Below are 117,690 nucleotides of genomic sequence, written 5' to 3'. Positions count from 1 at the left end.
CAGCAGCCTGTGCAAAGAGCTGGCACAGCTCAAGCGTGGTGTCTCTGGAGATTACTCAGAGAAAAAGCAGCATACCTGGCTGAGCCCCTGCCTGAGCAAGAAAGTGCCTATATGTGCACAGGTCACTTTTCCTCCGTCCCCCAAAATCAAGGGGGATTTATGGTTGGGTTTTTTGCTTTTCTTGTTGTTTAAAGGTTGGAGGGTTGCAAAAACCAGTGTCAGCTAGTGGCTCAATGCTGCCAGCAGCCTGCACACCAGCACATGGCCTTTGTGCCCATGGAAATCAGTGCAGGGATGTCCGGTAAAGGTTTGCCTCCTACATTAACTCCATCCTGTGCCAATTGATCTGTTTTGGCTAGATAGGACCATGAAAGCATGTGACTGACCAACGCCTGCATGCCCTGTATACAGGGCTTTGTGTCACGGGCCCTGGACCTCAGTCACCTGAGGCTTTTTCCAGGACAGACATTGCAAGTACTTGGTCAGGGTCTAAAATTGAGCAAGGAGATCTCTAGGAAGGTGCAGACACAGAACAAATGGACCCACACAAACCCAGAAGAGTCAGGACAAGAGAAGGGCAAGAGAACTTGGATGTGATTTCTCACCCAGGTGTGTGCCCTGGTGTTGCCCATGGTGTGGTGCCCCAACAGAGGTGTGCTCAGGGAGGAGCGATGCTCCCAGGCGTGGGTGCTATGCTGGCAGCCTGCACTGCACCACCCTCAGCCCCAGCCTAGGGGAGCTCCATGCCTGTTTGTTGGCTAGTTTACCCCCTTAATCTATATGTTTTAATCCAATAAACCAGTGCATGCAGGAGCCAAGTACAGCACAGGAATAGAACAAAAGCTGTTTTTTCTACCCAAAACAGTCACACCAAGCAGTTAAAAGCTGACAGCACAACAATAAACAACCACTTTCTTTGGCTCTGAGAGTTTGCCCTAAGCTGAACAGAGTTAACAGATGTCTTCCAAGACTGGATTTGCTTACTGCTTTGGTCATCACCTGTTCACAGGATAGAGAGAAAAAATTTGCAGTTCTTCCTGCTAACCTCTCTCCCCTGATGTGAGAGGATACCAGCCCTTGCTACCCTCAGACTGAGTTGAAAAATAAAGAAATGACTGAAGAAATGAGAATGTGACTGAGTATGGCTTGTCTTGATCTAATTCAAATCTCCTGAGTTTGTACATAAATAATATTGAGGTATACACCAGACTCAGTAAATAGCTCAAGCCTTAGGTCTAAATAGAAAAGCAATCCCTTTTCTCTCTCCTAGGACTCATTGCATCATCAGTCAAACTGCTCTTGTCAAGAGTTTCTGAGGTTCTCACAAACTGGGGATCTTTGTGACAAACAGCATCTTTGTGCCTGGGGTTGGGGCAGCAGAAGATGTTGGGGGAGGCTGAAACACCAGCTGTATGATGCTCTAAAAGTGTCATTTTCTCTGAGCCCGAGCAAAGCAGCCAGGGCTGCACTTGCAACAGAAGCAACAGGTTTTCAAGAGCCATCTCAAATTTATCCCTTAGGATAAGCTGTGTCTGAGTTGCCCAGAGACCTATGGGTGGTGGTCAGTAGTTCATGCTGAGAGGAGGAATGTCTTGGATCTGTCTTTACTGTAAATTCTCCTGATTAATTTCTACCTGTTATTCTCTGTGTTTGGAATCCTCCTTGATGCCTTCAGTAAACTTCAGTTAAGTGACAGACCCTGAAATAACCATTTTTTTCCTGCCAAGTGACATAACTTAATGAACTGCAGTGGTGCTTACAGGTCAAGTTTTGCTGGAAATGCAACAAATTAAAGGCAAAATGGTGCTAAGTTGTGTGGCCTTGTGTTTCTAGGAAGGCTGTGCAATGCTGAGCTACCTCACCCCATGTGCTCTCTGGTGGCTCAGGTCCTGCCTGAATGTCTGGCAGTTTTAGTTTCTACAGCTCTTGCAGGCAAAACCTTCAACCAGCAGTGTTGGAGCAGGCAAGAGTGAGAGTCCCAGCGGAGCACTTCCCGGCATGGGAAAAACGCGCCAAAGAGAAAGTTCTTATTGGAGTGCTTCCCTCCTATTAGGTTTTCAAATAACAGATGTTTCCCTCTGACATTTCACAAAAATTTTGCTGTGAGGTTTTCATTGCTTTACAGACACTTTCCAGTTAAAAGAAACTTATAAAATTGCCTACTGTTTAACACCTGTTTAATATCAAGGCAAGTGGCAACTCACAGCGCCTGTGCTAGCACTAAAGGACTGCTCTCTAAACGCGTCACTTCCAGTTTCATCTCCTGCTGCACTGTGAACCAGGACATGGTGGTATCTTTGATCTCAGAGGACTGTGGGGAGCACAGGGATGTGTGCAACTATGGAGACTTGCAGGAGCACGAGTTTGCTGTAGTGAGTATTCTGGCTGTGCCTGTATGCACCTGTAGCAACAGTCAGACAGAAGCTTAGGAGAAATTTCAAAGCAGGAAACTATGGAATAACTCTACTAGGCCTTGTCACTCAGAACATGTTTAGGTCTTGAATATATCGGCTTAAATACCACAAATGAAGTGGCCTCTTATTTCTTTAATGATATAAATATACAGCATGTTGACTTGAAGGGTTTTGGCACAGCAATCCTGCAAATCTGTGGGTTATGCTGCAGGGAACAGAAAAGCACCATGTTTTCAACAAGCACAGTACTGGCATAAGAGCAGAATGATGCTGTAATTGCTGTAGTCTGCTTTGCGCTCCGCTTATGCTTATTGACCTTTCCCAGCTCCCTTTGGCTTCTATCTTCTTCCTTCTTTGTAACCAGCTCTTGCCCATCGTGATCTCCTTCTATTGCTGCATCATGAGTACTAATTTCTAAGGCAAAACCTCTCAAAGCCTTTCTTTAAAAACCTGTGCCTGAAGAGAATTATTTTGCACCAAGATAGTTTCAAAAAGCATCAAAATGTAGGAGAAGACTAAATTGTTCTTTAAACACACCTTTTCTTTGGACATGTTAATTTTTGAAGTCATTTGAAGTCGTTGAATCCACAACCCTATTACACACATTCGTGCTCTTGCCCAGTGAAATATTCGTTCCCAAGTCTGGGTTTTGTGTATCTGTACTAGGCAATTTGTGGTGTCAAATCATAGTCAGTGCAAATTTTCATGGTTTTTGTATTGCCCTCAAGCTGACATTTAACTGTCTTTCTTTTGTAAATCAGCTAACAAGTGGTGGGGGTCTCTTTAGTGAGGCATTCTTCAGACTCTTCCAAAACACCTGGCAGGAACAGCAAGAGAGTAACAAAAATCCCATGGCTCTCTATATAAAACTTGTGGTGCTGGGGTTTTTGCAAATCCACCCCATGCCTAAATATGTCAGGAGACTGATAAACACAGGCTTAAAATCCAACCGGACTTTGCTGGGTTGCCCGTGAGCTCCAGTCTGCAAGCACCAGTGACTTCTTGCCCAGCTGAGAGCTGAAAAACTTGATCTGCTGCATACCTGCTTCCAAAGCTCTTGGAGAGTTCTCTGACAACCTGCCACATCTAAACATAGTAAGGCGAGCTAAGGATGGCTTAGGGTAAACTTCATTTTTCTCTTCCCTTATTTGGACTTACAGCACATTCTTAACTTTTTTAATGGCTTTCTTTGTCTTGGCAGATTGCTGTGAACTGCACCATGCCGGGATGACATCTTAATATTAATCTCAGTGAAAGACCAGTTTAGGGCTTCATGTGTTTTCTGAGATGTTCCCAACATCTGTTAACAATTTGGCCATGAATGTTCATTTTTGCTTTGTCAATGAGTACAGGCAGTAGTCAATAAAATTGTGATAGGAAGGGAGGAGGCTGGAGACTCATTGCCTGCCAGCTGCCAAAGAAGCAGTGGCAGACTGGGTCTGCTCCTGCTTCTTCACAAGAACCTAAAGCCTAAGTGCTCAAAACATTTTAGGTAGTGCAAGGCTTCCTCTGAAAGTGAGGAAACACTTTTTCACTGTGAAGGTGACCGAACACTGGCACAGGGTGCCCAGGGGTGTGGTGGAGTCTCCATCATTGGAGATATTTAAAAGCCATCTGGGCATGGTCCTAGGCAGCCTCCTCTAGGCGTCCCTGGCTGAGCTCCAGAAGTCCCCTCCAACCTTATCTCTGCAGTGATGCTGTGGTTCTGACTCCCAACAGGGCAAAGTTCCAGAGAGCCTATAGCAGCCACAGATGACAGGAGTGGTGGCACCGACTGCCCATTTGTACCACAAATGTAGTTCTGTAGTTTTTGTAGCTTTTCTGTGGCTCTTCAGCAACCTGCTGCTGGAGTTACAGCCCTGGCAGGAAAACTCAGCATGGCCACTGACATGGCTGGCATTTCCAGAGCAGCTCGAGTTACATGTGCCAGACCAGGGTCAGACACAGGGCGGACGCTCAGGAATGTCCCTCTGGGTCTGTGTGTTTTGGTGCAGCCTGTAATTTTTTGTTCCTTTCTAATTTTTGTAACATGAAGAAGCAAACATGGAAAATCTTGTTTCAAAGCCCAGTTTGTTGTAAAAGATCAGGAATGTCAAGGCTGTGTAGCTGTAGTTGTTTGGAGAGCTGTTAACAGCCTGAAGGAATCTATGCAGGGTTAGAGGTTTGCTTGTCTCCTTTTTAAAGCTTTTTCTTCTGCTCGCAGCTGGAATTAAATAAAGAAAAATAGGAAAGGAGCTTTATTAACAAGAAGCACCAACAAGAAGCACCAGGGTATTTTTTCCTTTGTAGACTTTCTATAAGCAACTTTTTGTCAATTGAATGATATTTCTTCCTGTGGCTCACGGGCATTCCTTCACCTGGCCTGGATGGCTCCCTCTGGCCACCTTGACCTGGGGACTGTGGCTCCACCATCCGCCTTCCACTGGCCCCACTCAATGTGCATGTGCCTGACAGTTCAGGTAGTGGCTTTGGTAGAGTTTTGGACCTTCTGACCCCTTATTTCATGCTAGTTTCTGCAGCAGCCATGGACTCAGTGAGCTCTAAGAGCAACACAGTGTCCTCCCCCACATGGGTGAGCTGTGGCTGCACTCACAGTCCATGCAATCCTCCATCCTCCCATCACCAGTGCATGAGTTGCAGGGTGAAGAGTCTGGGGATTTTTTTTACCAAGTTCTCTTATCTGCAGAAAATTTCCCTGAGTTGCTCTCTCATCCTGCCTTGGAGATGCATTTGTTTTTTGGTGTGGATAGTTTTGTCTTGTTTTCATTTTTTTTTATTGCCTTGTTATTTTTACTACTTGCTTCACTTTTACAAAGGCTTTTGCTGAGCCTGGTTTCCAGGTGGCTCAAGGGGAGAAACTCCTGCTGATGCTGTCTCTCACCCTTCTCAGCATTCCCCATGCTGAGCTTTAGCCTGATGGATTTTTCTCCTTTCTACCCTGTGTCTTGGCAATGTAATATTATAGACAATCCACGACAGAGCCCAGACAAGATGAGCTTATGCCAATTGCACAAGCTTTGTCTGTAAAGACATCATCTTGCTCTTTTAAGCAATTCTGTTATTTGAATTAGTGTGTAAATCTTGGCAATGCAGTGCAGAGTAATAAATAATTAAACAATTACTTTGACAAAAAATAAAGACATACCTTTGACATTTTTGGTTATATGAACATGTTTCTTGTAAAAGCTTTGTTTTACATACTTTAAATACAGCAAATGTTAATTTCTCCAATGGCTCTGTTGCAGTGGGAATCTTCATCTTGTTTATCTGCACAGCTTCGAGTAGGGTCATTGAGCCAAGAAATTAATTAAAGGGACCTCTAAAATGAAGGTTTATGAAATAACTTAATTTGGTCCTTTGCCCTCCAGTGTTTGTGTCCCACAAGGGGAGGTGTGGAAATCTCATCTGGCATCTCATGGGCCCTCAGTGGGCACATGTTCAGTGCAAAGATATTTTAGCTGGCAAACTCCAGCTGGAAGTTATTGCCCATGTGCAGTCTGAAAGTTTTCACAGACTCAAAAATTGGCCAAATTTGGTCAAGCTGCATGGAAATGACAAAAATCCCATCACTAACATGAGACCTCTCAGCAAGTTTATGAATTTCTGCCTAGAACAATAGACGTGCTAATGCTCCCCAGTGAAGGTCTGTCACCTCAGGGTCAGCACTAGTGGAGCCAGTGCTTGTCCCTGTCCCACACAGAAAACTCCTCTGCTAGGTTCTGTGCAGGGTCTGGGTGTCACCAGAGACCTCTGTTAGGGATTAAGAAGAGATCCAAGTGCTCATGGCAGCTGCAGGGAGAGGCAGCGTGAGCCTCAAGGGATTCTTTGGGATGTGATGCAGCATCTAACTTGAGATGCTTCCCTGTGTGAACCACTTCACAGTGCTGATCTGTGCTGACTCACAGAGCTGAGGCTGTGCCTTATTTCAAGCTGCTCCGCACTCTTAGGCTGCCTTTCAAATATCTTTCCTGCAAAGATGAAAGATGCTAAGTAGGTCCTAAAGCTGCCTCTCAGACTCTACTCTCTCATATATGAATCCAATAAGATGTAAAATGATAGACAGCAGCTCTCAGGAAATGTCATACAAAGTGTTCATTTTTAAAGAAGCAAAAATCAATCCAGTTTTCAAATTAAAACTAGTAGAATTCACAGCACTTCTGTCCCCAGTACCAGAAGGCCTAACTGGGGAAGATTTAGGACCAAACAGTGATTAAAAACACAGAGTTTAGAGGTGCAAAATGTAGGTCCAGACTGCATGGCCAACCGGACCGGGGGTCCAGGCTTGGGAGGGATGGAAATCTCAGAAATGGGCAGCTGCACACACTTCATGAGCATGAAGATGCTTTTCTTACTTTCACCCTTTTGGGGCCTATAAGGTTTACAAGAATTTTTAAATAGTGCTTTGGAGTCAACACACCATTTTATTAGTTAACCAGTTGGGATGAGTGGCGGTTGTTTACGACCTTAATGAATCTGTACCTCAAGACAGGAGGATTGCATATGAAGTTTAATTAAGATTTGCAGAGGACTTTCTGCTCTCACCCACCCCCCAGCTGCTGCTACAACATTGGAGGGAGGTTGAGGCTCACTGCTGAGCACAGATGGTGGAGATGCAGAGAGTAGTACCCATCTGGGAGCAGCATCAGCAGCAACAACACACTCAAAATCATCCCTGTGGGGCTGTAGATGCATTAACATCAGCACCAAGGCTGTGAACAAGGTAGCCAGTCCAACGCAAACCTTTTGGCACCAGCCAAGGGCAACTTCTAAAAAATAAGGTATTGTCTGCACACTGCTTTTATGCACTTACACATCATCATGTGCCAAAAGGAGAAAGGGAAGAATTTTTAAAACATTTTCTACTTTCTGTGTTTGCTCTGGGAATAGATAAATATTTCACATTAACTATGTTCCTCTGCCAATTTTTGTCGTGAGAGCACTATCTCTGAATTGTAGAGCCTGTGAATTATAGTGGTAAACGCTGTATTGCTTTGACCTTTTGAAATGTCTCCAGCATGACTGGCTGCCTGTCCTCTCCTTCCCCCAGAGGTCAGGCAGGTTGTAAATATAGGCGAAATGGAATAGCCAGATAATCAAATTGAACCCATTTCACTGCAGTGCGGTGCAATCACAGCACAGCGAAATTCCATCAGCGTCGGAGGCTGCATTTCGAGTGCCACGGAAATCGCTTTGTAACTGTCCACACAACCCGAGGAGCAGGGCTTGTCATCTGCCACAGTATGGGCTCTGCATTTTTAAGCTTCCTTTAGCAAAGAAAAAAAGAAATCCCAAAGCCACATAAAAAAGGGTAAGGAATAGGCTGACATTTAAAAAAACATATCATCTGAAAAAAATTACCTTGACATATAGGATGATTGATAAGTTGTATTTGCCTTGTTGGTTAGTTGCTTTTTTTTCCTTTTATTTTAAAGACTCTAAAATGCTTCCTCTGCTCCAGAGCAGATAACAGAATTGCTTGCTGCATCACCTGAGTATGCCTTCTTCAAAGAATAAGTACTTTAGTTATTATATTAGCAACAGCATTGAAGTACAGTGCATAAGTAGTGATACAAAGAGCACCATAACTCTTATTATTCATGAGGATGGAATTTAGGAGCGATGTCCCTTGACCAAGCAAGACAAAAACCTGGAAGCTGAAATCCATATAGGTGTTTTTTTGGTAGTAGGAGCCAAGCATAGCATTGGGCTTCTGTTTCTTGCAAGCCCAGAGATGTTAGCAGTGGGGTAGCAGGGCATAATTGATGTTTACTTACAATCAGCATCTTTCTGTGCCAGCAATCATGGCAGACTGAAACTAAGCAGGGGAACCAGAAACCCTGCTGCTTTCAGCTGTCTGGAACAATAATTACACAGTGCCACGGCACCTCTGGGAGTCTGGCACCATTTATCCTCCCGATTCTCAGCGTTGGTTACCTGCCACAGAGCAATCCCCAAAGCAACCTATTCTCAACATCATTTTCATACAAAAGGTGGAGAGAATGATAATGGCTCTGCTATTGCTCTGCCTTCAGAAACCCGGGCTGATGGCTTAATTGAGGTTAAAATAAGCTCCAATCAGAGAGGTAAAAACTTAACAGGGCTACTTAATCTTATATAAATACAAGAGAGATACAAGTGCATGAGGAGAGAATAATAACTGACTCTGGTGAGGTTTCTATGGAGAATAATCATTAGCCAAGCAGTGAACAGATTGGACTGGGAACAGGCTATTTAGCATTCATGCCCTGGTGGCAAAGGCTTTGAGCTGGAGCCTAATTTGAATTTTAGGGTTGGGTTTAAAAAGAATAGAAAAGAAAAGAAAAAACCCACCCTGTCTGGAGCAAACAGCATCAACCTAATTTTTGCCCTAGACTGTGCCAAAGAAGTTCGACTGACTTTTACTCTGTCACCTAAGTGCAGATTGTCTAATACAAGAGATAAGTAATTGCAGGGCACGAAGGCTTTCAGTTGTCTTGGGAGCAGGGATTTGCCCTGCCCAGGGCAGTGTCCTCAGCCCTGTTTGTACCTCCTCCCTCTCCCCACACTCTTTGTAAGGCTGAGCAGGCAGCCCAGCCTGCTGCCCTTCAGCAGCAGCACAGGGAATGCTACCAGAAAAATAAATGAAAAGAGAGTTTGATTTTTGCTTTCCATTTTCAAAAATAATTTCCATTTTAGAGCTTAAAATTAAAATACTTACTCTTTTGCAAATCACTTGGAAGGTTTGGCAAAACTCAGATGTTTTTATGTTTCAGGCTTGCAGATTGTTGGCTATCTGTTTTGTTAAGTTAAATTATATGTTAGATTTCAGAAGTATTTGAAAACACTTCTTTCATGCAATGTCCCTTCAAATAGGAGCTATAATTTCCATCCTTTTCTGCTCTGTTTTTGTTTTTGTTGTTTTTTGTTGTTGTTGTTGTTGTTGTTGTTGTTGTTGTTGTTGTTGTTTTACCAGCTGCTTGCAAGAGTGGTTTCTGTTACAGTTACTTTCTTTTAAACAGACTAGGTAAAAAAATGCAGTAACTATCTGGAGATGTGCAGATCCTGCCCAAGTACAGTTTCTGGGCTCTTTTTTCCTTAGTATGCATCCCAGAGATGAAGTGATGTCTTTCCCAACCAGCAGCTCAGCTGACACCGTCCCATACCAGCTGCAGCTGGATCTGGCCTCTGGATCTGCAGCTGGGGACAGATGAAATTAGAAGCACGTATGATACTGCTGATTGTATTTCAGAGTTTATTTATTTTAATGTAACTCAAGATCCAATTGCTCCTGTTACTTTTTACTTAGTATTTAGTAAAGCATATCTCGTTATCATACAATTTCAAAAACATGTTGCATGCACAGTGATAGAAGCTGTGGTTTGCTAGGGGCTTCTTCTGGGTACTTACTAGCTTTGCTTATACCTCCCCATTTTCCTGATCCTAGCTGGAAGTCCTTCAGCTTATGCCCATCAAGAGATAAAAATAAACTGTAGGCTGCAGCTCAATGTAGCTGGATGCTCCATTACTGTTGCAAAGTACAAGAGTCCTCAGGAAAGCAATGAAAAATTACCCCTCTCCAGGCAGTGAAAAATGTCAGGAGCCTCATGGTCTCTGAGGCCTTAGCAGAGAATAATTATGCTGTGAACAGATTGCTCCGTGCCAGAGACCTCGCAGCACTCTTAAAGGGAAGATTATGAGACCCCTTTGAAAGGGAGATCAGATCCCTCACATGGCACTTTTTGGGAGAAAGCAGGTGACCATGAAACACCATATTCCCAGACTGGCTGCCTTCATTGAGGCGAGTGGTCCTGTGCCTTCCAGGGCTACTTACAACCAGGAAAATAAAGGATAAATATGACCCAAGAGATAATTGGGTAGGTATTTTTAACAAACTGAGCTGTGACCTTCATTCTACTGGTAGCCAACCACTGGACAGTAAAACAAACAGGAGAGGAATGTGAGGTCTCAGGCAAGGAGAGAACTTGGCCTGGAAATTTTCCTTGAATAAACACTTGCCCCTTGTAAGCATTGCCTGTCCTCTCCAGGGCACTCTTCAGTCAGAGGATCCAGCCCACCCTGGCCCAGGCTGTGCCTCCTGCTCGTGCCCGTCGTGGTAAGGGCCAACCCAGAACTTTGCCCTGGTTGTTGTGCCTGGACCTGGGGCCCTCCTGCCCACGGGGAGCTGCATCCAGTGTCTGACTCCAGAAGAAGATGAGAAGAGGGAATTTTTTGCAGCCTGGTAGCATTCATAAGTGTGATCTGCAGAGGAGACGTAATGAGGATGATGACCAGGACCAAGGATGACCAATGTGATCAGGTCAAGGCAATTCTGAAATAATTTGTGCTTGATGGGTAACAGGGGCCAGAATTTGTTAGATATTTCACCTCCCTAGGAAAGAGTCTGACAGAGTCAAGTTCATTATCCTGGGGAAAAGTGACAGTGCTGTTCTGCCAGATTGAACAGGAGCAGGGTTAAGGTTGCAAAAAGAGGACCAGAGTCCTCCTAATTGTGTCTTCCCTCTCTTTTCGGTGCTTTAATTATAAAATGTGTTTGTGCAAGACTGTGAGATGCTGGGCAGCTTGGTGGGGAGCAGAGCTTTGGGGGCGGGCAACAACTTTGCCCAGGGTTTGTTTGTAGGGCAAGTGGGAGGGGGCCCAGATGGTGGGATCAAAGGAGCAGTAACTCACTCACTTTGACTGCACCATCTGCTCTGCCCTGGCTTATAATTTCCAGCTCTTTCAACTTCACCCAGGATTTGGTGACTTGTTTGGGGACCACTTTGTGTGAATAAAAAGGGAAATGGAGGCTCTGCTTTGCAGACCTTGAATTTCTGTTAGGAAGGGAATTGGTCATATCTTCTACACAGCAATGCACTGTGAGGAAATCATTACTAGACCCCAAACTACCACTGAACAGCTTTACAGGGTTTGAATTAAAGGCTTTTCATGGGTTCCAGTAAATGACAGGAAGTTCAGCTTTGTCATGCTCTTCCTGGTGTTGCAGGTGTAGTGTTGATCACCAGCTCACACAAAATAGTAATAAATAGCACCTCTGTTTGTTCTTTTAATTTGTCAGCCAAATCTGCTAGACTAAGCCAAATGTGCTAGTACCTTTTTTTTTTTTTTTTAATCTTGGTTCTGAATTTTCAGAGCCTTAATTTTTTGTACATAATTACAAGATGCTGAGACCTCTTACAAAGTTAAATAGCTCATTGTCACAACGAGCTTTGTCTTCAAAATAATAATCAAGCTAGATGTGTTTGGTGTTTCTGTGTCCAAAACCTCTTCTAGCTGCCACAAGGTAGCTAACAGCATAGTCCTTCAATGTTGACCTTCATGCCATGAGCAGAAAGGTAATTCCAACTTTTCCTTGTCTGTCCAGGGCACAGCTGGTGGGGCAGCTCTTGCCCAGATGACCTGACTCATGGACGCTGCAGAGCAGAGCAGGACAGCAGAGAGCTGTCATGGTTACCACTGTGGGAGACACAGAGGGAAGGGTACTGACAAGAGGAGGGAAGGGAAACCCCAGGGTCTTCCTCCTTTTGTGGCCCTGGCCCCGAGGCTTGCGAGGCTTTGCCAGGCATTCTAGGGAGACAACAACAGGGTGTGCCAGGGCTGCTGCTTTGGTGACAGCTCCTGAAAGCCGTTCTTCTTCTTCCCTGTCCAAAGTCTGGTTTTGGGAGTCAGTGTAGTCCCTTTGCAGTGCCCTGGTGTCAGCCAGGGAGGCAGTTTGCCAATGCTGCTTCAGGCTCCCTCACCCTTGCCCATGGCCCAGCCCATGGAGCAGCACTTTCTGCCAGTGTTCTGGTCCCTGGCACTTCAGAAAAGCTTTTTTTCACAAGGATAAAAAGAGTTGCAGTTATCTACCTGAGTGTTGACATCACCTAAACTTGTTGTTCTGGAAAGGAGTCAGAGTAAACAGCTCCTCTGCCCAGACCCAGTGCAGCTGCCCATGATGGTTTTCACTTTCCTCCCTGATAATCAATGCCAGTTCTCCTTGCCAACACTTCTGAGTAGATTTGTAAATTTTGGAGCGCTTTGATATATCAGCTGTTAATGTGAGCTCTTGCTCCTCCCAAGGATATGTCCCTACAGATATCAAACAAAGTGATTTGCACACCAGCAGGGATGTGAGTGCTGCCATGGGTGATGAGACAGGTTTGCTCAACCTGTGTTCGTTTCTGAAAAAAATGGGAAGGAAGCCTTTGGCCAGAAGAAGTGCTTTCACTTGCTAGAGACCATGAATGGCCAAGTAGGAACAAGGAAGCCCATGGGTAAATGGGCTAAATCCATTCATAAAATGGGTAAATCCATTCATAGATTCTCCAAAACCCAAGAGGACAGCTACAATGATGATGTCTGGCCTGCAACATGCCATGAGCCCTAGATCACAACCTAGCAAATGAGAAAGGCAGCGGGAAGGAAGGAAAGGCTCTAGTCCCCAGCCTCTCCCTTGCACAACATGGGCAGCACTTCTGCCATCTGGGACTGATGCTGGCAGAGTGGAATTTGCTGTGCCACCAACATTTCATTGTGCTGCATCTCGCCCTCACGTGCTCAGGCTTTCTTTTAATCTCAGGGATGCAAAGAAAGCCCAGAACACATTAAGACAACCACCTGGGGGGTTAGTTATGATTTTTAAAAGCTAATGATGCCGCCCACTGTTCAATGTTTATAATAAACTGTCTTCTCCCCCTCTTAACCAAATTGTGTATATACAGGGTAAGAAGCTGTACCCGAGGGCCCTGAGCACTTGACTTGCTGCACAGAGCTGCTGTACTCCATAAATAGGAAAGGTGGACAGAAAGTTATTAATTTTCATGCAATTGAATGGAACAGGCTGGGAAGCTCAGGCAAAAGAATGTAACAAGCATGATCCTGGCCTACAGCTGCAGTGTTTTAATGCAAACCTGAAGACTGTGCTGTCCTCTTGGCAGCTGGCTCACAGCTCAGCCTGCACAAGCGATGCAGACAGGGATTCAAAGGCTGCATGGAAACACATTGCTTTCCCTCAGTCCTGTGCCAAATGTAATAGCTGATTGCTCAGCTTATGTACATTTCTGCAGTACAGAGGAGAAGAGGCACTCTGTGACACGGAGCAGCACACAGCCTGCTGTAACTATTACCTGGAAAGGAACATTTTTCTAATTCTCTAGTCCATGGTTTTACACTGATGTCTGCTTTGTGATGAAGTGTCTATGGCTGAGTGGCCCGTGCCTCAGCCTGCGCCAGGGAAGCAGCGCTCTGGGCAGGGCACAGCACATTCCAGGGCTCCAGACTGTTGTACAAATAAGGAAGCAAAAGGTCCGAGCTGGATCAGAGCAGGACTAGTGTATGAGTGAGAACAGCATTTCAGCTCTGAAACAGCTTTGTCATAGTGGGAAATACAGTGGCATCCTTCAACCTGCCAGAGGAGAGGCATTACCTTTTGCACAATCATGTCTCAGTTTTTCCTCACAGAAGAAAGCTGTGAAGTTGAGCAGCTCACATGTGTGTGTTGGCAGAGGCTTTGGCAAGACCAACACCCACAGAAGATGCACTCAGTCACTCAGTGCTGGGAGAGAGCATCCCTGCAGCAGGCAGGTGAGCTTGGGCACAGCACTGTGCTGGTCAAGCCCCTGCAGCCCAAGCACCGCCCAGCCCAGGCTGATATGAGAGGTTTTCTTGTAAAGAGGTGATTTTTCAGCTCTGCTTTTAGGTTAGTCACCTCTTTTACTGGAACAACTAACTAGCTGGACACTTGTATGCAGGAAGCCACCAAGCCACCATCAGCTCAGCATCACCCTCTTTGTAAAAGCAGAGAGCTCTGGAACATCAGTGGCCAGGAAACACTGCCAGTGGTTTGATTCCAGTAATTTGGCTGCAGCACTTGATGAACTAGACAGGCTGACCAATGTTTAACATGTATTTTCCAACTCCTGATATAAGAAATGACAGCTTTTAATTACACTACTTAATGTTTTAGAGGACAGCTGCTTCTCTCACACTATGAATTAACTAAGCTATTCTGAGCAGATTTGTACTGTGCATACAGATCTAAACTAGTTGTGAAGATAGTTTACTTGGAGCTTTATTTCTTTGGCATACTCTCACTTCTGAGCTTCATGTATTTATTTCTTCTGGCATGCTGAGGTTGTAACAGACAGGACCACCTGCATTTCTCAGGATCTGGTGAAACAAGGGTTGGATCTTGGATGGGGCCCTCGTGTCACCAGAACAACACTGCCAAACTGAGAACAAGTTTATTTTTTTATTGCACAGATGCTGGTTGAAGGGACATAGCTCTCGACCCCCATTAGCACTCAGGTGCTTGTGTCCAGGGAAGTTAGACACAAGTGCATCCCTGAGGAGCTGACACATAGAAGCCACTCCAGAAAAGATGGAGAAAGGCAGATACTGGTGCTTTGCAATGTTACTTAACTCCACCTGTTTGCAGAGCAAATTACCCTTAAAAAACATAACTGGGCCTTCATCTGTATTGTAAGACATGCAAAGGAAGAAAACAGAAAATAAAAAGCAACTCCAGCCCACACTCTTGGCAGCCTGGCTCTCTCCCAGGTCTCTGGCCTGGATTCCTGCAGTTCTGAGTGAATGTTTCTTTGCTATCTTGCTTGTCCATCACACCTGCTTTGTCTGTTGCCTTCAGTGTTCTGCATTTACTTATTCCCACACTCAGGATCTCTCTCCCCTTCCCCAGCCCACTATATTTTAGTGTAATAAGCTGTAAGATGAGATTCCATGAGAAATAAAACTGACACTGTACTGGCCTGTTCCACTTTGCCTTCTGAGTTTGCCGAACACAACAGAGATTTCTTTTATTTTTTTAAAGTAGCAGCTGACTACCTTAAGAATCTAGATTCTGTTTGGGGAAGTTGTAGGAAACTAATATTAGAGCTGCCATTTAATTCTCAAGGCAATAAAATGGACTGAGAGGCCAAGTCACCTCTGAATGTCTTTCATGTTGGTTTGTTACACAGAGTGAGCTTGTTTTACAAGTGCTCTGTTTACAAGAATGCTGGGGGAGCTGGAGAGGGGGGGAATGTTCATTTAAGCCCCACATTCACATAGGGCTACTTTTGTAAAGGCCTGATCCAGTCCTACCAGCTGCTTGCCCACAAAACTTCACAATTGTGGAGGCTAATTAAGATTCTTCAGAGGAGCTCTCCTCTCCCCAGCGGCTGCAGGCAGCCTCATCAGACATGCTGTCCCTCCCCCTGGGCCCGGCAGAATGCCCTACTGTGCCTGGGTTATGTTATGGCTTATGAATTAACCAATTGATTCTGAAAATATCACTACTCTAGGGCTAAATGAAGCTGTTCCCTTTAGGGGAAAAAAGTCAGGGCCCAGCCTAGGAATAAACTGATACTGTGTTACCAATAAACTCCCTTCTCTCTCATGCTGCAAGGCATTCATTCACTTGCCAGGGTACAGTGAGTTGAGTACAAAGGGAATTTATCATGGATTTCTGTGAAGAGAGGGAGTCTTTCCTGAGCCTGGACAGTAAGCATGATCTATCCACTTGCAAGTAAATAAAGCTTCCTGCATGCAACTCTGACTTTAAAAATTAGTTTACATGAAGTGACTGTGCATATTTGCCTTGTCTTTTTTGTGCCCACTTCTCTCTCCAGCTTCCAAGTGAAGAAACCTGCAACCAGTACAGATCAAGCATGGCTGAAAGTTGCTTGGTACTACTGCTGTGTAGCTGAACACAGCTCTAGTGCTGGAACAAAAATCTCAGCTGGCACCAGTATATAATGTTGGACCTCCAGAATCCTTTGAGTGGTTATGGTCCCAGAAAATTTATATTCATGCTTTAAATTGATTTTAAACCAGAACCAAATCTGATATAGAGTCTGAACTGAGGAATATAAAAAATTATCTATGTTTCATCTGACACATATAGTGTATCAGATGACCCTGGTGTGTTTGTGCAGATCCCTCATTTTGATTATTTAAAAGAAAGCTAGCTGCAGGGACAAGACAAGATCTTTCAAGCAGTGAAGAAACCCAGTGTGGTGACATACACAGTTTCATGCTGGTCACAACAAATGTACCATCAGCTTGGACTTCCTCCTTTTCCTAAATGTCTCAAGTGTTTGCCTACACCTCCTCCAATTAAAAAGAATCCTCTCCCCTCCCCAAACTAAAAATTGGAATATTAAGACAACTTCACTGGACAAAACCATACTAGGTATTGTAATAACAAAATGCTTTATTTTTGGGGAATACAAGGAAAAGTGTGACATCCTCATAATCAAATTGCTTTTAAAAGGCATTCTTCCTTTGAAAAAGGTAACACTCGCAACAAAAGGTGACTGGTGAACAAGCCCTCTCATGTAGCAGCAGGAATTCTTTCTTTACAGCCAAAGGCAGGTTTGAATAATGTACAGCCACAGATTCCAACTCAGTCAATATTTTCTAGTAGGTTAGGGCACAGGCTCAGCACTGCTCGGTGTGACAGCCCAGAGGGAGGCTGACAACACACTTCTGAGACAGGGCTTTCACAGTCCTCACCCAGTCGCTTTGCAACAAACCACAAGACTTCACCATTACCACAAGAAGACACTGAGAAAGCCACAAGGTTACTAATCTTCTTGCTCATCTCCAAAAACTTTTCATGCAAGCCCTATGCTCGTGAAATTCTCGTACCATCAGTCTGGTTACAGCTCAGAGTGTCACCACACATCCCCTCTGCTGCCAGCCAGGGCTGTGTGTGAGAGGGGCACAGCAGATCGAAGGCTACTGATACAATCCCTTCCTCAACATAACTGTTCCCTGTACAGCGGGCTCCAAGCTGGGATGTGTTTTAAAGACTGCAAATTTATACCCATAAATTACTTCTGCCTTCTCTGAACCTTATGTTAGAATTCAAGTTGTTAAAGAAGGGGACTGGGAAGTTTCTAAAATTGTCAGGTTATAAAGTAGGCATTCATATTTCAGTCCAGTGTGACAGCTCTTTGTCACAAGTGGTATCCATCCATGCTAAGGGGTAAGATACATTGATCTTGTTTAAAGGAGGCTCATGTTGTCTGAAGTGGGTATGGTAAACTCTAAAAGAACTACTGGTTTTCTTTATTCAGGTTAGACATAACAAATATGTCAGATACAGCAGTTAGTCTAGAAAAATACATTTAAAAAAATCTTCATCAGACCATGCTCCCTGTAACAAAATCTTTCAAAACCAATTTTACAAATTATTCTACATTAATGTAAAAAGAAAATCTTAAATTTAGCATAGTGGATTCCATCAAACATCTATCTATCAAAACATGACTTTCACTATCTGCAGATGTTAGAATTCATAATACATTTTTCTAATGTATCCTGTACATATTAAATAACCTAAAAGGCTCTTCTTGTAGTGCATTAACAGTTTAGCAAGCACACTCAGTATTTCTCCAGTACCATTTGCATTACAGTTATTTGCCCGCAAATGTAATTAACATCTAAAAGTGCACACAGTTAGATCTCCCTCCCTCCCCATAACCTGTTTCCCTGCTGAAACCCAGACATCCACTGGAAACATTATGCTACTGTAGCTAATCTACCCATGATTAGAAATGTATGACTAAAGTGTTCTTAAACTATACAGGAACTGACTTATATACAAGAATGAAAAGGACAGCCTGTATTTACATCAAGAATGAACTTCCACTACCACAGCATTATACCAAGAACTCAGTACAGTGTTACAGTCGGTATTTACGCAGGACTTTAGCTTTAGATCAGTATAACACAAAACTTAGTTCAGGACATACCCTGAAAAAATGAACATGTTTATTAAATATTACTTCTATTATGCCCCACGACAAATAACCATTGCTGGATATTCTTACAAGTTCAGTGTTTGAAATAGTGTAATAGTGTGCTGCTCTATGAAGCAGCAAAGAACTTCCAGAGAGGCTGCTAGGGGGAAAAAAAAGAAAGAAAGAAGTAAAAGAAAACACCAAAGAACAAACAAAAAAAGAAAAAAAAAAAAAAAAAAAAAGCCCCACCAAAAAAAAAAGACATAACAAAACAAAAAAAACCCAACAACAGAAAAACAGGAGAAAAAGAATGACAGAGGGCAGCGGACATCAAGGGAAGAATTAGATTTGAATAACTAAACCAAACTGTTAGCGCAAGTCTACGACAGTCACAGCATGCAGAAACCCCTTGGAAAAGTGTCATACAGGTCTAAGTAGGTTGTAATTAACAAGCTTAAGATGTAACTTCACTGAATTTTTCCATACTGGGAAAAATGGTAGGACTTTTCCCCATCATATGGAAGAATTTTGAGATTAAATTCCAGATTATCCAGTCTGAGATTATTAATTTTACTCTCCATGAAATCCAGTGTATGAACCTATATTAAATTTTTCCAATGATACTTTAAAAAGGTAAACGATAAACTTTTCAATTCACTTTTTATATTGAACTTTTCAAAGAAATCTGAAGTGTTGTCTTTAATTCGCATTAAAGTGGTCAAACATTTCTCCTGTTTCTCCCCTCCCCAAAAGTGCAAAAAACAAGTTGCTGCTTGGTCCACAAACATAAAACATCATATACAGAAAGAGGTTTTCCTTCTGATGGAGTACTGTTGCCAACCCATCATTTCCAGTTTCTGCTCCAAGAAAAATGTCAGCGTCCAAAGATGGAATTCAATTCCAGTAGAATTAACTCTACAATCTGATTCTGATATACTGTGTGGACTGCTATGTTGCCAGTCTCTTTCTCTGGTTTTAATAAGGTTGGACCAAAAACTATTGCTATACTTTGATAGGTCATTCGGTTCTTTTCTCCATTTTCTACAACTCTGAAAGGGAAAACAATACACAAGAAGAGATTTATCAGTGTTAGGGCAACAAGATGACAGAAAAAGACACATCCCAAAGCAAATGGCTATTCAAAGTATTTATTTAATGAGTAGTCTTGCTATTAGGACATACAGCTGCCATAATTCCCCCCTCTATGAAAAAAGTTTTGTTTTGAAATGTCATTCTTGGTCCTCTCACAGTTCCTCTAAAGGATTTGGCAGCAAACATCACAACTATGCAACATACTGTCTCAAGTCTGGTGCTCTGCAAGCTCATATCCAAACAGTTTATACATGCTTTTATCAAGTCCAATATAAAAAAATGCAGTAAGAACAGTCCCTTGGTACTTTAAACTGGATTCTTTATCTTTAAGGAAAGATCAGCAACAAAAAGCCTCTCCTTCTGTCTGTTACTTACCTTTTCAGGTGTCTAAAGAGTACCTGCATCGTGTCCTGGTTTGGTTTTGGCAACTGTTTGATTAAATCTTTAACAGCAGCGACACGCTGCCTTGGTTCTTGCTCTGTAAAAGGGTGAGGTTGAGAAACAAAAGTTCAGTATTTTTGTTTAAAACTTGAGCATAAAATTTAAGAGGCTGGGAATGAAAGCCACGGTTTGCAGTGCTTATCCGAGATAGGACACTGCCACCTCCCGGCCGGCCCCGGCAGCACGGACAGGCAATTCCTGACAAGTCACCCCGTTCACAAGCAAAACATTCTTCTTATGTCCAAAATCATTCTTAAAATTGTACAGAACTTATCCAAGCACCATATGCAAGTTCTTCAGACTTACTAATTGCATTGACAAAGTCATTGAAGTGGTTGTAAGTGAACAGCGGCTCTGGCAATTCTCTGAAGAACATTTTTAGAGCTCCTGTAATGACATGTATATCTTCCCATTTACTGTCATTCAAGTCCAGCTTCTCATCTGAGAGAGAAAAATAAATAGTTAATTATAATACTTCACCTAAAAAAAGCTCTTTTTTTTTTTTTTTTTAATTAACTCAACTATTCTTCTGTACTTATTGCTTTCAAAGCAGTGAAGATTTGCTCTACTTCAGCACATTCCATATCCCATTCTGGGATACAGAGCTGCAGCAGCAGATGGAGATGGCTAAACTCTGCCTACTGCACTACATACAGTTCCCCTACTCCTAGGGCAATTTCCAGAAGGGAACAGGAGCTGCTGATATAACATAAAATTTACTGTTAGATCCTGTCAATCAGGAAATGAAAGGTCAGATTCTGCATAGGCTACACTAAGATACTGCCAGAAGAAAAGGTTTTATAGACAAGTACAGAGTAGAGGAGCTAAGCCCTCCCCCCACTAAAAGGCAGTAGCTCTCACTAAAAAAAACACATTAACTTACAATTTTAATGCTAGTGAAAGCTTAACATGCTTGCTGTGGTGAGTTATTTTGTTTGAAATAATTCCCCTTCTTCAAATTCTACTACCATCTTTTATTAGAATTCTGTTCTAGAAATGCCTCTGTGGTCCGCATGAGACTAAACCTCCAGAATATCAGGTTTTTCAAGTAATGTATGTTACACAGTCAGTTCTGTAATTCTGAAGTAACTTTACTTCGAGGATGACAGTCATTTCTCTTGATATATACTACAGTTACAGAGAAATCTTTTGCCTTAACTTTCTATGGACTTCAACAATCTGAAAATATACGCCACTGTAATATAACTAGAGGAAGCTTACCATGATTGACTGCAAATCGCAGCTTCTGTATCACTGCAAGATTGCCACTAACTCTGTATAAGCCATCAATATCTAATCCTGAAATAAAGGAATAAATCTATTTTAATAACTTACATATGTATAGGTCTACTCAGCAAAATTAAAAGCAAAGGAAACCCACCTTGTAACACAGAAATAAAAAGTTAAACTAGCTGGTTTTGATGGGCAGGGCATATAAAATAGAGGGGGTTTAATTTGCTGACAGAAGTTTGGCAGCATCGAGCTCAAAGTAATCTCTAAAACTTCCTATTCAAGTAGTAATGAGGCAACAGCTTCAAGTTTCCCAAATGAGATCAGATGTCTTCTTTAAGATGCTCTTGGTGGGTGGGCAGAGAATATATGGGAGTCCAACATGCAATAATCAGGTATTTTGTGGATACAATGTTCAATTTTTAATGTATGGTTAAGAAAAACCCAATCAAATCATGCATAGAGAGCATCTCAAAGTTGTCAAGTGACCAGGTTTACACGGAGAAGGAATGATGCACATGCACACTCAGAGCCACCCAACAGCCTACAGAACTAAAATGGGCAGCCCTTGCCTTACAGGATTGCACACGCAAAAAGAAGAAAACTGTGTCTCTGTGGTTGCTACTGCAGTTACTCAGCAGTGATTAGGAGGTAAAGAATTTATCTGAAAAACCATTTGGATGCAGCAGGTGAGTCAGTGCCACTGAGAGGGTGAGTGTTGCCAGAATACCTGCAAGTCCCTGTAGCTTCTCAAGGAGTTGTCTGATGCAACACAGCACAGTTACCAGCACCATCTGACATATCCCTTTTCCCCACAGTCATTCTTTTACAGAATGGACTGATTTGAAGTGAATTGGTAGAAGGAAGAAGAGTTGGAGAGGTAGGAAGAAAAAGCTGTTCATTTCTGTCAGCTTCCCCTCAGGTATTTAAAAAAGGAAAACTTCACTATTTTCACTGCAGTCCTGCCTTTAAAATAAAAAAAAAAAAAAAAAAAAAAAAAAAAAAAAAAAAAAAAGAAAAAAAGGAACAAAGCAAAATAACCCCTTTCTCACAATCTTCAGATCACAAATGGAATAAAGCCTGCTGCCACAAACAAGGTGGCAGTTTGTCAAACTGGAGTAATGCAATGGAAGCAGTTTTTCTCCCCTCCCAAGCCATAAGATAGAAGCATTGACAAAGAGGACTACAGACTAAATGAATTTCCCATAGAAGATGTCTTAAAATTCACATGTACTCCCCTGTAACACTTACCCTGATACTCAAGGGAATGTTCTCAGATTAACGGACTGGTAAATATCTGAATGATGATTATGGAGATTCCATAATCCCCTCTCAGTCATCTTTTCCAAGAGATAAGGCAAAGACAACAGAAACAGGGAAGAAACCCCGCAGAGACTACAGCCAAGTCAGGAGTCACAACTGACACATTTTCAACAAAAATGTGAAGATGTGCTTTACAGCAGAAAACCCAGAATGTCACATGTAGCATTCAAACAAAGTGTTCTCAGTTATTAGGTAGGAAATACATATTTTCAATCAAAGCAAACAAAAACGGAGTCAATATGTGGACACTGATCATCTCCAGAATTGCATAAAATATAGCAATTCATGTAACTGGCTGAAGGGCATCAAACCAACAGGCTGATCTTCTGGCAGTCAGTGCATACACAGAACAGGAACACAACTTTTTCCTAAAAGTTCATTTCAAGGGAGTTTTAATAGAAGTGATTGTTAGCATGCTTAAACCTTCCAAAAATGAATAGTTGCATTTCAATAGTCTCACTTTTAATCTGAAAAAAAAACAAAACTTGATGAGCTGAGCTCTTCTACTACTTCTTGAAATCCCTCTTCCCTTGGAGCCTTGCTGCCAGGAGGCTGTCCTGCCTTTTCTTCAGTTTGAAATATACTGAAGCAGATCGGTTTCTCAGATATAAGATTTCCTCCCCTCTCCCCACACTGGATCCCACCTAGGTCTTCACTCTTGAAAACCCAATGCTATCTCCAGACACAAGTTTCAGATTATCTTCCCCAAATAAACCAACAGCATTTTAAGATTAAAACATTCAACATTAAGACTGTTGAGCTAGAGAGATTTGTAAACAAAAAATTCAACCATACCATGTTCCTCAACATGCTCAATGCACAGCTTCACGAACTTTGGCACCGTGCTGTTTTCTCTTTGACACAAGCTGGTGAGATTTGAACCAAAAACTTGATCTGGAACCAAGTAAAGAGACTGATTTACAGTGGAACAGGACACAAGTGACAGATCTAGTTCAGGTTGAAACAAACCTCTACAAAGGGCAAAGTCTACTGGATACAATTGTCGCAGCATTGGAGAGGAAATAGGAAAGTTTTGAAAAGAGTTCTCAGCAGCTCCCAGCGAGAAAAAGCTCCCTGTACGAAGAGCGTCAGCCTCCAAGAAAGGAAGTTTTGCTACTGAAATAATTTTAATCCATCAGGTGATACTTTTAAGAGTCATGTCATCAATAATGTTATAAGAAATTTTATGGATACAAATGTGTCCTGTTACACTCCATTCCTGTCCCAAGCTCAACATGCATTTATTGCAATCTTTGTTAAAAATTCAAAGAGATAATGAACTTTAACTGGAGTGAAAGCTTTTGGCATTGCTTGGAAAAAAGTCCTGCAAAATGTCATCTTTGACTGCACCCACTGTTTAACACTGCATTATATATTAATTTACTTTAACATAGAGTCTTCTGACATTTTTAAGTTCTGACACAAATTTGTAAATTATATACTTCTACCTCAGAGCTCTGAACGGATGCAAGTCTGACCATGCATAAGCAACCTGGCTGCAAGGTCAGAATCTAAATACAGATATTTATGGGCAATGGTAAATCTGAATCTTATTTTCAAAACTGCACAATCCAGGGGGAGTATTTTCCATCATAAAGTGGAGCAAAAATGAGAATTAGCTTGGACAGAGAGGAGAATCTTACAATGTCTCAGTGAATTTTAGCAGCATGTTAATTCTTCTTGCTCAGATTCCTACCACCAAAACCTTTGATAGATCCATTTCTATGGCTTTCATCAAAGATGCCCAAATAATAGATGGCCTCTTGTGTTCAGATGCATGAGGGTGACATGGGGTCATGAGACAGAGAAGCAAAGATTCCACTCTTAAAGGGAAGGGTTGTTTGTTGGTTTGTTTACTCTGTTAAATTAGGTACATAAGTGGCCATCTTCCCAGAATCTGGTGTATCTTACTTCAGAGCATCTGCAAAAGAGAGACTGCTCTTGCATTTGCATCATGCACCGCATCTAGCCCATTTTTCATGTTCAATAATTTAAGTAGATTAACAACTCTTGCATCTTGACTAGTGCTTTGGGAAACCCAAACAGCACAGCAAACCAATTTTACAGTATAAAAATGGGCATTTAATGGCATTATTAGCTGGATGTGATAAAGCCAGTGGTCCACACCACCTCAGTGCTGTGGCAGCTACTCACGCAGCGAGCTTTATAAGCAGAATCAGTAGCAAAGGATTGAAAAAGCCCACGCAGCAGAAAGCCAGGCTAGCATGCAGCTGTGGCAGGTAAAGCAATGCAGATTAGGTAGCAGAAGAAAATAGTAGCATGTAACAAAGTAATTTGCTACAATTGCCTTCGACTTTAGTAATTTCAACATATACAGTAGTAGTATTTTTTCTTCACATCTTAAAAGTAATGTCTGTACTTTTGATTTTCCATGTAACAAAACTTTTAACACAGTTCCTTCTCCACTTAGTGCATGCTGTTTCAAGTGGATTTTTTCTTCCAGAACTTTTCACTAGTTTTTCTGCTTATACTGGGTTTGCCAAGCTTTCCATTTACTAAGCTTGTTCTGCAGCAGCCACAAACTTACACTGGGCTTTTAAATGAAGACTTCTGTATTCTTCATTCATACAATAAATGTAAAGCTGTACAGTGCACATCCAACTTTTAAAACTTACACCATGCTTTTAAATAAAAACCAAACTCCTCATTCCTTAATGCCTTTATTAAAAATCCAATCATTAGCACGCACATGTACAAGTTAAACTTGGCTTTGTGTTCACTGTTGCCAATGTCAGAAGTTACGTCACTGAGCCATGACATGAATACTAAGTTGTAAAGCAGAGCAAAACGTCAAAGTCTGGGAATAATGCTCCCTTATTCCAAACAAAGTTTCCATCATTTACAAGTAAATTATATTTGCAGATACACAAATATATCAAATGCCACATGCAACAGAAGCACACCTGTTAAAAGTATGTGGTGAGGCAAATCACAGTAGGATTTGGTCTGGTATTTGCCTACCCATATGCTATTTTGACCCTAGTAGAGCACCACCTACAAGTCCTGCTAAAGCATACAAATAAATAAATAAATTAAGTTTTACAATGAGCACCAAGTCAATAATTTACACAAACACATTAACTTAAACCTGTGCAAATACTGTTCTCTCAAATTTCTACAAGTGCGACAAAAAGAAATCTTTCATAAATTTGATTCAAGAGTATCAGTAACACTCTTCATGAAACAATTAAAACAATGTATACATTCAAAAAAGGTTATGGGAAAAAGATGTTTAAGTTAAGACTCCTGTAACCTCATTCTGGTTTTCCTAAATATTTCATTTCTTATGATATGGCACATGATTGTCTGGTTCCACACGGACTAAAACACCCTTGTGAAATGGGTGAGCACACGCACTCAGCTTTGTACCCAAAGGGCTGTTCTTTCCCCTGTTTGCACAAATGAGGGTCAGATATCTGGATTTCCAGCTCAGAAGGGTGGAATGCAGTGCTTCTTAGCTAGAGAGTCCAAGTCCAAACGGGCTCCTGGGCCCCCAGTTTTCACTGCAGTTTGGCCAGCACTGAGCCAAAGGAGAGGGCATCCTCCGAGCAGTTTAATGGCTAGTAACAGCACTCAGAAGTACAGCAATCACCAGTTCCACTATACATCCAAGACTTTTGTTAAACCAACTATACACATGTATTTTACTCTGAAACTAGACCATTTTAACCCCATTTTACACATGAACTACTAAACCCAGCTTTTCAAATTATGTCCTTTGTTAAAAAGGTTCATTTACCCTTAATGTAGCCTTTTTCACGGACAGCTTGTAATGTAGGGCGCCGTGTAAGAAACTTCTTGAGCTTCGTTTTGGTTTTTTTCTGATCTGTGGAGTCTATATTGCTGGGTGCTTTCACTGCTGAAAAGAGAAACACATTTAGCATTACTACCCACAGAAACAACACTGCATTTATTAGCCAAGGAACCAACATTAAAAGGAAAAAACCATTACGCTCCAAAACACACAAAAAACCTATTCAAATTTGCAACGCAGCCCTAATTTTTTCCTTAACCTTCTGGAACTCTTTGTAAATAGCATCCATTTCTCAAACTACCAAGAGACAACCCTGTCACTAAAAACCTGCAAAACCAACTAAACGATAGCTTATGTATGGAATTGATGTGGAAATTTAAAAATGCAGCTATGTTTCAAAGCCAGTCCTGCCTCTCATTAGGTTAACTATCTTGAAAGAAAGAAAGAAATTTTTTTTTTTTTTTTAATTACATATAAAGCCTGGAAAGAAAGCAGAGAAAACAGTTTGCCTGGTAAGTCAGATACTATTTCTGTGCATTTGACAACACCTTGAAAACAATTTCACCACTGCTTATTTTCCCCTATTTTAAATGTGTCATACAACAGGAGCTAAAGACATTTCACACTTCTTTTCTTCTTCTTCCTCTTTTAAAGTATAATTAATAAAACATTAATAAAAATTTTGGAAGAAAATTTACCAAGTGGCATCAAGATGTATAATGTATATTAAGATTGTTTCCAAACTTCAGTAGTTTCATTTTTAGCTGTCCTTTTGAATTCTTCCCTATTTACACATAACACTGAAGATGCAGAAAATGAAAACTGGCATTACTAGAATAAATTAATGGAAAATTTTCAACTCACAACGAAGTTTCTTAGAGTCTTTATTTTCTTTCTCCTTCTCTTTGTCTTGTTTTTCCACTCCAGGGGAATCTGGTACCTCATCATCTAATGCTTCATCAGACTCTATTACCTGTTGGATTTAAGAAGATATGCAGTGCTCAGTTTGCCAGTCCAGAAAATACAGCATTAACACACACATTTCCTGCAGACAGTTCTACAATACACAATAATGACATTCAGTTTGTTCTTTCCTGAACTCTAGATGTTAAACTTCTTCAGAGACAACACCACTCTCATGTGCAAAATAACTTTGAGAAACACTATTTAATCATAAAACTGGACACTGAACAAAATACAACCAGCCTATCATGGTAACACTTCATTACATCAACCAATAAACAACAGAAATTATTTTTGGTTGGGCTTATTTTCCAAATCCAATAGACAAACATCAGCTATTTAATGGTCTGCCACAGAAATGCCTGACTGATGGAGTAGAAAAAAATTCTAGAGTATTTACCAAATTTATTTTCTCTGTAAGTAAAATTTTCTTAATAGAAAAATAGAACTATCAGTTGGAAAATCTCAGTACTGTCAAAACATACACTGAATACACTCTGAAAAATAAGTGTATCAGTGTCTAAAATTCTTTCCCAGTGTTCCTCCTATCTCAGCATATTCTCATTAAACACTGACAAGTGAAAACATAGATCACGTTGAAGTGTGGAGGCAGATACCAGTCTGCTGATCTTACCTGCAGCCCAGGCTACGGGCATGACTGCAGACATACCAGGAAATGGGGAAACAACCTTCCTCAATTTCAGTACAACATATTCCCTTCCCAAACTGTGTATGTCTTACTTCACTTCAACTGAAGTGAACTGGACTGCTATGCAGTTGCCAAAATCTGACTGCAGAGTGCCTCCTTTTAGAAGGAAAGAAACCCTAAAAATGAGGCAGGGTTGTGCACTCCAGAGCACTGAGCAGCAGCATCACTTCCTGGACTAAGCTGTATTTTAACCTGTGGGGCAGTGTTACCTTTAAACACCTTCATTCCTGTTCCTTTTCAAAAGCTCTGGATAGACTTTTCACACATCACAGATCAATATATTCAACTGCCCAAATAATGTCCCCATTAAGGATCCTCTGCTCCTCTTCAAGAGGCCTCAAAGCTTTTTAGGATTGGCATATTTTAAAACTATTAAATGCTTTGGAAAAAAGTCACTTGGGATCTAGTTTGTACTATGCAACAAGTCTAAAGTAATAACATGGAAATTTGTGTATTTAAAAAAGAGCAGCCACATCCTTTGCAGCTGTTCCATATCCTATCCATAACCATATCCTATCCAGCTGTTTCTCTTGTACAGGATATTGCCACAACAGCAGCCTGAGGGAGCAAAGAGAACAGAATCTGATCTGCCCTTTCTTTTGAGGAAGGTCTTGTCATGCTAGCAATAGTGCCTTGGCCATGGAAAAGAGATCACAGCTACTATTACCATAAACTTTCCAAAATTAAAAGTTTGCTTTAGATCTGATGGATTTTTGTACCCAAAGCTTCAGTGCTTCAAATTATCAGGTAGTCTAATGCATTTTCTTGACTTATGCCTTGTAGTCTTGGGTCTCTTGGCTACCAGCTCCCAGCGGTATACATCACCATTTCCTCCAGAATGCTGATAAACTCTCCTTATTCCACCTTTCCTCAACCTAACAGGTAATACCTCACATCTCAGCATATCTCAGCCTTTCCATCTTCACTCATTTTTAAGCAGGGAAGAAGTGGCCTCAGTTGTGTTACACAGGGCAGACAGGAGAAGGGGTCATTGAGTGACTGAGTGACACTGCCTTGCCTTGGTATTAAGGCCATGACATTTCCATACCAGGAGAGAGCAGATTAGGAACCTAAACTATGAGAGCTTAGAAAGAAACTCAACCATTCATATTAGCCTGCTGTGTTTAGGTGGAAAACACCCATATATGAAAAGCACTAACAGAGCTAAGAGAAATGAAAGCCACTGACTGGCACTGAAAGCAGCAAAACTGAAGCTTATGGACAGCAGCCAAGCCTGGAACTACTAAAAAAAGTAAGAATACATATGAAGTACACTTGTTAGAGAGCAACATTTTCTGCAAGATCTCCTGCAACTTCTGAATTAAAAAACTGTTAATCCTGTTTGGCAATATCAAAAGTAGATGCTTGAGCACTTCTCTGATAATTAAATACTTGGCATTATGCTGTCAGATAAGAAGCAATAATACAGTATTTTGCCAGGACTTTTAATTGGCACTTCAGCGCAGCCATAGTAAGTGAAGAGCAGCATGAAATGCTCATGAATGTATGTCATTAAGTTGTCCCCTGGCCATCCTCCCCCTTTTATTCCCTCTCTATCAGAACCTTTCAGGTCACTGAGACAGCACAAGTATTTGGCCAGAGAAGTAGAAGTAAGTTCATTTCTGAGATGGATGTCAGCCCACACTTCCTGCATCTTAAGCCAATGGACCATATTCTCCCTTTGCCACTATTAATTATATTTCACTCACCACCACCAGGAACTGCCATATCCTAAAACTCCTGCCTGCTCTCAAGAAAATCAGTAAATGAAGATGCACATGAAACTTCAGGAGTTGTTATATCAATTAGTTTACTAAATAGTATTACTGTGATAATAGAACCTTCATGATATAAATACATACCTGATTATTGATGGTGTAGTTAAGAACTTTATACCATTCATTAATAAAGCTGTCATTATCTGATTGAATTAAGAGCTCAGTACCTTGGCGGGTTTTTAGCTTTAAAGAAATAAAAACAGGTATCATCAGAACTGATAAACACACTACAGTTCAAAAGTAAAATCACTTAAATCAAATCAAACTTCTCACTGGCAAAATTGTTAGCTAATACACAGATACTCAAAAACATTTACCAGTGAGAACAGCCATTAACAGTCTACTTAAAATTGCAAAGCATATCCCATGCAGACATATTAAAAATAGACATTTCTTGCAGGTACTAAGATAACAGCTACATTTAAGCAGGTAGAAGTGGATAAAACTCCGTTTTATGAGTTTTTGATTTTAAGCTTAAAGAAAATTTCATACATCAGTAATTGAAGTGCATAAAATTCTGCATTTAAATAAAATAATTTACCTCAATAACATTCTTTTTACTGGATTTGTCCTTTGAGGCCCAGTCAATCAAAGCCCCTTTGAGATCCACTGTAAATTCTGGCTTAGACTGATTAACACCAAACTTCTGGAAAAAATTACGAACAGTGATGAAAAAATTAAACCTACATTCTTTACAGTCTTGCAATCTTTTAAATACAACATGTATTATTTACAGTCCATACAACTTAAGACCAGATACAGTACTTTGCCACCAATCACCAGGAGAACAAAAAACCTTCCACAGAACAACCTTTAAGCACGTCTGTTACAAGCTGCTCAGCTTAAAGCCCTCGAAATTCCACAAATTTAAATGCCAATCAGATTCCAGAAGAGATTCTTTTTCTATCACAAATGGCAGAAGTCCATACAATGTTTGATTGTAGCTTGATTTTAGCCAAGATAGTCCCAAGCTTTAAACAAAGCCAGCTAATAAGTAACTGAACAAAACACCCCCAAACATTCTGCCACTTAATCAGCAGTTGTATATAAAACCAAAAATCTAACTAGAAACAGTAGGTTTGCTGGACAGGAATCACATCCCTCCACACTGAAAGAGCACTCTCAGTTTGTACATTCATCTATTTATAATGGTTTTTTTTTCTAAAAACATTTACCCCCCAACACTTTCATACTTTTCTTTAGTGCTTCTATTGCAATACTGGAGCATGTCCTACCATGTAAACAGAACTCACTGTCTACTGAAGAGCAAATAACCCACAAGCAACCCTTCAAACAATTTGGAGGAAAACCTCAGGGAGCTATTCTTACTTCCTACCTTCACATTTATATTAGGTATCAGATTTTTTTTTTTTTTAAAAGTACTTTTACTATGATTTCAACATACACCACATAGCTTTGAAATGCAATTCCTCAAGGAAACCAGTTCAGTGGCCCTCAGAAACAAAAAGCTCTAATTGCGAGTGACATGAGTAAAATCTGGAACAGGGAAAGCTGGAAGTCACTCAGTTATAGCACAGAAATTTCATGCTGTAGTTCCAGGGAAAGCTTGTAGCATCTGCTCCCCCAGAAAGGTTCTTATTTCTTCACGAAGCCTTTGATGTGCGAATGCTGTTCCTGTGACAGCTCTGGGGGACCGCCTAAGCCCCAGGACAAGCTCCTTGCTGCAAACACAAGTTTCCAGCCTGTACAAGAACAGTCATACCCAAGGGGAGAAAAGATGGTTCAGAAAACAGGACTAATCTACTGCTTCTGATTAAACTCCCAGCATGGATGTTAATTAATGCTAATTGTGTTTCAGGAAGGCTGTTTACCACTGGAAAATCTCCACGTCTAGAGTCCTAAGGGCAATGAAATGTTGAATTCAGCAGCAGCATCTTAACTTCTTTATTTTACCCATGAAATATCAGAACAGGGCTGTACTTCTAATTTACCCAATGCCAATTAGCACTTGGGAAAAAAATCCCCATCACCTTTCACTTTCTAACTTCACTCTCAGATACCTCATCCAAGAACATTTCTTATTAATTATAGTAGAGCTTTTGAGAGAAGCCCAGCTCAGCAGCAGAATCCACAGGAACAATCTCTGGGCCATTTTGGCTCTTGCAGCAGCTGCCCACTCAAGAGAAAGTCACATAACTGCTGCACACACATCCAGAGTGTCCCAGATGCACTTCCTGACAGTCTAGATCAATCTTGCTGTGTGTTGGAAAAAAAATTAAATCAATTTATAGAGTTTGGCACTTAGAGAGAACAGGAAACTAGTGCCTAAGTCCTCTACAGGATTGGGGGCAGGGGCGTGATTAGTTAAAACCATGGCCCACATGATGCTGAGAATCACAGGATGGGACTTGCTACAGATGATACCAGCACATAAAAGAAAAAAATGTTACCTGTCAGTGCTGTTTTGACCAAAAGAAAAGCCCTCCACTACATCAGCTTGCTGAATCCACACCTGACAGATTACAGCACTACCTCCTACAGCTTTACACTGTACCCACCTTTTTGGCCTGACTCCCCTCAGCATTTCAGAGAAGCACAGAAGATAGCAAAAACTAAAGCCAAAAGGGAAAAAAAAAGAAGACTTTTACCACTCCTTCACTCAAATGTTGGCCAAATTGCTGTGTGAAATCCAAGGATGGGGAAACTCAGACAAACAATCCAACTATCCTGCAAAGCTCTTCTTAAACACCAACACATTACATATTTGTCACAACCTTTTTATTCAAGGACATTTTAAGTTCACCATGCAGGCTCTCCTTTGAGCTTTCCTGTCAAGGTTCTTTTCTGCTCCTGGATCTATGAAAATGAGATGCCAGCAGCCATTTCCCTCCTTAAAGCATTCAGGAGCAACCTGCACACAAGGCTGCTGAAGGCAACTGAACCCTCCTGAAGACAGAGGAAAAGAAAGACTTTCCTTTTTCATGTGCTGCCACACAGGTATGAAGTCTGCTTTCTCAAAACAGAGTGCTACCTAGCCAGCACCAGTCAAGAGAAATCCAGCTCTTACTGAGCAGACACCTTGCTCTTACTGGATTTCTCTTTTGAGCTGTCTGAGAGTTTTGGAAAGGGCAGCAGTGTAAGACAGAAAGAGGGAGAGGTCTATATGTGGTGCTGCCAGCTGTCCTAGGTACAAAGCTGTCCTACAGTCACTTCTGACACCTTTTTTTAGACAAAAAAACATAGTCATGGGATGTACTTATGCTGGTCGTATGGGAGAGGTAACTTTTTGGAAAGAACAGGGTGTTTTCTTTGCTGTAGATAGAGTAGATGCTGTGCAGCTTAAGGACAGCCTTGAAGACGTGTACTGACATCAATAAATAGAAGCCTTTTTCAATCTTTTCAGGATTTTCTCCAAGTCCTGGAAGTCTGCACAAGGACAAACCACACAGTCTGTACTGTGACACATTCTAGCATTCTTTGGAAACAGAACTGGAAGTTATTTAAGACTTTGGATGTACAAATGACACCTGACATTCTTGTAATTCTGTTTCTAATTAGAGTTGAGCAGGATGTTTTCATTCCAAGTCCTCCTCATCCATGGATGGACTGTGGAAAGAAAGCTGTGGAGACAGATGCACCTTTTTGGCTGGCAGAGAAGTTTCAAAACTACAGCTTAAGCAAAAAAAAAAAAAATTCTTTACATCACAGCAAAATGATGGATTGTTTTTAAACCAGACTGATAGGACCATTTGTATTCCAAAAAGTTTTCACAAAAGCATCTGAGCTCCTGTGTAATCAGCAGTGCAATACTGATGAACTGCAGCAATGTACACATAACATCCTTGGCTACAATCACAGTTGTGTAACATCAACAAGAGTTTGCTCAGATGAATCTTGAAGAGATCTATTTCCTTGATGTTTGGGAAGTTTACAAGCCTGGTTTGCCACCACTGTACTTGTCACTGAGGACATGTCCCTATTACAGAAAGCTGACAAAGGAATCCTTCTAAGCAGTTACCATTTTCTTTGCTTTATGAAGCCCTGTCACTTTGACAATAATACATCTCATTCACACCAAAAACTGAGTGAAAAATACTTTTAAAAAGCATCAAGATCTCCTTATAATAAGTAGCCTTGTACAAGGCTACCAAACTGTTCACAAGTTATCTGTTCCAGGCTTCCACATACAGAGCAATTAATTTCACAAACAAGAAAAAGACAGTTGCATCATTTTAAACACAAGGTTAATTAATGAATTTTTGATAGGCAGCTCTTCTGTGCTTGGCATTTTCAAAACATAACTACAGATGCTTAAATTACATATAAACATCCTACAAATTTACATCAGCTTTCTGTATGTGGAATATAGCCAGAACATCCTTGTGCTCTTTGCCTTTTACCTCCTCATGCATAACATTTACATTTTTGGGTATTCCAATTACAGCTAGAATTATCAAACAACACATACACCATTGTATCAAAGTTATCATAGGCACCATACAAAGACTCCAAATTAGTTGTGTTAGAATGAATCAGACAAAATATCTGTTAAAAAACTCAGAATATCATGCTGCTTATTAGTTAAGGCACTAGTGGTTCAAATAGTAGGCAAATTTGGGATTATAATTCTAGCACCAATGAACCAAATACACTTTCTACTTTGTTCCAGTGGATTATTGCAATTGGAACTTTGTTCCAATTACACAATTATTGTAATAACCTTGTGTTAATTTGCACCTTGGATGACTTCCAAAAGATACATGAGCTGTTATATGAAGCGTCAAAACTAAATCTTGGAAAAATTCAAGTTTACAAGGATTAGTGGCAAATAGCCTTACAGTGACAAGAGGCATGCAACAGGAACACATACAGTGATAGCTGAAACTTGGGCAGAGTTTACATAGGTGACAGCAGGTCGATGACTGAGAGCATTTTTCCAAGAAGAAAGCAGCGAGAGCAAGAGCTCAGGAATTGAGCCCCCTTGGCAAAATGACTTGATGAGAAAAAGGAAGAAAAGTGATGAAGTCAAAAAACAATGCACAAAAAAAGAAGATATGGTTATATCAATCACTAGGTGAATGCTAAATATTCTCATAAGGTGAAGAAGAAATGTAATTCTTATCACATGTCAAACTGTTAGACTTGACTTCACCTTATTAAAACATGGACACAGAACAAAGTTTGAGAGGTGAGGTGGAATTTTGAACACCTAAAAAAAAAATTGCCTACAGAGACCAAGAAGAGTGTTTGCTGAACACTCAATTACATATCTACAAAGTCAGCTATGATTATGCAGATGTAAAACATTAGGTGCTTGAAAGAGATTTTTGCTTAATATTTCCAGCTTCATTTTATTCTGTTTGTACTGCTGATATTTATTTTGCTGACCCTACTCTAGTGCTTTACAGTACAAACAATTGACAGTGTCGCACAGAAATACTCTGGCCATAGGACTTCTGTTCCACTTAAATTATCAAAAGAATTTATGCATTTTTATTTTTCAATTTATTTGTTAAGAGTTTTTTTTATTTTTAAATTTTTCTATCTGGTATAACATGACTTGCACTAGTGCCCATAAATTATGCAATGATTTATTATCCATTACTTTATGGATAATTTATTTGGGCACACATAATTTTTAACATTATCATATATTCATGAACAGTTTAGCATTGTGTGGTTTAATGATATCAATACACAGTTGAAAAAGACAGTTCTTTTGATTTACAGCCACACCTGAATTAAGAATATTAGTAGCTGTAAATGAGATTTTGGAACTTGACTAGTTACGTAGGCAGAACTTTTACTTTGCAATATGCCTATTAATATCTGTAAAACTAAAACACTTTTTGGATCTTTGGCTGCAAAAGTCAATCACAGAAGCCACCAAAATCCACTTCCTGCCATACAGTGGAATTTACCTTCTTTCATGCCTTTCATCTTTATGGTTTTTCTTTTCTCCCTCTGCTTGATCATCTTGCCCAACTTTACCTTTTTCATTCTCTTCTACTCCAAACTTTATTTATCCATCCTCATCTATTTTTCCAACCACCCCTTCTACAGAAGGAGGGAAAAATATATTTACAGGCCTGAAAAAACCTCAGTACTGTAGAAAGGAATTGTCAATTTCAATTCATTATCCATAATGAAGCACAGCAGGAGAAAGTGAGCCAAGTAGAAAGACCAGTAAAGCACAGTAAGATAGCACAGATCTGTAAGAAGCAATTTTGCTGGAATTCACAAGACAGTACATGGAAATAATGAACACTGGCTCTGGCCTGTCTTCACTTATTAAAGGAGATCCACACAGTTTAATGTCAGATCTCCAAAAGAGGCTATGAAAGCCATAAAGAGCCATTTCTATACCTATTAATGCAGGAATGCAGCTGGATGAATATAGCAAATTTAATGATAGTGCTATTACACTAGAGGTGATTAAAAAATTGAATAATCATCCTCTTCAGTGTGATGTTTCTCTTTTGGTCTTCATCAGACAACAAAATAAGTACAAGTACTCGTCATGCACTATGAAGACCTAGAACAAAATATGGAATCCAGCAAGACAAGACTAAATCATAAGACAACAACACTGCATTGCTCAAATAGGTCAATGCAAGAAGCCATGTGTCAGACTATTTTCTTTATTATATGTATTCAAAAATTACCTGGAATTTACAAAAAAATATCCAAGAATGGTAAAACACACTAACTGTTTAGACAAACACATTAGTAAAGAACACAAAAGTATTTGGCCTGGAGAAATAACTTCAAACCTAAGGAACACCTCAATGTTATCAGTTTTTTTATCAGGCATTTTTTTCTGTGTTAGGTGTATATATATATAGGTATTTAGGCCCTGCAAATAAGAGGGCTTTAGTTTATTGTGCTTTATATGACTAACTCTTCAGTGAGGGTGGGGGTTGTTCCTGGGCTTACCCAGCCAGTTCCACTTCCTTGGGTTTTAGTGAACAGCAGTGATGACCCTTGTAACACTGCCCATGATGACATCCAATTCTTTCTGTAAATAATGGTAAACAAACATAAAATAAATTGACTCTGAAAGTAGATATTTAAACTGTCGATCATTGTTGCTCAGCTGACCTGTATGTTAATATAGTTAAGCACATATATAGTCATTAGTGGCACCAGTAAGTCTTAATTGCTATCATATTTGTAGAAGGAAACATATGTTAACAATCCCACCCTGACCATCAAAGTCTAAATTAAACAGAGCTAATTAGTAGTAGAAGCAGTACACCAAGAGAAACACCATGCAATTATAATTGCAAAGGGGCCAATCTGGAATGCTCAGCTCCCTGTGTACTTAACAGATCATGCCAAACTACTGCATAATTCTGAAATTCATTGATTTGAGATGCAACTGTCCCATGTTTATGTAATAAGTTCATTTATTGGCAAAAAGTATTTCCTACACATCTGAAAAATTAAGAGAAAGAACGAGTTGTTTCAGTTGTCTGACTATTTGATTTTATGCCAACAGGCCCGTCCTCCTGAGGTTATTAAAAAAAAAAAAATCTTGACAAGTCTTTGCCATTGCCCAACATGAATTATTACTTAACAGCTCTCAAAGTGACAGGATGGCCACAATGCATCTTTCTGTTCAGCAGTGCAACAATCCAGATCAATGATTTCAGCAGATGCAACATAAATGATGACAGCACATTGTACCAGCAGCAGCTCACACACTGTGCTGTCTACCCAGCCCCACCAAACTCTTAGAAGCAGCTCTGAGGAACCAAACTGAAGGTCAGATGTGCTGCCCAGCCACACTGGACTAGGTCAGGGTGGGTCTACAATAACAGCTGGGTGTTGGCTATTTAATCCTCAGAGCAAGCATGCTTCGTGTATCACAAGTCTGGGAAACACTGAACTAGAGGTAACACACTATTAGATCTAAAAGATTGTATTAACCAAAAAACAATAAAAAGGGGAAAAAAGACAAGAAGCAAATCTAAATTAACTCTGAGGATGTGCCACACCTCTGCAGTATTTGCCATTGATTCAAAACACCAGAAATGTAGTCAGACAGCATCACCTGATTACACATTATGATTTATAGTGCAAATTGCCGCCTGGGACGCAGAGAAAAGTTAGAAATTAGGTCAATCAGCACCTACAGGAGACTGATGTTGAGCAATACACTGCTCCAAACCCTTCACAAGCACAGTGAAGGAAGAATTAGGGAGCACATGGATGTACACTCCTTGGAAGTTAAAGGACAGCAAGTGAAAGACTGAAAGCTCCTCTTACAGTGATTTTATCCAAGGAACAAGACACACTATAACCTATACAGATTTGTTCTTCAGTAAATCAAGCAATCAATCCCATTTTAAAGAGCTGTCTCTCATCAATACACCTTCAGGAAATTGCTGGCCTGTGTGAAGCCTTGATCCATGAGCCTCTGGCTCTCTGCAGTCCATTAGCTTTAGCTCACTGGGACAAACACATGGGGTAAGGTTAAGCTGTGTCATACAGGAAAACCTCTAAGGCAAATTCAGACAAAAAGTAAGAAGTTGCAAACCCCAGTATGCTGTCATAATAAAAAGACCTTTGATAAACCCTAAGCACATGCACTTTTAAAGTCCAAGACTTACCGAACTTTCTTCCCATTTTCTGTGATTTTTGTCACATTTAATAATCCATACTTTTCTTGACCCTGTAAGATAGAAGTAAGACATAATAAATATAAAAGAAAGTCTGCTTCTATTAACATCACAGAAGTCAATCCACCAAATAATCCATTTCTGGCAGTGAGCCATCTTTGCTCATGTCATAACTTCAAGAAACTGTCTTTAAGCAGATTTAAATATTCAGAGATCAGCAAAATCAAAATTCCTCTGGGAAAATACTTATTACCATTCAGAGGGTAAAAAGCTTTCCTTCAAGACCAAGGTTCTTTGGACAAGTCAAATTAAATAATTTGTGAAAGTAGTGAAAATTATGAATGTAAAATTTATAATGATTTGCATAATAGTAATATAATAATAGCACAGTAGTCCTTTACTAAAAAAGGAGGTGGCTGACAAAAAAAACAGCCTAGATTCCCATCTAAATTCTTCCTATTAATTTTAATATAATTTCTTATTTTAAATAAAACATGGTTGAAGTGCATAAAAAATTAACATATTCATGTTAAAAACAGAAGAGTGAAGCATTTCTTTTATGTCCTCTTTTTTCCTATCTCCATGGAAAATAGCAGAATTTTAAACTACTTAGTTATGTCTTGTTGATGAAAACCATCTATATTAGCATGCCTACAAAAAATTTGAAGACCAGTCAGTAACTGGTGGGAGAAGAACACTGCTGAACAAGAAGGCTGTTTGCAAGTTTCAAATATTTGAAGTGAGTATTTCTAGTCTCTCATAATAAAATGAAGGAATGTTTGAAAAGCATTCTAGGAGAAAAAGATTCACTTAAACCATAACCTTAAGATGAGGTCAGATTGACTTCTGACACCCCAGCCATGTCTGACCAGCCAGTGGTGCTACAAGAACGCTAAATTATTTTGTCATCAATTCCTTTTCAGTAACAGCTTCTAACAGTTCCTAATGTCTATAATAAGCTATTAGTTGAAACAATCAACTAGGGAATGGATCCAAATTAGTTTTAGCATTAAAAAAATGACCTCAATTCTAGATCCAATGAAAACAGAAGATAGATCCTCTTCAGAATTTTCCTCTAAATCTCAAATTTAAATGGACCATAGCTGCACAATTTTAAAGAAATTTTTTTTGCTAGGATACCATGGACAACACTCTTATCAGAGACATAGATCTGTTTTTCATGGACTTTAAAAATTCTTCCTGCATGATTCAAGTCCAGCACATAAAATACAGAAGACACATTATCAAGGTTTTTAGCTGGTGGATCAGATGTTACTTTAGTCCAGTGGTAACTTCTGCTCTTACTCAGTTTAATATCTTTACCGGGCTGAAATGCTTTTCCAAGCCAGTGACATAAGCATTATTTTCCAAAACTGGTATTTTCAACAGAAGAAGTGAGCCCCTCCCCTCATCCACTTTCCAAAAGGCCAAAGAAATGAATTATCCCATTCTTGAGATTACTCTATTTGTGACCCATGTAGACCAGGGACCAGCAGTCCCATATATTGCACCCTTTTAACCAACTTTAACAGGCTTTTAACAAGCAGAATGGCCTGTTACCAACTGTTACAACCTGTGCTCACTTCCCAAAATAAAACATGGTTTTAGTCAATTACTCACGGTGGAACCAGTGGGGATGTTCCAGAGAATTATTCAGAGAAAGTATCATGCTGCCCTACTTAGCAGCAACACTAGGGGGTACTAACGGGAAAATTAATGGAATCAAGAAAAAGAAGAGGAAAGCAGGTTAAGGATCAAAATTCTCAACAATTTATCAGCTTTCTTTGGAATATTTGAATCCCAGGGAACAGCTAAAGAAAATACAGATGCTTTTTCTATTACCTAAATCAGGAGTGAGCTCTTCCACAAAATACAGTTTCAAAAATTCAAGATCTGAGTAATATTTAATGAAATTAGATCACATGCAGCAATAATTGCTTTTGTGTAAGGCTATCAGCTATGCTTTCTTAATAAACAATGTTTATTTTATTGAAAAATTGTTTGAAGTGTTGTGAGAATGGATTATCAGGACTAAGCCAGAGAACTATTCCCCTGCACATAGAGTAAGAAACAGGAGAAGTTGTGCTTTTAATGCCCTGGGCTACCTATCAAGGGGCTGGTAAAACTAAGTTACTTATTTCAATGCTACTGTAGTACAGTTCCAAAATTAAAAAAAAAAAAAAATTAGAAAAATGAAGTTTTTTATTCATTTCCCACTGTTTAAAAAGGAATGATCACATTTAAAAAATAAACTGAAATTTAAAAAGCTATTTAGCAGGCTAAGGTTTTTCTCCCAGAAGTTATTCTACTAAATCAAAGGGATACAGTTTATTTATGCCAGGTCCCTTATGTCTCTTTAAAAAGACTGAAATACAAGCCAAAATTAGATATCAGCTATTACTGACTAACAGTGAGGGATTCTGTGAAGAGGCGGAATTTTCTGGTTTTACCTTTCTAGATGCTCCTTAAGATGCGACTGTTGGAGGAAGCAAACGGACTTCTACATAATTAGGCACAATTTGGCCACAGTGTTTTTTTTTTTTACTTAATCTACTATCATTAAGTTGCATTTAAACCAAGGACATTCACAATTTTTTCCTGAAAGCAGAGCTGGATGTAATGCATTCCTTTTAAAATGCAAAGCCTTCAAATAGTTTTATCCCATTATTTTTCCCAAGAACAAGAAGGCTTGCCCTCAATTCTTGAATCATGAATAGCTCAGTTTCTACAACATCTATTTATTTATTTAAACATTTTGCATACTGACTGTGGCTTGATGCTTTGGTGAAGAAGGAGATGATTCATTTTCTGGAAAACTAGCCTTAGAAGCAGATGATGATTCCTATAAAATTCAAATAGACAATGTCAACAGATAGTATTACTAATATTACTAATATTATTATTGTTCACACAATTATTTTATTTTTTTTAACCTAGAGATGCTTTCTCTCTCTCTTTCTTTTTACACACTCATAGATTAGAAAAGTACTTTCATAATATTCATAATATCCCATAATATTCATAATATTCCCATTCTAAACATTCTAAACTTAAACAGTGTTCTTACAAGGTTTACAGACAACATTCAAACTGGGTTAATTAGTACATAACCATTTGAAAAAAAGATGTTAATACATGCTGCATCAGCTTCAAGCAAAGCTTTCATCCTTATAAAGGGTAGATTTTTTGTATGACATTGCTATCAAATTATTATGTATATTTTAAAAAATGGCTGATTACAACATACCATATACAAATACTACGATTTTAAAGAATACAATATGCTTCTGTGTGGTTATACACAGTAAATACAAGATAAGCATAAAAAAATTATATACGTAGAAAAACACATACCAACTTTATTAATTTTTGTGACTCATGATCATTAATCCCCTTATAATCAAACACTGAAAATCTCCAGAGATTTGGGGTTTTGTTTTGAACTGTTAACTACAGACCAAAATAAAATACTTAATCTCTGAAAACTAGAAAAATTGCCCATCTGGAGCAACAACAGAAAAAAGACATGAGTGTTTTCTCTGAAGTTTTGCCTTGCACAAACACACTGCTTGAAAATCTGGTCAAGAATTTCAAATGGAAGAAAAACATCACTTGTTCTCTGTTACTGTTAGCACATTTCTCCCCCTCTCTCTTTTTAAATCCCTTGATAGCTCTCCTAAACCCAGTTTGTTTTTGCAGCATTACACAGCACTCTGCACACTTGTGCTTTAAAATTCACTTGCATATCTACCTAGAAGTGGCCCACTAGCTCTTTTAGTAGCATAATAATAGAGCACTCCTAAATAGAACAGCCTAAATGTTCCATATTTTCAGATGTCTGCAAAGAAAAAAAAAAAAAAGTTCAAATTAAAGAAAATCAATTGTCCCTCCCAGGAAGGTATTTTTTCCTATGCTTATCAAATTTTTTAGCTGATGGCTATATCCAGATGTGTGCCACAGCTAATAAACAGTTAAGCAGTATGTTTGGTATCATCAAATTCTCATGAGCTCTGGCAACCCATACTTTTAACTCTGACACATTTCAAGCACTCTTTTGCCCTGCTTTCATACAGTTGAGTTCCATTGTTTTTCCAGGAAAAAAAAACAAATAAGGAAAATAAACAGAAAACAGTTTCCCTAGGAAACAGCTAAAAAGAAAGTTTGGGGTTCATGTGCCCATCCAGACAAATACCAGTTGCTTTCCTTTCTATTTCATTTGAATTTGATGTAGCTTTCATACAGCAAAAGTAACTCTGGAACAAGAAATCCAGTATTTGTGGTAATGAAATATTCCCTTTCTACATACTAATTTAAAGCAGAATATATTAACAGTGTGCCTGCTAGTGGTAATAAAACAGCTGCATTAATGAACTAAAAATTATTTGTCTTTCCATACAACATTAGTTTATTGCTCCACTGCATGTTTTAAATTTTCTCAAAGCCTTAATGTTGTGCTTCATATAAACTATTTTCTTCTTACCAATAAAAAACACATGCTGCCTACATGTTTGGAAACTGTTAAAGAAGCTTTAGGCTGCTGACTTAAGACTTCACAAATGCAGCTCAAATAGAGTTTCTTTTGGTTATTACCCATAATGTTTGTGCATTTCCATGTTTGCTTCACTAGGTTTAAGTTATTGATATGTGAACACTGAGCCTTGAAGAAATGTAAACAGCTCCTCTTATTCAATGTTTTACAAAAGCTTCTTCATTCAGTGCAGCACTACATAAATTCTTTCCAAAACATCAGTACATCTTATGCCAAAAAATAAAAAGTTAAGTCTTCTTTAAAAGCGAAGCCAGAACTTCAAACTATCTCCAACAAAATTGTTCATACCTGTGAAGCATAAACTGCACATGAGGCTAGAAGTGTCCACTCAGCATTGATTTATCAGGGCTCCATCTAGGCTGTGTCTCATGGAGTGCCACAACACACTGAGTACAGAAGGATGCATGAGGCAGAGGAAGAGGAGGAGGGAGGGGAAAGGAGCAGCAGCGGGACCTCAGAATCGCTGGAGCTGAATTAATGCCGAGAGGTGCAAAGTCTCCAGCCAAGCACGGTCCACTGCCTCCTCAACACCACACATGATATATCCCAAAGTGACAACTCAAAAGCTCAAGATCAAATCCAATAAATCCTGTTCTGAAGAGTTAAGTCAACTCATGGAAAGCAAGTTCGTTAAAATGGATACAACAGTTCGAGCAAGTAATGTTCTGGGCAGCAGATCCATTGTCATTACAACTACTGTGTTTTGTCCATTCAAGTTTGGCTTTGACATCTGTGATTACACAAGGCCATTCATAGGCATTTCCTTACATTTTCAAATCTGCAGTCATTTAATTTTTTTATCAGAATTTTAGGAAAAGGAAGCTTACAATGCCATTTCTTGGCATTTCATTCTGAGAAGTTTGTGCTAAGATTTCAGCACTACCAAGTTATTTCATTTCCCAGGTATCTTGGGAAGGACTGCAGTGAAGTTACAGAAACCAGCATGTCACCACTGTACAGCACCCATTTCAGTTCCTCCCTGCTCAGCTCACATCAGCTCTCCTGACCCACAGGCAGAATGGCCCAGCACAAGGAGAAGTGGCAAGGAAAAAGGTCAAAGCAGAGGGAGAGCAAGGGAAAGGTCCTTGTCTCCTTGCTGGCCTAAATAGCACCTCTTACTGTACAGCTCAAAAACAATATGCCCTAAGAATGGGCAGAAAGCAGCTTTTGTTGTTATTGACCAACAGCATTTTTCAGACTAAACACCAGCTCAGCTGTGGAGGGGATCAAAGCCAAGTGTTTCAGCACTTTCATTATTGTCCTCTGCCCTTTAATAACAATATTACAACCCTGTTGCAACCATGCACAGCTTTTCCCCTGAACTAACACTAGTTAAAATACTTCAAGGACAATAAAAGAGCTACTATTCACAAAGTAACAGTAGTGAAGTTATTGAACAGTCCTTGTTTTTACTGCATGTTATACACAATGATACAAGAGACCAAAAGAAAAATGAAATTTCAGAAATTCAGGCATAATAACTTCTGGTACATAAAAATATGTCACATATCAGAAACAAGTGACGTTTCAGCATGCTGATAACTTGCTCCTACCTTGTCATTGGTGTCCAGCACAATTGTGCTGTGCCTCCATTTTGTTAAAACTATTGGTTCCTGTAGCCTCCTGTCCAGACTCCTACTCTTTATTATATCTCTCTGCTGCTGTGGTGAAGCATTATACTGAAGAAAAGAGAAATAAAATTGTAAGTAGAATCTAATTCATGCAAAAAAGACCTGGACATACCACTCATATGCTTAAATAGTGCAAACTTTCAGACTCCTGATATCACCACCCAAGGGTATGAAAACAGCCTTGGTTTTATTTTGCATTTAGTCTTCAAGAATTGTCCTTTCTCCTGTAGTCCTCTCTGAAGCAGTAACTAAGACTGGTGTGTTGGGATAATATGCTCAATTGGCAGAGAGATGTTTGATTTCTTTTGCAGCAGATGCTGCTGATTTTGCAACCCACCAGGTACTGAGAACCACTAAGGAATTACAGCCACTCTTCATATTGCATTGACAGTACTACAGCACCTGACCAGCTCTTGTGTAAGAAAAATAAAATCCATTATCCTGCAGTAAGATATTTAGATTGTTATGATTGCCTGGTATGACTCTCTTTGACCCAAAGATTTGGGATGCCTAGGAGAGGAGACGCGAGGGTGAGGACTTGCTTTTTCAGAATAAACAGATCAAATTGCTTATAAAATAATTTGTTGGTGTGGAATGTACTTACCACATACAAATGTACACATTCAATAAGCATGGAAGATAAATATTTAGCAGGAAATAATTTTAAGACCTAGCTGAGCTGTAACAACCAAGGAGAGACCATATTTATCATAATATAGGTTTTCTAGTAACTCAAGAGCATGCAAACTTGCAGAGAAAATGTGAGGGTCATGAGAAGGACACAGCATTTAACTAGATCTCACAATTGCAGCATATTTTTCATTAGTAGTGTTGGCATTTTACATCATAACAATACATTATAAAAATGCTAAAAAATATTGCAGACAAAGTGTTATACTGAAAACGCAAACAAGAAAAGACAACATCAATGTATAGGGGTTTAAAGTGATTTATTAAAATCTCATTCTTTTTAGTGAGTATCAGAAGACTAAAATCCACACATAGAAAGAAACTTAAGCATTTGTGGAGTCACATAAAGCACTAGAATCCACTAAGTAGGAAATAACAAAGAAAAGTGAAGTGTCCCTTTTACCTAAAACAATAATCTCTGCGAAGACACTGAGTTCCACAGTTTTGCTTCTGATTCCTGCTATAAACTCAGAGCCTCAGGTGTTCAAAGACAGAATAACCTATACCTGCACATACCAACAAAGCATGGCAAGATTTAACCTAAACAACATAAACACTAAATCTAACCAAAACTGCATAATACAGTTATATTTACTGCTCAAATAAAGAACCAGCATTACTACTGTTATAGCACTCACAATGCTTGAGTTAGCTTTGTAGTTTACTATGAACAGAGTTAATGCTCCAATAAGCTAACAGACGCTTAAATAAGTTTAGCATTTTGTTTCATTATTTTATATTATTTACATTATTTTATTATTATTCATATTATAAATATTACGTTATTTTATTATATTACAATATGCACAAGACTAGTAAAACACTCCCAAGGGAATGGATGTTGCAGTGCTGAGAATAAAATTTGGTAGTTCATGTACAGACAGAAACATATCAGCTCTCACTGCAGAAAGCCTGAGCCTGCTTTTGTACTGGCTTCAGCACATTTCCCCTCATATGACAACTGCTTCCCCACAGTGGTGAGGTTTAACCAGCTCTCAGTTTGTCTCCTTGTTAAATCAAAAGCTGAGCTGTGATACATGCTGAAAGGACCTTAGTGCTGGCTCGCTTTCTTTTAAGGAAATACCCACTCTGCCAGAGCTCCTGCAACCCAAACCAGAGCAGCACGCTGGGCAATATGCAGCAAAACTGCCTGCCAGCAAAACTAAAATCTAAACAATTTCCAGCAAACTATGTCTAAATCACAAAGGATGCAACAAACAGCATTCCTTGCAGCAGCTCTAACCCATTTAAGTGGGAAATTCCAACACATTTCTTGCTATGAAACAGAACTGTTTATCTCAGAAATAGATTTACACATTACTGACACTGGTATACATTATTTATGGAGATCTTCCATGCACTTTCCATTTGAGTAACTCAAGGAATTGAATAAACAAATATGTATTTTGAAGTAATTTATCTTGAATTTAAGTACATTTTAAAAGTTAGGATATGGGCACAGGTGATCTATATTTAAACAGTTCCTTTGATACTATCACAAGCCACAGGAGTTAACTTCTCTAACAGACAACCCCACCTTGAAGGAAAAAGGAACTGTAACATGAAATTCAAGTTTTACTAAACATATTTAACAAGAAAACAAAGCAACAGTATATGGAGCTCATCAACAAACACTGCTAACAACTCAGGAACACTGAGCTCTATGCATCTTAGCAGATTAAATAATTTGCATTGGTGACACAAACAGTGTTAGTAAACTGACAAGTCTTTAAAGAGATCATTTGACATTTTTGCCCCATTTTCTCACAATAGAAACTTCAAGTAAATCTTTTTTTCTCAGATGTCTATGAGGTTTTTTGTTTGTTTTATTCATTATAAATCGTAAAACACACTAGGAGAAGGGTGATGTGGAAATAAGAAGTTTTGTGTTTCTGGGCTCAAGACAAGCCTCCACTTTTAAAATACATGAATTGGTCTGTGATGCCCAAAGAGAATCAGAAGGACACAGAGGCACCGCTTCCTACTCCACATTGTTCAGCAGAACTCACCATCCTCCAGACCAGGCAGTGTCCACTGGCCAGAGCTGGAAGTCTTGCCTGCTTGGATGACACCACCCTGCTACCCCCTTTGCTCTGCCCCACCCAACCTCAGGTCAAAAAGCCTTGCAGAACAGCTTCAGGTCTGGTTCCCTGACACTCTACAAGACTCCTACCTGCACAGGAGCTGCTCTCTCTCCTCCTGCATTTGCAGTATTTACCATTGTTTATCAGAAACTAGGTTGGGCTTGCCTTCCCTCAAACAAAATCTTGTTTTTACATAACCATAAGCAGGCTTTCTATGCCTAAGACTTTGTGTGATCCTGAAGACAGACATCAGGCAAGGCTGTCCTCTGCAATAAAACTGACCCATTCAAGACTACATATTGCCTGGTGGGACAGCCCCTGCTACACCACGTGCCTTAACAGCATCTTCTTAGGGTGCAGTGTTATTTTCACAGCGTTAAAGCTTTTTAAAACATAGAACAGAACTCCAAATTTGTCCTTGGAAATCCTCCTTTTGGAGGAACTCAAATTTGTCCCATTACACTAACCCCACTGGCACATCACCCCAGCTTGTTCCCCAGTTCATTGGGAACATCTCTCATCACACAGGGGGCACATGAGCAAATCGTTCATTCTCTGACTGCACACACCAAGCAATACAGGGATTTTTTTTTTTTTTTTTGGTAACAGTTCTTCCTGTAGTTCAAGGACACCAGTGGTGTAAATTTAGGTCACAGAGTATTCTTTTCATTGCTGAATTTGTTCGATACCTTCTCCAGCTACTTAAAGGCTTTCTTTGCCTCAATATCTTTGCCTCTATCTTCTCAACTGGCTGAGTGATTTCTATTTAATTTTAAGCTGATACATGGCATGGCTCAAGGCTCTGTCCTAGCCTAATTGTGGCTGAAACAAATGTAACACCTCCAGTTATTTGTAGCAGTTGTCCCCATTCTCACAGAGATGGCACAGATCTGTCAGTTTTAAGAAACAGAAAAAAAGATTCTTCTTGGTTTGTGTCAGCAACATCTTCAGCCAGACAAAGGAACTGAGTGGGCTAATTGAGAAAAGACTGGGAAGCAACCAATACTGAAAGGTGGTAAAGACCTGAAGCATTTTAGAAAACCTTACTGCAATCAAAGATCAAAACAGCAGCATTTAAAAACATTGTGCTATCCTAGTACCCTTTAGCACCTCATATATGTTATTTGCAGTTGTCCCGAAAGACGGTCTGAAATAGAAGAACCTTCCTTAAATTAAAGCTGCCTCAGAACAAAACGACTTTCTAGTGCTCCTACTGTCCTTGGCTTCGAATAAAATTTTTTGTTGTTGTTATAGATGTAACACCTATTGTTACTGATTTAGTTTATAAGAAAAGCAAAAGCTGTAACAATTTTTCTTAAACCCTCATAAATAAATAAATAAGGATTATTTTTGCCCTTTTAAAGGATTGAATTCCCTCCCTTCCTCTAGGGAATAAAGATTTCTCTGCCAGAGAATGTCAGGGTGGCAGCAGTTGGGGGCCTCAGCCACACAGAAGGAACAGAACTCAGGCAGAATGAGCCACTGGGACAAGCAGCTCGAGCTCAAATGTGCCAGTGACTGAAAGACACCTCTGGATAACCTTTGTTCACTTTGCTCTCTTGGACATCCATTGCTTCCCCTTTTAATCCTCGGGGTCACCAAGATGAAGAGGACCTTTGATGAGCAGCCCCAAGTCCTGCCGTGTGCCCAACCAAAGGCTGGGGGAGGTAAGAGCACTAAACCCCAGGATGAATGAGGAAGATCAGACCAGTTTTGTGAGTAGAAATACAAATACTAAAGAGAAAGGATTAAAAAAAAAACTACCTTCTCATACTTAACTCAGGTTTGTTTTTTTAACAACTTGTGCTGGTAAAAACCACCTGGATCCTCACACCAACTGAGGCTGTCTCAACTTTCACCAGCCAATCCCAAATTTAAGCACAAGAATATCACTACTGCTAATGAAACTGCCTAGTGCACTGACTTGCAGTAGACTCAAATGCCAGCACAGAGGGTAAGCCTCAAATCCAGCAGCACAGCTCAGAACAAGACAAATTTACCATAAGACAACCAAGTTTTATTTGCATGTTCTCATATTTATTTTCCTTCAGTATTTGATTGCACAGTATGTTCCTGACATTACCTGCCCCGTGTTTTACTGTAATTTCTTCAGCTATCATGCTCTGACAGTTTTCAGGTCTCCATCAGGAAAACCATTCACCAAGTACCAGAACTGAGGCCCCTGAGCTCACCCCCCAGGCTGGCTGTGCACAGAGTGAATTACCAGACTGCTGGCCCATGAACACTGCCAAAAATGAAACTCCTTCAGCTACTGCTTCCTCTGTGGACACAGCAAGGAGAGCTTATGCTGCAGGAACTTGTGAGAAGAACACAGGCAATTTCAATACCACAGTCTGTAAACATTAACACTAAAAGTGAGTTCATTCCAGAGGCTTATAGTAGACACATTTTCTTCCAAAGGCTACTCTTGATCAATGAGCTTGCTCATAGGAAGGCCAAGCATCATGCTCTTATGTCAGGTGTTGACCTAGGAATGCATTTTAAAAGTCTGAGAGATTTTTAATCTCAACTTTTTATTAGGTTGTCCCCTCTAACTCTCATTTGAGCTATTTATTTCGATATTTATTAGATTTTTCACCCTTTTTTTTTGGTCATTGTGATAGGTTAACTTTTTTTTTAAACTTCAGAAATTAGGGAGTTCTCACTCCTGAGATGAGTTTAATTCCCCTCACCCTTACTAGAGATTTCTCATTTGTTTAAGTCATAAAACTCCTATTAGAAAATTGCATTTCTGGAATAGGGTTATAGCCCTTAAGCTGAATTTAGACAGTATTCTTTCACTAAACAGGAAATAAGCATATTTTATTTTCTAACTTTTAATTGCTTGTTTGTTGGGTTTTTTGGTTGCTTGATTGTTTTGGTTGGTTTTTTTTTGTTTGTTTGGGTTTTTTTTAATAATTGCAAGAACCAACTACTGAATACAGGAGAATGCTGCAGATGAGAAATCTCAGTCTTCTGCAGGATCTAGCAGAAACTATGATTAAAATATTATTATCCATTTTAAAGATTAATTCAGTATGTTCTTCTCTTCCACTGCAGAAAGCTGGGTCACACTCATCATGAGCCTTAATAGACTTTTCAGCAGTTGTCAAAGCTACTGCATCTGAAACATCATTTTTAGCCAGAGGCAGCCAGCTATTCCTAGATGTTATTTAAATCCACATGACTGGAGGGCTTTCTGTGAGACTGTCTAAAGTAATTTGTTTTGTAACCGTCCTCCCTTCCCAACATATACCCTCACAATTTTTAACACACGTACAAGAACAGTGTGTTATTCCCAAGCATGTGCACATTTATAGTTAATTCTATTACTCTGAAGATTTTTAATGTCACAGTATTAGCTCAGCTAGTGTGCTATTTCCAGAAATCTCTGAACCATTCTTAGTCTAATGAAATCCAGATTATTAAGAACCATCTAACAAAAAGATTCTATTCTTTTTCTCATTTATAGCATTACATGACCATGCTATTACATCACTTTATTTCACAAGATTTGGAAGGCAATATTTGTGCTAAACACACTGGGAAGAGAAAAAAAAAAACCAAACAAAAACAAACAAAAAACTGAGCAAGAGTAGGATTTTTCCTAGTAATTTACTTTTCATTTAAGCAAGTGTTACAATGCTGAGATCTTTCTATGGTTTTCTCTCATTACTCAGGAGAACTTTCAACATAGATTATTTTTCTTCAAAGCAGTTTTGTGGTCTGAGTGTTCTTTCAAATTCATTTAAGTACTTTATAACCAGCTTCAGCAAGATCTTTGAGAGACTAATCTTTAATCATGTTTAATTACTCACAAGCATTACATCTTCAAATATATAGTTACATAAACTAGCTAAATCTTTTGTTGAAATATTTAATCTATTCCACAGAATATAAAGTTAAAGCCAAGGATTCTGAATCTAAGAGTCAATTGCTCATTTTCTTCTGTTAACCTTTTATTTGCTACCAGTCAAGATTTACTAGTTTCAAGAAGGAATTTAAAAGTACATTTCATCCAAATGGATCATGAGAAGTAATTTTCAGGGAAAATTTCTAACATCAATGTGTGATCACTTTCAGATCACAAATTACAAACCAAAGGCTACGTTTCATTTTGAAAGTGGCTACTAATAGAACTCAGACTTTGTTTAGAACCACTAGAATAACATGCATTATTAAACAAATACTAGAACCCACTCCCTTATGCCTCCTAATGTACCTCAGGTAATGGTTCTGGATTACCTTTGTGATTTATTCTAATTGGATTAAAGGCAATTTGCTATTTAATTCAAATCCTAATTCAATCTATTTTTGTGAAATACAATTTCTTCCAAGTCAAAACTTTCTGCACAGCAGCTGATACAGAATGAAGTACTCATGACATTATTCCCCAAAATTATTTCAATTATACATATTGAAGTAATAATTACTTCTGGTAAAACCTGGTCTATCAGATTTTAAAACTTCTAATAAATCCAATAACTAACCAAAAACTAAACAGCTTTTAAAACAATGGGTACAGACTATATTGTTACAAAATTTAAGTTCTCTAACACATCAGACTGACATAGGAGAATTCTCAAAGCTAACTCAGCTCTTCAGTGCTTCAGATGCACATTCTTCTACTGACATAACAAAACAGCTTAGCATATAACTTTATTCATAATTTTCATATAAACATTTTCTCACAAGTATTATGAAAGCACTACCTATTAAGGTTGCTCCTTTCTAAGTGGAAGTGACTCGAGACATTGATTTTTGTACAGATAAAACAATAATGGAGAAACGTGCTTTTTGCTGTGCTTTATGCACAGATTTGTGTGAAACATTTTTTTTATGGCCACAGCTTATTATGTAGTATTGAACAAATAGCAGGGAAGATATACATAACAACATCCACATGACAAATGCCCTAGTTTTTTGAATATTAGAATTAAATAGTATTAGATACATCCTCAGACTACCAAGTGTCCCCAGATCTGTCACCTCCCTAAAAATTTCTATTTTCACTATGAAATTAAAAAATACCAGAACACAATTCTGGTGAAACTGTGCCATCCTCAAAGATACAAAACTCTGTTGAAACTTTTGTTTTTCAACACTTATTTGTCTAAACACTTAGGAGGGTTCTAAAAATAGACTACAGTTTCTCAGTGAAGATTTCTCCTTTTTCCTATACAGTTGTTCTTTATCACAGGAAAAGCACAGATACTATATTCTGCAGTCCTGCATAAAACCTTTGGTCTATTCAGCAAAGTCACCAGATTTCCTTTGACATCTGAATAAGCTGCATACATCTATTTTTCATGTCCTTGAGTACATTTTTTTTCCTCTTCATCATCAGAAATTCCACAAAAATGCAATAAATAACAAACAGCAATATCTGAGTCCTCTGGTGGTTAATACCTCACATTAAAGGCCTGATAGAACACATATTCAGGAAGAGGGGAAAGCCCCAAGTTTTTGAAGTTTCTTTTTTAGGTCACTCACCTTAGGTAACTCCCACTCTGATCTGGAACCATCAGCACTGTAGTAGTATGGTCTACCTTGTTCATCTGCATGTTTTATCCACTGCAGAAAGAAATGTGATGATAGGAAAGGTAATCAGAGTGACAGTCACAACAGTAAATCCCTGAGACCTGAGATTTAAAGTTAATTTTTAATTAAGTGCCATCCACTTCAGCTGCGTCTAATGCACCACCTCCATTAACTAACCAAGGTTAGATTGCAGTAAGAGTAACAGTTTTCAGCATCCTGATTTTTTTCTTCTGTAACTCCTCAGAAAAAAGTCCAGCAATATCACACAAGAGATTGTGAAAAATAGATTTTTTTTTTTAAGATGCCATATCTCATTCCTATCAACATTATGTTGTCAGTTTAGGGAGGCACAATTTTTCCATCAGACCCGCATCAGGATCTTAGACACAAAATTACAAAAAAGCAGCTCAACCAACAACTGCTGAAAATATGAGAGATTTATGCACTTGTTGAACAACTTTTTTAAAACATCAATATAAACGTGAGATGTAGTCCCTAGAGAAATCATGGAGACGACAATATAATTTCTGTAACCTCTACAAGCACCTCCCACAATCAAAGAAGTAAACCCATGACAACTGGGACTGTTCATGCAGAAAGAAAAGAATTGTAATGAGCAAAATTCAACAAGATGATTACAGAAAAACACAGAAACACTCACAGCAAGGCTCTTGCTCAAGCAGGTTTCACAAGATTGCCTTTCTATAACTGTTTGTGGTAGGAAAGGCTGGTTTTTATCAATCCCAGTGCAATTAAAAAAGAAAGCTGCATATTTGCTAAAATGTAGGAATGTGCTTTACAGATGTTTGTCAGAAACAGACTAAAGAGGCTAAAATTCTAAAACTGACAAAAAAATCTAACTACTTAGAAAATTCTTGCAAATAAACTTGCCTAATTCAACTCAAGAATGGTGCTATAATATGATAAAGTACTGATTCAATGAATTTTAGAAGTTATAAAAACTCAAAATGCAACTTCAGTGAACAATTAGAAAAATGGACTGCTTTACAAATATAAACAAATACTGTAATTTATCCTAAGTGGGAGAATTTTTTATGGCATGCCCAGAATCCCAGTAAGTTGTCAGTAGTAATTAGATTGTAAGAACAGGGCATAAATCTGCTGATATGGCTGTAGTTTAATTAAGAAGTTTGTCTACATCTGAAATCAGTAGTGAAAAATCTCTAATAAAGGAAATTATGAAAGTGATAAAGCAGCATTACATTCAGTTTAAAACCATCTCAACTAGAAGGTCTATGTAGACAAGAGCAGCTCTTAAAAGACAGTAAAAAAAACTTATTGATATGAAGTTCATTCCTGAAGTATAACCAAGAGGAAGGGGGAGGGCAGGAACTAAAAAAATTATACATCGTATGTTCATTTAATATAATCTAATACGTAACTGGAAATAAAACTTATTCTAAATAACAAAAACATACATAAGAAAAAAGTCTCGCTAAAGCTTCATGCATATTTAAAAAAAAAAACAAAAGGAGCTACTGCTGAGGTACGCTCTTCACTTTTGGAAATGCAGGTTTCATTTCTAGAAGTGAATTAGTGGAAAAGATTTAGAACACATGATGACAAGAAGGAAAAAGTACCTTTTCATTAGTATAGTCATTGGTATATAAGGTTTGACCATGTTCATCCAACTCTTCTGACCAACCCTTTGGAGGAGAACCATACTGACTATCTGACTGGCTGTAACAAGAACTGTGGTCGTTTTCTTCTGATGAAAGATGCTACAAGTAGTCAGAAACATACAAGGCAGTTTTGAGAATGAAAGCGCTTTAAAATCTGAAAGATCAAAGATTATTTGACTAGAAAGAGAATAGTAATGAAAACAGGGAGTTCACATTTTTATACCTTATGAGAGAATGAGATGCATTTTTACAGTGCAGACAATTCAAAGTATTTTCAGAACTAGCTTTTACTGATACATTTTTTTTTTTTATTTCCACTACATCAGATTTCACTACTCAAATTTAAACTCCAGGGGTTTTGTCTATCCAAATTTCATTCCTACAAATTTACATTACTGATGAAGAGCGTTAGCTTTAGTAATCTATATTGCCTTAAAAAAAAACCTGTGAGCCCTGCTACCTCGGTTTTCTACCACCATCCCTAATTTCATACCTAAATCCTTCTCCTTTTCTCAGATACATCTGGAAACACAGGAGTGATTAAGGACAACTTGAAACTCCAGTTTCACCTTCTTAGATGGCAGCATTTTACAGTATTTGTCCACTGCATCTTAAAATATCATAAATTTCCACTCTCCTCCTTCCAACTCTGATGCACATGACAAAGAGCACTGCAAAAGCAAGGCTTTCCACAAGGCACAGCTAGCTGAGGTGAAAAATTGTTTCCTGAAGGCATAAGTCAATTATTATCCTAGGAACAAGTTTGATGTGTAATGCAGAGAAAAGATTTTACACACACATCAAACAATTTCTGTTCCCCCATAAACCTTGTTCATCTCCTTGCTAACACACTGTAGGTCTTATTCTAAGCATCCACTCCATGCATCAAAAAAATTCTCCCTTCTTTCATCTCCCACAACACCTCTATGCTGTGGTCTCCTGAGGAATTCTATGCAGATTTCCTTTTACAGTGTCTTGGATCCTCAGCCAGCAGGAGGCAAAACATTGAAGACACCCTGCTACTCAGAAACTACAGGAATAAAACACTATGGTTCAATAACATTGGCATAAGAGCTTTGAGAAAAACTGTAAGGCAGGAGAGAGACACAATTTCAACTTCAAATAGGAAAAAACCTCTCCCAAAAAAATAAAGTCTTACAAAAAATATTCAATTATCAGAAGCTCCTCGGTTTTTAAAAGTCAGTGGGTTTAAAGACTGTATGTTTAGTGACATATCCAAGTGATTTCTACATAGGTTTTTGGTGTTGCTTTTCTGAGTACCTTACCATTTGTGTGACACACACTCCTTTAACTGACATGACCCAGTTTACCAAGCACAGGAAAACCCACAGGAAATTTTTAGACCATTAATTAAGGAACATGAAAAAATGCAAATGTCCTCTACAGCTTACAAAATGTGAGCATGTAAACTATGGATTAACCAGTGCTACCTCTCTTGCACATGGGGCAATGTGAAATTCTCATGTGCCAATTCCTAACCACTGTGGGGAGGAGAGCAGAGGGAGCAGGGAGCAGTCCCATTTTTACACTTGCAGAATGAAGACTGAAGAGTTGCCAAGGGTGCTATTGACCCCATTTGAACTACTGTTTCATAGGATAACTATATTGTATACACGTACTTATGTTTATATGGTTTTAATAGTTAAATATTAATTGCATTGTCATATGGCAAATCAATGTAGAAGACTTTGGACATTTTTATTATTACTATCTGCAGAGATTATGACCTAATAATATAATACATTGGTATTTGCCTCTTCCAAGCAACTCCTGATACTGAAGAAACACTCTACACAGGTAAAACTAAACAGAGAACCTAAAAATGAAAATTCTCCTAGAAAAACCACTGTTATATAGTAGGATGACTGTTAATGTGACTGTCTGCATGGCATCCATATAATAATAGTTTAGATGCTGCAAAGCTTAACTCATATCCTGTACATTTGCAGACCTAAACTTCAACAAAATTCCTGAGTTATTACAAATTTTACCAAGTCAAGGCATTCCTTGTCCCCTAGCTGTCAGAAACAGCTGCTAAAGCTGCATCAACAAGGTTTAGAGAGCACTGGCTAAACCATGTTCCACAGCTTTCAATTTCACTTTCAACACTTTTTCAGCACTAACTGCCTATAGTTGTTTTTTTTTCATATCGTCCATACATTTATGTCAAGTCTCATCCCCAGGTACACTATCCCACACTTAAATAAAGCCATCTTCAGCAGACAGGTGCCCAACCTTACACCTTATAAGATCTTTGCTGTGACATTAAAGGGAATTACAGAAAAGGTCCCCCACAGCATTGCTTCTATTGTCATTCTTGGCTTTTTTCTATTTACATAGAAAGTTCCTGGGCGCAGAGACCAGTTCATCACCATACATTTACTAGGAACAGCTATCTATGTCCCTTCTATCACTTAACCTTTCCAGCTTTTAAGGTTACTACTACTTGTGAAAGTGAAAATAATCAGGAAGAATACTAATTAAGGAAGCTACCATCCTTTTATTACCATTTGTTTATATTAAAACAAAAAACACAGAATGAAATCACATTCTGGAGACAATTTAAATCTAGTTTTGAAATTCAATTAAAACCCATTGCTTTTCTAGAGCTGTTGGGTAATTTGTGGATGTCTACTTCACATTATGATCTCCTATCCAGGTATTAAGGGTTTGTCCTCTCTGATATTGTGACATCTCATTCCTTTTACAGTTCAACTTCTTAGTAACTGTCTAAGGACTTCACTGCTTTCCCATATCACATCCATGTAACATAGCATCCATTTAACCATAATGACCTACAGCTGTTTTCTTTGTGCCATGTCTGTGACCAGCTACTTTGGCAAATAAGGTACAATTCTGCCCCTTTTTAATTATCTAATAAAATTTGATTTTCTAATCACAAAGTTCAAAGACCAACTATAAACTATGTCATGTTTCACATATTACTCATATATTACAATATCTGATTTCTCAGTTCTCATTTTTACAACGCCTTCCATTTTGCTACCTAATAAAACACAAGCTCCTCTGAGGACGAATCAGTAGAAACTAGCTTTTAATCCTTCTGCATGTACTCTTTTATTATTAAAAGAGCATAACTCAGACTAGCATAAAAGTCAACTTATTATGAGATGTGTTAGCTCTAACCTTTCCTAATCAGACAAAATTTGAGATGCCCTACACTTGCCTGTAGCTTAGGCTTGGGTCTCAATCTTTACTTTATATTGGATTAAACACCCAGAGGTTCCAAAAAGGAACAAAAACAGTGGAGTGTGAAGCATGTTCCCAAATGCAGAACGGAAAAGAAACAAAAGGAAAGAGGGGTGGGGGGAAAGGCAGCTTCAAAATCAAAACATGACTGCTGGTAAGTGGATTGACATGACCATGCAATGTGTATCTCTCCCTAGATCCATATTTTGATTACCCAGTCAAGACACAAGTTACCTAAGGAGCTTATGCTACTCGAAATACAGACTTAGTGTCTAGTTAAAAATCAAAACATGTATCGTCCACTGGTCTCACAAAGACTGAAAACTTGACAGACATAACTGTCTGATGGCCAACTTGTGATACCTGAAGCATCACAAATAAACAGAGGAACTGACATGAAAGAAGTTGTGGGCAATTTTAAAAAAGTAAATAAAAAATCAAGCATTCCAAAGATGCAACCATGTGGTGAAGTGATGCTACAGATGTATGAGTAGGAGTCAGAGGGACTGGTTGCAGATGGAGAGGGAGAAAGAACTCTTGCAATCCTTCCATGAAAAGAAGGAAGAACTACAACAATGAGAAAACCATTACTAGAGATGGAACTACAATGAGGAACCATTACTAGGACAAGGAGAATCACTACTCAAAAAAGCAATCGGCTCACCCAAACTAAAACCAGTCTTACTTATCCAGCAAAAGGACAGTCAGTGATAAATTAAGAGACCATCACCAGAGATACCAAAGGGACAGGCATAAACATTCCATCTGTTTGCCTGTTGCTGCCATTCGCCTGAGGCAAGAAAATTTGGCTATTTAAATGCTTGTGGATGTCACAGTTGCTGTGAAGGCCAGTGCCAAAGGAAATGAAGGGTTTCCATTTCCCTTTCTCTCCTGTTCCTGTTAATAACTTTCCAGAGGTAGACTTCTGTGACAGGCTTCCAGCAATCAAAAAATGTTGAGCAGTCCATAATTCAATTTTAAAACTAAACTCTGGTTTTATAGCTTATATATATATATATATATATATATATATATATATAGGAAATATAGAGACACTATATATAGTTGGCGCAGGAGAAAATCCACCAAAACTATATATATATATATTTGAAAAGGGAATATAGAAGGGAAATATGTAGAAGATTTTTTGATAAATATTTGCTTTCTCTTTCCATCAGGAAACTGGTTAACCTCAGTACTGTTTGGACACAAGAACACTATTTTAAGTGGATCTAAATAGTAATATCCATCTCCCAACTATTCCTTTACTTTATCTGAACCATTGCAGTTCAGATAAACACACTTCACAATCAGATTTTCCTTAGCAACTGGCTGCACAGAATAAATTGGCACCTCAAATATTAGTCCAAATCATCTTTTAACATAACTTCACAGTAAGCTTCAACTATCTCAAGCAACGTCAGCAGCAAAGCTTTACCAAAAGGCTTGGCAAAAGCAGAACTTTTACATAATGCAAAAAATCCATTGATATATCCATGAATGTGTTTATGGCCTGAATGTAACCTAGTCAGAAGTAGCAGAATCTACTATGGGGCTGTTTTTACAGGCATTTTTACAACTCGCTACTCTTCCACACAGATCATGTACACATTCCTGTACACAAAAGCAACTCAAGAGTGAAAGTGCTGAATACTTCATACCAAGACACATAACCAAAAAGACAAGGACACTCCTTGACGCCTTGAAACCAAGAGATACCAAATTCCACAGCAAAAGACCATTCATATGCATTACAATCTCATTGTTTTTGATCTCAGAAGGAACTACCTCATGATCTGCATGGCTCTGGGATTCCCCTTTATTACTGCTTGCATCTCGGGCCCACCGTGGAGGTTTCCAGGTTCGCTCCTGTGATCCTCTGTTGTAGTAATAACATCGTCCTGTCGTATCTTTATGGGTTTCCCATTCCCCATTTATTTGGACTGGAGCACTTGTAGGTAGAGGTGGAAGTGCAGACTGAGATATTTTCAGTTCTTGTAAATTAGCATAAACTGGTGAATCAGGCCTCCCTTGGCTTGGTGGAGTAGTTGGCTATTGAGAGAAGAAATGCACTGTTAACGAGCAAATGGATTTTCGAATGCTCCCTTACAAATCAGAACACAGTAGTAAAACAAACCAACAAACTCCTTCTTTTGTTGTTAAATACAAAAGCACAAAGGACAGCCATAAAATGCTGGGGTGTAAGAACGCCAGATTCTTAATTCTAAGGTAGATATCACAAGCTATATTTATTTAATACTGAACCAATTTTTCAGCATTTCTCCAGATGACAGCTGATAATTATGTCTTACAGTGGATTTGAAATACACTGGAATCGTCATCAAAAAATTATATGCTTGCCATGCCTTGCTGAAAAACTTCAGCTTTACAGTTCAAGTATTGCTCAGAAACTGTAAGTAATGTGATCTTGTTGAAGACAATGCATAGCATTTCTGAGATGTGCCTTGTTAGGCAAAGGTTGTTCCCCAACCTTTCCACCTCACTGTTGATCCAGGGATGGTGAATGTAAAGCAGCACTTTTGCATTCTCAGCAAGGTCTAAACAGGCAGCTCACTCAGAAAGATGAGCACAATGTTGTGACTAAGAAATTCTGAAAAACACCTGGACAGTTCACCTGTATGCCTTTTCAAATATGCTTATTTGAAAATATTTTAGGCAACATCACCAAGTGTTTCAATTACCCCTCTCTTCTTGTAGAAATTAAGTGGATATTCTTATCCACTTCATTTTGTTCAGATACATGCACAAAAGTAGAACAACAAATACCTACAAGAAAACAAAACACTAATGACAATTGCTTATTAGTAAATAGTTTGCTAATGTGACAGACAGCAGAAATTATGGTTATAAGACCAAAGAACTTAATGAAACCACAAGTATTTCCAAATGAGCCCCTACAGTGTTTAGGAGATAAATCTTCAAATGGTCAATTTCTAAGTCTAATACAAACACACCATGCAGACTGTAAGAGCATGTGTTTTCATGAGAACTGTGATTATGAGATTGTGAAAGCAGCTAGTTATTAAACCAAATTAAAGAGTTTCCTGGTTATACACTGCCATTTCTGTATTTTGGGGTACAATATTTAGGTACTCTAAAGGAAAAATGATACAATTTATACCATCCCCTTAGTTTTAATTGAGCAGCTTTGCTGTAGGCAAGTCCTTGTGCCTCCTGTTGCTACTGCATTACATAAAAGACCTTTTATAATGTCCTTTTAAACATTAAAATCATAAGATGCTAATCTAGGCCACATCTAATCATAAATTATCAGGGTTTGCTCAGGCAAGACAGCATATCATACCACACAATCAGATATAAACTGATTGCACCATAGGTAGAACCAAATATGGGCAATATCCACAACCAAAGGGGGAAACAGCTAGAGAGGAACTTAATGCGATTGTAACGGGCATGGACTTGTTTTGCGTGCCTTTAAAAGAGAGAACACAGCTTACCAGATATAGCAAGTACGATACATTTAAGGCAAACCACAACTGCTGAAAAAAAAAAAAAAAAAAAAAAAAAAAAAAAAAAAGCAGCACTGGCAAAACCTGAAAGCCAAAACCAACCAGCATCCTCCTATACCTGATTCAAAGGAAAAATCTATTACAAAACTTGATGAACAGTAAAAGGGTATTTTCTACTATCCAATCACACGTTGACTTTTTTGTTTGTTTGTTTGTTTTATTTGCTTTGGGTTTTTTTGTGAGGAGGGTAGAACAGTTGCCTTTGGTAGAGTTGATCTTGAGAGCCCTAAGAGCATAAACAACACTACTGTGAATGAAGACCACCCTTTGGTGGATGAACCAATTCCCTGGGATGCTGGGGCAGGAGTTTTGATGACTCCTCATTCAAGAGCACCATTTCTGCCTCGATGTCCAAGAGCTTGCAGATCTGCATCTCCCACGTAAACCAGCCAACCATTAAACCACGGGGTTTGTCACTGAAATGACACCACAGAACGCACAAACCTCCAGCTCCTTCCTCTCTTTTAAGGAAGTGGCAAAAGTAGCACCACCAAGCACCCTGGCTGCTGCCACAGGGGGCTGGCGGTTTGCACAACCCTCACCTCCCCCTGAAATTCCTCTTCCACACAAAGCAATAAGGCAGCTTCTCTCTCTGGGCCGTGTGTAACAGCTACTATTTTGTTTTAATTAAGGCAGTTAAGTGCCATCACTAAAAGAACAGTTCTGTGTATTAATAGAAGTGTTTTCCAAATAGCCTGCAACACAGAATGCTTGGTATATTTTTGCATTGGAATATTTTCTTAAGCAACACATAGGAATATGGCTCAGAGGCTTCACACGGAGGTTTTCAGCCATTCCAGCATTATAACCAGCACAACTCCAGATGAAACTGCAGGACATGGATGTGCTTAGCAAATACTCACAGCCAAAGTACTGCCATCTAACTCAGGCAGCATACAAGATAAGTTTAAAACAGTAACATGATATGATAGTGCAGATGAGGGATTTTCTTCTGAATGCTTAGTGCTTCCAAACTCAAGATATCAATTTCTGGTTTTCAAGGAGAAGACAGAACTTCTCTCCTGAGCAACAAACAAGACAACTAGCTGTCCTGCCAAGCCAGCCCTCCAGCTACTTTCATTCCCTGTTGTTTTCTCTTCTGACAGATTTTTCAGGGAGAACTGCAAGATTTTTGAAAGACGTCTGGAAATTACTGCTTTCAGTGAAGCATTAAGAAAATGCAAAGCCACCAATCTGACTATAACACACAGCTTAGTTCATAAGTATGTCCTTGAGGGATATGACTTTGTTATCAGGATCTATTTTTAATAACCTTGTAGCACACAACGAAACTTCCTCATACCCTGAGCCATGCGATGAGGTATGCTGTTTTGTCTAGGATTTTGCTCAGTTCAGCAGCACTCAACCTTACCAAGACTAGTTTTGTCAATATCTTATTTATTGATAAGAAAAACAGCTTTTAGAAAGTTCCAAGTTTCTGGAAGTTAACATTAGTGTGCATTCTATGCCAGTGCTGGCAGGAAGGTCAATCCCCCGTCAGGCTGGGAAGGGGAGTCCCACACAGGCGGGTCACAGAGGATGTCCCTGTAGAGCTCCCAGGCACTGCACCACCTCCCCCTTTCCTTTCAAACAATCATTTTGTGAATTCGCAACTGAATTCTGCAAAAAAGTTGAATAATTTCAAGACAAAAGGCAGATTAATTTAACTTTCATTTATCCAAATCATTACTCGCTGACAATATATTAATGTGAATAGACAACATATTACCTAGACCAAACCAGTTCCTGATCATTTCCATGGGTGTATGCCCAAAACCATACACAGTTAACGGAGATTTAAATATATGCTAACACTAAATAGGACTTCCAGGGAGAACTTCCCTCCCTGAGGCCTTTTCTTTTTTCACTATCAAACTCTGACTGCTCATAAACATGGAATTAAATCTTCCCAAAGAGACTCCTTGTCTTCTCACTATCAGAATTGCAAGAACACGTCCTTCAACATGCCCATGCATGCACACACCAAACGCCTTATACCCCAAACACTTCAACATTCATTTGCTATTTGATATGGATTTCAGACTTTTTCATGTTGCTTTCTCCTACTAAGAACAGTGAAGGACTCTTGCTGGAAAAGTGATGTAGGAAAATTAGAAAGCAGAAATACTCCTATGACACTACAACATGAATGAAAATTGTACAGCCCATTAGGCACTCTGGCAACTTCAAGAACAAAAGGACCTCTCCCAGAGCTCAGTACTACTCTGTATAATACTGTAAAAATCTGCCGCATTTAACCTCAGTCTCTCAAAAGATCCTTGCTAATTGAGCCTCACTAATTGATAAAGAAGAGAGTTTCATGCAAGCAGGACCAAGTTTCCAGGATCAACACACAACATTCTTCAAACAGACACTGCACACACAGCATTTTCAGAGCGTGCTTTTTATACTGGCACAGTAGGAAGAAGATATGGGCCTCTAAAAAAAACAACCTGTTAATCATTCATGAATGAACAGTCAACATTTTTAACAAAGGCTACAGATATGCTATCAGGCCTCTGGAAACCTGAACTCAGTGCAATAGAAAGCAAACGTACACATTTCAGTCATGAAAAGTACCTTGTGAAGTGGCAGAGTACGCCAGCAACAAAAAGCCAGAAAACAAAGTTTGCCTGCAACTGGTAATTACCTTTTTCCTTTTACAGAACTTAAATTCAAGACAAAAACTTGTAAAACATAACAATTGCTTAAAGAATTACTGCAATGCTAGCCTGCAAAACATGACCTACCACACAAATTGCTTTCACTGTGGTGCCTCTGTTTGCAGCTTCTTTTAATGCTATGAACCTGAATGTAAAAGCTTTCATTTCAGTAGCAGCATTCAGATTGCTGTAAGTAGCTGCTAAAAATGAAGGACCTTAAAAAAAACAAAAAGGGAAGGTAAATGTCAATTCTCCTTATGAAGTTACAAACAACAGATTGTCCATATTCATGCAAAAGAGGAACATTATATTGAAGGAAAGCAAGGGAATACAGTCACTGCAGCAGCAAGCTGAAGAAAGGAGAACAGGCAAATCCCACAGCATCCTGAGACCGGGAATGAAGCATCCCAGTTCCCTCAACAACTCAGATTCTTGCCAAGGAATTCCCACTGTCCTTTTAGGAAGGCCTGGGACTTCAATACCAGCTTTATTCAACAGGAATGATACAAAAGAAATCTCAAAAACTACAGTTTCATGTCCATAAAGTGACAGCTTCAACTGCAATAATTAGCTCATCTTTTCCTTCCTCTTTCTGCTTTTGGTTTATCTTTTTACAAACATGTTCTGGACTCTGTTTTCTTTCTAATAGATACAGGCCTATTTACAATTTATATCCAAAAACCCATGGGGGAGATTTCTCAGCGAGTCCTTCTACTACCTCAGAGATGAACAGAGCAAGCTAATTTAACAAGCCAAATTTAAATGGGAACTGAAATAATTTTTACCCTACAACCTTCTCCAACATAGGCTGGATAATTCACACTGTAAGTCTAAGGAACATATAAAACAATGAGAATAAATATTATAAGCCTGTTAACAGCTGATTATAAATTTCAGACAAGCTAGAGCAATGCAAATATTATTTAAGTGCATTGAAGTTCAGTTGATTTCCCATTGTAAATTGGTAAGAAAAAAAATATTACAAACCAATACAGAAATAAAATCATCCCATACAAATCATTCAAATATATCTGCCTAATAAAGGCCATTCAGCAGTTAAAAGTGTCCCATGTAAAAATTAAGCAGTTAGATTCAAAGTAATTTTTAATGGCTAGTCAGTAATTTCCTATTAGACTGGAAACAGTTAAATTAAGCATGATTCACCTTTGCTAATTTTATCTTCCAGGAAATTCTGTATTTTACTTACACTGAACTACAGGCTGAGATATTATGTCTTTCTATAGTTGCATACAATTAATTTTATTATATATACTTCTATTAATATTTTGCTTAATGAAACCAGATTATGAAACAGTCTTAGGACATCCGGGTTGCCTGAATATGCTTGTGTTATTTCAGCCATGTAACTCCCCTTCTGTTTTAGCTCTCTCATAATACCAAAAAAAAAAAAAAAATTGTATAGTTGATGAAAATATAAATCTTTATCTAGTGCTACTGTAATCTACCAATATCTAGGTGCATAGCAAAAAGCCCCTCAAACTAAATACATTTCCTCCCTTTGTAGCCCAAAAGAAGTAACTTAAATTATTTTCATACTAATCAAAATAATGGTTTGTTTAATTGCATTGCAAAATCGTGCAGCACAGAAAGCTAAAGGTGGCTGCTTCTGCCACACTGACAAGCACTCAGGGACAGGAATGGAAACTGGCTGCAGCAGCAGGACACAGCCTGTGACAGGAGGGAGCACTTGGCTGGGTCTTGGAGTACCAGAGACCACTCCCAGATCATCCATCATAAGTGACTGATCAAAGAAAATTGATGGAAAACCATTTTTTTCCCCTGCATGCTCTGCAAACTTCCCATTCACATTCCTGCAATTGCTCACTGCGTGAGCAAACTATTATATATGAACATAGGAAGCTTATAGCAATAAAAGAAAGTATACTGAAAGACAGCAACAGTGATGTCAAATATTTTAAAAAACGGAAATAAGATCTTACAATGGGATCCTTTGTCAAACATGCACAAAGATGACAGTGTTTACCGTACTTGTACTTTGCCACTTGCACAATCTAGCTTCTCCCTTCCATAAAAAAGCTTTTGTCCAAGGATATAGACAAAGCTGCTTTTCCTATAGCAGAAAATTTCAATACCATATGAAACATTTACGTCATACATGCTTACACAGCAAGCTTACCCCAGTTAGTAAAGAGGAGCCAAATTTGACAATGTTCAAAAGTCAGACAGTAAATTTCCTTCATTCCTTTTCACCACATCAAATGCTGATACTTTCAACACACATAATAAAGTTATCTGCAACTTTAATCCGAAATTTAGCCCACATCTTGAACAACCTGGATATGCCAAACAGAAGGAGATTTACACATTTATTTTTCCTACACTTTTGGGGAAGTTAATTTCAAGTTGTTTCTTCATTGTAGCTCAACTGCTGTCAGTTCTTGAGCTCTGTGAAGCCCACAGTACATATCTTAATGCAGATTTGTGAATAATAAAGTTGTTGGGAATCATTTGTGATCTCTCTCAAGGATATATTGTATATAAACTAAAATAGTACACTAAGAAAACACAAGAAAAGCCTAGCTTGCTTTGTCCAGTGGAAAATTATCCTGTAATAGGCCAATAGGTACTGCTTTTCAGATGGCAAGTATCACAAGAGCACAACAAGCAGTTCAATAGCTTTAGAATTGTTACAGCAGAATAATCTCTTGAAGTTTCAGAATAATCTCTTGGAGTTTCAGAAGTAGTGGAGACTCCTCACTTATTAAAGCATTTACTGTATTAACTGGTTTAATGTATAGCTGTACATCTCATTTCCCTCAGAGAGGTGAAAGTATTCTTAAAGGCAGATTATTAAGATCTTCATGGAACATTTCTATATTGTATCCATTACAGAAACACAGCACATCTAAGAAGTTAGCTCCTATGAAATATTATTGTGGGAATAGTGTAGAATAGAATTTGAACTCACAATAGCCTAGAGGTCGTGGAAAAGTTTCCATTACAGTCACTTCAAACTGAATAGCAATTTTTTCTACACTTTACATTTTCAAAAGTACAAATCCCATAGCCTTTAAGTGTACTTTTGAGGGTCCAGTGCTTACACAAAGTTGTGTAAAGCCAGGAACCCATGAAACTGCAGATGGGAAAGTAAACACCACCTCTGATAAAATTCCCAAGTTACTGAAGTTATACTGAGCAAGCTCAAAAACCTAAAAGATAGCTTGAGAACCACTTGAATGAACAGAATGAAGTCTAAATACTACCACACAAGTTACCAAAACCCCATCATTCAGTAGAGCAAAAACTGTAATATTCTCCTATTAGAAAGAGAAGGAAAAACCCAGAACAATTAAGAAATTCTGTATGTGTATTATAATGGTTCACTTTCACAATAGATAGTTGGGGATTCTTTAAAAAAATAGGGAAAATAACAATTTGCAAGCGATAGTTCTAAAACAGAGCAGTCATCAAATAGATGTTCTGTTAGAAAGGGTACTTCATTCCTAACACTTGACAAGAAAATGCAGAACTCCCACTCAGTTTACAGCTGCTGTCCTTTCACTCTGCTGCAAAAGCAGATTTCAATTGTGTGAAACTCTGCTTCACCAAATGTTGCTCGTGGCAGCAAATCCAGCAAGCATTTATTATGGTAGTATTTCTTTGTTAGGTGTTAGAATAATCTTCTTGAGCTTATGAACTGCAATACTTAAAAGTTTTTAATAACACATGCAGCTGCAGAACATCACCAGTATTCAAACATACAAGCAAAGCTGATGTATGAGCACACTTACTGGGATACTGGAAATATCTTATGGGATTAATTAAGGTGGCAAAACCCAGTGAAGAACACAGTTAACTGGCCTAGGAAGCAAAGCATCAAATCAGATACTAGAATGGCATCTGTTGGTTTGCCTTATTAATATATTAACAGTAATACATTCTGTTGTTTAACTGGTAGGCTCTAGTCACTTTTTACCCTGTTATCCTCCACATCTGCCTCTCCAAGCATTCCCTGAGTTTATTACCTGCAATTACCATTCACAAGCAACTACACCTCTCATGTGCCCCAGAACTCCAGAGAGCAATTTCCTTGATTACACTGCCCACTTGGGAATAAATCTCAGAAACAGCTGATGTAGCTGTAGCTATTCACATTGACTTCCATAAACATTGTATTACATTCTTGGAAAACAAGTTTCAAGAGTGCTCAATTTATACACAGGAACACCTGAAAAAGCATGTTCTAGGGATCATGACTGGCTAAACAATTTCAAAATATATTATTTGAAGAACCACATTTTACATACTAACTCTATACCGTTACCAACCAAAACACAAATAATACACCTAAAGTCTAGAGAAATTATGATAAAATCTATTCATCAAGTAATGTATTCATACTCTAATATAAAACAAACTTGGATTAGGGAAATAAGAATCTCAGGATGTTCTTAAATCTGTACACACAAGAGCTATCCTTTCTAACACAACAGAATGTCTACTATTAAAAAAAAAAAAACACCAACTTTTTTCACTTTTTCCTTTTGAAAAAAAATGGTTTGCTAATCTTAGAAGAAAGGGTAGCCAAGAAAAAAGTAACTTGCCAAAGTAACTTTAAATGAGTTAGTTAACCTAACAACACATCACACAAGCAAAGAATTTCCTTCGTGCAGAAAGGCAGAAGCCACGCTGACACTTCTGCTTATACAGAAGTTCAGCAAATGCTTTTGCTAATTTAGTTCAGGTAACCAAATCATAACGCACATAGTTCAACGGACTCAGGCAACAACTCAAAGTTTAGAAAAAAAGAAAGCCACAAATTTATTTGTTTCAGAAAATCAAAGATTAATGATATATTTTTAAGACCTAGCTATGCTGGTCTACTGGCCACTGGCTACCAGAAAAAGCAACCCCACCTCCCTTGCCCTCTGCACCCCTGATGCTGATGTGAGCCTGCAGCAAAGGGATGGAAAAAACCGGAATGGCAATAAATTAATCCCCTTGAGACTTCAAAAACAAAACAAACAAAAGCCCCACAAACAAACAAAAAGCCCTCCCATATTTAGACTCCTTAGGTGTTTGCAGGTCACTGCAAGGTCAGCCAGAGACACCTCTGAAGTGTCTGACTAAGGTGACAGGAGAGCAGGACCTTCTCTTTCAGAAACTCTGTGTTAGTTCTTAAGGAGGTTTAGCTGCCTAATTAAATTCCAAAGGTGGCTGAGAGAAGGAATTATCTTCAAGTATCTAAAACAGAATCAGTTACAGAAACAATAAGTAAAGAACTCTTTCTCCCAGGGACAGGTAAAAAAAAAAATTGCTAGATTGAAGGGGAGGAAAAAGTTACTTACATATGGAGCAAACATGGAACTAAATTTTGCAACAGCCTGATCAGCAAAATAAGGAACTTTCCTTGAAAGCTTAAGTACAGTTTAGTCCACAACCTTCAATAGCACTTTTGGTATTCTTGCTTCTGCCCCTATGCAGTGAGAAAGAACCACAATGGGGTTGTTCTGTTTTTTCCTTACTCCCACAAGGCTTTGTTAACAAGGCTACACCACACATCTCTAACCCTCATCCTGAAAAGCAGCACATTCATATCTGAAGTTTGAAACAAATGAAGAAGCTATTAAAAGTATATAGTAAGAAGCTGATTTATTGTACAAGTATGCACAACTGAAATGCTGGGTTTAAGTCCTTGTTTTTTCTTAAGAAAAAAAATAGCAGCCTGTTAGAAAGAGCAATACAGGACCATGGTGATCAGAGCATTCAAAAGCTGAAGCTGAAGAGACCTCATGCCATCAAAGAAGGAAGTAAGTACCCCAAGTAGCTCAGGCAGAGAATAAATATTTTTAAGCTGACTAATGACAGCTCTTCCTGTCACCTCAGAGTACAGAAAGCAGCAGTAGGATGAAAGCTAAGAGTGAAAAGAGAATGAAAAAACTGAATTCTGAAGAGTATGGTTTTTGTCAGCATTTTGAGAAAAACTGTTTTAACATTAAATCTAACACATTCAATACTTTACATATGAAGTATAAAATAAAGCATTTTCCTCACAGCATCTTGAAAAATTAAAAAATATTACTAATATTAATTTTTAGTAGGAAAACCTGGGTCAGGAATGTTGGGACTATCTTAAATCAATTTAAGCCAGGGAAGATGCTATATTCTCCTCTCTTCTGCAAACCACTAGGGTATCTCAATACTCAAAATAAGTTAAAACCCAGAAGTGTTATAAAATTATACCAGTAAGGAAAGAGGACATTTTCTCTCACCTCCCTCTGCACAACTTCCTAAAAAAGAAAAATTTAAGGACAATTTTCTTCAACCTGTAGCAAAACTAGCAGGGATAAAACAAGAGGCTACCACTGGGTCTAGTCATCCTTCCAATTTCAGACATTCCCACAAATGTGAGGAATGAGTTATGGACAATCAAGCTTTCCATATTTCAGAAAAAAAATAGGGACATACCCCCTTTTTCAGTTCACTGAGGCAGTTAACCACCAAAAATTAGTAAAATGCAAAACAAACCAGACAAGAAAATATACACAGTGCTGTACTTCGTGGAATTAATGAGTATTTTTTTCAGAACAAGCTAGTTCAAGAATGGACAAACCTACTTCCATGTCCAGAGATGGTCAAAAAGGCAGTAAAATCATCTCTACACTAAAAAGCTGTCCAGCACAGAATTTAAGTCACCCAGGGCAATACCCTGAAATGTGCCAACAAGTGGCAATAATTGTGCTTCAACTGTACTTCTCCCCTGACTGTGAATTATCAAATTCACCATCCTCAGAACTGCAGCTGTTAAGTCAATTCCCAGGTACAATTTGCAAAAACAACCCTAAAATGTTATGAGCTGGCAAACCACACATGTTTAATTAAGAGTAGTTTTACTGGACCTGTGGCCATTTCCCCCTGGTTCACTTTCACAGCTGCAGCACTGACAGGAAACTTAAAGTCATTTTTCTTCCCTGAGAAGTTGCAAATACACAAGTGATGAAACATGCTGCATTTTGTAATACAAAATAGAGGTCCTGCAATCGAAATGAACTTTGGGACTTTTGCTTAACTTCTTTATGCTTCTGAGTAAATGCAGTGCAGTCTAAAATCCAGTATTCATCCATTCAGAAGCAGTTAATTATAATTTTCACAGTACAAACAACTTCTACATGGCCATGAGGATAAAAGAAATTCCGTTGATTGTATGCTACAATAACCAAGAAAGAACCACAAAATTGCATCAATGCATAGTGCCTATAGCATGTCTATTCTATCTTACATAAAACTATTGGTGAAGGGACTAAAGCAGTGTGTCTCATGATCTAGAAACTTGTTTTAAAAAAAGGGGGAGAGAGAGTGTATGCCACAATACTCAAAAAATAATAATGAATGGGCACATCAACAATTCCCCCAGAAGCTCAGCACAGCTATCCACCCTCCAAAGCCAAAACTAAATCTGAGTATCTCTCCTCTTCCAACAATAGTCCTTAAACATAACCCAGTTACATGTTTCACACAGAAAATTACTGCATTATGTCCATTGGTATGTGCTGCAAAACAGGTGTCAGAACATGTTCCAATGGTCCCTTATGTTCTACATGGACTGCTGAGCAATTAAAAGGCTTGGTACTATCTGTGCAAGATAAAATGCTGTGCTTGCTGTAGATGCCAACTGTGAACAGGACACACACACCAAAAGTCTTATTCTAGTTTTCTGTGTGGATTTCATTCACTCAGACAAGTATGAACATCTACTGTAATCAAATGTTTAACAGAAATCCCCCTGCTTGTTTGCAGGTCCTTCTCAAACAAAGTTTGAGGTTGAAAGGCCTCCTATGAAGAGCTGAAACAAAGAGGTATGGCCTGCTAGAAAGGAGGAGGAGGTGTGTGTGGGAAGGGGGTCAAGTATTTTGATATTTGAAGTAGACTCCTTCTCCCAAAGCCTGCTGTCACAGTTATACCAATCCACAGAGGGTCTGCTAAAGATGCACTGATCATAAAGACTGCACCTGGTCTTCCCAGAGATGGCACTGCATTCAAAGTAGAGCCATTCTGACCATGAGCAGCACTGCTGGATTAAGACCATAAAAACCTTGTTTGAATTCTGGGCTCCAAGAATGAAATAAGACTCTCAGAAGTAAGAGAAATGAGTGAGAGCAGCCGTAAGTGAACCAGACCCTGCAATAAAAATAGGAAGCAGAGTTCTTTGTACATTCCTGCTCATCATGCAGACACTGGGGGAGTGGGGAAACACAGTGACCCTTCTCACTTTTCCCATGATTGTAAGACAAATTCACAACTTACTAAAAGTAAAATGAACTGACATAATTGAATTCCTTCTGCCATGCAACACCATTTTTCATTGCTGACAATAAAAACTGAAAATCATCCAAGCCCTAGGTATCAGAGATTCATTCCAATTTATCAGTAAAATGAAGGACTTATTAAACTGCCCTATAAAATAACACCTGTCCCTAAACAAAAGACAGGGAGGAAAAAGAAACAGTCAGATTCACATATCTGGCACTAACCCTCTCTGAAACTCACTCCTGATGATCCAAGTGAAAGAGGCCACACTAGCACACTGTGTGCTCCAGATTGCAAAGCATGCTCCAAAATACTGGGGGGGTGAGACATAATCTAAATTAATTTTTAAAACCCCGAATAATTTCTGTGATTTTATTTTTCACTGAAGTAGGATTTACAAAGTCTTCTGACAAGTATAAAACCATGACTAAATTTAGAGAGTACATTTAAATGAACTAAAAACATACAGATGCTTTTGTTGCAAGGAATCTATTTTGTAAAATAACATAATTTTAAATTCTAATGTAAAAGCTTTTATGTAAGAAGAGTTGTGTTGCAAAAGACACAAATAAATTACCAGCACATAGTACACAGGAATGTGTAATGGTACTCTTGTTATACAGTGTGAGGGAGTTCTGAAAACACTGTCAAACTTCATTAAGAGGAATGTTATGCTTATTCAAAATTACTAAAACATTCCAGGCTTTTTTGACTGTCCTATGCAATAAAGCAAACCTATTAGCAGTACATTATAGCTGAGATGGCAAGAATTTGCTAATAGTTTCATGCTGATTAAGCAACAGGCAGTAAGCAGTGCCCTGTGCCCGCCACAGCGAGCACAGCCCTCCCCCGTGCTGCTGAATTACAATTCCGTGCTCAGCATTCAGCGGATCAGCTGGAGCCACCATCCTTTAGAGAAGGTTCTCATTGAAACTGCAAGTATGATAAAGTATGGCAGCACTGTCTGCCAAGCTGTCAGGGGAAAAAAATGCTTTAAAGGACATGTATGTTTGCTTGAGTGTATAGTCATGCCCCTATGAAGTTGTTCTTGCAAGCTGACAGAAAGCTGGTGTTCATCTGCAGAAAACACAGGAGGAATGGAAGTTGAACTTCCTGGGAGTCTCAAGAGAAACATTAATTAATAATTAATGTATTTTGAATTACCGGATACACTAATACTTTGCTGTTTATTTCTGTGTTGTTTTCCAGCAAGATTTCCATTGAGCTCATATAAAAAGGTGAATTATGCAACTGCAGGCATTGTAGGAGCTCTGGATTCCAGGTCCCACGGGGGTCTGTAGAGTAACAGTGCTGAAAGCTGATCAGTCCATTGCCCAGAGAGCCTTCTGCAAACACTGCTGGCAGTGTCAGAGCTTATTCTGCTGGATAACTGGTAAGATTTTGCTGTTCAGCCAGATTTAGTACAACAGCTATATTAAAGATAAAAAGCTTATTGGGAAAATTTAAGTGCCTGAATAGGCTTTAGGCTAACATTGCTCCAAATGCTTTTGTCTTCACAAGAGCAGTAATTGAGTATGGAGGGTGATTAGCTCTATCTCCTAAATAACACTTACTGGAAGTGTTAGCTGTGCATTTCAGATTGCCATTGAATTGGGGATTAGAGGACAGGCAAACTACCTGGCACAGCAACAGAACAGCAATCCTAACAAAACCTCCAGTGAAGCCTCCAGCTTCAAGATGAGCCTTGCAGCCATAAATCCCCTCAGAGGAATGCAGGGAGATGTTAAACTGCTAAGAACACATACTTTCCATTTTAGTATATAGATTCATCTATTTTGAGCAGAAACTGAAGTTTTATGCCCCCTTTTGCCACGGCACTATAGAGCTTTGAGCCATACTAGCTAGCATACCAAAATCCATCTGGTAGCTGCAAGAAGTTAAAAGCATCAATTTTTTTAAAAGTCACTTGTTGTAAATCATGCCTTTATTGATATGCTTAGCATAATGCATTAATATGAGAAGATCCTGCAATGTGAAGAAGATTCAGGCAAAGAAGCTGTTTGATATGGTTTTGATGGCTTTTCATGGGCTTCTTTCTCCACATAAACCTTCCCTCAATACAGACTGAAGCTTGGAGATTACACAAAAGCCATTATCCCCACACTATTCAAATTTTTTAACATATTTAAACAATTTCAGCTAACAAGTAATCTTTTAAATGGTTAAATCAAAATTAAGATATCATGTTCTCACTCATTGTTAAAATAGATAAACTAAAATGTCATTATTTTAAAAATAATTTTTATTTCTTTTAAAAAATAATTTTCACCTAGCAGATTTCAAAGAATGGTCACCATATTAGACTTCCCTGTCTTTAAAACCCACTAGTCCCTGTATTAGATTATCCTTTATTAAATCTGTATTCAGATCCAGTATTCTCTCACATGTTTTCTGTGTAACACTGAATATAATTAGTGGGTTCTATGACAGACAGCAAGACTTTTTTTACTAGGTGCAAGACAAAGTCACTGTATAAGGACTTAGAGAGGAGATTACAATTCCATTTTCAAAGGAGACTTTGGTATTTTAGGACACTGCATTTCTTTGGAATCCTCCCTGTCTCTCAGTATATTGGAATGGGACATTCACTGGCCTGCCTGAAGCCAACAGACCTTAAGGCAAAAAGCAATAGATGGGAAAAATACTTAACATTAAAATAAATATATTTCTGTTTTTTCCAATACTTCACATGTGTTTTGTGACCAATACTTTACATGTATTTTATTTTTCCTCTGACCAGGAAAAATGCCTCTGATTTTGGCACTTACGGAAATAAGGTTCACAGTTCCACTAGAGAAGAATTTTAAAATTAAATTCCCATTATAAGTTGGGCTCTTAACAGGCTCTTTATATATTGTCACCTCCAGTATATGTAAGTACTCAGCTGTTTAGCTTGCATGTTGAGGTTTCTAAATAAACCATAAAATTGCCACATATATTAGCATCTGTCACTTATACTGGAGGGGAGAGAGATAAAAAGAATTAAGACAAAATGTCACAAGGCCTTCTAAATTCCCAAGACACTGCCTCTATTCTCAAGACAATGTATGTGCTACAGCACACAAGCAAAACTCTGAGGTTTTGTTAGGGTTGCTTGAACCCCTCAATCTCATGTATTTTAATGACTTAGGACAAAGAATGCCTCCTATTACATCACGTATAACATTTCTTTCTGGTAATGAAGGATAAAGTAGAAAACCAAGTCTCATGCCAGAGAAGACGTACAGAGAACATTAGGTCAAGACTTAGTTTAAAATTTTGCCTTAAAAGACATAATAGGATGAGCAAAATAAATAGTATCAGTTAACATATTTATATGAGCTGTTTCAAATTTTAAGCAGAGCAGGAATATTTCCCTCAGTAGCTGTTTAAGACCACACAAAAAGAAGACTGTACATAATTATGCCATGGTGCTTTTAAGATATTTTTAATTTTCAAATTTAATTGAGTTAGAACAGGCTATGGTCACTCCAATTTTAACACTGGGATTCTGTTTTGCAAAAGTATACTGAATAGCAGGAGGAACAATTTTAGAAATCTATCCAACCCATGGTGCCTAACTTAAAGAAGTTAGAGATTTTTTAAGATCACTTTTGAAGGCTTTTTAAAATGCTAAAGCCAAGTACACAATTGTACAGACTTTTCTCAAAATCCCAGAAATACTCAGCAATAGATTATATGTACTGCTTATAGCAGAATTAAGCAAAGCAATTAAATTCTCATGGGAATCTCAACCAGGTTGCATCTTTTTTTCTCTCTACAACTACTGAAAATAGAAGTATTTGTTCTTTGATTGTATTTCTTAGTCTGTTTCTCTCTACTTGCAGACAGTTTGTTGGCACCCAGTGTAAGGACAGAAAGCATTAAACTCTCAGCCATGCATTTCTGCAGTTTTTCTTCCCCTTTATTTTCCTTACACTAGCAAGAATGTCTTTCATTTCCAATAACAGCTATTTCTGCAAATCAGTTTCTAGAAAAAGAAGTATACCTTTTTCATTGAATTTTGTTTTTCAACATGAAAATGTTGAAGTAACTCTGCAACTCCCACTTTACTTCAATGAATATTAAACCAGCAATTTTTGTTTCAGATGGCAGTTAAGAAGATATAAAAAGATTCAGCATTTGTGGAATTTTATTTACTTTATAATTCTGAGGCTGCACTCAAGCAGACCCAACCATACCAAGGACAACACAGAAGGCTGGCTCGGGGCTCAGATCACCATTTAACATAACACTTTGAGAAGCAAAGCATCAGTTTATGGATAGACAGTAATGATATGAAAGCAGGACAAGCACACACAATTCATAAGACCACCTATGGGCACTGAATTTAAATACAGCCCTTCAAGCTACTTTCCTCAGAAAATTAATTGCACAGAAAGAATTTGTCAATGTAGTACCATCTCAGCACAATGTTCACTTCAATTGTTTTAATAAGCAGCACACCAAGGACCTGCAACAGCTGGAAAGAGCTGTTTCACAGCCCTCTCAAATGCTGTACAGGGAATCATCACACCTTGGGTTTGGACACAATCTGCTGAGGCTTTATTTACAAAAGAAAAGAAGAAGACTAGTTTAGCGCTAGATTTTTAGCATAACACTCAGGATTTGGATTTTTCTCTTTTTTCCATAAAAGAAAAAAATATGCACAAGCCCAAGTACCTATCCAAGTTTTGCTCAACTGATAGTTACAGTAGCAACTTATGAACTAGCAAAGAGCAAAAATGGACACAATACAGTTTTTACATATATAGTTAACTGAAAAGTAAACAAAATTTAAAAGTAAAATTTACACCTTGCTGGAGCACAACCCACAACCTTGTGAAACACCATGACAGGTCGCCCTTTGAGACTGAAGCATGGAAGAATAAAAAGAAAACCTATCTCTAGTTGAGCATCCCTCACCCTGTGTGTCTCCTCAGGCAGTCACATAAGCACGACCCTTCAGGCTGGCAAAGGCAAGAAGAATGAAAGCAAGGGAAGATGGAGGCTCTAGCTTTTACTGAGGAGGTTGCAGTGGGTGACTGATGAGGAGCTGCCAGGGACACAGGCGAGCAGATGAGCTCAGTGAGCAGATGAGAGTTGGGCAGAGGGACAGAGGGACAGCCATGTGTGTGTGACCACTGGGACCCTAGCAGGGCCACACTGCCTCTTCCCACGCTCCTGCTCCCTGCCTAAGGCAAGGCAGCCACAGAGCCTGGCTGTGAAAGCTTTCCCAGGAGGAAGCATTGCAGTGCCCTGGCACAGCTGGTGGGCACCAGTACCCTGGGGTAACACATACTGCAGCAGGAACAGCACAGAGCCTCAGGGAAGCATGAAAATGCCATTACAAGTTAGAGTGCAGCACCCGGGAGAGATGAACAGAACAAAGTCACAGCCAGGACAAGTGGACTTATCTGGATGACAGAAAAAAGACAGTACTGATGAGTACATCTCATGAAGTTGTTGTGAGAAAGCTTAAAGTTGGTAGTCACACTATATGAGGTGCAAATCAAGATCAAAGTGCTATCAAACAGAACAGCTGCCCCTGTTTGTTTTTTTTTTATATCTCATATATACAGAGAACATAGGTATACAGATATATATACCCACACACATACATAGTCCCCTGTGCCTAAAGCACAATGCAGTTATGCATAACAAACATCTATTCATTTTTCCAGCTGGATGAAGGTACCCAAAAATTGATAGTGCCAAGCATGTTGATAAATCTTCACTGGTGGGGTCTGGGGGGAGGAGGGAAGCACCTGTATACAATTTCAACAGGAAAAACAGTCAAATCAAAGTCACTTAACAACCTCATTTAGTGTTGCAACACTTTAGTGCAGGACAAAACTTCTTCTAAATACTTAAACCCCAATAGTTATGTGCAACACTGCAACATTTCTGTTGTACCATGAATCCTTTCCAAACAATATCCCGGTGATCCTTCAAGCTCTCTAGAAAATAAATGAGCATGCAATATTACTAGACATGTTAAACAACCAGCTGAGAGTCCAGAAAGTTTGCTAACTGTATTTTTGTTTTTATCAGACATAACATTTTATTACAGTAATGCATAAGCACACTTGTTGCCTGAGTCCCATCACACCAGTGACAGTAAAAAGGCAAGTGTGCCCTCGAGTCCTTCAGATCTGCTGACTCTGCACTAGACTGAGACTATCCAGGCTGCCATAAAGGAGTTCCTTACAGGCTACACTCGTCACAACACTGCCCAGGCCAGCACTACCACCTCCCTGCAGCACCGGAAATAAATATTTGTAGAGCCAGGTGGTGACTAGAGCAGCAAAGTGATTCAGCTGAACAATCCACAAAAGCAAAAGACAGCAACTGTGTACACTACACACTAGCAGAAAACAGACAGAACTCTGCTCTTCAGCACTGCATTTAAACAAAATACAGGGAAGTTACTAGATGATCTGAAGATCATCCAGAAGCCTTAGGTAAACTATTTTAAAAGGTAATAATTAAAATTATATTATTTAAATTCAAAATGTAATACGTAATTTCAGATTTAAAATAGGAGTCCAAGTTTCTAATCATGATTTTGATTATAAGCAGAAGGTAAAGCCAGATAATTTAACATCAAAACTCAACAGAAGCAATAACCTAAATTAATTCAGACAGCTCCTCAACTTCTAGCTTTCATTTACAAAACTTATCAGACGGAAAACTAGAATGAATTAAAATACAGACTCCAAACACCTATGCAAGTCTTCACAGCATCACTGTACACAAGCTCCAATCTCTGTAAAAAGAGTTTACGAAGATAGGACAAACTATCAAAAGATGGGGGGAAATATACCACAATTGCCTTTTTCAAGATAAGAGAGGCCAGCAACTGCATGTTATTTAGAACACAGAAACACCATGAAATTTGCATTCTGCATTTTCGTTCTGCGCCATTTCCTACTACTGACGTTCTCTATGCTTGTTTGAATGCCTCTCTGCACTAACCTAGCAGATGCATATCTACCAGAATAGAACTATAATCAACTAGAAATCTACTGTCTTTCCCAAGAACTAGGTCAGAAGTCCTTTTAAGATAGGCTAAATTCAAAATGGATACAAATATTCTAATAGTATGTTGTCCAGTTACTCATAATCATGGAAATCATTTGAAAATCCTCAGTTCTTACTATCCTGAAAGACTGTTTTGTCCAAATGTATTGTCCTTAGCTTTAGAACAAACTCCACATAAAGGCAAAACCCATTTGTCTGTACCGTTTTTAAATCAAACATACCTGGCAAGGCACGTCAGAGACACATCAGCTGTGTGGGTGCTAGATATGCACAGATTCTGCTTTGTGGTTTTTTTTTTTAAGTACAAATGTCTACTATTCCAGAGAGCTGCCTAAAAAAAGGAAAAAAGTGTTTTGCATTTTATTCTACAGAGTCATACGTTCCCTGATGTTTTGTCACGCTGCTGTGAAACAAATGATACTTTCTTTAGGATTCTACAGAATAACAGCACCTTTGTTCTATAGGCAAGCACTGCAATATTAAACGACTGCCTAGATCGTAACCAGGTGAAGACGTAGCAAAAGCCATTGTTTGTACCCAGAGCCAGAGTTATGTGAGAGAACAAGATATGATCAAATATTCTGAAAACAATCTCAAGCAGAGTTTTACCTATTACAGTCCTTTCTGTGTCTGGTGGTTCCCTACTGCAAATGACAGAAGCACTGCCAACAAGAAAAAGCAAGTACCCAGTATCTCCAGCTGCTTTCAACTTAGGCAGCAGTGAGACAAAACACCCATTCCTTTTTCTAGGGCTGCTTTCCTGTTTAAGCATTTACTCCACCATCCCTAAAGACTCTGTCATCACCCTGCTGAGGCTGGCACTTGGCACGAATTCAAAAGAAAAGGCAGGTGGGACAGCATGCACCAGAACTCACACATTGCACACTAGAAATTATACTTTTCTAGATAAAAATAGCAAAATCAATTCCATATTATGACTATTATTCCTTAAGCAGCGCAGCTTGAGCTTCATTTGAGCTAGGAAATAATTCTACCAGGATAAAAGCCACAGGTTTATTCATCTAAATCAGTGCCTTCGAAGCTCCATGTCATCATTTTCTACATGAAATTAGGGTAAATAGGGGTGCAAGAGTCAAAGACTGTGTTGGCACTTGAAGAATTTTGACAGTGCACTAGATGTTTGCTTCAAGTCTGAAAGCCCAACACAAAGCTGCATGTACCAAGTAGATCTGCAGCTTACTTAGCTGAGCATTCCAACACCAGTATTAGAACAAACCAGTCAACTAAAACCAACTTGTCTCACAGGTCATGATTTTCTGACAACTGCCTTACACAGATAACACTGGTGCTTGCTGTTTATTTTTTTAAGGAAGGTCAATCTGATTTGCAGCAGAGATGTGTAGAGGAGCATACGGGATATGGGCTGCAGGCAGTGTTAGTGGCACACAAGGGCTGCTCATTTTAGGGCACCTAAATCCAGATTTACTCACCTGGACCAAGAGGGAGAACTATCAGCAACCTGACTCGCATATTAAAACTACAGAGGCCGAGCTGATCACAAACAGCAGCACTGTAAAGTGAAACTATCCAGACCTGTTGACACTGTGTAGGAAAAAAAAAACACCACATACAAAAAAACAGCCAGGAAAAATATTCCCTAATATTATCTGTCCAGAACCTCTGAGTTATTAATCTAATTTAGCAAATATTTCGAGCTGTTTATAAAGCTCTAGCAGCAGCTACCGAAATCACAGAAAAAAATATATTAAATTAATGTTTTATAAAACTCCTTAAATTATAAAGCTTTTAGTTCCTTGTCATTGAAAGTTATTCTTCACCTCATTATAATGTGCATATTTCAGCATTTAACATCATTAGAATAACAAATGCTGTTTTGCAGAAGGTAAGAGACTAAAGGATGGTACTTAAAACATAATTCAAACTATTACATTATACATATCACCATGAATCTGCAAACATGTTCAGTTTTATTAAGAAAAAAAATCTTGCATGCTTCTTTCATATTGTCAATTACTCATCTCTTGGACAAATGAATGAATTAAAAAAAAACAGGATGACATTTCTTATCATAGAAGCAAACGGATTCTGTGCCCCGCAAAACAGTGATAGCCATTTATTTCAGAGATTTAATGTTTCACCAGCAAGGCAGTCTAACACTAATGATTTGCCACAGTCTTTCAACTAAGTGACAAAGTCAAGAACGCCAAGACCTCCAGAAGATATGCTGTGACACCCACAGAAAGTGTTTTGTTCTCCTGACTAAAAAGTTACTGCAATCCCACAGAAATTGCAGAGGCAAGACAGAAAGAGCTCTTTAAGATCTTTACTACTCAGAATTAATCAAAGCAAAACAGCCATCCTAGTGATAATCCCCTTTAGTGCTTCACAGTTTATGCAATAGTCAATTACTAAAGAGGATGAAAGACAGAACAATCTTTGCAAATAGGTCACTGTCTATATTTATAATGATTAAAACCAACCTGTTGCTAAAAGTAACTTTTAATAAGCATAAAAAGTAACATTTAGACAGTGCCATATATTTACTCTTAAATACATTCTACATCTCCTACCACAAACGAGGAGGTAACATGCATCAGAAACATAGTTATTTCCCATAGGTTATGCATTAGCATTGCCAAAAGCAGATTTTAATTGCTGTCTGTAATTCCAAAGTATCATCCTCAAAGATATCACCTAAACATTCTTGACATGATCTCTGAACTTACCCAGCTCTCTCCCTGTCTGCACACCTTCTCTCTCAAAACTTGACAGGAAAGCAAGCATTGCCCAGGGTGCTTTTTAAAGACTACTTTTAATGTCTTCTTCTTTTGCCTCAGCTTTTCCCGTCAGTTTAGGCATGCCTGAACGTGTAAGTCCTTTTTTTTTTTTTTTTTTTTAAACTTCAGAACAATTACCCAGGTCTCTGCTTCTACTGCATACTGCTCAGACATCCCATCTGCTTCTTTCAAGTACTGTCCATATCTGCTAAAGAATCATTCTTTCGGAACTTTCCTTCTCCCCTACATCCTTGGCCTCCCTGAGAAATATTTTTGCCCTTTCCTTGGGATCAGGACATGACACCTGACACCATTTTCCTAAAATTTTATTGATCTTAATTGATTCTCACAGCTTTGAGTGCCACCATTGTCTCAGTGATTCTTACACCCAGCTGTGCATTCACTCAAACCATTTCATTCAGTTCCAATTCGACCTGCAATTACTGTCAACACCAGAGATTTAAATCTGGTTAAACTGAAGCTTGTTTTCTCTCAAGCCCTACTTCCTCTAATTACCTCCAGCTTCCTACAGTTCAAGTCCACAAACTAACAGAGGGTTCTCACAATGCCTTATCCACCAGAGTGGCAACCAACTGTTGTCATTTCTTTGCATAAAATGTCAAGAATGTTCATTATCCAGTCCTGAGGTTTCTCTCAACCAAACCCCTTGCTACATCTTCATTAGCAAATACTTCTGCTCACACTGCCACCTCTCTGTCCTTTACTTCACATATTTCATCTGCTAAAAAATCCTTCCTTTATGAATTACTTTGGAGGCTCTGGATCTTCCAGTATTTCTGCAGCCATCAAGCCTATGACTTCAAGGCCATACAGCTGCAGAACCTGCACTTCATTACTGGAAAGGAGGAGGAGGATAATCTTCAGGAAATAATGTAACCACTTAGAAAGATCTCACAAGAGAAGCATTCCTCTGTATCTCATATATTTGCACTCAAGGGCAGTGAAAACACACTGAAGGCTAAAGCTGAATGCTATCACCTCAACACCACCAAAAAATTACTTACATGAAGGCATTATTAAGGTAATTCTAGCTTCTAATCTTACAAATTTAAGAGAAAACACCTGTAGCTTAGAGTTTATTATAATGCAGACCGCATAAAACTGAACTTCACAGCAGGCAGGGGAGGGAGAAGCAGTCAGTCTTGTGAAGTGAAATCCTGTTTGTGCGTGAAAGCCAGGAACTTGATGTTCTCACTACAGACTAAGAGCAATAAAAACAGCTTTCTGAGCCATTAATTTCTACACAGCTGATTTCTACTAAACAATGCTCATTATTGAAAGACTTCTAAAATAACTGCCAAGCTGTTCCAGTGAGAAGGCTGGCACTCTGAGCATCTAGACCGAGCTAACGGTGACATCAGTTCTACCACTGCTTTAATCCCCACGGCTACTAAATGTCAAACATTTTCATTGCACTTAAAGAGCTTGCAATTACGCACCAAGAGATTAAGTTACAAAATAAGGCAAACTGCAAGGCATAGCAAGCATCCGCATTCTTGTTGCCCAAGATTCTCCTGATGGCAAGTGAAACTGCCAAGCATTTTCCACAGCCAAAATGTGGCATTTTTAGCATTTGTTATTCTTAAACACTGTGAAAACTCCCCCCTTCAGACCTCCCATAACACAGTGTCTACAATACATGCACTGCTGCCCCGCTCAATTTATAAATCAGTTGTAGCATTGAATAAAGTATAGTGGCAAGAGGGGAGAATGGTGAAAAGATTAAGCGTCACTGCATCAAGAGGCACAAAGTCCAGTGGAAACTGAGCTGCAGGCCATATATTTATTATTGACAAAAGACACCCATGTAATATTAATTCCATCTGCTTTAGAGAAGAAAATGCATCAAATTATAGTCAACACAGAAGAAAGAACTGTCCTACCATGTAATATAAATTTTAATGTGGTAAACTATTTAAATTAGGATATACTTTCTAAACATTACTTGGTATTTTCATAATTTGTTTGACAATTGATTAATATGGCAGTAACATGCCAACACACACTTCTAAAATAAATATCTAGTAATCACTTTATCGTGCCAAGTTCTAAGCGGTTCATATCAACTACTCTGAGCTAGGGCAGTGCTATAAAGAAAGTGTAAGAAAGCTCATAGATTCTCACACTGCATAAGAAACGTATCACTGAAGAAAATAAATTAAATTCAGTAATCCTATTCATTCCATAATATTTGTGGGAGAGGCGATGAATTTAAAATCAACATAAAATATACACATATTAGAGACATGATGCCCCATAACTATAGAAACTCTGAATATCAAGAATGAGGCCAAGAATATAGTAGGATATTGAAAAGCTATAGATTCTGAGTATTTCGATAAATACACATACACACAGTTCAAGACTCTGTAATTCACCTAATCAATCTTGTATCTTTAAGTTTTTCCCATACCGACTCATTCCTAAGCAGCTTTGTCTTCATTGTCTCTTATTACCAAAGTACTGATTCACAGCTCTCCATGGTAAAACTTTTCATATTTAAAGTTAGCATCAAGTTTGATTTGAGATACTCTGGTACTCTGAACACATGCTGCCAAGTGGGATTTACTGTAACAATCAGTTTCTATCCAAGCAAAAACAGTTTCACACTACAGATTATGTTCAAGAGTAGGGAGCTTTGAACAGAATTTAAAATAATTGAACATGTCCCTACAGAAAGACAGGGAAGGTAAGTGTGAGGTGGAGGAATTATCTACACACACACACATATATAAATATGGAACTATGTGTATGCACACATACATCACTGGTTTAAGAGCAAACCTGGATTACAAACTACTAATTAACTTGGTTACCCGTACCAGAAGTGACCTGATTAAGCCAGAGTTCTAATCTTTTGATGGGGGAGGGGGATGCCTGTTAAAAAAAAAAATTGAGACAAACTGCTTTACCAAGGACAAAGGCCATCAATGCTCAGTTTTAGCCTGAAGTAGGAGTACATCATTCCTGAGATTCTTCCATACTAATTAACAAACTCACATGTTTTGAGTTTTAATCCAGAGTAAAGTTGTGAGAAGCAGAATTGGCAGGGTTGATTCATTAAAACAGTTTACAAATAAAATAATCAAGCCAGAAATTCAACTCCATGTAAGTCTTAAATGTAATTAAACCCACTAAGAAATTAATTTACAGTTCTTATGTTATCTATACACACTTAGGGAAAACTGACAGTAACTTGCACTATTACTTCAACAGGCCAAGTCATGAGAAGTTAAAGCAGTAGGCTCCCTTCCTCTCAAAGAAAATATAACCCAAACTCTGTGTCATATTAAAACAATTTTAATATGGAAACACCATTGTTCTTTAACTTTAAATCACAGAATAATGTAAATGGAATCAATTCCTATAGCACAGAAATTCTGCAAGAACTAAACGCAAAAATGTTTCGGTTTTAGTAACAATTTCATGTTAAGAGAAGACATTTTTGTTTGAACAACTGGAAATTTTTGGGAATAAGTCTCAAAACAGTAGCAGACAATTATGGCAATAACAAAAATAAACCAGATGTGGGGGCCATTTTTTAGCTTACCTGCACTTGTTCTGTGGAACTACTACTGAGTTCATCTCCAGACTCCGAATCTTGGTGAATTTTTTCTGAGCCTTCTCCTGCTGAATCACAGGACTGTTCATGCAAAAAGCTGGTCTTCTCTATTTCCAAGAACTCTGGGCATGGGAAATGACCCATGGAAATGGTTCTAAACTGATTGGAAACCTTGGGAGATTGCAACTCATTGTTTAGTTTTCCATTGTTCTGGGTAAGGTCCAGACTCAAACCAAAAGTTTGACAGGGGCTATTGTTCGGTCCCAGATTTTGATTGGCATCTCGAACTAAGCAAGACACTTGAACTGGAGAAGATTTTCCAAAACTAGAAAGCTCTGGTGACTTATTCACATTTTCTGTTGATCTCTGTAATCCATGTGTCAACTTCAAGGTGTTATTTGGCAACATGCTCGCCTGCTTCACAGGTGGCATCAGTGCTTTCCGGGGTATTTCCTTCACATATTGAGCTGGCACATAAAAGGGTTTGGAATTTTCATCTCTTTTGACTTGCCACCAATCATCATTAGTCTTTTTCACTAAGATGTATTTCTCCCCTTGCTTGATCACAATTTTCTTGTCCTTGGCCTCATACTCATAGTCATACTCCACTTGAATGTAAAATTGTCCTGGAAGCATCTTCCCGCCCTTATCAGCCATTTCTATTTGAAAAGATTTCACCTTTTCAGACAAAAGGTAAGCGACATTCTGTTTCAGTGTTATTTTCCTATTAATGTTCAGAGCTGTAAGAAAAAAAAAAAGTATATGTAATCAAGTGGCTGTTAAAGAACACTTTGGATAAAAATATTTTTTTAAAAATCCTGCCTACTTAGACTAATTGATGGGAAAATGCAGTATTTTCAGGTATCTTTCTGAGCGTTGAAATAAAAAAAAAAAATCAGTAGAACAACTTGGATCACTGATTGAATGGTCCTATTCACACAAGCCTCCTGCTATCAAGAGGCTCATTAGCTTCATTAATTATTTAGTTATTATTTCTATTACTGATTAACATTGATCATTGGGGATTTGGTGAGGGGGCTCATCTGAGTCACTCTCTTGCTTACATATAGGCTTAATTTCTTAAATAAACTATTAATACACTAGTTTTAATCAAAATATTTCAAAGAAGACTTATTTACCTCACAGAAAACCTGATCTAACCAAATGTTTAAGGGCTAGATCTTAAAATGCAAACAAAAACCTCCACAGTGACAAAACAGGATTATGAACCAAAATGGGTAATGAAACAATTAATAATACATGAAAATTCTGAAAAGTTCTTTTCAGCATCTCTATAATTCAGACAACTGCCACTGCATCCACACCCATGAACAAATTCTCTCTATTTAATCATGTAGTATCAATGTCCAAATTCATGGGTGCATAAACATTAGTCTTGCCAACTTGCTCTGAAAACAATATAGTAAAGTAATATGAAAGATAGGATTTTTAACTTTGAAAATCAAAGCATGTAAGATCTCCATCATTCCCACAGAAAGTAGGAGAATTCAAGTAAAATGCTGCCATATTTAGTCTTATGAAGATTAACAAACACATCTTTTTATTTTTAAATGCATGTTTCATGAATGAGAAAAGTTATGTAGAAACTTGCAGCTCTGCAAGTTAAGACTTTGCGATGAGATTTGTACCTTCACCCTGCCACAGAGCGGAACTAATGCAATTCCATGCAGGCACACACATGCAGAGGGAACTCAGCTGCTAAACGGGACTAAGAACAGAAACAAAAACAGAAAAGAACTTCTGGGGAGATCTAAAGCAGAAACCACTAAGGATCATTCAATTTTCTTTTGCCATTTCTGTTATCTGATCTGAGCCTTGAAAAAATACATTTGCCTCATAACTCAGAGACAAAGTAGAAGGTAAAAAGCTAAGGTATTACATCAAGACAGAAGTGCCCATCTTTAATCTGTGTCTCTCTCCCACAGACCATCTTCTTTTACTTCCAAGAAGCATTTCCTACAGGTAGCTAGGAAGCCACCATTTTCCAGGTTCCAAACAGAATCACTAAGTCAGATTAACAATTTTATCAAAGACTTAACAGAAGGAATGATGGTACCACATTCAACAAAACTGACAATAGGAACAGTAAAAAGAATGCTAGGATTCTGGTGTTTACTCTCTACCATAAAATGGTACGTTGACATTCAAAGTCTATTTACAGCCTCGGTACAAAGCAACTTGCTTACCTGCTATTCTACATAAATAGGTGTTTTTAAGTGCAGCTCTGCAGTTGTTTAGCAACAACAGCAGAAGGTAAACATGAACAAATTGCAGCCATTCCCACTCTCTTCCTAGTTTTGAAAGCTCTGCCATGCAAATGCTATTTTTTTCTTCTTAGCAAACCTGACTCCTTCCAACACTTCTTCAAAGCTGCTACCAATCCTTTTCATGGCTTCCAGGTCAGACATCAGAAAAATGCAAGTCTTACCAAGCTGCAGTATACCTCAAATCTCTGTTTCCTCAAAAAGCTGAACCATAGGATAAGGATCCATTCAAAATCTCTTTCTCCCACACAGAAACCAAAGAGGACATAAGCCTCTGGTTTCCCACAGGACTAACGAGTGTTTAAAAGCTTGGATTTTTCATTCCTTTTTTGCTGGTTCCATATGACTATTTATTGAGAATGCATGCTTAACATTTTCTCAAGACAGAAAGGTTCAACAGGTTGCATGTTATGTTTTAAAAAAAACAAAATTTTGAATACTACAAGTTAAATAAAACAACTACTACAAAAATAGCTCTACCCACTTTTTAAGTCAGTTTTGCAGCCTAATGCCTTTCCAAAAAATAACAACAAAAAAGAAATAACAAAAATAAGCAGCACAATTTTTGGTCCTTCATCCAAGCTGCAAAATTATCAAGTCAATAGCAAACATTTGGTAATGTTGAACATATGATTAAAGAGAGACAGACTGTGTTCAGCCAGAATACTAAAACAGTTTTACAAACATATCACATCAACAGGATTGAACAAGGCTCTAATTCTCCTCCTCAACCCAAAAAGGCAAGAAATATGTATGGTATAGATGGGAAATTAAGCCTGTAGATCAGCAAACAACTACCATGGCCTTGATTTCACAGATTCAAATGCATTAATTTTTGTTTTGCTTTAATTTTTTTAATGCAGCTCTTGTGTCACAAAAGATAGACTGCCTGTACTCTCCGTGCAGCCCAGGGGACAGCTAATTGTAATGCCCTTTCATGAAGCTGCCTCATAGAACACAGTTTAAAGAGCCACAGGAGCCTTGGTCAAACCTCTGCTGTAAGGGGCTCACAACAACGCAGGTGTGAATGGACAATATTGACACTTGGACTGCTGACTTCACTGTGCTACTAGTCAACAGCTGAAGTGATACCTGGTCAGTTCTTGTAACCTCACAGTATTTTTTATTCCTTACCATTTACCTGTCATGCTCAATGGCATCCACATTGTTAAAGAAGGTTGAATTCCTCTAATTAGAGAATGGTAAGTATGAAAAATCATTTACTTCCACAGAGAACATCTGTAAGCTTTCATACCTTAAATAAGTAACACCTTAAATAAAGTCTCAGTACCTGATTGAGAGATTAGTAACAAATGGCCTCACTAAGAAAACCTATGTTCATGAACACCAAAAAAGACTCAGACCTCGCTTTTCTCCTGGTGAAGAAAACCCCAGTCGCAACTGGCAAATGATCTAAGGTGGGTCACATCCCCACGAGAACGCACAAGCCACCATTTCACGGAGCATTCCCGCTGTCCCACGGGAGCGAGCCTGGCGATGGCAGGCACGGCACCGGGTGCGGCAGCCGGTGCGAGAGAGGCGAGCAGGGCTTTCACTCGACACCGGGGCAGAGAGATCCCTTCGGACTCCGGCTGCCGATGGAACCGTTCCCATCTCTTACTCAGCTAAGGCTGAGTAAGGCTGGCAACCCTGGGTGTTCGCAGAGGTCAGCTCCTCCCTTCCCCCATCCCTCCGCCCGCGGGCGCGCCCCTGCCCGGGCCGGCCCTGCCCCAGCGGCTCCGCTGCTCCCGGCACCGGGCCGGCCCTGCCCGCTCCGCACTCGGGGCTCCGGGGAACTCTCCCCACAAGCGGGTGCACACGCAGCACCAGGGGTTCGGCATGCCAACACTTGCCTCTAGCTACACGTTTATGTGAGTCCCCACAAAACGAGACCGTTTTTATCTAGACCCGATGTGACAGCTCCAATCACCCCCAGACAGGCAGCGTTCGGAGAGCTGTAGGTCTGCTCAGAGCTCAGCCTTTCCTGGAGCAACCTAAACCCTGCAGCTGCACCCTCATCTCCTTAGAGCACCCAGTCTTAACTACAGAATGATGCTCTCTGGGTTGATCCTGAAGTCCATACAAATGCTCGAAAGAAGCACGGTCCTAAGACACAGAATCATAAATATGACCATATATGATACACATATAGTACGCTCATGTATCGTATGAGATATGATCACCCCTACCTTCAGCATTATCCTAGAATTCAAGACTCACCCCCACCCTCTTTTTTGAAATTATCAGGCACAGAGCATTTACTTCTCATCTTCCAGAACCAGGTAACTGAGTCTTGGGAAATAACCTAAAATGCTTTTTGCTATTTCTTTTATTTCCTCTAGGGAAAAAAAAAAAAAAAAGCCCTTACTGGGGACAGGGAATTGTTACTTACTGTCCAATACAAGCAGATGATAAATTGTTAAAAATGCTACTGAGTACCAACAGATCGCCTTAAATTTCTTTGTGTGACCTTGTTCACAGCGTCCTACAAAGCAGGAGCAGTTGACTTGTGTAATCTTTTTCCATTTTCAGCATCAAACTTCACCCACTACTGAAATGAACCCTTCTGCAGTGCTGATACAGAAATAAACTCAATTATGAAGGCTAAATTAAGATAAATTCTTAACAGTTCAGGCCAGATGAGATACCCTGGCTACACCTCAATAGATTCCATGATTCTGCTTCTCCCTGGGCAGTTTTCTTAGGGGTTCAGGCTGTATCTGCATGACCACTGCCTGGGAGACTGGTCCCTTGTCAAACTTCAACCCCATTCATACCTTTCTTCCCAAGGGGGCACCACTGCTTGTCCAGCACACATGACTCCTCAGCCAGTATTTTCCTGCAGACCAGTCCTCACCAACGCCTGCAAGAGCCACCCTCTGCAAAGCATGCACTGAGAGCATGCAGAAGTTGCATACAAATAGAGGCAAATGGAAACGAGAGATACAAACAAAACACACACAACTTACAGGCTGTACGAAAACAAGCTTAGCCCTTCGCTCTTTCTTCAAACAGTTAGAAATGGAGCACTACTTGCAAGTAAACTACCTACCCGGAGCTCACACGTCTTTAAACGCTAGAGGCATAATAAGCAACCATTTAATAACTGCCCGTGACTCAGAGCACTGAATAAGCCATGCATTTTAAACAAGTGTCAGGACAACTTTTCAGCGCCGCTGCAGCCCGCGCCCCCCCTCCCCCCGCTCCCTCCCTGCCAGTCCCGCTCGCTCCCGGTGCGGGCTTTTGTTAAGTTGTTGACTGCGAGGACCGGCTATAAATAGCGCGGCACGGCCGCCCCGACCAGCCCGGCCCAGCCACCCCAAGTTACCGCGCTCAAGTTCACCCAAGGGCGGCAGATCCCCCCGGCCCGGCGGGGGCGCCCGGGAAGGGCGGCGGGGCCGCCGCTGCCTCCCTTTGTCTCCCGCAGGTGAGCGGGCGCCGCTCGCACACGGCAGCGCGGGCGGCCCGGCCCCGCCGACCCGGCAGCGCGGCCCGCGGCAGCGCCCAGGTGCGGAGCTGCCTCCCGGAGCCGCCGACTCGGCGCTCCCGGCGCCGCCCGCGGAACGGAGCCGCCGCCGCCGCCGGGAGCAGCGCGGGGCGGCGCCGCCCGGACCCCCGGCGGGCGCGGGGGGCGCTCCGCGAGGCGCCCCAGGAGAGGGAGGGCGGCAGGGCGGCGCCGGGGGGCTGCGGCCCCGTGCGCCGGCCCGGGCGCGGACGTGCCCCCGCGGGGCCGCCCGGCCCTGCCCGACCGTCCCGGCGGCGGCAGCGCCATGCTCGTCCCGGTCCCCGCCCGCCCCGGCGGGCCGAGGGGAGCGGCGCAGCCACCCACCTGCCGCCCGGGCCCCGCTCCGGCTGCGGCGGCTCCTGCTCCGCTCCCGCCGCGGCCCCGGCGAGTGTCGGCTCCGGGGCACGGCGGCGTCACCGCGGGTCACGTGCCGGGGCGGGCCCGGGCGGGGGTGGGGCGGGGGCGGTGCCCGGGACCGCCCGGCCCCCGGCGAGAAATCGGTGATCGCGGCGGCGGCTCCGTCCGTCCGTCCTGCTGCCCACCTCACCGTGAGCTGCTGGAGTGCTCCGGTGCGGCGGCTGGGGCGATGCCAACAGCTCCCAGCTAACGCGGTGTGTGAAATACCCAGGCCTTTCTGTCCCTGGCGAAACGAACAGAGGGAAAACAAAAACCACACACCTTCCTCGCTGCAAACAGGGGTCGGTCTGACGGTTTAATAGATGATACCTGAAGAAACCACATTTTTTAAACAGTTGCCCAAAAAGAAATAATAAGAAAGAGTCCTTGACTCTGATTTCGAGTTAACTTGCTTGGTATCTTGTACTATATTAAAAAAAGTTTTCAAACATTGTTTGAAAATATTGAGGTGGCCTTCATAGCATTTTCAAATTGTAAGTAATCTTATCTTTCTCTTTGAAAAAGCAGTATCTGGTTCTCTTGGTTGCAAAGATAACCTTGAAAGCATGAACGACTGTAACTGATACAGTGGTATCTGAATGCATCTGCAAACAGCCTGAAACAATGGCGTGGACATGTGTAAACTGTCTGCACTCTATTAATCTAATGAAGGAGAATGCTGGTCTACTTCTTTGACTATTTTAACACACGGAAGGAGGAAGGAGACAGTAAAACCATCAAAAGGTGGAAAGAACAGGTTTGCTGAGGGAAGGACAAGCAATGGGAAAAGACCTGAGAAGTGCCAGTGAGAGAAAAAGACTTTAACTGAGGAAAAGATGAAAACAGCATCAATAGGTTTAATTGAACATGTGGACATATTTTCATATGGAATTGCAATCCATCTTGAACTTTCAGTATTGATAGTTCCTTGAAATCCCATGTGTGTTATGCAAGACAATTAGAAAACACTGCATACACCTTAAAGCTTCTTCTTCTCAAGCCTGAATACTTGTGAGAATGCCCCCTTGACACCAAGGATCATTTGACTTTGGGCTGTCTGTTCACAAAACATAATTATTAAAATTCTGTTGGTGTTGTAAGACTGGTAACACTGTCACACCCATTCGTTCAGCAGTTATTCACAGGGTCTGGAAAAAACAGACTAGACACCAGCATTTCTCTTGTAAGGGAAACAACATCTTGTATATAGATGTCCATTATTTTTCATTAAAAGGCAAAAGAAACATGTAAAAGGACAGTGTTTTTTTATCCATCTTTTGTAAATTACACATACATGAAAAAGATATAGAGTAATTCTTGGATGTTTCTGTCTAGTAGAATTCTATCTGTATGCCCAGTTTTGTGGTAAAAAATAATGTACTTGGGACACTTGGGTACTTCTGAACGAGCTGACTGCATTTTACCTGCTGACATGCCTGAGGTGTACATAAAAGCATCCCAAAAATCAGTCGTAGTAACCACATAGTAATTATCCTTCCTTACTGCCAAGGCTTCACTAGAGTGCTGCAGGATACGGCGTTAGTGATTCAGTCTGAGGCACTCTTCCCTCTGAGTCAGGGTTGAACCAATGGTCCCACATAAGATCAACAGGCATAATAGAGCTGAAGGTGCCAGAAGATATGTAATTTTGAGTCCCTGCCCAAGTGCAGTCATGAAAGATTCCACATTACAAATAAACTGTCCAGCCCAAGTTCCAATTTTAGTAGCTGCCTATGAAGGATTTCTCTGCCAATTAGAAAGAGCTAAAGTTCACCACCTTTACTCACCATGGCTTGTTTTTCCTGGAGATGTAGGAAGGCTGCCATAGTCATACCTCAGATGGGACTGCATGTATATTAGTTGGAAACATCCAGTACATGTACTGACCTCACAAATCCCAGACTGAAAGAACTGCCAACTAAAATTGCTTTATGTAGTACATGCGAGCTATGGTAGAGAGTACAGGACTCAATTCATGTATCTATTGTGTTCTGACTGTTCTGTATCATACCTTGCACACAGCAACATCAATCTCTCTCTTTGTAAACTGATTCCCTATGAAACATCAGTGTTTGAAGTGTCTAGCTGTTCTATTACACCAAGCCTTCAAAACCTTTGTCCAAATTTAACTGTGTTTGCCAAAAGGGAGTTCCCTTAAAGGCCGTTTAAGCTCCCACAAGGTCTGTGGAAGTGGTCAGCCATATAGAGGTGGAGAAGAATCCACATAAGAAAGTGACATTATAAATGCTGCAATTGTGAAGGAAAAGAGGACAGTTACAATCTATGATAAAATACAAATCCATAGAAAACAAGCTTCACAGTTCTGAAAATCCAGTCTTGAAAAAATCCATTTCTGGTGTTTGAATTAGACATAGAAATGTTGCTTTCACTTCTCAGATTCAAAAGCTATCAAGTACTAGTGTTATATGTATAAAAAGCTGAGCCTATTAATTTTGAAGGTGAAATTGCCATCTTTTTCTTTTCTTTTTCTTTTTTTCTTCTGAGTCTATATCAAATCTCTGCAAGTTCAGCTGTCCATTATTTTATGCCTCAGTCACTGTAATTCTAGATGTGTGTCATGTTTTAATTAATTAGAAATGCGTATCTGAGAGTGGTTGCTGCCATCCTGTTACTCATAGTGCCAGAACTGGTGTTAGGTAACCAGCAGAAATGTGCTGCTGAAAACGTGATTGGTATTAAATCTGGGTTGTTTATTCATTGTTTGCCACCCCTCCTTACCAAACATAATCTCATTATGAACTGTGTTGATTCTTTCTTTCGGAAATGACCAAGAAGGCAAATACAAAAAGCTTGGTCACATTTAACAGGCAGATACTGCAAATATCCACCTTGGTCATTTTGCTGTTTCCTCAAGTTTTCACTCCTTTTTAGAGACCTTTTCTCTTTTTGGTCTTACAACCTTAACAGTGATATGCTCTAGAGAAACCATTCTGAATTTAGACAAATGCACTTATTTCAGCAAATATTTTTTATATAAATAGAATATATTTTTATTTTACTTTTAATCCTACTTACAAATGTATTTTATACAATGGCTCAGCTTTCCTGATCTAAAACACATTACCTGAGGCATCTCCTGTGTACTCTGCTCCTACTCTCAGTTTTTTGACAGCTTCCAGCCTCTCACCTCTAATCTAAAAGTACTCTTACCACCTACACATAGACATACAATCAATTCCTTCTTTCTGTTCTTTCTCTGTACTACAAAAGCACTTTTTCACAAAGTGCAGATGCTGTGGGCTTTTTGCATGAACTTGTCAATTTACTCCCCATCTCCTGACTCAACTAATAGATGAGCCACTTTTATTTATATAACTGTGCATTATAAGGAAAATCAATTGACGAGGGAACAACTAAAGTAAAGACTACAGAAAAAGGAACCCAGATTTCTCACGAGTTCAGTAAAGAACTTCTTTCACCATGACACTACAAAGGAATTTTCTGCCTTAAGGAGGAACTTTTATCCACAGTTCAGAGAAGATGATTTCTTGTACTGTGAAAAATCAGCAAGGAATTTGTAAATTTTTTCCATTTTGCCAGAAGATTATTTTTGCAAATTGTATTAGGCAGAGTGGACAGTGGCCAACACATGCTTTTTCACTCTGCTCTGTTTGTTAGCCACATCACTATTGTGATCTTCAATATTCACATCTCTCTCGGAGCATCCAGTGGAAGCTGGAACAAAAATTCAAACATACCTATTGTTTGTATTTGCAGTCTCAGTTTGCAAGTGAAGGACATTTTTTTGCAGCTATCTGATTGTCAGCCTTACTAAAGAACAAAGTGAGATTTGTTTTGGTCGAACTGATCTTTTGTTTCTGCTCTTGCCAAGAGCTGGTTCCCTACTCACCTGTGTAGTTAAACTGTTTATCGCTTTTCTCTTATCAAGCATGGTATTCCAAACTGTGTCACTTCTGTGTGGAGCACTAAAATATACCTCTGAGTCACAGCACAGAATTAAAAGTGGAGAAAAGTAATGAATAATTTTCTGACTGAATAGCTAAAGCCTACAGTAGATGAAGGCGGACACCTCTTTGTGCTACCTTGACCTAAGACCTTTGCCTGAGCTAAATCTTAGTCATCTTTGCACAGCTAGTCTTGTCTTGATCTCACCATGGTTTGAGCTAACAGGCAATTAATCCTTTAAATAGCAATATCTATTTTTATAAGCCTATAATAAAAAGTGCTCATATTCAAAGGCACAATGTAAATGTCCATTTATACTTTGGAGAATTAAGGATAGCCCCACATAAGTGTCTTTAATTTTTACATATTTTGTATATTTTCTAATGAAAAGGAAGGGTTGTTTAGCAACCACTGATAAGCAAAATCTAAATAATACAGAGCTTTGCAAAAATAATTAAATAAACCCTAGTGTGATAAATGTTTTACTCACACTGAAGTTAATTTTATTATACTGCACCAAATTCAGGCTTAGAGAAGATTCACAGGGGAGTTTCTGGTTCCTCAAATCACGGAAGTTCAGAATTTACTTCAGCGCAAGGGTCTGATGTGACTTGGTAAACAACCCAGTCACTGGTGGGTGCTCTGAAACTGGAAGCTCCAACTCATACTCCACATTGCTGGTCCCATGCCACCACAGAGGCTTCTCAAGGTCCAGCAAAGCAAAGCAAAGCAAAGCAAAGTGAAGTTATGTAAGGTTGTCTGGTTAATACTGGGTGTTTTTTTCTGAGGAACAGCAGAAACTGACAACCTGGATAGGTTTCCCCTCAGCTTAACAAACATAGTTAAAAGTCAGAGGAGAAGTTCATCCTGCCCAATTTTTTTTTTTTTTTGGCTATCTATTAGTGTGTATCTACATCAGAGATGGATGACAAAGCTCCCTTCAGACTCAGTGGACTTCTATTTATCACAGTCAAAGGAGTCTAGGGAGTAATTCATCTCATCTTAAGGTAGGCACCCATATGTGATCAGATCAATTGCACTCTAGAGTCTGTTCATGTACTTACTGGAAATCACTGCCACTGGAAACGGTGAATGCCAAAAGTTTTCATGTTCATAAAGAATTAGACAAATTCATGAGAGAAAAATGAGTGACTAAAATTTTAATTTTCAGCTGCCTGAAATCATATGAAAAACAGACACACATATTTTATTTCAGATGTTCTTCAAATTCTTTTGTTATATAAGCATGATTTTTTTTTTTCTTAAAGGTATTGCCTGGTCACCATGGGGTTGTTCTTGAAGAAAACTGAACTAGAGAGCAATCCTGGTGGAAGAGGTTTCATTCTATGCATCCCAGTGAGTCAGAAAAATACTTAATCTGCTAACTGTGATATTCAACTGAGTAAACATTCTTGCAAATCACAGTCTAAAGCTTGCCTGGAAATGGTCCTATTGCAGAACATGTGTGGGAGATGGCAAGCTAGCCTCTCACCAAAGCCATGGGGAGGACTGCTTTCACAATTTCACAGTATGGATGATCAAGTTCCAGCACCTGTGACTGTGTTTAATTGACTAGTACAGATGCCATCTTTTATTCTTCCTTCTCCAGTTCCTCTATTCCATCATAGCCCCTGCACCAACTCTTCTGAATTTTATTCTGCTTCATAAAAGAAAAAAACAATTCTCCTGTGCCAATAGCTACTGCAGAAACAGTCAGGTAGAAGGTCACGACATTTCCATGACAAGTTGTGTTTCTAGCTTTCATTTCTGAGTTTTGCTTCTGAAAAAAAAAATAAATAAAAGTTATTTCAAGTCCCTGAGTGGGCTGGTATGAAGGAAACTATGTACTGGCTCAGAGTTCTTAGTAATTTCAGTATATCATAGCCATTCCCAAGGAGTCACTGGAGTTCAGGGCCCAAACCCTTTCCAATCCATCACTCCTTCAAACAGAGATATCTTAAAGAATCCAAGTCCACATTTTGTCTTGTGTTTGCTTTCTTGAAAGTTTCTCTGCTGGTTTTCCTTCTTCTTTCCACCAAAAAGTGAACAGAAACCCTTATGAAGAATTTCATTGCTCGAAGGCTGGTCTAGGAATAACGCCATAGGTGACACAGTCAATGCTGCTGCTGTCTCACCTGCTTCTAGCCAGAAATGAGTCATTCCAGCTTTTTACTAGAGAGGAAACCGTGGGACATAGTGTTAAAGGGGGATTGGCTGTGTCTTTGTTATTTTCATGTGGTTTTTAAAATAGAGGTTTCATTAGAAAGAATGGAAATTTTTTGTATTTTGGCTCAGCCATCATAGTTTTACATCCCGAGCTGATGCGAAGGATCTCCTGGAATGTTTCATGTACATCATGGTTTGACCATTACAGTTGCTCTCCAATAAAGAAAAGGAAAAATCAGAGTGTGTTGGCTGTGACACTGCACTGCACCTCTTTGCCATAGCTGTGGTCTAATGCCTTTTTCCCCAGCCTCAACCATTCACTGAGCTGGCACTCCCTAAAAGGTTTGTGAAAATGCCTTACCCTTATCAAAGTCATTAAAGCAATCCCCAAACTCTCATAAAAATTGTTGATTCATGTAATCACAGACATCGTTTGAAAAGTCAGGTTTCAATTTAATAAATGCTAAACCTTTTAGAGGCATATATCTCTTTTGAATCCCATGAAATAAAAACATGCACACTACATGGGCATTTTAGCCAGTTCTAATTAGCTCAGTCCCCTAATTGGAAAGTCTAGAGGCCTTGTGCATATCAGGCCATGACTTTACCAGTACATAATATGTTCTCTTCATCCGCTGTTTTACATAACTGAGCTCATGATCTCTTCCTGCAGCATGGGGAGGAATATGGTGAGCACCTGTCTGCGGCAGTGACACAGTGAAGCTGTGTAGGATGCTGGTTTCGGTCAGGATGAAACTATGGAAGGGGCGAGCCCCAGAGCAGTTGCAAACAGCTGAGCCAAGATAAAAGCTGTTAACACCAAGGCAGATTCACCAGGAAGCAGTGGCAGAGCTGTAAGTATCTATTAAAGTACTGATAAAGGAGTCCCTTGAAGGTGCTTCCAATTATGAAATAATAGCTCTACCTTAGGGATGAATAAACTCCAAAGCCAAGTGAGAGGTGTTCACTGGCTCAGAGTTTTGTTAGCATTATGTTTGCAATTAATGAAAAGGGAGGGAGAGTTCTTGGGCTTCCTGCCGAGCAAAAAAAAAGCAAGGAGGGCGGGGGAGGGGAACAAAATTAAAACCAGGTCCTGACCAGGGTCAAAACAAATTTAAATGTTGGAGTTTTTATACCAAAACAATGACTTTGTAGTTTAGTTCAAATGAAGCAGAAATTTGCTCTAAAATAATGCTTATAATCTCTTCCAGATTAGCCTGCTAACCACAAGAGTCACTCTAAATGGGCCACCTTTGGTCCCTCTGACTGCCACAGTTTTGGTGCATGGAAAATATATGAGCAGTCATTTAAACAAAGGGTGTGAATGCTTCTCAGCCTGGAGCACTCCTCGAGGATGGAAGATATCTCAAGCCCAGTCCCTCTGCAGGGAAGATTTAATTATTAATGCTAAGTGGAACAGCAGCAACAGGATTGCAGGCACCCCAGAATACTAAATGGTGTGGTTGGTAGTGATGAAGGACTGAGAAATAGGTGATAGAGGGGGCTTAAATCCCCTCAAGCAGATACTGAACCTGCATTTTTCATGCCAAGCCTGAATGTTCAAAAGAGGCGTCCCCCTCCCCCAGCTCTGTGATAGGAATACAATGACATCGCTTTTCCTTTGCTCTCCCTAGGCAGCATCGTTCAAATGAATTCAGATCAAATCTGAATTTTTTGAATGACTGAAGCCAAATTTCTTGTTAATTTACTATTCACTGGGAAACATATCACCCATTTCCAGTCCTGTTTAATGGAAATTGTTTTGTGCATTAATAACCACAAGTTATCCTCTAAAGAACCACAGTATCGACAGTCATCTCTTGGTCAGAAAATAAAGGTCAGGACAGTTACTTCTGAGCAAGTCTCTCGAAGTACAGTTTTCTATGCCAGTCCATCCGACACTAAATGATCTCTGGCACTCACTGCATCAGCTCCATCTTAACAGAATAGCAACAGAAACGCAGAGCTGGTAGTCTGTGCATGCCACAAATTGAGTGTTTTGTCAGGTGTTTTGTTTTTTAGGACACACCATAATTCAGCAATAAGCATGAGACAGGTTATTGTTGTGGGGGCTGAGAAGCTGCCATGACAGCAGAAGTTAAAACACATCTGCTGATACAGCAATGAGGAAATAACAAACAGTTACTAATTTCTAACAGTTATAAGTCCTCAGATATTGCTCCTGCAATCAGATACCCCCACAAAACAATTACCTTCCTCAGCCCTTTGCATTTGCTTCTCGAAAGAGGACAGGGGAGACATAGAAACCAGAGTGTTGTTTTCTCTTATGTGAGCAGCCCTGTAGTTATCTGCATGTTTTCTGAGTGGGCATTACCCATTCTTCCCACTTTATTGTGTTTTTTGGGGTTTTTCTTGTTTGTTTTTTTTGTTTGTTTGTTTTTGTTGGTTTTTTTTTGTTTGTTTTGTTTTGTTTTGTTTGTTTTGTTTTGTTTTTAAGACGCTGAAAACATTCATCTTTGGAAGAGATCAGTACCAGGAAACTCTGAAATAAAATATATCACCATGGTAAGGACAACTCATATCAAAAGTTTCTAAGTGCATTTATTCATAAAAAGAAGAAGGAAGAGAACATCCAGTGATACTGAAATGCTACAAAGCAGAAACTGAGAAAGGTTTTCACACAAACTAGAACATGGAACTTATTGCCAAAGCCTTTCACCAAGGCCAAGAGTGTAGCAAGATGAGAAAACAAAAGGCACTTCACACAGGTAGCCCTGGAACGGCGGCAGTCACAAATGCTCAGGTTTTACAGCAGAGACCAGCCTTTTATCCCTCCCCCCGGTGATTAGGAAACCAGGGCATGTTGTCTCACTTGCTATTCCTCCAGAAGAGCTTACGTTTTTTGACTTTTAGAGACAGGATACTGGCACAAACAGAACTCTGAGCTGAGACTGTGGGCCTATATTTATGTGACTTTCTGTAATGCAAAAAAGAATTGGTGGTGTTTAATCTTTACAACTGCAGGGTGTTAAGTTATCGCATAGAATCGTCACTTTCAGACACAAACATACTCAATTCCCAAGGAAACATCCTTTACAGACTCCAAGTTAGCCAACCTGTGCTCCCTTGTTCATTCTGCAGGAACACAAGAAAGTTAAACAGGTTTTCATTTGCTGTGACAAAAGTCAACCTCACTACATTTTATGGCTTGCAAAGTGAGCAGGATGATTAACCATGAATCACAAGATAGAAATTCCTTCAGGGTATTTTCAGGAGCTGTGAAATAGCCATTGACAAGATGGTATCGGCATTTCGTCCAGGTCTTTTTAAAGGTGTATCCTCAATGCTCACCACTTTGGGCCTGCAGTATTATAGGCTACAGTAATTTTTAGGTCATGCTCCAGTCACGCCTTGGCATCTCGTGTGTGACCAGCCCCGTCACCTGACAGATGGCAGGATGGTAGCTGGGTCACCTTTGAGCCCTAAGGCCAAGACAGGTGAATAAAAACACATTTACACTGCTGGAAAACTCAAAAGAGAAATAAAGGGAAACAAAACCCAGCTCTCTTCTTTATTTAAACCCCCCCCCCCTCCAAGCAATTACAGATGAATTATGCACTCTATCCCTCTCCTGTGTATGCACTTTCTCGCTGGCTAGATTTTAGTAATCTATTATTCATTGCCTTGCTCTCTCTTCCCTGCTTTTCCCTCTCCCCACACCGCAGGGATGTGCAGGGCTGCTGGGGGGACTCCTGCCCCAGCTGCACAGACCCTGCCACTCAGCCACTATGGGTTATTTATATATCCATCTGCTGGAAAACCAGCGGGCACTGCCAGGGAAACCCATCCCAGCTCCAGGAGTGAGGTCAGGGCCCTGGCTGGGGTGGCTGCAGTGCAAGTGGCATCTTTGGGGGTGTTGAGGGAACAAGTTACCCCCAAGACTCTTGGGGACAATGAGATTATTCCACAGAACTGGGCTGTCAGGCAGGTGAGTAGGCTTGCTTTAAATATAGATCTTTTCAGGGTACTTTGTTGAATATACAAGAAGACTTCTTTCTTACAAGGGTTCAATAAATAAACACAAGTGAGAAGATTCACATTTAAAATTTCCCTAAGCAAGCAGGTATTCTAGGAACAGTAAGATCTTCAAGATCTTACAAAAGACAAAATAACCTTCTCCGGAAAAAAAGGAATGAAATTCCCATTTCAGGAGTTCCTGACCATTTCTGCAGCTTCTGACAAATGACCTAACAGTCCTGCTGGGCCAAATGTGGGAGGAAAAGTCTACTGTACTTTGTCAACACACACTTTTAAAACAAGTTCTCATGCTTTCATATTATATGTCCTTATAAGGGACCTTGAAGATCATCCAGTTCCAACCCCCTGCCATGGCCAGAGATACTTTCCACTAAACCAGGTTGCTCAGAGCTCCCTCCAGCCTTGCCTGGAACTCTTCCAGGGATGGGGCATCCACAGCTTCTCTGGGCAACTTGTGCCAGTGCCTGGCCATTCTCACAGTAAAGAATTTCTTCCTAATGTTAATCTAAACCTATTCTCTTTCAATTTGAATCAATTTCCCCTTGTTCTGTCACTACATGCTCTTGTAAAAAGTCCCTCTCCATCTTTCTTGTGGGTTATCTTCAGATATTGAAAAGATGAAATTAGGTCACCCCAAAGCCTTCACTTTTCCAGACTGAACAACTCCAATTCTCCCAGCCTTTGTTCACAGGAGAGGTGCTCCATCCCTCTAATCATCTTGGTGGCCTCCTCTGGACTCACTCCAAGAATGTCCTTCCTGTGCTGGAAACCCAGAGCTGATGCAGTGCTCCAGGTGGGTCTCACCAGAGCAGAGCAGAGCAGAGCAGAGCAGAGCAGAGCAGAGCAGAGCAGAGGGGCAGAATCCCTCCCCTTCTGCTCACCCTGCTTTGGGTGCAGCCCAGGACACGTTTGGCTCTCTGGGCTGTGAGTGCCCATGGCTGGGGCATGTCCAGCCTCTCATTGACCCCAAGCTCTTCTCAGCAGGGCTGCTCTCAATCTCTCCAGCCCATGCTCATAGCTGGGGTTGCCCCAGCCCAGGGCAGCACCTGGTACTTGGTCTTACTAAACCTCATGGTGTGCCCATGGCCCCACTGCTTGAGCCTGTCCAGGTCCCTCTGGGTGACATCCCGTCCTTCAGGTGTGAAGCTCAACTTCAACTATGGTGAAGCTCAGCTGCAATCACTGTCAAAGGAAAATTATTTAATCTCTTAATGGGAGATGAAATTGCAGCTCTGATTTGCTGGGTTACCATTTATTCCTGACTGTACGTTGCAGTCATTTTATATCCCCCAGAGACATGCTTTTATAGAAGCATACAGATTACTTTTTATAGTTCTAAATCTTTTACTTCTTTATTTGCAACTTCAAGTAACTTTTTAATTAGCTCGTCAGATAGAAAAAAAGGCTAAGTAAGGTACTCCAGTGGGTAATAATCCCAACCAAGGAAAATACAATGTAGAGGAGAAACAACTATATTTACCAGACAAGCCTACAGTGTATAGAAAGATTTAGTTCATATGAGAGATAAAATTGCAAAACAATTCAAAACAGTAATTTAAAATATTTGAAAATCCAAGCACTTTCTCTGGAATCATTTTTATTTAAAATCACATGCTTAATCTTCATTTTAGTATCCTGAATATTTGGCTTGATGTGAGTGCTGGGAAGTTTAGCACAATTACTAGATGACAGATAGTACTCAGATTAACTTCCTAGGCTGAGGAAATCTGACAGTCACTTGTCTCCAGACAAATCAGGCTCTGACAAGATGATGTGCTGATGACTCTCCATTTTCTGTAAATTCTGCAATTTTTCATTCTGTGATTGCACAGCAAGAGAAAGGCAACTGACCTTGCCAAAAATCAATGCTCCCCAAAGTAAAAGAAGCCTTTGATTTGGTCAAGATCTTCTTGTGAAGGCTGTTGAAACTTTGCAATACATTGATTTTTGATAAACTAAAAAATGTATCTGCAGAGGCAGCAGTGCCTTCTCACACTGGGGGTTTGTCACATGTATTTCATCCCCAGATTTATTCCTCTTAATTGACCATAGGATGGAGTTATTTTATTATCCAACTCCTGTGCTGGTGAATATAATGAGGCAAGTGGAGTACTCCTAGTTGTTCACATTTACAATCTACTCTGCCAGGAATAGCTAGTAATAGATATAACAAAGTAAAAAGGTGGCTCTTGTGCTGAAGAATACTGCATAAAAGAGAGAAGAAAATGCTGTGGGAACTGGACAGCCTTGGTGCAACTGTAGCGTGTGACAAAGAAACCCATGGCAAAGTTCTGGGAGTTGCAGTTGTAACTGGAACATTGCAGTTCCCAGTTTCCCTCTTGTCCCCAGGGAATCTATGTTTCTGGGCAACACAAAAAATACTGCAGCAGAATTGGTCTTACTGCTTGTTTTGGGGGATGCTTCACTGGCGTATTTTATTGACTTTTAACAAGAACTAATTTACTGAGAGCACACCAAGCCTGTTCTGCTGGAGGTTCATTTAGAGGCATAATTTAGGGATTTTTTTGAGTTATTGATTTTAGAACTGCTTTAGGGTGGGAGATAAGGAAATGTGATCCATGTGTCTGGTTCTCACGATTTTCCTGGTGTTCATTGGATTTAGGGGCTGGCTTGGCTGATGCAGAACACTGCGACACCAAGCCTGTGCTCAGGTGAGTTTCTCCCTCTCTCCCTGCCCTCCAGCACACAGGGTGCCTTCACTGGCCCCACTCACTGAGTAAAAGAGTGATTCTGTCCTCCCATGCAATGCCCAGGGCCGGGGAGGTGGCAGGTGCACTTCAAGCCTCTTCCCAAACCCAAGGGGAGATCCCAGCAGCCCAGAAGCCAGAGGAGAAGCGGGGAGTCCTCGAGTCACTGCCCCATGGTGCTGCCACCCAGGAGGTGCTCAAAGAAAGGCTTGGCTGAGGGGGTGCTGGGGACACCAGAGGAGGATCAGCTGGGACCAGTTTCTGTGCAGGGAAGGGGAAGCAGCAAGCAGAGCTGTGGTCAGCTCCTGTCAAGGGTTTCTTTACTTCTGCCCAGGAGACCACACAAGTTTCCCTTGCAGCAAGGCTGCTGCAGAACATGGATTTAAGAGAATGAAGATTTTTTTATTAATAGGTTTCCATTTCAAAACCTGGAAGGTTTTATATAGTAGAGCACAGATTTTTCTGTCAAATCTAATCCCAGTCAATGCCCCGCCATAATCTCCTAATTACACTATGCAGTAGGATCAGTCTCTCTAATCCCTAATTATATCTTTGCATGGAAAATGTTTTGTCTCACTTCTGTCTCTTCTACATGGTTTCCAGCTGCCCAAAGGATTCTCAGAGCTGCTAATAGTGATAATCTGCTGAGGTAGATCTCAGCAGTTTCTTAGAAGGCAACTACAAATTCTCCTTAAAAAGTAATTCAGTTGTCCCAAAACTGTTCATCAATTTGACCCAAATTTGTGGGGAAAAATAACAAACAAGCAAACAAAGATGTGATTAATTGTTGGTGACAATTCACCCCACTAAAGAGAGAGGACACTGCAGGATGCTCATGGCCCCACGCCCTTGGAGACTTCCAGTTTGCACGGAAAAACCCTCACCCATAAAGCATTGGAGACTCGCATCCCTCCTAATAAATCCCCACCCATCAGGAAGCATTTAGCCAAAGAACAGCCATTGCCTGGCTCTTCAGGAGATCATCCCTGAACAAGACATTATTTATTGGTCAATTGGTCACAGCAGCAGCATTTTGGGTCAGTGTGAGATCCTTGTCATACACGCAGTGCAGGGGGGGCACAGCTGCTCTCTGAGGGAGGATTTCTCAGCTGATGCTGGCTGGCATCATGAATGTGTAGGAGCAGATATGTGTATGGAGCCTCCCCTTTTTTTCTTTTTTCTTTTTTTTTTTTTTTTTTTTTTTTTTTTTACAAATGCAAGGAAATAAAAGTTTTAATGTGGGTTAGATGGAATGGGTTTTGTGGACAAGGTTTTTTGGTTTTTTTTAGCTAAAAGAAACACCTGCAAATTTTACGTACTGCTCACTCTGGTAATTGCTTCTTTGTTTCTTTTATTTACATTTTGGTTCAGCTGCTGAACTGAAAAAAAATCAGTAATTTTCTCAAACCAGTTCATAATGCTGGGATGGGGCTGCCTCCCTGTTCAGAATAATAATGGTGGTCTGCTTACTGTAGGTGTCAGTTTAGTGACCTGTGGAAAGTCTGCAGTAAAAATAATATGTGGTCCTTCTTCAGTCCTGTACAGCTTCCACAAAACAAAATAAATCAGTTGTCTGTGCATCCAGCCTTACCACTGTAGCAGCTGATAGAAGCCCCTTCATAATATTTCATCAGGACACAGAGATTTAATAACAATTATTATGTAAAAAAATGCAGAATTAGATTAATCTCATATTATAAGAACTGTGAACCATTAATATTGTAAGAGGGCCATTAAAGGGTGGAAGGCTAAAAAAGATAAACCAGGAGGGCTTGGGGACATGTTTGAAAGCAGCATTTAGTTCAAAATGCTTTTGGAGAAACAGTAACAGGCCATGGGGAGTGTGGGATATAGAGGTGGGAGGTGTTTGATGCAGAAAAAAATTTTCTTCCTAAAAATCAGTAAGAAAGAGTGGGAGTGGTGCTAAGGGGGAAGCTGGGGGGATCACCCTTCCCTTCTCCCTCTGGCAGGCACGAGATGCTGCGCTGTCTGCACCTCCCTCTTTTAATAAGAGCCTCAGCATATTACAAGCAGCATGATTTTAAATTTCAGTCGCAGTGGGGACACCACTTCTTTGTCCCCCCTGCTGGCAGCCAGTCCTTCCTTTCCTTGTATTCAGATGTGACCATGAAAATGCCCCAACATTCGTCTCGACTGAGAGAACCCAAACACTGGGAAATACTAGGTTGGGTCCCCAAACCAAACACATCTGACAGTGCCTCTGTGGTGCTGGAAGCATTGGACAGGACCAGAGGACAAACAGGGTGGCACCAGTCCAGGATGTCTTTTGAAACAACAAATGTTATTGACAGGTAACCCATGATCTGAGTCATTGCAAAGGTGTCTCAGCTCTTGGACAGGTATTTTGGATGTGGAGCACTGGAGGTAGGATACCCATGGACAAGCTGCATCACCCAGGGGTTTCAGAGCCCAGCACTGCTGTGCCATGGGCAGGAGGCAGGCACAGATCAGCTTTCTTCACACATCACATTGAAGCCCTGGGCCGCGGCATGACCATTCCCCACGCTCCACGGAATGGGAGCAGCTCATATGAGAGGGAGGGAGCTCTTGGTGTTTGTAGGAGGAGGAAAGAAAAGGAAAGAAAAGTGGGTAGGAGGACTTTCAATATTCCCCTTTTGCAGGGGGAGAGCTGGCTCTCACCTGGGCTCAGGATTACTCTATCACTCAGAGGTGTGCTCCAGAACAGAGAAATTGCCATTTCTTGGGAGAGGAAGCTGCAAGAGGGTTCCTGTGAGGTGCAAGCAGTCCCTCAGCCTGATGCTGCACAAAGGCTTGATACTACCCAGACAACTTGTATAAGTGGACCAGGATTTCTGACGCAGCAATGGCCCTAAAGCTCAGGAATTTCTAATTGCCATCACAACCCTCTCATTGCATGACTTATACTCAGTATGTGACACAGCATTAATTATGCATTTTGATTCACAAGTTGCAGCTAATTACTGTTGTCCTGGTGAGTGCTTCTATACTTCATCTTGTTCACACACAGAGGGTTGGTAGGAATATATCAGGGTTTTGCTGTACCCAAGCCAGTCATCCAAGAACTATAAAATTGCAAAGAATCTTAGGCAAGTAATGGCAGCAAAAGCTGAGGGCCAGCTGGAGGTACATCCCCAAGTCACAGTGTGAGGGTGAAATCAATACATTCTTTCATCAAGTGGGAAGAGCAGATTTTGACTCCCTGATTTGTTAACCTCACATCTTTCCTGGCATCACAGCCAGCTTGGAGGTGTATGTAGTGAAATATGACTATGAATAATACTTCTTCTCACAAGCCAATCTCCTAATTTTTAAGGAGGAGTAGCAGCAGAGGCTTCTTCCAGGAAGGACCATGGCAGCTGGGGTGCCCACACCTGCCTGGGGCAGCTCCAGGGCACAGGGGAGCCAGCAGGACCCACCATGGGGTCACTGTGCCATGGGGCACGCGGGTCCTCCCTGCTGAGCCCCTCCTGCACCTCCGGACCTTCGAGCCATGCAGCCATGGAGGGCACAGCTCCAGCAAAGTGACACAGTGCCTGTGCCTGTGCTGAGCCTGGGCTGTGCCTGTTTGTGACAGGAAGGGCCATGTGTGCCACCCCAACCTCCCATTCCCTCTGAACGTGCCCATGGCTGCCCCTGGCATCCAGCAACATCCTGCTTCGAGCCGTGCCCTGGCTGCTGCTCACAGCCACCCAGGGTGTGAGTCACCGGGCACAGGGAGCAGGCTGCTTCCCTTCAAAACACATTGCCCTGTCCTGAGCTTTGGGGGCTGGTTTTGGTTTGGTTTTGTTTTCATTTAATCTGCCTTTCCCTGTGGGCAAAAGCCTGCCCTTCTTTGCAAGGGAAGGTCAGGGCAGAGCTCAGTCAGGGCAGCTGAAGTGCACGGGCAGAGCAAAGATGCTGTGTGCACCTGCTTTGGAGCAGTTTGAGAGGCAGATCAGGAGCAAGGAGCTTTTGTCTGAACACAGCCCTACCACCTCATCCCTTCCATCAGCATCTTAGTTATTAACATTAATTATTTAATGCTTAATAATGGCATTCTACTGCTGCTACTGACATACTGCAAGACTCAAAAAATCATTCTGTACCCACATGTGCAATCTTTACACAGAAAAGAAGTCTGACCTCTGTTAAGTGTTTCATAAACCAAGAACAATAAAAATTGTTTTCCCCCAGGAGCTGTTTTCCCTATTTCAAGTGAGACTTTCCCAATATTTATTTGTCTGCTTATAAAAAAAAGTTTAAAATGTTCAGCAGTAAGAAGTGCCATTATAGAAACAAATTGCATAGAGTCTTCAACACGTGACAGTTTGGAGTAATCTCACTGACAGTATTGCACACACATTAGAACTCACATCAAATGAAAATAATATTTCAGAAGGGAACATATTCCACGTCACTCCCCCACAAGAATATTTCAGAGGGTAGGAGAGACCTGCAGCTGTTTGGAAAGTATTAGTCTCATTGCAGAATGAGTCAATATTTAGTGACATATCTTTTTCCAAGTAAATCAGAGTGCAGGACAAGATCTTCCACTTTACTGACGCTCTGGGGGTGCTTGTGCAGGAGAGGTGGCACAAAACAGCTGCCTACCCCCATGCCCTGGTGCCCGAGTGCAGCAGCCACCCCTGGTCCCTGACAGCGAGGTGCCCCCTTGGTCTGCCCTGGCAAGAGCAGCTGGTGGGCTGCTGCCACCAGCACTGGTGTTGTGACCACAGTTTTAAGAGACACACTGCAATTTCAGGGCAGTTTTGCACCTCGGTGAACGCTCGCTGTGCCCCATGGACTGGGCAGCAAAGAGCTCTCAGTGCAGGACTGCAGCCACCTCAGGCTTGCCTTGGAAACAGACACACTAAATAAAATGTGACCTCTTCTGACACTTGGTACCAGGCCCAGTCTGCACCAAGTTGGTTTATGCAGACAATGCCCCACTGGGTATTGGAGTAGCTGCTCCTTTCCCACCTTCAGAGGGACGCTCATCCACAGCTGCTCTGCTCCCTGGAGTGGGAGGAACTCTGGCCATGGTCACCTGGGCACTGGTGGGGCTGCTGCTGACTTCAGGCTGTGTGGGCTGGGGCTGCACTGACAGTGAGAACAGCCCTGCCTCACCCACACTCGTGGTGTAAACTGAGTGAGGTAATTTCAACTGGAGAGCATCCACAGGGATGACACTGTATTGAAGGATCAGCAGAACATAACAGTCTTCAAACATACATGCACCTGCATGCATCCACACACATCTTTGTGTATATACACGTGGTGTGTATATAAATATATATATATACATGAATAAATAGTACAATCATTTTGTAGTGCTAGGAGAAGCCCGAGGTATTTGGTGTATTAAGCAGCAGTCAGCTTCTACCTGACTTTAATGAGTGTTTGTTAATGCCTGTGTACTAAATGACTGCTGACTGAGTCAAATACAAATGATCATATCAGTAACATGTACAGAAGATAAATCTAACTCCTCACCTAAATTAATTTCCCTGCTCTCCTTCTCTAGCTGGCATTTACAAGCTCCAAGCCTAGAAAACAATCCTGCTACAGTAATCACACATAACCAGCTACAAGCACAGACCGGAGTCACACGCATGATTTAGGCTACAACAGCACCCTGTGATATTTCATTTTTGACTAGCATTCATAATATCACAACCACTCAGGGGATGCAGAAGAGGTAGGTAAGTACCCACAAAACAAAAAGCCAGCGCAGGGAGTGCAGTATGCCCCAGGCAGGAGCTGAAATAGCTGCTGAGGAAAGTAGAGCCCATCCTGCTCCTCATGAGAGTTTAAGCAATAGTTTTTTGCAAATATTCTTTCTAAACTCAGCTTAAAAAAAGGGGGGGATGGGGAGAGGGGAGGGTTTTTACAGCTCTTGGAAGGTATATGGGAAGTGGGACTAGGAAATTCTGTGCAGACCCATACACCATACATGAGTCATGACTTTCTGTTTCAGTTCATTTAGCTTCTGGGTTTGGTGTTCATTGCTGCTACATTCACCCTCTGGTTTAGGAGTTTTTTGTGGTTAAAACAGCCAAGACATGGGAACTCCTGGTCTGGCCCTTCCTCTGCCCAAGGGCAGTGGCAAGCCTTGTTGCCCTCTCAGCTCCACTGGTGGAAGTTCTCCACTTCTGTATGGAGTCCATAAATATTTATTGGGTCAAGTCAGGGTGAGTCCTGGCCTAGAGGACACCACTCATCAGCAGATGTTGAAAAGCCCTCTCCCATCCTCACTCCTGAAAATGCCGAATACCAAATAATGTAACCTGTGATGTTGCCTGCAGCACATTCTGGGACACTGAGCCCTAATCTGGGTGCGAGGGGTCAGCACCTCCCCTCTCCCCAGCTGTGGTGTCCCAGGACGTGACAGACATCTAGGGACTTTGATGTCTGCAAGTGTGGAACAGGAGGAGATAACAGAACTAGAACCCTCCTGGTTCAGAGCAGGTTACTGTGATGCACCTAAATTTTGGGTTATGATTTTGTCTGAAGCTCCTCTTAGATGTGGGTGGTATGCAATTTGCACAGCTATAAAGACGCAATGGGAATTAAAACAAAAGGTGGCCTCATTAATCCTTTCTAAAATATCTGAGGTCTGTATGAGTTCAAAACTTCCCAGTGGGTGTTCAGTTCTCTGTTGATGTCCTGTCAGTGATGCTGCCCATTGCTAGCAGCAGCACCAGGCAAACTCTTCCAGCACTGATCTGCCAGAGGCCCTCAGCTATGCTAATGCAGCAAAACCTCTGCTTAAGGTGAAAGACTTTTCCTGGGATAGCATTCAGGAAATGTAAAGGCAGGGGAAGAAATTGAATTGAGCAAAGAAACACTCTGTACCTCTTTATTCCTTTCAAGTACAACACCACACTCATTTTCTGAAGAAGTCCCCTCGACTTTCCCCAGCTACGAGCCATTTTGTCTTTGAAATTCTCTTCAGGCACATTGGTTTTGTCTGCTCTTATGGACCTACTCTATTCTTCCATGTTTGCTCTCACCATACCAAAGCACAGACTCTTCACAGTGATGCACTTGACTCAACAGGAAGCAAAGCCCCACCGGACCCACCCTTAACCATGTGGCAGATTGGTGCTTCCCTCTGGCCTCACCTCCCCGAATTTCGAGGTGTTAAAGCAGCGAGGGACCTGTCCTGGCAGGGAGGTGCACTCCAGCCAGCAGAAACCCATAACGGCACAAGTATTCTGCTGTGTCAAGCCCCTGGCAGCACTATCACTGCATATTTTCCCGATGGTTATCTCCTCTCCCAGGGTGCAGCTCAGGGGAAACGTGTTTCACCAAGTCAGCGCCAGTCCGTGCCAAGTCACCCTGGTATTCAGCAGCAGCAAGGACTCGGCATCGATTCCAGAGTCCCTTTTAGCACCCAGCCCTCGGCATTCCCCAAACGCAGCTCACCCTCTGCCGTGTCCGCGATGGGGCGGCGCGGCGTTCCCTGCCCGCCCCGCGCCTTGCGTTCCTGCTTTTCCCCAGCTCCAGGGGAACAATCCTCGCCTTGTTCCCGCTCAGTGACCTGGGCAGGGATTAGCACGCATGAGCGGCTGCATGGTCTGCACGGGGGAGAACGCCGGGGCTGCCGGCGCGGCAGTGGCACCCGCCTTTGCCCCGGCCAGCTGCACCCGCCCACAGCTCTGGGGCGCAGGAGATCTAACACAACCCTGGAGAGATGATGGGAAAAAGAAAAAAAAAAAAGAAAAAAAACCAAACAAACCCAAACTCAACCTACCCTGGGTTTTGAGAGGGTGATCTATGCGGTTCCTTGGGTGGAAAGGCATCTGCAGGGACAGCCTCATGCATTGTTTGTGCGGCTGAGGACAGGACTGCACAGAAATGGGGGTCAAATAGGTGACATTTAGAGCAGAACCCCTGAATGACTTGCCTGACAGCTGTGAGTTTGACTTCCATCATCATCATCATCACCACCATCACCATCATCACCTAGGCCCTTTGTAGGATGCTGCCAAGAACCTCAGCCCTTCCTGTGCAGCCCAGAGAAATTCCCCCTACCAGAGCGGGATTTGGGGAATGCAATCACCAGCTGGGGGAACAAGTTAAGGACACCAAAGTGTTTTGCCCTGCTCACCAGCCATGGAGCTGGTGGGAACATTTTCTGACCCCGACCTGGCAGCATTTGCAGCCCCTAGGGAAGGTGTCTGCCCTTCACCCTCCACGATTTTCTCATGGCTGTGCTCTCCAGCACTTCCAAAGGCCTATTTTTTTTCAATTGCTGAGAAGCTGATGTGAAGGTTTGAATGTGTAGAAATCTTTTGGAAGTACTGGTTATACTCATATGCAGCTTCTTGCAGACCTGAAGAAGTCAGGCAGCCACAGCTGGATCTGACTTTCTGCTCTGGCTGGAGGCTGAGGGTGGTTCTCCACTTGCCTTGCTGGAAAGCCCTAAAGGAAAGCAAGGGAGGCAACCACCCACTGATTTATTTGGCTGTCCCAGCATCACCATTTTCAAGTGCTAGCAGGATGCTGCTGTAAGGCAGGATGAAGAAACATTGCTAGGAGTACTCTCAGAGCCAAACACTGGAGCTGGAAGCAGAGGAAAGATCCATCCCACAGTGCAGGCCAGGTTACCTGCAGGTCCCACTTGTGCCTGAGTAGACGCAGCTGAGAAAATCTCTGATAAGAAAACTTGGTAGTGCCAACCTCATAAGGGTCTTTAGGCATCAGAGCACACTCATAGATTATAATTTCATCTTAACTCCCAGGTATATTTTGGGAGTGCTTCTTGCCTCCAAGAGCAGGAGCAAGCCCTGCTGCTGTGGGCAGTGTTTGGGACCCCTGCCTGACTGGGTAGTAGAGGGAGGGCTGCAAATGTATGCTTTGTACTCTCCATGGTCTGTGCCCACAGCCTGCTCATGATCCTTGCAGCCCGGCAGAGGATGGGAGCAATGGGCAATCCTCAAAAAAAGACTCTTGAGACAGCACATCCATCCATTTCACAAGCTTCCACAGCAGAGGTAGTCATTGAAAGATTTAATTCCTATCCATTATTTACTGGATCAAACCAGAAATCTCAGAACTGGTTACAGAAGAAGGAGTTATTAGCTGTCTAGTAATTTAAATTATCTGCTCCTCCTTACTCCACTTTTTGTGGAGCTATGTTGACGTTTAAAAAAAAAAAACAAGTTCTGTTGCTATAGCTACCAAGATGAGCTTCCAGCCATGAGATTTTGATCAATAAAATATGCCAGATGTGTCTCCAAGAGCTTCCATTAATAAAATACCAAGTGTGGTGAGAATCTTCAGACTAATTCTAGGGGACACAAATGAGTTGCTTTTAAATATCTCAGTTGATGAAAAGTAAAAAGCAACTGGCACCCGTAAGATTTTATGCCAAGCACTAACTGAAGCATTGCTCTCACTGAGAAGCATGCACCAAAATAGCCTCTCAGAAACACACAGCCCAGAAAGCTGAGCACAAGTGAAAGGGGAACCCTGTGTTTTCCAAGGCTGCCATTGGTCCTTTCCCTCCTGCAGAACTGCTGATGTGCAGAACAAAACCCCGGGGCATGTTGTAAAAGTGAAGGCTGAATTTCCTGTCCTTGCAAAATCTCTTCTTCTTTGCAAGTTGTCTTAAAAAGCTCAGTATCCACTTCCCTCTGGAGTGTTTTCCCACGTGTGCTGTAACTCCAAAAGAAAAGAAAGATGCACTCAGGGTCGGGCCCAAGGAAGACCCACCAGCCAAGCAGGAAGGAACAAAGGCAGCAGAGGAGGAACAGAGAGGAGCCTCAGAGTCAGGTCTTGCCTGAGGGCCAGCAGCTCCCTTCCCAGTATCGCGGCAGGTGCTGGGGGGCTCTGCTCACCCTTCACTGGCCCCTGCAGTCTCCTTGCAGCGGGTATCTGCTCTTCTCTACTGGAGATCTTTGGTGCAACAGTTTCCAGATACCTCTGGGTCTCCTTCTCCACAGCCTTGCTTTGTCCTAGGTTTCCAAACTCTGACCAAGAACGCGACAAAACCAAACTCCATCCTTTCCCAGGCTAGCAGTGCAATTTCTATCAGGTTTATCAGCCCAGCATATGAACCAAAGATCCTTTTCCTCGTGTCCACATGTGCTTACACTCCTGCAGTCAGTTATGGAAACAGTTCTCCTCCCCTGACAGCTCCTTTATAGGTTCCAGTTAGAATTAGATGAAGAGTAGAAATAATTTTTTTATTAGATTTGACTCATGCTTTTATGCTTATTTTTATGCATTTTGGCTCTTTATTATTATTATTCATATTCTCTTATTTTGCACTTCCCAGCTCATTTTCACCAGCTAATAAAGGTTGATAAACTCACTCCAAGTTATGTGGTTGCTTTGAGTCCAATTTGAATACTGCATCACTGATTAGCCCACAACAGGCAAGGTACATGTCTGCTGCCATACTGTCATTGAATTATCCTGTGCTGGAATTGGATGCAACTGTTTGTCGCTGTGGGAATGAAACGTTAATTTAATGCTAGCTGCATTTATTAGAGAGCAAGCCCATTGTACAGGCTGCCAAGGGAAACTGACAGTCCTCTACAATAATGAGCGCAGGAGGAAAAAATCCATTTCTCATCAGGAATGACTCTTCCCATCTCTCTTGTGCTGCTCAAGTGTGTGGATCAATGGAGACAAGTCAGCTGGAAATGAGAGAAAAATACAAAAATGTCTCAAGCTTCACCTATGAGTGGATTTGATAATGATTCACCCTCTGCACAGGTCTGACTTTCTGCCATTAATTCATACCATTCATTTTGCAGTTCAAATAAAGAAACCAAATGTTGCAACATTTCCAAGTATCTTCCTGCAAAAAAACTGTGATTTAAACAAAGAGTGGAAAATACGATACTCTGGTACTTATTCAGAAACATATTGCGCGTCTTTTCCCAGTGTTTTAACTGGGGAAAGAGCTGCCAGGATTCAATCCTGTGCAGCTCAGGGGAAAGGAGCAGCACAGCCGCGGCCCCCGGCAGGACAAGAGGGACCCAGCAGCACAGGCGGGTGGGTAAAGGTGCCGGGAGCCCCGGGCCGTGAGCGCGGCCGGTCCCAGCGGTGCCGGACGCCGGGAAGCGGCGGCGCTCCCGGGGATGCTCGGCGAGCCCCGGGCCGTGAGCGCGGCCGGTCCCAGCGGTGCCGGACGCCGGGAAGCGGCGGCGCTCCCGGGGATGCTCGGGGAGCCCCGCGCGCCCCCTGGCGCTGAACGGGCTCCGCGCCGGGGCCACGTCCCGAGCGATCCGGGGCCCGGCTGACACCGGGAGTCCGGACTGAAGGCAGACCAGAGGACCGGGCCGAGGGAGGGGTCAGCGGATCGCTGACCCGGCGGTGCCCGGCGCACGAGGCCCCATTGTCCCCGGGCTCTCTCACGGCCGGAGGTCTCGGGCAGATTCCTGCACGGGCCAGGTTAGTGCTGCTGTCCCTCACTAGCTCGGCACCGCTGGAACTTCAGCCCCGGCTGGACAATTCTGGGTTTAGTGCCCCGAGCAGTGAGATAACAAGACTGGCTTACACTTCATCACGACTTTGCAGGCTCATCGACAAACAGTCCTTTGGTGGGCAGGGAGGATGCCAGACCTGGCAGTGGAGGAACTCATAATTCGGCCTGAAGTCAAGCTGAACCTCAGACCTAGAAAGTGTCACAGACCAAACTCAAAACCTTTATTACTCCACCACAGCCTGGCCTATATTCCCTCTCTCCGTGACCTGTGGCTCAGCTCCCTTCTGTTGTGTAACCCTGAGCACATGGCCTCGTGTCTGAGAGGAAAGCAGACCTGTAGGAGCAGCAATATCAGTATCTTTCAGGAAAAGCAGGCAGTTCATCCCTTCCCCCAGCACAGGGACAAGTCACCCACACCCCAGGTGGTCAAAGGGGAGCTCTGCAGTCTGAATGGGAACGGTGACAGGGGCTGAGCCTGGTGGTGACAGGACCAGGACTCTCTTACCGCTTGTGAGCAGCAGGAGCTGCGCTGCCTCTGCAAGACAGCCCACCACTCAGCGTGAGAGGATATCCTCTCCTACAGGAGCAGCAGGAAAGAGGCTCACCCTGCTGCCCCCTGTAAACCAGCGCTGGGCACTGCGGTCACCAGGCTGCTGCAGGTACAGGAAGGCTCGCAGAGAGCTGTGGCTGAAACGAGCTTTCCTGGGCAGCAAACTAAACTCTGTCCTGGCTTCTGCTGAAGGGTATTTCCTGCAGTAAAAGCATTTAAAGAATCATTTACACCCTCTCAGGGAAGATCATTAAAAAATACCCTCCAAATACTCGCTTATCGGATGATGAGTGATCACTTAAAACATCTGTCCCGGCAGCACAACACGCCCTTGGCCGATGGAACTGGGCCTGTTGATGAAGGTGATAAGCAAACAGGAAAACGCCCGACATTTACACTTTGCTGAGCTAATTTACCTTTACTTTTAAATGCTGCTCCTGACAAAAGCAAAATCAAGAATCCACTGAAACAGCAAGTGGCTTCACATGTATCTTCAATACACTGTTATAAACTGTGAGCTGCATTTGTCCCACTGTAGGAGACAATTTAGCTGACTTACAGGACGGGGGGTTCCAGGCATTTGTTCCTCACAACGGGAGCTGTGGAAATAGCTCTCTTTAACACACACCCGGGGGCACCTCCGAGTTATTTCCACACCCAGTTTTGTGGATTCAGGAACGCGGAGAATGTGGGTTATGCTGCCCTCCTTGCTGCAGGTACATATTAACACTTCCCTCGGTGCTGGAGGTGGAGACAGTCGATGGATTTAGCTCTGTTCCACAACACCGCTGTGCCCACACCAGGCAGAGCACAGCCTGCAGGACATCTCAGGGCACAGATACGCCACATCATGCTATCCAATGCCTCAGCTTTCCCTTTATAATCATTAGCCTCTTACTTTCCTTTTCAAATGCAAATAGGCTAAACAGGCTCCTCTTTTTTTGTACTGTATTTTCCTTCTTCACCTAATTTCCTCTGCCCGTTACCCTGGACAGCGCAGCTGACTGACTGGTACCCTCTGCCCCTCCAGCTTTGGCAGTGAAACACTCGAAGGAGTCCGCGGCTCCAACTGCTCTCCCAGCATTGCCCCCAGCAAGGGCTGGTTAAAGATGAAACAATGAACAGCCCCGTGCGGAGTTCAGGAAGACTCACGAGCTCAAAACTCCCCTGGCAAAAATTCTGACGTACCCATCAGTCCTCAGTGATCATCTTCCACAGGTGTTTCCTTCGTCATTTAGTGAGGTTTTATTATGCCCTTAATACGTACTTAAGTGGCAGTTTTGCACATAGCACCTGTTAAATAGTGATTCATTTTGACACTTCCTAAACGCGTGCTACAACTCCTCGGTGCATGCAAGGAGGAAGGCACCTAGGCCAGCCAATGAATTCCTTACCAGTTTGACAGTGCAGGTAACCACAGCTTTTCCCTGGCAGAG

At 40.5% G+C, this 117,690-nt stretch overlaps 1 protein-coding gene across 5 annotated transcripts; it reads right to left on the bottom strand.

Moving 5' to 3' along the window:
* Nucleotides 1-16,587: 16,587 nt before the first annotated feature.
* Nucleotides 16,588-91,487, bottom strand: ARHGAP12 (Rho GTPase activating protein 12). 5 transcript variants are annotated; one of them, XM_053986452.1, is made up of 18 exons: nucleotides 91,408-91,487; nucleotides 85,282-86,033; nucleotides 59,193-59,456; nucleotides 54,132-54,272; nucleotides 52,483-52,563; nucleotides 44,138-44,263; nucleotides 40,803-40,877; nucleotides 38,027-38,088; nucleotides 36,348-36,429; nucleotides 29,992-30,096; nucleotides 29,535-29,633; nucleotides 26,865-26,973; nucleotides 25,986-26,105; nucleotides 23,021-23,119; nucleotides 20,894-20,971; nucleotides 19,979-20,113; nucleotides 19,607-19,709; nucleotides 16,588-19,188 (listed from the first exon to the last, which is right to left on the bottom strand). In XM_053986452.1, the coding sequence occupies exons 2-18, from the start codon at nucleotides 85,948-85,950 to the stop codon at nucleotides 19,014-19,016; spliced, it is 2,523 nt and encodes an 840-aa protein (XP_053842427.1). In that variant the 5' UTR covers nucleotides 85,951-86,033; nucleotides 91,408-91,487; the 3' UTR covers nucleotides 16,588-19,013. The 5 variants fall into 5 exon arrangements, with proteins under 5 accessions (XP_053842427.1, XP_053842434.1, XP_053842406.1 ...); XM_053986459.1 differs by having other exon boundaries at nucleotides 29,992-30,093; XM_053986431.1 differs by lacking the exon at nucleotides 91,408-91,487 and having other exon boundaries at nucleotides 25,986-26,102; nucleotides 85,282-86,030.
* Nucleotides 91,488-117,690: the final 26,203 nt, after the last annotated feature.

The sequence above is a fragment of the Vidua macroura genome, chromosome 1 (assembly GCF_024509145.1).
Source record: "Vidua macroura isolate BioBank_ID:100142 chromosome 1, ASM2450914v1, whole genome shotgun sequence".
Taxonomy (NCBI): domain Eukaryota; kingdom Metazoa; phylum Chordata; class Aves; order Passeriformes; family Viduidae; genus Vidua; species Vidua macroura.
Note: the sequence above shows the minus strand (reverse complement) of the source record. Positions and strands in the feature narration are given on the sequence as shown.

Bases quoted from the DNA above. Each gene is read 5' to 3' on its own strand.
- ARHGAP12 (XM_053986452.1), bottom strand. From the start codon at position 85,950: ATGGCTGATAAGGGCGGGAAGATGCTTCCAGGACAATTTTACATTCAA. The intron at 23,120-25,985 runs GTAAATGAACCT...ACTTGGTTCCAG, and splicing joins TGAAAAAGGCTACATTAAGG to ATCAAGTTTTTGGTTCAAAT. The intron at 19,710-19,978 runs GTAAGTCTGAAG...ACCCTTTTACAG, and splicing joins TGACTTTGTCAATGCAATTA to AGCAAGAACCAAGGCAGCGT.